General features: G+C 45.3%; 5 protein-coding genes across 8 annotated transcripts in view; 3 read left to right on the plus strand and 2 right to left on the minus strand.

The window, feature by feature from the left end:
• Positions 1–7,417: 7,417 nt before the first annotated feature.
• On the plus strand, positions 7,418–16,843 carry LOC142562232 (uncharacterized). The gene is made up of 2 exons (XM_075673507.1): positions 7,418–7,645; positions 16,676–16,843. The coding sequence occupies exons 1-2, from the start codon at positions 7,457–7,459 to the stop codon at positions 16,841–16,843; spliced, it is 357 nt and encodes a 118-aa protein (XP_075529622.1). The 5' UTR covers positions 7,418–7,456.
• A 2,129-nt stretch (positions 16,844–18,972) lies between these two features.
• Positions 18,973–25,852, minus strand: LOC142559526 (mpv17-like protein 2). 2 transcript variants are annotated; one of them, XM_075671118.1, is made up of 3 exons: positions 25,700–25,852; positions 24,262–24,530; positions 18,973–23,700 (listed from the first exon to the last, which is right to left on the minus strand). In XM_075671118.1, exons 2-3 carry the CDS (start codon positions 24,483–24,485, stop codon positions 23,352–23,354), a joined length of 573 nt encoding a protein of 190 aa, XP_075527233.1. In that variant the 5' UTR covers positions 24,486–24,530; positions 25,700–25,852; the 3' UTR covers positions 18,973–23,351. The 2 variants fall into 2 exon arrangements, with proteins under 2 accessions (XP_075527233.1, XP_075527225.1); XM_075671110.1 differs by lacking the exon at positions 25,700–25,852 and adding an exon at positions 25,344–25,502.
• Positions 25,853–30,490: 4,638 nt separating this feature from the next.
• SmD1 (small ribonucleoprotein particle protein SmD1) lies at positions 30,491–46,069 on the minus strand. Its single transcript, XM_075671124.1, has 5 exons — positions 45,957–46,069; positions 45,553–45,629; positions 41,708–41,899; positions 39,863–39,962; positions 30,491–31,011 (listed from the first exon to the last, which is right to left on the minus strand). The coding sequence occupies exons 1-4, from the start codon at positions 45,968–45,970 to the stop codon at positions 39,883–39,885; spliced, it is 363 nt and encodes a 120-aa protein (XP_075527239.1). The 5' UTR covers positions 45,971–46,069; the 3' UTR covers positions 30,491–31,011; positions 39,863–39,882.
• A 205-nt stretch (positions 46,070–46,274) lies between these two features.
• LOC142559551 (leukocyte receptor cluster member 1 homolog) lies at positions 46,275–74,119 on the plus strand. 3 transcript variants are annotated; one of them, XM_075671133.1, is made up of 7 exons: positions 46,275–46,414; positions 46,954–47,053; positions 54,019–54,171; positions 56,761–56,878; positions 58,670–58,733; positions 63,080–63,194; positions 67,122–74,119. In XM_075671133.1, exons 1-7 carry the CDS (start codon positions 46,392–46,394, stop codon positions 67,362–67,364), a joined length of 816 nt encoding a protein of 271 aa, XP_075527248.1. In that variant the 5' UTR covers positions 46,275–46,391; the 3' UTR covers positions 67,365–74,119. The 3 variants fall into 3 exon arrangements, with proteins under 3 accessions (XP_075527248.1, XP_075527253.1, XP_075527260.1); XM_075671138.1 differs by having other exon boundaries at positions 67,134–74,119; XM_075671145.1 differs by having other exon boundaries at positions 67,137–74,119.
• Positions 74,120–114,731: 40,612 nt separating this feature from the next.
• The window catches only part of LOC142573094 (uncharacterized), a 42,107-nt gene continuing 12,659 nt past the window's right edge, over positions 114,732–144,179 (plus strand). The window contains exons 1-3 of the mRNA XM_075682610.1: positions 114,732–114,841; positions 135,608–135,787; positions 144,133–144,179. The exon at positions 144,133–144,179 is cut by the window's right edge and continues 76 nt beyond it. Of these exons, the coding sequence (XP_075538725.1) occupies positions 135,692–135,787; positions 144,133–144,179 (143 nt within the window). The 5' untranslated portion in view covers positions 114,732–114,841; positions 135,608–135,691. The remainder of the gene's footprint in view (positions 114,842–135,607; positions 135,788–144,132) is intronic.

The raw sequence follows: 144,179 nt of genomic DNA on the forward strand, positions 1-144,179 counted from the left end.
GGAACGTCTTTGATGCGTCGATTTTGGTCAAAAATCCGTTTCAGACGTTGAATCCCTTAATACGACGTTTTCAAGACTTTGTGTGCTACCTGGGATACGCCTACAAGAGACCGAGTACGGCCCATTTGTGATGGGAACACGAGGCACACCACAAGGCGCTGTGTTGTCCCCGCTTCTTTTTAACATTGCCATGGCACACCTCCCGGCACAGCTGGCGGGTGTCGATGGTGTTCAGCATGCGCTGTACGCCGACGACATCACCATCTGGGCCACTACGGGAAACATAGGAGAGATGGAGGAATGCCTGCAAGCAGCGGCGAGCATAGTAGACCACTATGCCACGTACTGCGGCCTCCAATGCTCCCCGTCCAAGTCTCAATTTGTGCATATTCGAACTTCCCCGAAATGCAAAATCTCAGTTCAGCTTTCTCTCGCCAGTGGCCCCATCCGAGAAGTGGAGGAGATTCGAATACTAGGTCTCTTCATTAATCAACACCGCAAGGCAGGCACAACTCTTGCCAAACTCCGGAAGGTCGGCGACCAGGTGGGCCGGATGGTTCGCCGCGTTTCCAACAAGCGAGGAGGGTTGCGAAGTAAGGATGCGTTGCGGCTCGCACATGCCTTCGTAACTAGTAGAGTACTGTACTCAACCCCATACCTACGCTTACGGAAACATGACGAAGATTGCTTGGAGGTAGTACTCCGCAATATGTTCAAGAGAGCCCTCGACCTCCCGATCTCCACTTCCAACGCGCGCCTTCTCGCGTTGGGGGTGGTAAACACCTATCGGGAACTTCGCGAGGCGCATCTCGTTAACCAATACACGCGTCTCGCGCAGACCGTGTCCGGTCGCCGCCTCTTAGACCGGTTACATATTAAACATGACCACCATACTATGGAAAGGGTTCGAGTGCCCGAACTGTGGAGAGGCGCCCTCTACGTTCGGCCCCTTCCAACTAAATGAACAAGGAGGACCATAATGGCCGGCGCCAGACGCGGGCGGATGCCCTGCACCGCCACTATGGCGCTAAGAAACTCGTCTTCTACGTCGATATTGCAGACCCCAACCACTCCAAGGGGGGATGGTACACGGCTGCAATCATACACGAGGAAAGACAAGTGGACGGCCTCTCGTTCAAAGCACCCAGCTCAACGCATGCGGAGGAGGTGGCGATCGCCCTCGCAGCCTCCCATCCCGACTCTAAATTCATCCTCACAGATTCCCGTGGAGCCTGTCGTAACTTTCAATTGGGATGGATCACTCCTCTCGCCGACAAAATTCTTCGCCACTGTATTCGCGACTGCGATCCAACTCATCGCTCAATAATATGGGTCCCCGGCCACCAAGGCATGCCAGGTAACGAAGCCGCCCATGAGGCAGCCCGCGCACTCACTTACCGGGCACCAGGCATCACTTGGGAGGACCTTGACCCAGGTCACAGCCCTCTTCTTTCTTTTAAAGACATTACTGAGCACTATCGTGCCGAACACCGCCGTTACCCGGTTCCTATGAAGGGACTGGGTAAAGCTGGCGAACGAACTCTCCTTAGGCTTTTTACAAACACCCTGCTGTGCCCGGCGGTTCTCAAGCACTTTGACCCTTCTTTTGACGGCCGCTGCTCTTTCTGTGGGGAGGTGGCCGACACCTTCCACATGGTTTGGGCATGCAGGCAAAATCCTTCTCTCCCCCCTCATCACCCCTTCCCCTTCCCGAGAGGACTGGGAGGCGGCCCTACTCGGCTGCCAGGAACTATCGGCCCAACAAGCCCTAGTTCGGCGGACCTGCGTAGCGGTCAAGACCAACGGGGTCCCGGAATGAGAGACTCCGCCCAGTATTGCAAGGGGCGCGACCAACTAGAGGTCTCTCCCCGAGCACCTCTCTGTATATATAGCCCAATAAATGCTTTTCACCACCACCGCCCACTCCTCCCTCCCGGGCAACTAAACCGCACACATCCTAGCTGGAGAGTTAGCGACCCGAGCAGGGGCAGGAACAACGCGGAGCCCGAGTGTGGAGACCGCATGGTCAAATGTAATGAAATCACCAAACACTACAGATTAGGGAGACAGTATTACCCCCACCACCCTCCTCATTAACTAAACAGAAGGCGACAGCATGGCGCCTACTACAAACATACACCTTCCCAAACCCGATCGCTTATGATAATTGTTATCCAGAACTATACTCAGATATATGTAAAGACTAATCAGCGGGCGGACCTCAGACACACAATCTGTGCTTGCCCCAACATAGTGCAGAGGCCAAACAACACGTATACGAATACGGAGAAGTGGGAGATCGCGCTGCTCAGCTCGGACAGGAAGGTCCAACTACAAGTCATCAGGCAAGCCGAAGATGCCGCTAGGACCCAAAGGCTCCTAGCCACCATCTAAGGGAGGCGAGATAAGCTCCTCTGACACTTGCTGTTTTGAATAAAAGCAGTTTCATCATCCCGTATCGATACACGCAAGCTTGCTTTACTGCAACAACCTGGTGCGAAAGGCGAAGAGCACTTACAAATAATGAGGCCGCATAGTGTACATAAAAAGCTTGTGTACTTAATCAAGTAGCGAGTAGAAATAATAATAATAATAATAATAATAATAATAATAATAATAATAATAATAATAATAATAATAATAATAATAATAATGCAAAGAGAACTTACGTTGTTCGTCTTTTGGTTCATATTTTTCATACCCTCAGAGGAACGATCCGCCTCTCCTGGATTCTAACGCCATCCTTATAACTCACGGGTATGCACATCGCGTGCTATACACGCAGCCGCGACCTTTTTGCAGATGTAGAGTCGTGCTTTCCGCCCTTTAGGCTTGCACCACATCTCACCTACTTCCTCGCCTATCATTGCACGTATCCACGAGGGGTCGGCCGCACCGCTTGCAATGCAGCCCAGTTAAGACAAACAACAACATAATGTGACAAAAAAAAAGGGGGGGGAGGTGGATGCGAGTTATTCACTGCAAAAATAAAAATGAAGGAAACTATCTCCCAGCACAGGTGTGAGATCTAGGAGTGTAACTCTCAGCGACCGGTGCTCAGCTAAGTGCATGGTGCTGCAACGGACGACAGTGATACTAAAACCGATAGAGAAAAACTGAGCACTCTGCAAAGAAAAGTCAAACATTTCCCGTAGAAGCAGAGTGCGGTGTACAGGGGCGTAGCCAGAAAGGGAGGAGGGGGGGGGGTGCTTATGGGACTTTAGCCCCTCCCCGAAATGTTTTCGTGCTTTCATGCACCGCCGACCAAAACGATCCCTGTCGCCAGGAATCATTCCGGATTTCGTCTGGAAAGTCTTTTTTATGCTCGAAAAGACATTTCGACGCGATCATTGCGAACTCTGGCTGCATTTCCTGGCAACGCTCATGCACCGGGAGTCACATAAAGCAAGGAGCCCCACCCGAGCACAAAGTTTCAAGGGCGTTTCGATGGCGAGTGGGCTCGTCGCGGCATCTCGCGGAGACCGCGGAATCTACGGATCGCATGGATTTCAATTCCGAAAATTTGTGGGTATAATGTTCTTACAAACTTTTGATGCGAAAGGTGCATTGACATTTCCAAAGTCATGCTTTAAATTTTAAATTCCGGAACTTTGTGGGTTTAATGTTGTTATAAACATTAGACGCCAAAGGTGCATAGACTTTTCTAAAGTCATGCATCGGACCATACATACAACGAGACAAGCTAAAGCTGACTACTCTAAAGTTGACAAAGCTCGCAGCGAGGTCTGATGAGACGAAGCGTTGTGGTGGTTCATGTGTATGCACTGTCATTCAACAGAAAAGAATATCAACATTTCTTTTCACCTGCGCCAAAGCATCTATGTGAAAACACTAAAGCCAGCAAAGGTAACTACGTTCTTAATTATTTTTCTACTTTGACCTTTATTCGCGAGGACACATTCAGCCTCTTCAATTGTTCTCGTTACCAGCGGGCTGTCACAGCCAGTCAGAGCGCATGCGTTTTTCTCGTGTTGTCCCGACCACCGCGAGGCGCACTTCGGTGGGCGTTCGTTTTTCTCTGGCCGAGTGGATTTTCGCCTGGCAGAGTTTTGGACGCTTTCTGGCTAGCAGACGAGAAAAAGAAACAATGGTCGCTCGCCGCCTTCACCCTGGGGGCTCGACGGTTTGCAACGCGTTCGCTTGAGCGCAATTTCCCCGGAAAATCTTGTCTCGCGGATGTAGGATACCGAGCAGTATGCGTATGGTTCTCTTTGGACCAAGCGTCTCACGTTTTCTTCGATATTCCTTCGGTAGGTGCCCAAAGTAGGCATTCGACTGTGGTCAACATGCTTCCTTCGCGTTTCTTCATTTCGGTGCCCCCGCCCCACAAAGGAAAAAAAAAAGAAAATACATTGTTGTGGCGCAGCGAATTGTCGCGTGGTGAGAGTTAGATTTTGTTACTTCTTCTTTTGCGGAAGGTAATCGGCCACGTTGCCGGATACTGTCATTATATTATTGCGATAGCAATTATGTGGACACTCCAGGCGCATTCCTGCCGTCACCGTCTCCCTCATCTCCCGTATGAAGTCCAAGGGTGATAACATCGTGACCGCGCGCCGCATGCTGTATGTGCGAGTGAAAGCGTAGGGGTGGCATGGGTGAGCCGACGATGGTGGCTTGTGTGCGCAAGGGAGAAAAGCGGGGAGGAAGCGCGCCGCCTTCCGCCGCGCGCGATTATCAGAGGGAGTGGAGGGAGGGGTGGCCTTAGGTTTCTGTGAATCTGTGATTTCGCAACATGTTAGTTTCCTTGTTTGACGCATTACATATAGTGACTTTTTCTTAGATACCTAGATAATTATTGGAGACTTATACGTATATTTAATTTTCTTGTTGCGAGGTTTTGTGTATACGTGCAGTGAATTTTGTTTCAACTGACACTCTTTTGCCCTTTATCAAGCTGTATCTTCAGATTTGTATATTTCGTTGTATCTTCGCATTTCTGTTGTACGCGGGCGAGTCAAATGAAAGTGAGCCAACCCACGCCACGCAATAATGATTCGGTTCATTATCTGCGAGGCATGCGCGTAGCACACAGGCATCTCTTATTTACAAAAGTGACACGCAGGTGTGAGGATAAATGTTCTTTAATCCTTTCATACACTGGATTGAACATGATTACGTGATATAATGGACGCTCAAAAAGTTGAACAGCGTGGTGTCATGAGGTTTTTGACAGCTGAAAGGTGTTTCCCTAAAAGAAATTTGTAGCCGTATGGCTGCCTTTTACGTGGAACATTGAATTCCATTGGCCACTGTGAAGCGTTGGAGCAAACGGTTCAAAGAAGGACGTGAGAGTTGCGAAGACGATCCAAGACCGGGCCAAAGTCACCGTGCAATCATCCCCAACACAATCGCAAAGGTTCATGAGCTGATTAGACAAGAACGGAGAATAAGCATCGATGAACTGGCAAAGCGTGTGAACATCAGTCATGGTTTGGTTCACACCATAATTCATAAACATTTCGGTTATCGGCTCTTGTGTGCGCAATGGTTGCCCAACATTTTTAACCACCACCAGAATACGGAGAGGTATGGTGCTGCCTTGACTCATCTGATCCGGTATCACAATGAGAGTGACGAATTCTTGTCTGCAATTGTGAACGGGGACAAATCAAGGTGCCACTACTACGAACCTGGAACACGATGGCAAAGTTTAAAGTGGAAACATTCGAATTCACCACCCCCAAAGAAAGCAAAGGCCGTCATTACCGCCAGAAAGGTGTTGTTGACTTCTTTTTTCGATCGTCAGGGGCCGTTACTGATCGAATTTGCGAAACCTGGAGAGACTATCAATCGTCTCCCATATTGTGAAACGCCGGATCGTCTGCGTGTCGCAATCCAGAACAAACGACGTGGAAAATTGACGAATGGGGTCATCTTGCTCCACGACAATGCCGTCCCCACGTCGCTGATCTGGTTAACACAAAACTGGCAAAGTTCAAGCGGGAAACGCTGCAACGTCCACCATGCAGCCCAGACCGGTCGCCTTGGGATTCCACATTTTTGAGCACTTGACGAAAGAAACAGCTCAAGAGAACCAGATTCGTGTCGGATGATGACGTGAAATAGTAAGTTACAGACTTTTTGAAGCAGCAACCCAAGGTGTTTTATGAGACTGAAATCATACGACTCGTTAGTCAGTGGGACAAATGTTTAAATGCTCATGTAGGCTACTTTTAAATAAAGTACTTCGTTTGTCATATATTCGCATTGGCTCACTCATTTGCCTCGCCCTTGTATGTTTTACAGCATTTCTGATCTCTATATATTCTTTCTCTTGAGACTATGATTTCGGTGCAATTACTCACAATACACGACCGGCGACAGCTGCTCCTGCGCAATGTATTGGAACAAAGGACAGCGTCATTGAGATTTTTCCCTGGCCATTGCATATGTACAAAAATCTGAACAAAGTTCTTGAATGACAAAGTTGCATTAAAATATTTGTCCTCAACTTGTTCATTTTATGGCCTTTCCATTTTTCATATCAGCAACATGCATGGCTTTGCTGGTTTCGAAGTGATATATGTCACAAGTTCGTGTAATATTTTATTTACTTATTAAGTCGACAAAAAAACATAGAAGCATTGATATCAGTCATTTCGGGCACAATTTTTGGGACATACTAGTATATTATTTTATAAAAAAATGCATGTTTTACCTGTCTTGACAGTGCGTAGCATTCAAGAATTCGTTTGCAGCATCTTTGGCAATAGCATTGCAATTATTGATGTATTTGATCTCTCGACAAATTCTATAAGGAGGAGGCCGAACTCCAACGTAAGCCCCCCCAACGAAATTTCTGGCTACGCCACTGGCGTGTACGAAGTGAATAAGGTAGGAGATAGGGTAACCTTCTTCCTCTTTTTCACCGCAATGCTTGTGCGGGGCACCCGAAGCTTTGATCACTTTCTACTAGCATGCCGTCGATCTAGAAATCAGAGGAAGAAATTAGAATTTTCATTCCGAAAATTGGGTATTTCTGTAACTATACTCAAAATATATTCTCCTCCGGGGTTTGTTCATCGGGCTTTAGCCATAGGAACATCTGCGTGGCCATTTGCGACTATCTCTGTGACACAAGAAGGCTACCACGTTAATTCTCGAAATCAATAATTGGATATATCATTAACTCGCTGACTGTGTCTTCGAAATTATCCTAATACCACCTATTTGCTCTTTATACATAATTACAAATATTTTTATTTCTGTGCCTGGTACGTAAACCTATTTTTTAATTAACATGAACTTCACCCTGATTTACTTTTCCGTTTAGGTTTTTCTCTCTTCCCTCTAACCTTTAACCGGCGGCTTCTTGGTGGCCAATTATCCGTAGTGGGTGAGCGCCACAAGGGAGGAGCAAGCAAGCAAGCAGGCACCGCGCGGTGCGCGTGAGTCGGCGCGATGGATCCGGCTCGTTCCGCGTAGTGGTGCCATGGAACCCATCTTTGCCTCCGACGACATGCACGTGAGCGCCAACGGCGGGGCAGCCTTCAGCGCGGCGGCCAGCGCCGGCCACGCCGTCCACGCGGTCAACAACATCAGCTCCTGGGGCAACGTGATCGCAGCCAACGCCAGCAGGGCACGCAAGCTGGCCCGCAGGGACGACCTCGCCGCGGCAAAGGTCAGCCTTCCCGGCCGGCAAACCGTGCGCGGCGTCAGCGAAACGGATCTTCCGCGCGACCGGATCGCGCGCTTGGGAAGCGCACCCGGAGCGTCATAGTGCACATGCTAGCCCCCCCCGCAAGGATGTTTCCCTGCTGCCATTTTCCCCGTCGTTTTCTAGCTTTGTGAAGCGCCAACTCGTTTGTTGCGGACAAATCTAAAGTGTCACGAGACCGCATACATTACTCACGACAGCCTATCGGGACAGGGGTCTCTACACCCAGGAACGGTCTTTTCCGATCCACACATCGTTCTGCCTCGATACCGCTTGCCTAGGAGTCAGTGAATGAAATTTCGATACCGACGCCGACGAGCCCGTGCTCGACGGCCTTGCCCTTCGAGGTAACATGTAGTGTAAGGCAGCGCCGCGAATAAAAAATACGAAATGTCCCACATGTGCGCTACACAGAGTAAGAGCGCCGGGAATAGTTCTATGATTGCATGATGGGGTTGTGTTTTACTCAATGCCGTGTTATAAACGATAAGTCTGTTTATTTATTTAGACAATTATAAAACGCACAGGGTAAATGTAGCACATTGTAGGGGGAGGACCAAGCACACAGCCTCATAATCACAAAAATGTGTGATTTGTTAAAGACTAGACTATTACGAAACAGCAACGCGAAAGCGAATTTACGCTACTAAGTCATGTTAATCGGCTCACTTTTAAGAAAGAGATACCATTTGGTAGGAGCTGTGGGTACAAATGACTGTGAGCACGGCCGAGTGGTAGAGCAGGGTGTGTTAATTGACCTTAAGAGGAAGCTTTAGCTCGGGCGATCCTATCTAAATACATGTAAAAGGAGAATTCGTTTTTCTCGGCAACCACTGCACCAAATTCGATGAGGTTTGTTGCATCTAAAACAAAAACTTAAAATCTAGTGACTGTTGGTTTGCAATTTTCGATTTAGATCGTTATTTTTTATTACAAATTGGCAAAAATCGAAAATTTTCGGAAAACGAAACTATCAAGTTTGCAACTCTTTAACTCAGCAAGCAAAAATTATATTACAATTCTGTGAATTGAATGTGATAGTACATCTAAAGCGGACAAAATTGATATTTTACATATGAATCTAAAAAAATTGAGTAATATGTAAATACAGCTTTTGCAGAACCCTTGCACACAACGTAACAAATTCACGTAAGATATAAATTGACATATCGAATTTGTCCGTTTTGAATGATCTAATGGACACCGTTTATAGAACCGCGATATCTGTTTTTAATGCAGAGCTATTCATTTATAAACTTCGTGCGCCTACTTTTATCAAGCTTGCGAATTTTTGAAAATTCTTTTCATAAAATTCAGGCCCTAAAGCGAAATTTCGCTTCAAATAGTCGCTAGAATTTAACATCCTCTCTTAAACACAACAAATTTCATTAAAATCGGTCCAGGGGTTATATCAGAAAAGCGTTTTTGCGTTTTACATGTATTTGAATAGGCCGTGTCGGAGTTGGGCCCGAGCTAAAGCTTCCTCTGAAGGTTGTGATATGATGAGCAAAAAAAAAAAAATGTTGAATGAGAGATCGATTCAACCTGCCATGGTGGCGTATAGTGGCTTTGGCGTTACGCTGCTAAGTCCAAGGACGCGATGGGGACCAGACGTAATATACATGGGGGCGAGATGTAATAACCGCCACTTGTGTACCGTGCATTGGGTGCATGTGTTAAAGAAACCCAGGTGGCCAAAATTAATCCGTAGACGCCACTAGTGTGCCTCATAATGATATCGAGGTTTTGGCACGTAAAACCTCAGAGCATTTAATGATGAGTGGGGTATTTTGTATGTGTCCACGTAGTGTAAATGTCCATTCCGTCTGTTCCTGCAATGCTGATTGGCTGGGGGCGTCTGTCTCCTTCTCACCAGCCCAGCCAATCAGAACTTCAGCAGCAAAGGAAATGGACATTTACACTAGGTGCACATTTACAGAATACCCCCAGCCCTCGCAATTCTGTGACGCTGTCGTCTTCGTATTTAAAGTGCAGCTCGGCGTTGTCCATCGTAAATAGCGAACGAGCACAACGAAAGATGAAAGCAAATGCGGAGGACAGCTGGGGGGATGAAAAACGCGAGGAGGTAAGCGGAGGAGGAGGTGCAGCGGAACCATAAGGCGGAAAGCGGAGGAGGAGGGTATGGCGAAAGGGTGAAAGAAAAAGCGCAGTGCGGCGACGGTGGCTACGAGATGGCGCAAGAGTAGCGTGCGTCGTCCGTGATAAAGTGCCTTTATAATTTGACAGTACCGCCACTCGTTGAACTCTTCCGCCGCCGCGCGACCTCCTCGCGTCCTCCTCACCCCTTGCGGGTCCCCCCGCGGCAACCAGTTTTACGCCCGTTTTTCTGGACGACGATTGGTCTCCCTGCCGTTGCCCTTGGAAACGCGCAGATCTTGCGTTTTGCTTGTGTTTTTCATTTTCGTTCTCGCCATTTTTATCCCCAGCTCGGCTGGCTCGGCGCTTTAGGTCGGCGTAGCGAACGTTGTACGCTGCGTTTCCTGCTCTATGTGCTAGCGCTATGCCGTGCTGTTGCGCATATAACTGCAGAAAGAAGCCTGAAGATGGTTATGCCGTTTTTATGGTACCACAAGGAAAGCGTGACGGCATGCGCAGGAAGCCGTGGCTGCATAACATTGGCCGAAAGAACTTTGTTCCGACAAAGAACAGCGTTGTTTGCAAGCTGAGGCAGCTTTCTTATTGCTCGTAGCAAAGCATCCCGTAATGCTGCATTTTTCTTTCGTTCTTCCGGCCTGCACGCCAGGGTTTTGTTGCGGCAATTTGTACGTTGCATAAAAATTCAGTTATCCTCCATCACCTCGCACGTCGCGAACTATTGTTATTCAGTCGGAAACGCAGCACTATAAATTCTGGTTTCCGCTGTGGACGATTATGTGCGAAGATACAGCCTCTCGATCGCACTTTTCGCGATTGTTAGGATCCGCTGCCTGTTTTACTGAAAATTGAAATAGCGGCTTGTAGAGGAGCTATTATTTCTAGCTTACGTCGATCCGTGCGTCAGTCAGATACAATGAATGCAAGTCCTGAAAATATTAGTATCAAGTATACCCGTGGTTTTGCAGGTGATGAGCGTTAGCTAGTCCACATTGCGTTTTTTTTGTAAGTTTTAAGGCGAAAGTCTTTAGATCCCTATGCTTCAACGTGGCGTTGTGAACAGAAAATATCGCGTGACCTAAGGAAGGCCAGAGGCGACCCAAAGTACGTCTACTCCTGTATAAGAGAATTATTAGCCATGTTAACTAATGATTCATTAGTGATTGAATTAAGGTGGATTAGAGTGTATTAAGGAGGATTAAGGTGCATGAATAAGGATTAAGGTGTGTGAAAGGATTAAGGTGAATGAAGGCGGATTAAGGTGGATAAGGTGAATTAGTGTTTGCGGTGTATTAAGACCGATTAGGGTCATGAACAAGTATAGGGAGGATTAAGGTGGGTGCAGGCCGATTAGGGTAGATTAAGATAAACTAGGGTTCATAAAGGAGGATTAAGACCGATTATGGTGGATTGGGTAGATGAAGGTGGATTAGGGTTTATGTAGGTAGATTGGAGCGCATTAAGGTGGATTAAGGTGCATGAACAAGGATTAAGGTGGATGAAAGAGGATTAAGGTGGCTGAAGGAGCATTAAGGTAGGTTAGGGTGGATTAAGGTGAATTAGGCTTGATGAATATTAAGACCGATTAGAGTGAACTAGGGAGGATTAAGGTGCATGAACAAGGGTTAAGGAGGATCAGGGTGGATTAAGGTAAACGAAGGATTAAAGTTGTAAATGCTACTGTAATAAACCTTAATCCAGCTTAACCCTTCATCCTCCTTAATACATCTTAATTCACCATAATCCACCTTCATACTCTTTCATCGACCTTAATCCACCGTAATCTTCTTTAATGCACCTTGATCCTCCTTAATCCACACTAATCCTCCTTCATTCACCTTAACCCACGATAATTCTCCTTAATGGACCCTAATTCACCTTCATCAACTTTAATCCACCCTAATCATCGTTAATGCATCTTAATCCTCCTTTATCCACTCTAATCGTCCTTCATTCACTTTAATCCACCATAATCCTCTCTAATGCACATTTATCCATCTTCATTCACTCTAATCCACCATTATCGACTTTAATCCACCTTAATACACCCTTAACCTCCTTAATAACCTTAATTCATCCTAATCCAATCACTAATAAATCATTACTTTGTTAATCGGTAATCATCTCTTTACACGGCTGCACATGTTCTGGTTCGCTTCCGGCCTTCCTTCGGTCACGTGATATTATCTGTAGCTCACAACGCGACCTTTAAACAGAGATCTAAGGCTTTTGCTTAATAAGCCACACACAAACGGATCTGCGACAAGCAATACTAGATCAGACGCACAAGGTAAAGCATCTCATCATGTGGCAGAAAAATTGTCTGTAGTATAGAACTCGCCTAAAAGCTCATTTTACATCAGTATGCCCCGTCCATACGGCTTTAAGAAAAAACCAGCCTCCTCATAAACGTCGCCTTCAGCATTATCGATGCTGTTATCAGCATATCTAAAAATTTTCTATACCACTGGGGCGCGCAACTTGCGCAAAACAACACGCCTCCATAGAATGCTGCGGCTCATCCGCGGGAGCCCAGAAGAAAATTGGAGGACGCTTAAGCTTCGCCTTCAAGAGCGGAACGCGACAGCGTTCCCGTCGACCCGCCAAGGGGTGTAAGACAATGGGCTACGGCGCAGCGACTACGCCCCCCGCATCGGACGCGGTGAGCGTCGAGCAACGCAGCGTTCGGCGCGACAACGAAATGTGCGCCTAAGCAAGCGACGCACGCCTGAGCCGTAGAAACAGCTAGTTTCTAAGGCAACACCGCGTTCACTAGAGGCGCTTTTGTACCGCTTTGAAGCATCGAACTCGTGGCTCAGTGGTAACGTCTCCGTCTCACACTCCGGAGACCCTGGTTCGATTCCCACCCAGCCCATCTTGGAAGTTGCTTTTTATTTATGAAGTGCCTGCCGTGATTTATCGCTCACGGCCAACGCCGCGGACGCCGACGACACCGGCTTTTCTGCGACACGAGCTCCTTAACGCTATCGCGTTAAAAAAGCGTACCGTGCCCAGCCGACGGGCGAGGAGATTGGAAGAGGAAAGCGCCGCGAGGAGGAGAGTGTCGCTACTTTCAAATTGTCGAGGGGTTTTAGTCTGTGAGGTCTGCCGGCGGCAGCTGCAGTGAATCGCGCCCACCCACGCGCTGGCTCTCCCGATCTCCAGATATATGCTGTGACTCTAATATATGCGAGTCAGTGGCGCCACACTTTGCAACGTGCCGCAAGAGACATTGTCCGCGCTAGCCAATATATAGCGGAATGAAAACACGTATAGAGCTGCGCTCAAATTTCGTATTAGGGAGTATCGTAATCGCCGGTGAATTTTTTTTTTTCTGTTTCCCGTATCTTGAAAAGTTCGGGCATCGCATGACCTTATATTCAGAGGTTAAATTATGGGGTTTTAAGTGCCAAAACCACTTTCTGATTATGAGGCACGCCGTAGTGGGGGACTCCGGAAATTTGGACCACCTGGGGTTCTTTAACGTGCACCTAAAACTAAGTACACGGGTGTTTTTGCATTTCGCCCCCATCGAAATGCGGCCGCCGTGGCCGGGATCCGATCCCGCGACCTCGTGCTTAGCAGCCCAACACCATAGCCACTGAGCAACCACGGCGGGTTATATTCAGAGGTCTCGGCCCGGAATGTTCAGTTCCGGTTGGTGCTTCATCACTGCACCGCATGTGCACCTTTTGCCCCCGATATCCCAGAGCGAATTATCTCCGTATTTTAGAACATTTCTCTACTCGGCACTTCACCTCAGTGATGATGATACGAGCATCCCCACTGAGACGGAGTGAGGGCACATGCCACCAAGCTCGCTCCTTCTTGCCTTTCTGGTGTATCTATATAAAGTCGACTACCGTTAATTCAACCTCGGTAATTCGACTTTCTTGCTTAATTCGAATGCACTGGACAGTCCGGGTGAGAAACCGCACATTGCTGAGGAAGGCAAACTCGTTTAGTTCAAACGCGGTAGCATGCCTTTTCGACTAATTCGACCACCACTGACCCCCGATCGGTGCCCCCTCATGAGCCCCGGCGGTTATTGCAAGCTTGAAAACACAAGAAATTCAGCAGACTGCTTTACCGACTCCCAAGGCGTTTTATTTTGATCTCCTCGGGGCCGAAGCTCCTTCCGCCAGTGGAGCCATCCGTTCCCGTTTGGTTCTTGTCGTGTCACGCCCCCATATTCGGCAGACTGCTTGTCGGTTCAGCATGGCGTCAAGTGGCAATTACACAGCGTTTTCTACGAGGTCAAAAAATAGATTCTTCAGCATATTTAGAAAGGTGTCTTAAGCAGGAAACAGATCGGCGAGGAATACGGCGTGAAGAAAAGCATGCTTGCGATGAACGAATTCATTCGTTTGGTGAAAATTCGCTTACGTTTCTGGTGTTTGTTCATTCAATCGACAATTCGACCAAGTCTAGTGGTCCCGCAAGGGTCGAATTAACGGGAGTCGACTGTATTAGTTTATGCGCTACTAAGAAATATCATCCTAAATATTAAGTTCACTTCTTTGCATGCTTTTCCTTTACGCCATAATCTTCCATCTGTCTCCTAATAGTAGGCGTGGATAGTAGATTCATTTACGTTTCCACAACTGTCCTGAAAGATCAAGGCTTACATAGTTCTACATTCCTTGCGTGGATACGGTGGCATTCTACCAGAACATACTCAATTGTTTCTGCACTATACTTTCACAACGGTATTCACGGATTTGAAAATTTACTATAGCTTCTAAACCACCCCCGATGCTTTAAACAGTAGGGCACTGTACCCTTTGTATTTTAATTAAGCTTTTTCGATTTAATTCGTCGCTCTTGGATGGTACCTTGGCTGACTTCCTCCAGCACACTGTTTCTCCATCTCTGACTGTCCCTTACGTTAGCTTAATACTTCCTGGTTGATTTCCTAAGAAACTATATATGTTTTTTCTCTCCGCTGTCACTCAACGTTTTCTTTTTCTTCTTTTCATTCTTTCAACACAGGTAACCTAGCCGCCCATATATTTTTGTTCATAACGTTCCTTAGTCACGGCTGTTTTCGAAGCACAATTAGCTCAGAGCCTATCGCATTTCGCACAAGACTCAAGCAAAGTCCCTAGAATAACTTTAGACTCAAGTGGATAGCGTCAACGGCTTTATATAATCTGAGGTGCTCACCGCGTTTCAGCAAAACACCACGGCGATTCCTGAGCAAAGATTTTGTAACCGGCTGCCGTCGACGCCTACTCCCATGCGAACTGGAGTGAAGGTGACTTCATAGGAATCCCCGATGAGCGTTATAAAAGTGCAGTGTCCTCGTCGGCCAAGGAGGAGCTTCGAGTCGAGACCCATCTGTACAGTCAGGCACAAAAGTTCACGGACCACGGGATCTCGGAAAACGTTCAATTTTCGAGCAGTCTGTAACACATGTAGCTAGAACTTGTTTGGACGAGTAGGTGCATATTAGCAAACAGTTCTATAATTGCGCAAATAAACGACCACAAAGAGAGGGCACACAAGGACTGCGCCTGTCCTTGTGCGCGCTCTCTCTCTGTAGTCGTTTATTTGCGCAGTTATGAAACAGTCTGTAACAGTAGTCAGTAAAACCGAACGTCACAACGTTGTTCGCATGTGCTGGTAGAGGCTGTAAATTCGACTACTAGGCTACGTTGTGAGGCTCCGCAGATATTCAGCTTTTTCTGAGATTTCGAGTTCCGTCAAATTTTGTGGTTGCCTGTACATACGGAGAGGCGTCGCTTCTTGCAACGCATTTTTGCTGTGCCCCGTTCCACGTGCTTCGACAATGCGCAGAGCATGGGTAGAGGCGTCGACGCGCCGCTAAAAATCTACCGCGCGCTGTCAAACCTGTTCTAACGTGACATGATCACATGATAAAGGTCGGTTTTGTGCCAGATCGTACCATCACGTAGCTGAAAGGTTGGGCAACCGTGTAGGGTCCCCAAGAGTCAACGCGCGTGTGGGCCTCGAAGGAAAGGAGAGGTGGCGTCCGTATGTAGGAGGGAGCGTCATGTGAGAATCTCGAAGCCTGGCCATAATATATATATAAAGGAAAGGCTCGTGGGAAATAGACCCTCACCACGTGATAGGAAAGCGGTAATTTCTAGCCGCGTCGAGCGCGCGGTGCGTACAGGAGCTTAAAAGAGCAGACTGATGGGCTGGTTCGTATTACATTACATGATGTGTACAGAGCGCAAACTAGGCGCGCAAGACGACAGTGTAGACGAACACGTGGCCCGCTTAAGCTACACATCAGGTGAGTACGGGAGAGAGGAGCGTGGCGAGCGGGTGGCGAGAGTCGACCATAAAGAGTTCTACCGCGAACCACATGTATTGAAAGGTCCTGAAAACATGGAGGGCCTGCTTATTTAGAGGAAAAGTGGTTTTTGTGTGAGGAAGGTTAAGGTCAAGAGTTAAGAGTTGTTTCTTCAGAGATAATGTGCAGATAGGCCCAGAAGAGAAGGAGGGGCGGTGTCTGGGACAGCTTGCACAGGCTAGTTATCAGACGTCAGGCTCCCTGATAATTTATCCTTCCTCCTTGGCGTCAGATGAGTCCCTTGTTTCATGTTTGGTAGCCTCCGATTTTGTAACGTGATACGCTGTCCCAGTTCTGTTTATTACGGGCACTAAAGGCACGGGCTACAACTAGACCCAAGGAGAGTTCAGGTTTTTGCGTACGCAAGACGCCCCTTGCATCCCCTGATCTATAGGTCCTCTGACCAATCCAAGAAAGACGCGGTGTGCGAGGATTGAGCTTATTCGCCAAGGGCTCTGACAAGCGATTTAATGCCGCAGTCTCGCATCCTCACGGCCTGCACGTCTAGCTCTTGAGCGTTCGTACGCAGAAGTTTTCGGCCGACCGTGATCATGCAGGTGGTGGGCATATGGCTCGGCTGCTTCTTCATCATCTTCCTGGTGGTGGGCATCCCGAACTACATCCAGAAGAAAATGCGCGAGGCGCAGGAAAACAACGAACGGGCGTCGGCGCACGGGGGACTTGAGCGGCGGCTCTCCACGGGCGAGCTCCGGAGTGCCGAGTGACCCCGCTGGCGGCGCTGGCCGGGATCGCATCGACGACGACGCGCGACCCAACAGATCCAGCCGCCGAGATTGGGCCCCCACGTGCAAGGAGACAAAGTGCCGCCGCTGTGCGATACCGCACCACCTACATCAGCGGTGTCGGTTCAACTGCCATAACGCCCTTGACCGTGTCTCAGGCTCAGACGTCAACGACATGACGATACTACACGTGAAGTTCCCGCCGCCAAGGATCGCACGTATGCGCTGTGGTGGCAGGCCGATGTGCTCCACCGCGGCCGAAGTCGCGCAGCCGTCCCCTCCAGTTCGAATGAATGAGCCCACAATAAATCTTTTCTTAAAGAAAGGAGATGGAGATAGATAGATAGGTAGATAGATAGAGACGCAGGTTGTCACGGCTCAAGATTGCCACTTTTCTTGGCAACCACTACACCAAATTTGATGAGGTTTGTTGCATATAAAATAACAGGCTGTTAATATTTTAAATAGAACTTGAAGATAGCAAACTTTCAGAATATCAGACTATCAAATTTACAACTCAACAATGAAAAGTTATATCACAATTCTGTAAGTTACATATAATAATACATCTAAAGTGGACGACATTGGTATATAAATGCTTAAGTGCACTACTAATATGTGAGTAGGATTTCTCTAAAAAAATTTTTTTCGTAACAAATTCACGTGAGACAAATTAATATATCAAATTTGCGCACTTTGGTCGTTCCAAAGGATATGTAGTTTACATGAACTGCGATATCTGTCATCTATGCAGAGTTAGATTGGTAAACTTCATACTTCCAGTTTTCTTCAACATGATCAATTTTCGGCAATTTTTTGTAAAAAAAATTAAGGCCCTAAATCAGAATTTTGCTTCCAACAATTACCAGAATTTTTGTTTCACTAATTTATTTATTCTAGAATTTATTAATGAAATATTACAATAAGCCACTCAAGTAGTGCCCCCAAGCTGTTCGCTAAAATGCGCATGCGCATCCAGAATTTGCCGTTTCAAGTTGCTTTAATCAAGTGTTTCACATTTTGCTACCAGAATACATGCCTGCGCTATGAGCAAACAAATTCTTGCATCACTGCAACTGATATAATCTTGGGTCTTGCATTTTAAGTTTTGTTTCAGCAGCCGAATACTGAAATAAAGCATAGGCGACCAATTGTTCGATTTACTTCATTATACCCAAAATATTCACAGATGATAACAATACTCCCTAATGCAAAACTTGAGCGCAGCTCTATATGTGTTCTCATTTCATGACATAGTAATGAGGCAAAGAATTTGAGAGGGACATGTAGCGGAGTCAGCAATCGTCAAAAATTTGATCTGCGGGTCAAGCGCATCGGCTTTTATACATGACTCGTCAAAGGCTGCGGTGTAATCGCTGGTGTCGTGCGACTTCCAGAAAGTACTACATGATTCATGTTGTGCATAAAATCAGGTTAAAAAACAATTGCAAACCATCACAATCGAAGCAAGTGTGAACGAGACCAAACCAAGTAAACCAAATAAGCGCAAGCAAGAGCTGACAATAGTATAAAATGAGCGGTCTGGCTGAGACCAGTTACGAGCACGCACCGAGCGGTTGGGCGGGTCCGCATGACACCAGTTTCCTGCACACGTCACTGAAGCGGTCACTCTCATTGGTCTCCGCTATTTGCGGCGCGCGTCTTTCGTATCCCACTCCGCATTTGCTTTTTCATGTTTCGCTGCTCGTTCGCTCAGTTGTGCTGCCGATGCCTCTGATGCCAATGTTCGCCACAGGAACGGCCACCTAAGTGCTGCGCTCTAAAATTAATTATATTGCCGTTATATTACGTTTCATTACCAAGACATCCCAGCACGCCTCAACAACATTATCGGTGGGCCCCTCCCGCAGTCGAATTTTGTAGGTTTAATGCTTGTTAAAGCATCACAGCTTAAAGCTAGATATATTGCTGCTAAAATGAACAAGCTTGGGAGAGCAGGATTGGCGACACACACTGCTAATGTTAAACAGCAGTAATGGCACTTGCAGCAGTCATTCATATTATTGGTTACATAAACATCCACATAAATATCCAACAAACAAGTAAAATGTACACTGATGTCATAAACCTTCACAATACTGCATCCAAAATAGCTAATGAAAGATAAAATTTAATAAAAAGCAACAGAAAAGATACACATACAGAATCATTACAAATATTTACATATTTGTATACATAGGACAGAGTAAGACTCCATGCTGGTTTGCATGCCTCTGTGTGACACAAGAAAGGTTCAGCAATATTTACAGGGCTCTCATTGTAAGGCACTTAAAGTAGAATAATTACAAGAAGCAGTCACAGCATCTACTGCTATCTATACATGCACAGCTGTCAACGTTACACTGTTCATTACCATGTCAATGTTAACACAATATGTAACACAAACACTTCACAGGCAAGCTGACGACCCCTATCATTCTATCATGAAACCTGCTGCTGTTGCTTCTGCTATGCAGAAAGCCTCACAGCGATTAAGAGGTTAAATAATTTTATGCCAAATGTTGGTCACCACTATCATTGTTTATCGCTTTATATATCTGAAGAAAAAAAAAGGCTTATGATATCCAGCTGCATGAATGAAAATATATTGTCAAATGTCAATATGGCTGACCATCACAAACATTATTTTCTTTTTTAGACATGCTGCAGTAAGACAAGCCCTTTTGTAGAAACTGTAATCAAGCTTTCTATAAACCTCAGGCTGCAGTGAAATTTATGGTCACGCTGCTTTTACCAGTGCTCTTGCTTTCACTTCAACGTAACTTGTTTGTATTAGTTTTAATTATTAAAAAGTTTAATTATGCTGCCATTGCTTTACAGTGAATTGTTTGAAGCACACGGTTATGAGTAGGCCATACATGAGAACTCATGCACACACAGTAATGTGCACTCTCAAAGGAAACACCTAAACAGTAATAAAGTGAAAATGTTCAACTTAATCAGAAAAAGAGGGCCTTGTTTGAAGCACCAGGCAGGCATCTGTGAATATAAGTATAGTGCACATGCCTTCATATCACATCTCAGCTGAAACTGACGACAAAGTTTGAAGTGGATGTTACCTTTAAGAGTGGAATGTAAGTGGTGTACACAGGCATATTGACTAAGTATAACATAACTATAGCTTTCTCCCCCAGTGTGAATTCCAAAACTTTTACATCTTTCACACTCCGAATTTAGCAACAGGTTTGCCCTGGATGTGACTGTACACTGTAAATTATAGTTTGTGTAGTTAACACCACTCGAAGGGAAGAAAGCGAATTCTTCATAAAGTACACATTGAACAAAGCAAGACACACAAGCAGAACTTTGAAACTTGTGTCTATTTTTCATGTGTAATTTCTGATGGTGGATTACTGTGAACCAGCCAGATGGCCCATCTTAATTTGTTCAAACATGCAACTGATGTGGCTTACTGTTGGCGTATTTTGCTGCTGAGCACGACATTGAGTGCGCTAAGGTTTTGATGTATCGTAAGAAATGCCATATGACAGAATAACAGGTACATGAGGTATTTGAGGACATAGTGACAACTTCCCAAAAGCAACAATATTCCAAACAAGAATAGAAATATTTGTTTCGAATCTTTTACGTTGTTTCTTATACCGCTGTTTTCCAAGACAGTTGAACAAAACCATCCTCAGCCTCGACTACTAACTGAATTCAACTTCAATAATGACTGCATGCTCAGATCAGATATCTGTGTGTGTTGAATGCTTCCACAATAGTAGCCCTTTGAGTTTTTAGCATTGTGTGGCTGTTCGTCTCTTTCTTGGTGATGCCCCCCCCCCTCACCCATACATAGCAGTGTAGCAGGTTCATGTTCAGAACTAGGACACCACTTTTAAAGTGACACAGCCGCAGAAGTTCACAGCTAGCTACTCTCGGGTTGTGAAGGCACTGTAGAAGCAAGCAAATCCATTACTTAGGAATAGCGTCTAATGACACTGTGCATAGAAAACTTAACTGCTGAATTGGCCACTTGATGCTGCTCCACAATGGCCATAATTCGCTTTTCATGATTCTCACTCATCACAGCCTTCATCTGCTGGAGAAACTCAACGGCCTAAATGGCACCCGACCACTGGCAATGCTTATTTCTCTTCGGTTAAGATCATAATTGCCCACAAACTGTTGTCTCAGCCCAAAAAGAAAAGATTTGGCGACATTCAAGATGGTAGCAATCTGCCAGTCACCGTTGTTTGCGAGTGAGGCAAGACACAGCTTCATCTCCTGTGTCAGATTGCAAGCCCTTACTTTCAAATAAATTTGCTAAATAGGTGACAAAGGGGTTAGTGAAGGCAAAGTTTAGAGCCTAGACAAATAGAATGTGATGTTAATGCCTATGGCAAATCGAAGCCGTGTCCTCAAAAATCTTGTGCACCTGGTATGCCTGACATCTACTATGGTGGTCCACTTATAGCTTTTTGCAGAGTGTTGTGACACATTTCAATGACTCAGCATATATATATATATTAAAGGAACACTAAAGGCAACTACTAAGTCAAGCTAAAGTGACAGATTAGTGCCAGAGAATCTCTAAGGCGTCAACATCATTGCAAACAGAGCTTTACTAATCAAGAAATTGAGGTAAATGCAGGACATGATTAGAGACTCTCCTGGAGCATTCAAGCACTTGCCCGATGACGAAAGCACTCCTCAGTCAAGTTCTGGCACTAGTACTCAACTACTTGTAGCCGAAAACATCCTTGTACTGTATTATAGGATGAAATAAAATGCTACGTGTCCAGTTCTATTTCATATTCAGAAAAAAGAACTCATTGAATTCACTCTTGATAACGACGCGGGCGGTCGAAAGGTTTTGTTTTCGCTCGACTCTGCGCCGCCCACGCTTTCGCATTTCAGTAGTTATCGTGTAGTGCTGCGCTGGTTTTGCTGGCTTGTGACACTCACACAAACTGCAAGTAGCAAGGAATTCAACTTGCATGTGATGTTGTGGGATGCCCGAACGGTCTATACCACTTGACCAAACAGCTGCAGCGGCGAATCCGCCGCTCTGTCTTGGCTAAGTACCGCTGTCTGTCGGCCACCATTTTACACACTGGCAGCAGCACAGGGTGATGATGGCTAAAGCCCATTAATTTAGTGATGGCGTATGCAACGTCACCACTCCCCCGGTTGGGTGGCGGGAGATTTGAATTTCCGAAAAGGTATTCGTACCCTTTAGATGTATATTTCCCATAAACAAAGTGTCTTCTTGGCACGAAACATGCATTACGAAGTTTCTGCAATGGTATTTAAACAGTCCATGTCGACTTAGTATTTGCCTTTAGTGTCCGTTTAAATCCGTTTTGGTTTTGCTGCACATCTGGCAAAAAATGCATCTCACTAAGAAGAGGAGGAGGAAGCTAATATGATATAGTACCACACCTGTACTGAAGCACTGTGAAACACACGTGGCAATCATGTTTTTCATGCAACAATTCTTCTAAACAGCATTACACTTGGTGCGTCAACAGAACTTTGAGATACACTAGACTCCAAAGATGAATTCTGTTAAGAGGTAGCTTTAGCTCAGGCCCATCTCCGACGCGGCCTACTCAAATACATGTAAAAACGCAAAAATGTTTTTCTGAAATAACTCCTGGACCGATCTTAATGAAATTTGTAGAGAACAAGTTAAATTCTAGTGACTGTTGATCACAGAATTTTTATTTAGGTCTTGAATTTTGTTAAAAAGAATTTCGAAAATTCGAAAATTTGAAAGAAATAGAAGTACGAAGTTTACAGATTCATAGCTATGCATAAAAAAGATATCTCGGTTCTGTAAACGGCATCCATTAGATATTCAAAGCGGACAAATTCAATACGTCATTTTATATCTTACGTGAATTCGTTAAGTTGTTTACAAGGGTTCTGCAAAAGCTGTATTTCCATATTATTAAATTTTTTTTAGATTCATGTGTAAGATATAAATTTTGTCCGCTTGAGATGTACTATTAGATGCAATTCACGGAATTGTATTATGAATTTTCGTTGCTGAGTTAGAGTTGTAAACTTGATAGTTTCGTTTTTGAAAATTCCTGATTTTTGCCAATTTTTAATTAAAAATCCGATACCAACAGTCATTAGATTTTAAGTTTTTCTTTCAAATGCAACAAACCCTGTCAAATTTGGCGCAGTGGTTGCCGAGAAAAACGAATTCTCCTTTTACATGTATTTAGATAGGAGCACCCGAGCTAAATTTTCCCCTTAAGCTTAATCGTTCAGTTCAGTTGAACATATCGCAAAAATAGTAAAAGGCACCTGGCCACTAGGCTGGCATGTACTTTCTTGTGACAGTGTGAAGCTCTGCTTAGTATCCCATAGATTCAGTGCAGTTCTGTTAAGCTCCACTTTCCAAGGCTTCTTCACACATGTCTTAGGCTTACTGAAGATGTAGCAACTTTGTTTTCTGTTGTGACTGTTTTAGCCTTTGTAAACAATGACAGCAGTTCAACACGCAAAACAGTCAGCTGTGGTTGGTGTGAGGCCTGTGGTCTTTATACTTGACATACGGTAAATACACATCAAAACCAAAAGAAATAAGGTTGTCAAAGAAGACACGATACCTAAGAGGAAGGACATAAAAGTTGAGAAACTGTGCAGGTGGCCAAACTATCCATTCAACCTTATAGATGGCACCACCTTTAAACCAGAGCTCATGGCTCAGTTTGGCACAGCTGGAACGCTCTAGCAAACCCACCGTGCCAAAGTAAACAACAAGATTGATGGGTGAAAACACGACTTGGTCATAGAGCACCTTCAGCAAAACAGTGCGAACGGACCGCCCGAGCATCCACCGGTCGAGTAAGACATACCTGCAGACAAAGCGGCACAACCAAAGAGCCGATTGATGAAGTACTCATGAGTTTATGATTGTAATGACTTCATACATATCTTTCTTGGGATTTTTCATTGCTGCATATTCTACGCTAAATGCATGCTGATACCTGCTGATACACCTTTATAACAATATATTTTTTTTTTACACAAACATGTGCGTCACATTTTTTTTAGAACCATTTTTGTTAAATCAAAAACACCTAACTCCTTTTTCTTCATACGTCACTGATGGTCCAACAAAATTAGGCAGTGTGCTGTGTATGTTCCGCTACACAAACCCTTCGGATGATTACACTGGTTGAGGTGAAGGTGTATACTAAACAATGCAAGAGCTGATTTAAGGTATCTGCAAGGTTAGCGACTTGGAGGAATACAGAATAAATACCAATATCTTGTTACAAATGTTGACACGAAAGCTCAGCAAAAGTTACATGCAAAAAGCATTTTATCGCCTTCATTTGACACTGGTGGAACTTTACTCTAATTCATCCAATATGCTAAAATAACAGAGAAGGTTGGGGCAAGTCAGTTCTCACCAATAGTGACACACCATGCCAGTAGTCAGACCAGCCGCTGCCATGTGCGATGTCCGCACTGAATTGATGGCAACCTGGTGGCCGGACATAACTTCGTAGTGCTGCTGGACGAGGTCACCGACAATGCCCATGACTGTTGATATTGTGGCGTTGGTTGCCACCAAGTGGCGGCCGAAGAGCACATGACCAAATTTTCTTAAGAAGTGCACGGCTCCATGTGTCATCGGATGAAGTCGTCGAAACCGCACCTTTCGCACTATATTCTAATGCTGCAAAAAAAAAAAAAACATGATTTTATATTTTGCTTAGCACATCTTCATTATGATGTATATTTTTTAGTGATTGTATCATTCTCGAAATTAGTTTTTATTACTGTTGTTGTTCATCTTGTTATGCTGCATTTCATTTGTATAGTAGCACATTTTACGCTTTTCTGCATACCTACTTCTGTGTATGACCCCCCCCCACCTTACGCTCGAAGCAGAGCATGTAAAGTAATAAATGAATGAATGAATGAATAAATAAAATAAATAAACGACGCATGATATTGCCTTCAATTAGCGTTTGTCGAAGTTTATATGCCCGGTAAACTGGAAACTTCGTTACAGTGGTGCTATACATTCGGTGAGCTAAAATTAACATAAGGCTATCACGAGCTGCAATTACTGGCAAGTTCGCAGTGCCCTCCTTATAAGCAATTGCCGCAATTAAAGCAAGTTTATGTGAACTCCGTGGGCTAAAACAGTTAAATCTATAGTGTCCTAATCTAGCACACTACAGCTAAATCTGCAAGCGCAAGTGAACACACTTACGCTTGCTGAATAAACATTGTTTATTCAGTTTCGTAAACGTGACAGTTGTGTAAACATCTGAATTCTCAGAGGTCGTGACAAGCTAAACTCCGTCTTGAGTTATATATCCCCTGTGTTTAAACTATGGTGTTAGAATGGCTGATTTAAACTTTGCACCACGAGGACATTAGACGGCGCAAGGTCAATTAAAACGCACTTCACAGAGAAGATGAAAAATCGAAAACAAGGGCTTCAGATGAAGGCTACTACAAGGCCAGACTTGGAGCTTACCAGACATGCAATACATGTGGTTCTGTGTATAAAAGTACTGTCCCAACTTAAAGCTGAAAGAGGATCTCAGAAAAACGGCATGGTAATATGCGTGAGTGGGTTGCACTGCTAGCAGAATGAATGAACACGCGACATCGGCCGTACACACAAGGTGGCCTGACCGAATTACTACAAGCCCCTAAATACAGGACCCTGAATATTTGGCTGCGCGTGTTCAAAAAAATTTTGCTCTCACTGCTGAACTGTTCTTGCTCAACTTTTGCAGAAAGATCGCATTTTGGCGTTGACTTCATTTAGTTAGTACAACACTTGGCATAGTTAATCGCCTGGTTTCTAAGAAAAAAGTGGAAATTTGCCTGCGCTTATGAAGATGCGAGCTGCTGCTGCAATGGCGCAAGCGTAAACTTGATTCGCCAACTGTCTTCACCTCCAGCCATAGAGTTTCCTACAAAAATTGTGGGAAACTCTATGCCTGCAGCACCTGCAGGAAGCAGCGTTTCAGGGCGGACAGTCGCCTGTTCCGGGCAACTCTATAGTTCCAGGCATGTTCCAGGAGCGCGCAACACGCGGCAGCCCTCCCTGAAACGCTGCTTTCTGCAGGTGACGGCAGGTGGCGAAACAAGTTTATGCCAGGGCTGGCTTTTCAGACGCCATTTCCCCATAAGTTTCTCGTTTTTGTCTCAAAAAACAAGCAACTAATCGAGCGAAGTGTTATACTAAACGAAGTCGACGCCAATATGCGATTGTTATGCAAGATCTGAGCAAGAACAGTGCAGCAATGAGCGCAAAATCTTTTTTTTTTTTTAACACGCGCAACCAAATATTCAGGACCCTCGTGCTCGCCGCAAAACATCAATTTAAAAAAAAAGCTTTTGAGAACAGCAGGTTTTCGCAAAATTCCGGAGAATGCTACTAAAAGCGGACAAATAGCGGGTCAAGTAACGATCAGGGTACCTGAATGCTCTCTCCCTCGCCGCCGCTTCGTGCAAAAACAATCAGCTGTGGTCCTTATGATATATATCACTCTTAAGCAAAATTACACCCTATTGCCACACAACGATAATTGTCATCTGTCTTGCTCGCGTTTCCTTTCTTTAACGCTGCGAGCCCGGTACTTCCCAGTAACGAACAGCATGTGCGTTATCAGCACGACATACTCTAAAAAAAGTTTGCACTTTTTGGGGTGTAATCTGCCACACAACACTCTTAAAACGGATGCACCCTTTGGGGTGTATATTTGTCCCACAACGATAATCGTCATCTGCCTAGCTTGCGTTTCCTTTCTTGAAAACTCGGCGCTCGCTACTTTCCTGTCGAGAATGCTGCGTCACACTGTTAATGCGCGTGCCGTTCGTGACTGGGAAGTACCGGGCTCGCAGCGTTAAAGAAAGGATACGCGGGCAAGACAGATGACGATTATTGTTGGGGGACAAGCTACGCCCCAAAGGGTGTAAATTCTTCTAAGAGTGAACGATAATCGTCATCTGCCTTCACTCTTAAAACGGTTGCACCCTTTGGGGTGTGTATTTGTCCCACAACAATAATCGTCATCTGCCTTGCTGGCGTTTCCTTTCTTGAAAACTCGGCTCTGGCTACTTTCCTGTCGAGAATGCTGTGTCACACTGATAACGCGCATGCCGTTCGTGACTGGGAAGTACCGGGCTCGCAGTGTTAAAGAAAGGAAACGCGGGCAAGACAGATGACGATTATCGTTGTGGGACAAGATAAGCCCCAAAGGGTGTAAATTTTTCTAAGAGTGTTGATGCGTTTCCTTTGAAAACAACGCGCCCGCTACTTTCCTGTCGGGTATGCTATGTCATGCTGATAACGTGCATGCCATTTGTTACTAAAGAGTACCGGGCTCGCAGCGTTAAAGAAAGGAAACGCATCAAGGCACACTCTTACACTCTTAAACTTCGGGGTGTGTATTTGTCCCAAAACAATAGTCATCTGCCTTGCTGGCGTTTCCTTTCTTGAAAACCCGGCTCTGGCTACTTTCCTGTCGAGAATGCTGCGTCACACTGATAACGCGCATGCCGTTCGTGACTGGGAAGTATCGGGCTCGCAGCGTTAAGGAAAGGAAACGCGGGCAAGACAGATGGCGATTACTGTTGTGGGACAAGATACGCCCCAAAGGGTGTAAAGTTTTCTAAGAGTGTAGGCAAAGTTACACCCTTTGGGGTGCATTTCTGCCATACAACGATAATTGGCATCTGCCTTGCTTGCGTTTCCAGTCTTGAAAATGCCGCGCCCACTACTTTCATGTCGGGAATGCTACGCCATACTGATAACGCGCACGCCGTTCGTTACTGGAAAGTACCGTGCTCGCTGCAGCGTTAAAGAAAGGAAACGCATAAATGCAGATGACGATTATCGTTGTGTGGCAGAGATACAATCCAAAGGGTGCAAACATTTTTAGAGTGTACACTCTTAGAAAATTTTACCCCCTTTGGGGCATATCTTGTCCCACAACAATAATCGTCATCCGTGTTGCCCGCGTTTCCTTTCTTTAACGCTGCGACCCCGGCACTTTCCAGTCACGAACGGCGTGCGCGTTATCAGTGTGACGCAGCAATCTCGACAGGAAAGTAGCGAGCGCAGAGTTTTCAGGAAAGGAAACGCAAGCAAGGCAGATGACTATTGTTGTGGGACAAATATACACCCCAAAGGGTGCAATCGTTTTAAGAGTGTAGCATTCCCGACAGGAAAGTAGAGGGCGCGGCGTTTTCAAGAAAGGAAACACAAGCAAGGATGGCGAATATCGTGTGCACTCTAAGTTTACACCCTTTGAGCCGTATCTTGTCACACAATGAACGTCATCTGTCTTGTCCGCATTTCCTTTCTTTAACGCTGCGAGCCCGGTACTTCCCAGTAACGAACGGCATGCCCGTTATCAGCATGACATAGCATTGCCGACAGGAAAGTAGCGGGCGCGGCCTTTTCAAGAAAGGAAACGCAAACAAAGCAGATGACGATGAACGTTCTGTGGAAAATATACACCCCAAAGGATCGAAACTTTGTGGCAGTTATACACCGCAAAGGGTGTAACTTCGTCTAAGAGTGTACATGTCAGCAGCCTTCCTTTGACAATGGCTGTGAAGCTTACTATCAGACACCCACCGATAGATACACTCTTAGGCAAAGTTACACCCTTTGGATTGCCCCTTCTGCCACACAACGATAATCGTCATCTGCCTTGATGCGTTTCCTTTCTTTAACGCTGCGAGCCCGGTACTTTCCAGTAGCGAACGACATGCGCGTTATCAGCTTGATAGCATTCCCGACAGGAAAGTAGCGGGCGCGGCGTTTTCAAGTAAGGAGACGCATCAAGGTAGATAGCGATTATTGTGTGGCAGAAGGGGCACTCCAAAGGGTGTAACTTTGCCTAAGAGTGTAGGCAAGGAGTGTGTGCCAGCCCAACGAGCTTAGTGAACAGAGCTCATGATGTTCATTATGAAGGGGTGGTGATATTACCAAGACATCGTGACAATAACAGAGGCGGCGTGTGATGCGCTTGGTCGCAGGACTGAGGTGCCGATGCGCGAAATTCTTACTCAAACAAAACTACACCCTTTGGGTCGTATCTTGCCACAGAACAATGGTCATTTGTCTTGTCCGCATTTTCTTTAACGCTGCGAGCCCGGTACTCCCAAGCCACGAACGGCGTACGCGTTGTCAGCATGGCAGAGCATTCTAGACAGGAAAGTGGCGAGAGCAGCGTTTTGAAGGAAACGCAAGACAGACGACTATCACTGTGTGGCAAAAAATACACCCCAAAGGGTGTACATTGTGTTTAAGAGTGCACTCTCAGGCACTTTGGGGTGTGTGCCACACAATAATTATCTGCCTTGCTTGCGTTTCCTTTCTTGAAAACACCGCGCCCGCTAGTTTCCTGTCGGGAATACTATGTCATGCTGACAACGCACATGCACTTCATTACTGGGAAGTACCGGGTTCGCCGTGCTAAAGAAAGGAAATTCTGACAAGACAGACGATTATTGTTGTGGCAAAAGGGTGTGATTTTGAGTGTGTAGCCGCGGGCTCGAGGAGTCGACGCTCGATGAACGTATACCACTCTTAAACAAATGTACACCCTTTGGGTCATAACTTGCCACACGATAATAGTAATCTGTCTTGCTCGTGTTTCCTTTCTTGAAAACGCTGTGCTCGTTACTTTCCTGTCTAGAATGCTATCATCGTGATAACCATGCCGTTCACGACTTAAGTACCGGGCTTGCAGCGTTAAAGGAAATGCGGCCAAGACAGATGACGTTGTGTGGCAAGATTCAAAAGGTGCAATTTCGCCAAAGAGTAAGAGTATAGTTGCGCAGTCAGAGGTGCCGAAGCACGAAATGCTTAGGTGAAGGGAGTGACCTGGACATAAAATAGGCTTATGATGAAAGTCCGATAAGGCCGTGTGCGAAAAGCTTGGTCACGAATTCCGAAACGCCGAGAGCTGTAAAGCGTAGCCGCGTATCCGACGATTCCGCGTGCGAAGCTCGGTCGCGAAGTCCGCGTCGCTTCTGACGAAACAAAGACGGCAGCGCTCGGTTGCGCCGTTCCCAAGAGGTGGCTTAAAAAACGCCGTTATTTTGTGATTAGCGTGAAAATCTTCGCCACCTTGGCTGATAAAACAAATATTTTAGACCACTTATATGTGGTTTTCAGTGATATTTCGGAATCAGATAGAAAAAGTTACCGAGACTGAAGATGCGATTCTAAAAAAAAAAAAAAGATTTTCTGGTCATTTTTCGCAATGCGATAGCTGCATCTCTCGACTGATGATAAACTAAAGTTTACTAATGGGTAAAATGTTTTCTGGAAACAAGCTCAGTTTTCATAAATGTCAATCGGACATGCACACCATCAAGTATACCCAAAATTTAGTTGTTATAACAGCTGTACAAAGCCAGCCAATGTGAGGCGTAGTGATGGACGAGGTCACCTTGTCACACACTTCTATACTGAAAATATGTAATCATTAGCATGAACTGAATCATATTCGTCGGCTGGTTTTGTGCACAATGCACCAAAAAACTATTCTAGCACTATGCCAAGACACAACTAGGTGCAAAGCACATTTGCATCTGAACACCCTCAGGTACATATCTGCTGTAAGAAAACCGATCAAATGACCACACTATGAATTGCGGCACCATGCATTTTATTTCACTGCAAGTTCAACTAAACAAATATTTGTCAGATGATAAGACAGCTCGTATATATGTACAATGCAAATGTGTGATGTAGTCCAAAATGTAAAAATCAAAAGCAAAACCAGTGCAGCATAAATGGATGCTACGGTACAAGTTAATACCCATGCAAAAGGAAGCCTCATGTCACTGCTTTGAGGAAGAGCAACTTATTTTGAATGGCTTTACGTATGCAACACGCAGATAAAGCAAAGTACTTTAATTAGGATTCAGCTCCTGTGTATGTGAACATATGATTATTTGTTAGGGTCATGATATTTTAATATGAGATGGCTGGAGCTTGTGGGAAAGTCTGGGAAAGTAAACATGAATGAAGGTTCAATCAACATAACAGCAATGGCGAGGCCAGTAGGATGAAGAAAAGAAAAAAGTGTTGCTCCGCCTAATTGCAGTGACTCCGAACACAGCCCCCACAACTGGCGCTGCACTTCTAAGGTGACGTCTTGCTTGCACACCTGGGAGGGGAAAATGAAATAGATTTGCATCAGACTAAATACACCATTACTAATAACGCATTCACAGGACAATCGAATGTAAGATGTCACAACCATAACCCCAAGTGTGTTAAAATCTGCAGGAAACTCCTCAGCTCTGTCAAGATAACCCAAATTAACTGATCAATGTGGCTGCAAAAATGTTTTTTTCATGGGTGGGGGCAGCACAAAGAACAGACTAAGAAAGCATGATGACAAACATGCACTGAACAGTAAACTGAAAGCTTCTTGAAAAAAAAACAAACAAAAAAAAAAAACAAGATATATACAGAAGACTTCCGTTATTTCGATCCTGACTAAAGGTCCCAGCTGGGGCCCATGCTTTTCTATCGGCCAAAACTTGTTATTTCAAGCCTGACCAGTATGCCCACATGTGCCTGATCACTAAGGTGACTCCAATGATCCTTTGGTGGCGGCGTCTGTCTCGGTGGAGAGACGCTGCATTGAGCACGTTACTTACCATCAAAAGCACCATTTTTCACCTGCCCTGCCCTAGGAAGATTTTCAAGCAATAATGGCAGCTCACAACATTCGATTAGGGTACAGTTAAACCTTGTTATAACCAAGTCGGTAAAATTGGCAATTTGCTTTGTTATATCGAAATTTTGTTCTACTGAAATTCGACCTTTTATGCAAGTAGAGTTGCCGACCGATTTTTCCTACATGGAAAGGGGCCGCAGAATTTTCCGAATTATTGGACAATCGAAAAACAAAAAAGCTAATTTGAATGAGAAAACAATTCCATTTCACAAATTTGGGAGGCGGCGATAGATGATACTGTTTTATGCCATGCCAACGACACCTCCAGATTGGCGGTACGAATTAGACGGAGCCAGCCACGCTTTCGCGCGCAATCCGGCCAAATGGCTGATAGCGTCGCCTGCACTGTGACGACGATATCATGAAAAGCACCGGCAGCAGAGGGTGAATGCTTAGTCTGCCTCTCGCTCAAACGGGTCACTGAAACTTGAGATTACACAACCTCCAATACTAAATGTGCAGGAAGATGGCTTATGTGATGGCACGCCCACTCTTTGCACACGTGGTAGATTACCTCTAAAGCTGGGTGCGCAGCTGCGTATAGACAAGAACGGCACCACCGAGCGGCACTGCCGCGAGAGCGCCACATGCGGGGCAAAATTCAACTAACGGTTGTACACCTCTCCCACCTCTCGTTCACACCACCTTGATTGCCTCTTGCACTGCACGTGTTTAAGCACGTTTCATACCACGCGCGGTGTGTGCCTAGTTTGTGTACGTGGACGTTTTATTCGAAGGACGATGTACACGTTTCAATTGGCCTTAAGAAGATCGGTATGCTTGACGATTATTTTTATGGCTGCAATGCAGCAAAAGGGCAGAGTCTCTTTAGCCATGTAAGTGACTGAGCAGGTAATTGGAAACATTGTATATGCCGCCGGAAACATCGTCAGCACATACGATGTGTGTTAGCTAAAGTCATTGTTGCAGTTTCCCATGAAATGTTTGCTACGAATCCGTGTTCTCTGATGGCGACAACGGACTTCCATCGACACTCTGCGGAAATAAACAAAATACAGTAAAACCAATTTAAGCCATACCCGCTTAAACAGTAGTTTCGTTTTAAAAGTAGTAAAGTCAAATCCCCAACTCGGCAGCCATTGAACATAATGTGTTTTGTATCCGCATAAACCACACTAGCTTATTGGGTAAGTGTCGGTTAGCACGTAGTGTTTCCACTTTTCGTCGCATAAACACGGCGGTGCGTCGTATCCATCGGGCAGCCCGGCAGAACAACAAATCTCAGAGATCGGAACAACGGCCTGCAAGCGCCCTGTGCGTTTGCGTGTGAAGCCACATCAACATCAACATCATTTCAGCGCCGTGCCAGAGAGAGTCAAGTTGGTTCTTTATTCTATGGAGCGTTGTGGCGTAGTGCAAGCAAGGACTCGCGTCATGCCGAAGCTTGGATAAAAAAGGCGCTGGGCGCTCAGTTTAGAAGAAAAATAGACATCGTTCATGCTGTAGAACGGCCCTGGCACGCGACAGGGATCTGCTGTTGACTACAGTGTGCATCGTTTGGAATGCGAAGTTGCTTGGCAGTAGTGCTGCGACTGCGAAGAGATGGCTATGAGGTTCGCCTTTTCGCCATCGTTGCCTCTGTTGTTGCCGAAGTGTGGACTAGCGACAGTGGTGAGGACGACACGGAAAGTGACAGCATGGGCAATTCAGGCCCAACAGTGGCAGAAGCTGCGCGTTACATCAGCCTCATGAATGCAATCGTCGCGATGATAACAGCACCCCGCAATGAAAAAGGCGCCCTGCGACTTCTGCAGCGCTACCGCGTGCGTGCACAGAGAATATGTAACGCCGAGGAATCTGCCATGCGAGTGTTTGCCGAGAAGAGGGGGCTGGTGGAAAAGCTGGCACGCAGCTTCAGTAAGTTTGAGGCCACTGTCGTCGCTGCTAGGCCGTCGGGGCATCAAACGAAAATGACGCTTTTGTCGCGCGAAGTGAATAAATACTGCATGTTTTTTTACCCTTTCATTGCACTCTCTCTGAGCTCCATGTATGACAGGTAAGTGGGCGATCTCGCGCTATTTCGGTTAAACAGTACTACCGTTTAGTACGTACTTTTTCCGAGCTCCGGCAAACTACGGTTTAACGAGGTTTCACTGCATATCGCCGCATAGCACAAGTACTACATGCGCACACAACTTTAACTAGTACGTCCCCTACAATATAGAATTGATGCAGCAATGTAAATAGCTTGGCCATCTTAACAGTGCTCAGGAGATGGAAGTTAGAAGTATTAGTAATCATTTATGCTTCAGCAATGCCGGCGCGACATAGACGCGGGCGTGTATCGTCCAGTAACTCGATCGATCGGTGCAGTGGTGATGCAGGAATGAACTTCGGTCATGTTCAATGCATCATGCACATATTCAATTTCTCGGCATGCGTGAACTTCAGCCACAGGTAACGCATGCAACGGAAGTGGTTTCCATTCTTGGGCAGTGCACACACAAACGAAACACGAGAAAGAAGAGAGGTCAAGCGCTGGTCGAACAACTGAAAGTTTTTATATGAATACAGTCAAACCCGACTATATTGAACCCGTTCACATTGAATTATTCTATATATCGAACAATTTCTGGACACGGTATAGTTACAATGAGTACATATAGCAAAAATTATGCTTACATCGAACAAAAATAGCAGCGACTCCCAATATATCGAAAGTCAAGCGGCGGGAAAGTGCCCCCAGAAGTTGGCTTTCCCTAGCAGTGGCGGGTAAACGCGGCAGCGTGGCTCCGTCCAACCGCTCTCCCTACCGTGACCGCGCTCTTGGATGAGCCGCCGACATCCCCCTGCAAAAAATGATCCTGGCCCGCCCGCAGCGCTTGCTCAGACAGCCAATCAGAGACTCTTGTGCCATTGTCGTGTAAGATATAGAAAGTGCGAGTTGTCTCGCTGCTTTTTTGGTTCATTGTGTGTGCGCTTTGTGGGCCTTCTCCCGCAGTGTTGCCGTGATGAAGTGGCAGAATTCGGTGAGAAGTTGGATGTCCCCGCAGCGTGCAAGATTACAAGGAGCACTCTCAGCACGATCTTGAAGAATAAGGGGGAGATTAGGGTTAAAGCAACCAAACTCGATACCCGGTGCCCGTGGCGCCCGATGCGTACGAGTGGTTCATCCGAAATTGCTTCAGCCGTGCCGGCTTCCACGTGCTCGGTGATGACTGTAAATTCTGATGAATGCGACAAAGTCGTTGCCGGTGTTGCCGAAGTTTGGAGCGAGTTGTCAGAATTTCCGGAAGCTGTTGAGGAATCAACGGTGGACGAGTTTGTGAGTGCAAATGACGGTGTCGCGACCACGGGAAAGCCCGAAAATGAAAACTACATTGCCGACATCGTACCAAGCACTAGTGAAAGTGGGCACAATGAGGAAAGCAACGACGGTCCTATGCCCACATCCTCCAAAGTGATTGGCGTGCCCACACTAGTCCGGTGCTTCTGCGCGAATGTGGAAGTTTGCAGCCTCAGCTGCTCTGACTCCTTAGGCAACGTGGAGAAGTGTGTGTGTCGCAGGCAGCGAAATTGCCAAAGCAGAAGAAAATGCAGGGCTATTTCATGCGAAACTAAGCTAGTTTCATCAATAAAGTGATTTTATAAATGGTATGTGCTTTTATGACATCCAATTATTTAGCAGGTTTATATCGAACTGATAGTAGTTTCTTTTGCGAGTTCGATATAACCAGGTTCGACTGTAAAAGGATTACTGTATTTACTCGCATAATGATTGCACTTTTTTGTAAAAGAAAAAATTGACGCAAATTCAGGGGTGCGATCATTATGCGGGTTAAAATTTCCCACGAAAAGAAACATTTTCTTTTTCATCCTGCATTTGCTGCGGGATGACAAGCAGGTGGCTGCCGCTGTCAATGCGGGACACCAATTCAAAGATGGCGGCCGACAGAGCAAGCCGAATGCGATTTTTCTTGTCGTGAGTACATTATGCATATTGAAACAGTTTCTTCCATATCAGTAATGAATAATATCGTTATTACCGGCAAGTTTGCGACAATAATGTAGCCATGTCCACTTTGAGGGGACGGAAACAGAGATGGGCGCGCTTAGCTACCAGTGACATAGAAACACATGGCGGGCATGCTGCGGAAACTGCGGCATGTGTTTTCACTGCTATCCTAATACGGCACGTTTCTGCTAAGGATGGGCGAATATCTTAGCTGCGTTACAAGCGTCGGCGTATGAATAGGGTACACTTCTAACATATCAGTGTAAATGTGGCCACTCTCGTTGCCGCTCACGATTTGTTGCGTGCCCACGAGTGCAGACGAGAGAAATTGAAAGGCGCCCTTTATGTTGTTGTTGTTGACCAAAACCATTATGAAGTCTACAAATAATAAAGCCGAGGCAAGTTTGGTTGTAGCTTTTTTTTTCATGGAAGTGTGGAAAGTAATAAAAGGAATGAAATGGGGCATCTGCTTAAGAATGTTGGGTGTGTGTAGACCGCTTGGTATGTCTTCAAGAATCGTTTGCGTAGCGTTCGACAGATGGTAAGCGTGAACATCATTAGCTAGACTTAGCACACGACATATCATTGCGACAAGTTCAGGGTGCGATCATTAAATGGGAAAGAAAAAAAATGGAATTTTGACGACAAAATTCAGGGGTGCGATCATTATGCGAGTAAATACGGTATATACCGATTAATCATGAAATTTGTGAGGGTTACATATAAAAACTGTCCTACACTCACAACTGATCAATCAACAAAACCGCTTCGTTTGCCAGTTGTTTGCTTCGTTCGGCACACCGCAGTAATCCATGTCTGTCGTCTGCTCTTTTCGTACCATTTTCTTGTGAATCGGCAGAATGTCACTGGTGGCATCAACCCTTTCGTGTTTACATTGCTGTCATGACAGTTAACAACACAATAATAATTTCCAGTCATCCAAAGAGGCGCCGTCGCAAACAAGAGATGTTTTGCACGCAGCGCGAACTGAACGCAGGCGCGACCTTGAAGGGAAGCTGCGGAAACGTACACCTGTTGGAGGTGAAATCGTTTCGCGAGGGGAGAAACGAGCACAGAATTTCTTGGACAAGGAACGGCTCCAACATGTCAAAATCGGCAATATAAAGCATCGATCACCGGTGATAGATTTGAATAGGCATGGTAACGAAAGTGTTAAGCTAAATTCAAGGCAATGGCCAGTTTGGCCAAAAGGCCACAAGAATATGGTATAGAGTAAATGTTACATAGGCAAGGCACACATTTAGGTACACTTCACTGACTGAACATTCTTTGAAAGGGGCATGTTTGTGAACTATAGGTCAAATGGCATTACGCTTCTTTGCTGAAAATGCTAGTATTCACTTCAAACTGTAATGCCACTTTCTCTATCCTGTGTGAAATGCAGTGGGAGTGTATTACAGATGCATTCTTCCATGCACCATTTTCCCAGGGTTTTTGCAACTGGTCATCCTTTAGTTTCTTCACCAGGCAGTCACATGCAGAGCGTGCAAAATCGCCTGCTGTGCGAAATGAGACAAATGCAACTGCTCGCATGTGAGACTGTCGCTGGATGTGTGCCACTTAGCAAAAATGTAAGGAAAAGAGAGAGTAAGACAAAAGAAAAAGAAGGCAGGGCCCATGACGTATTCGTTACTCGATCCTCTGGCTATGGTATGGGAGAACACGAGGAAGGAATTTCGCTTGCGGAGGCTACCGTATTTACACGATTGTAAGTCGACCCCTTTTTTTAAAATTTGAAAGTCCGAAGTTGGGGGGTCGACTTACAATCGAAACCAAAACATGGCCCCGCCAAAAAAAGCCATACCAACGAGAGCTACAACGTAGTTACAATTTTATGTTTGTTCTATGGCCCTACCCGTATCTTTTCGCTATCCCGCGTGTTAGTTCGCTTTTCGGAAGGGTTTTTCAACATTTTTGAGAGTCTTACAGTGCATGCAACACTCATGGGGGGATGTCGATAGTTGATAAAAGCGCCGCTGTTCCCATTTGCGGCGGCACCCTCAGAACGGCGGCGCTTGCGGGTTTCTCTTTCTCTGTTTAAAGGCATTGGTATTGGTTTGACTAACTTCTTGACGCGCTCCACTTCGGCTACGTGCTACTTCTACGTTTCCCCAGTCGTCATGAGTGCTGCAGGCCCACTAATCTTTCGGCACTCGTTCACAGCAGCGTTCAAGAGGGCTGCCATCCTTTACGCCGAAGAAACAAATCACTGTGCAGCGGGCCGCAATTTCGATGTTTCTAAACGGGTGGTGCGAGAGTGACGACTGCAGCGAAGCGAAATTTTCACCTGTGTGACAGCAAGTGAGAAATTTCCCACGTGCCGAAGTATGGACGCTTTCCGGAGCTGTAGGCTAAGCTTGCGGCGTACGTTGCTGAAATGCATGATCGGTCCCTGCCAGTGAAGTGCGACGTGGTCATGAAATAAGCCCGGACCTCCGCCTTAATTTTAAGGTTCTGCTCCGCCTTGAGTACAACGAGTTGCTGGCGGCAGAAGACTGCAAAATTACGCCAACTGGACCTGTCAAAAGAGCCTCCCTGACGGCTGCGTGTGGTTGGGTGCATTTGGCGTGGGCTGCTGTTCTGCAAGATGTCCTGGTGCGGTCGTTTGCCAAATTTGAAATTTCGCTGGACCACGACGCGCTGTGGGACCGCAGCAACGATGACGATGGCAGCACTAGTGAAGACGAGTAGTCCAATGACCATGTCAGCTACTAATAAATTTTCGTTATCGAATGCGTCCTCGGGTTTTTTTTTTTTTTTTTCCCCCGGTCAAGCGATATGGGGGGGTCGACTTACAATCGTGTAAATACGGTAGACTGGGCATGCGGTGTGTGTTTGTTGGCACTGAAGCTCGCCTCCTGAAATCACAGGTTCTCGACACAGCAAATATTTCTCTGTGAAGTAATTTGAAAAACTGTTGAGGCAGAACACTCCTTACAGGGAATGTAACAACTTCCAGTGTCTAACCAAACTTTGCCAAGTGGCCTGGTGAGGGGTCCTTTAACACACGAGGTGGACACGGGGCATAGAATAATAAAGTCCTTTACATCTATACTAAACACAAAAGCCACATTTATTCAAATCTAGGCCGATAGTTTTTAATAGCAACTGAAAAATGCGGTGCATAGATAGTGTCAGCCAGAAAAGTCGATATCGCAACTGCTACTAGCTGCGCCAATAGCCAATTGAAGTAGACGCGTGACGTCGCCATTCTGACCTGCGTCATACTGAAGTACGGCATGGCGTTATTGTAATTGCATCAAACAGGGGATGCCACTATGCTGCCGCATTCAAACAAAAAGTTGTGCTAGCCGCAGAGGCATCGTCAAGCCAGGCGGGACTTCAGCATCAATGAGAAAAAGGTCCGTTGTTGGAGGGGGCAACGGGAGACTCTTCTTGCGTGTGCCGGCTGCACTGAGGAGATGATAGCGACTTATCATGAGCTTGGCATGTTCATATTCAATAATGCTGTTTTCATTTTGTGAATGCTATCCTTGCTTTTTTGTCTGGCCTACCTTCCAGGTAGGTCTTTTTTTTTTTTCTGGCTTTAGGGGACTTTAGGGAGTCTGCTTAGAATCAGGGCCAGCATAGATTATGAGTAAATATGGTATGTGGGTTGTCCCTTCATAAAATCTCCTACAGCTACGGAACACTTCACAAGGACTGCAGCATTAACTGTTGGCGTAAGTGAGATGGTAAAAAACACGAAACAGCATAAAGCCATGTAAAATGTTTAGAAATGGGTGTTCTAAAAGGGTTTCCCTGCTTAAGCGTTCTCACAGTAAATAATGAATTCAGCAAAAGGCCATTCTCCATCTTCACAGGATTCGACAAGCTGTTCCAATTGAATCCTTTGAGCACTTCAACAACACAAGTTTTTATCTTACTAGAATCATCCAAAACGTGCTGGAAACACTTTTTAACTGCCTACTGTTCCTTCTCGAAGAAAAGATCCTCTGGCATAATTACAAAGTGGTCTTTCTAGTCAGACTCAAGGACGCGCAGATCTGTGATCCCAAAATAATCAACAGACCCAAGTGCCACTTTAGAAAGGGTGCACCAAAAGACTTGGCAATTACATTTGCACAACCATGAATCTCAAACAGCTTGACCAATTCTCTGCTTTTTTATTTATGTCCTATGACACCACTGCCTTGAAGCACGCCATGCAACCAGTCATTCATACACTTTGGAAAAGGAACAGGTTCAGTCACTTCGTCGCAGCTTAAGAATTGTGCAGGTGGTGCGGAAGCTTAATAAAAGAAAAAGTACTACCTTCGTGCCTTGCCCGATGTCTACCGCCGTCCTCGGCCTCTAGCACCACCTCGTCCTCGGCCACGGCCTCTGCCCCTTCCACGACCGCGGCCCATTGTGGCTGCACAGAAAAAGACATCTAATAAGTACACATTGGCAAACGTGTCGCACCCAAACAAATGTAGAAATGTCACCAGCTGTACATAACTGCAGACCCCTAATATATTCTGCAATGATAACTGAAAGTATCAGCACACTTAGAGACTAACAGTGACCAAACAGCTTAATAAACAGTCCCCAAACACATGCTGCACTGCGTTCCAAAAGGATTCGCTCCAATTGGATTTTTTCAAAAAACTTTAAATCAATGTTTTTTAAATTTTTTCTGCTGCAAGAAGTGCTCTAGTACTTGTTTACATGTTTCTTGAGATAAGGAAGTTCAATGCCGCAGTGAATAAGCAGGCTCACACAAATATATACAAAGAATATGTCATCTTAAGAAAGTGTCAATTGCTGTCAAATTAAAAAAAGACCCCAGCAAAGTTGTTTTACTTTAATTTGAACTTGCTCGAGTGTCATGTTCATGCTTTTGAATGATGTGAGCATGAAATATGTATAAAATAACTGATTAGCATTAATTTATTAAATTTAAGCTTAATTTAAATCTATTGTAGGATCACCCTGGATGGAATGGTAAAGGTCATGTATAAACAGAAAGCACCAAACTGAATTTGTGCAGCAAAACGGAAACTGCCAGCACCGCAGTCAATATTGCATGCGACATTTGTGACGGCGAAACCATGTGCAAGCATAAATTGGCCCCATTGCCTCGACCATCACAAAATTTAAAATAGACAACTAGAGCAAGTCAGTAGACAAATTTTCCATATTGGTAGTACTGATTTTTGCCTAATTCATTCCTCTAGACCCTCAGATTAATAGAACATTTTTGCAACATCCTCCACGCTTGAGAAATTGGCTGCTGTATTAGTTTTCAGGCTTTCAGTGTAATGATGTTTCAGAATAACGAACTAATTTCTGCAGTCCTCTGTAGTTACTTATGTAGAGATTCCACTGTATAATTGAAACTAGAGCACTCGGAACCTTTTCAGTGTCACTAAGTTGCGATCCAAAGCTTTATTTCTATAGATTCTGTATATCACATAAGAGCAAAGCTTGTTGAGATGCCACGTGAGTTGAAAAACAGAACAGCGACTTTACATACTGAGACTCGGGCATTTGAGATGCACATCTTGAAGCAACAGTCGTGAGTAGGTGGGCGACGCAGAGGATTTCTAATGAGGCAGACATTGTGCACTGAATTCTGCACGAGGTTATTTTGCAGCAGCAGGCTTGCTGGTAACACTTCATATTGTCACGTAGTAGTGACGGTGAATAATACAGCGATCTGTGAATAAATCTTCGAATAAATCTGTGAATGATGAAATGAACTTTTATTGGGTGAACTTGCGCCCACAAAAGCAAGTTACACTCAAAGCACAGCAATATAGTGGTGAACACTGTCGGTGATCGTCGAAATGTAATTAGCCGGTCAAGTGTGTTGGCTTTTATACATGAGTCATCGAAGGTTCCAGAGTAATCGCTGGTGCCCACATGCCTTTCAGAAAGCTCTATAGAATTTGCGTTGCACATGCAATCGATTACACAAGCTTCTGTGACAACAGATAGCAGATAGAACCATCGATAACATTTCCGATACATGCAGGCACGTCCTGCACTGAGCGATAACATTTGTTAGTGAAAAGCAGTCACCCGAAAAAGATAAACAAGTACATGTGTCAATATAAAAGCAAGCGTAACATTTCAATCAAACATAAGTGTTTTAGTTATGCAAAGGAGCCTTACCAGCCTCTTTCTTCTTAGCCTTGGCTTTGGGCGTGTCATCAATGAGCAGTGTCTCCAACGGCAGGCTGTCTGGCAAGAGGTAATATCGAATGTTGTTGCCTCGGATGCTCAAACTATCAAGCTGGACTGGTTCCCGATTTTTCATTGTCATCTTGACAGCTTTCAGGTGGGTGTTCATGGCCACATCAACACCTGCAGATCAAATAATGTGTCAACACTGCTACATGCACAAGGAATAATGGCACAGATGAAATAATGATAACTGCCATTGCCAGGACAACATTCACAATGAATGCTTCGCTTATTCCAATATAAGCCAGCCATTTTCCCCCAGAAATATTTTTCCAAGCCTAGAGGAACTGTTTAGGGTTGCCAAGTACTCATCACAGAAAGTAAGCATGAGACCAAGAAGGCATGCTGAACCGTTTGACCGCCCAGCCCTTTGAGGGGGTATTCAGTAATTAGAATGGTGTATTTGGTCAAAATATCGAGTTTATTTCTTTTTTCTTTCACAATTATCAGGTGTTCCTTTATCACGTGGGGAAATATCAGAAGTGATATAGAAGTTGAGCAAATAGCACTTCTCTGGTGTGCTGTCAACAAAAATCGGGCGTCGTGAGGTGCCATTGGACTGTGGCTTTTCACTGACACAACACCGCCATTTTGGAATCATCGTAAAGATGAGATCTGAGCTTGCGATAGCCACAGCGCCATATTTCATCGTGCAATGATCAAGAGCAAAAGAAGCGAATGAAAATTGGACAAACATCGCGTTGCGATTCGTTATTACTGCAACATGGATACAGCAAGCGCTCCTGTTGGCTGACGCAAATGTTTGTGAGCATTTTGACAATGGCAAGCTGTGCATTTCTTTGTCGCGGCAATTTTTTTATTATTGTGGTAGGATGCATCGCTGGTTCACAGAAGTTTCGTTAATTTATCCAAAATGCAAAATTAGTGAATGTACAATTCGAAATGATGGAATGCTCATACCAGAAAAATAAAAGAAAGGCTTAGTTGCATGTACTCCTCCATGAATAAAATCTTTACAGCCAACTTACACTCACACTGTTTACCATGAATGTTTCACTTTAAATGCCAGATGGTGGTGTTGCTGCACCACGGTTCCTTTGATTTCTTGTAACCAACATGCCATGTTGCTTTGCATTGTTGCAAGACATTGGTTGGTGAGAAACTATTTACACCAATGGAAATTTCACTTTATTCAGAGCCACTGCAAGTGTGTTCGATTAGTATTATAATACAGTACAATCAATGAAGTGTTTTAGTATGCTGCAGTGTGCAACCATGATGTGTGTCAGTAAATGCCTCTCTCAGCAGCTGCCCAGATGGTTGCACATTGCACTAAATCCCTTTACCTCTTTACTATTCTGTAGTTTCCATTTAATGTATGCACAAGTGCACAGGACTTCTCACTGCACCCAGGCAAATCTTTCTTAGAGAATGTCACTACAAATCCTTCAAGCAGGGCCATCATTATGACAAAATATCTAAGATAGCATGAATGGAGTGCTCTGTATAGAAGGAATGGAAGGACTTTGACACACTATCTGAGGATATGTACACGATTGCAAAGCATAGTTTGTACAGGATACAGACAGACAGTTACCCAGCCCTTCTATTTATGCTTAAAAGAAAGCATATGAGAACTTTAAAATACAACCGCAGCTTGCTTCGTGTGCACCAAACAGCCTTATTTAAAACATGCAAATAACAGCCACACTAACAACTGAAAGTGATGTTTTCATATGTGCTCTACAAACCTTCAAACTCAAGAAGCCTTGTATTGACATTGTGACCATAAAGTAATTAAGAAGTTTGTTAATGAGAAACACTATTATTGGCACAGAAAATACTGGAGGCTTCTGCAGGAGGTTGCCAGCCAGATATCAGTTTCATCCTCAAAGTTTGCTCCATGTCAGTAGGGATACACTTAAACACATACACAACCTTTGTGTATATACTGTATAAACTTCATGTTTGTGCAATAACCACCTTATGCGTTCTAGTTAACACGTTTTTTAACAGTGTAAATTTGCAGTACAGAAAAATTCTCAAGAACAATGCATTTTGCAACATGCTTTGTATTTCTTCCAAGTTGGTGCTAGGAATAAGGAATATCGAAAAAGGTTATGCATCGAGTACTGGCTGAATTCAATTATGTAATTACAATATGCCCTCTATTCATCATGTAAAAATTAATTAATGAATAAATTTTAATTAATAATCATACTGGGATTTATTTTGTACGCTGTGATGTCCACAGCAGCTATGAAGGTTGGTCCGTAATAATTTTGTGCCTATATTGGTTGTTGCAGAAACATGCGGTGGTATAATGCATGATGACTTGTGCACACGACACTTGCAACACTGCCAAATGTCCAGAGTAGGTTAACATTGGACAATATTATGACATGCAAGTATCAGCCGTTATGCCAATATGACTTTACGTTCCCAAGCACTGGATGCCAGCATGTAATATCAATATTAAGGAGAAATGGTGTCAATGCTGTCAAGTTCTCTAACATGCATGTATATTCACTACTGCCACATGCAAAAAGGAGTTACTTGGTGCTAAGCGAAATAGCAGGTCGCCTATTTGCAATAAGCTGCCATTCACAGGATAACATGCACACCCCCCGACAGACCTGGACCATTCACAATTTCTCTAAAGAACAGACAATCGACATCCAAGGAGTGTCAATGCGGAGACACACCAACATTACTACAGAGATTGGTCTTTCTGTTTATGTAACACTGACCCTCCTTAATCAAATGCATGCCATCTCTAAAATAAATGCAGGGCAAGAACTGTGCACTACAGTAAAAAATATCTTGAAACACTGATGGTAAACCGTGCTTGTAGCATACAGCCCACATAACCTACTGTTAATTATCAACCAGGTTCCACACGCACATTTTTTCTTGTGATCACGTCTAACTAAATGTAGCTTTGTTTACTTGCTATGTGTGTAATCTGTTTTGAAGAGCCTGGGCATTGGACCTCAGCAATTGCAATGATCGAAAATGTGGCCAACAGGCAACACTGCTTTGAAAAATAACTACAAGTGTAAAGGAAGGGTGACAGTTTGTCACACACCAATGAAAAGATTTAACAAACTGTTTGTGCTGTCATATGCATATACATTAAATATTAAATTTTTTTGCATGCATGCACACACACATTAATTTTTTTTCTTCTCTATAACAATGACAACTTGCAGTTATGGCTCGGCACAGCTACGCAGTGCATAACAATTGCTACGATGAGTTTCAAATGTTTAAGCAGTTTTTTATTACATGTTCATTTGGCTACTCCATGTAGCCAAATGAGCATGCAAAACAACTTTCAGACCTAAAGCAAAAGATGCACAAATCCTGCAAACAGGGATCTCCCAGAAAGCAAGGCGATTCTGCACGAGTTTGCACAAAGTTAGAACATCATTATTAAATGAGCAGAATAGACTTAACTTCTGCATCCGCCCATTTACTGTTGGCGACAATGTTTGAAGTTTCTAAAATAGTTAACTACTCTAAAATAGTTGGCTACTGGTAACAATTACTAGGACGACTTCTGCTTTATCAGTAGTAGCCTGCCTTTGCAAACAGAAATCGAAGCATTCCACTATGATGCTAATGAAAAATCGTTCCATAGGACGTATGTCCTTTCCTCAAAAATATTTCACGCCCTTTCTTACAAAGTTTCTGAACAAGCCGATCACAAACACTTTGACCAACGACCACAACTGAGAAAACATTGGCAACCAAGAGAACACGAGCATAGTACAGCGTACTACTAGCAAAAGAACCGTTATAATACGCACCAGTTATCGTGCCATGGACCTGAGTACCATTCTTCAGCTCTACTGTCACAGTTTCGTGACTTAGTTTCATCAAAAATCTGCAGAAAGATTGGGAAGCGTCATTTGGAAGCCCGAGTGATAAGAGCATTAAAACACAGCTCCCGCAAAACAGGCACGTCTATGAAGAAAAAAAAATAAAAAACGTATCCATGCCAATAATCGGTTTTAAGAGCAAATGCATTGGCAGCAACAGGCAAGCGTAATAAAATGCATGTACAATCGGACCAAAACACAAAACGGGAGCGACACCGAAAGTTAAGAAACGATGTTCCGAAAGATACACAGCACAGAGGACGGAACTCACAACTAATTATCAGTGCTTTCAATTTTGCGTTACGCAACTTACAATACAGATTACACATTACCTGACTAATTTCATGATTACGATGGATTATGAAGCCGACCAAGCTACCAACGCTAACGTTTTGTTTACGCGAATGCCGGTGTTTTTAAAATGGCGCGTTGCACTGCGTTCGATATTTGACCAAATCTAGAGAAAATTTTCAAACGCTGGAAGGCAACTAATGCAGATAAAAGTTAAGCTAAAGTATATTCGTCTGAATTTTATTTGAGTATACAACGTGATATTGCTTAATTTTTTTATATCTACCTAAATTTTGTTGTACAGCCAACAACCAACCCCATAGAGCCAAAGCAAAGCGAAGCCAAAGCCGTGTGCAGATTTGACGAGAAACGACGACGCTAACGATTGCAACAGTATACAGAGCTTTAACAACCTCTAGCGCACTATAGCAATAGTGAACTTGTGTGTTTGCGTTTCTTTGCCGGAGTGTGACGAAATGAATATTTTGCCTAAAAAAAGGTGCGTGGTATTCAGATAAAGCAGCATTTATTACGTTATAGTCCCTACTAACTTGCATGCCGCAGCTTGGACATACAGCCATACCACACATGAAACTACAGCTCTATAGTTTCGTGTATGATATGGTCTTACAGCCAGGAGTTTTGTAGCATCCTTGCTTTACGAAAATTAAGGTTGTAAAACACTGAAGTGGTTAGAAAAAAAATTCTGGTAATAGTAGCTTTATCCTTGTATTCTTGCAACACGAACTGGGTACCTATTTTGTTTAGTATCTGCTGGTCGAATCTTTTTGAATGCATACGATTTGTACATTTTGTAGCTTCGAATTGATATTGATGTGTTGCCAGCATCTACTGCGTTTAAATGAGCATGGGTCCTGTCACGCTGGGATCAACACCCCTTTCTCGTATACGATGGAGATGAAGGTTTGATCTGAATGTTGGCTTAAAAGCTGCGCAATCAGGACAACAAATGGAAGTGCGCTTTATGATGTTTTATCAAATATTAATTATGCTTTTTGCTGACATCTAACCATACAGCTGGCATGTTCGCACCAAGCGAAACATTGACCGTGTACGCAAGGATGAAGCGCTTGCAGCTCAAGAGGAGAAAGAACTCCAAAGGAGAATTCAACTCGCGGTAAGTGGTACTCTGCGTTTCTTTTTTCTTTTTGCGTGTCTTTGTCGCCTTCTGTCACTGATGTCAGTGTTTGGATAGTAGAAATAATTCAATATTCGCCAGTTTGTTGAGGGACAGCAATGAAGTAAAGGAATCACGCATACATGCAGTGACAAGGCCATTTAACTCCTTCACAGGTTCAGTCTCCATTCACTGTATTCAACCTTGATGCTTTATACTGTTGTAATGTTGCATATTAAGAACATGTTATAGAAAAGTTTCTGTAAGCCTTTGATATTGTAATGTAGGTTTTATGGCAAATGACAATTTCAAGGTTTCACTAGGCCTTGCATTGTAGTTAAATATTATTACGATATCATAGAGCGATGCTCAAGAGACGAGCCACCGCGAGAATGACGAAGAAGTTGGTCGGTGCCTTTGGCACAAGCGAGTGTCAGCCTGGCTGTCTGACTCCAGTGTAAATAGCGTGTAAATAGCATCTTTCGTCTGTGTCTTTCCACACATAACATTTCTGGTGGAGGTCAGCAATCCCCGTCCTCACCACGGAACTCCGAAGTGGTCGGCACACCGAGCTTGTCACCATGCCTCCCTGTGACGAGCCCGCCTCTGCAACAGCTTCGGCTTGTCTGACTGCTCCAATCATCACGGTTGCCCCATATCGTGACCCAGGTGTGTTCTCTGGCCTGGAGGGACAGGATGTCGACGACTGGATCAAGCTCTATGAACATGCCAGTGCTAATAACAGGTGGGACCCAACGATTATGCTCACCAATGTCATCTTTTATCTCGGCGGCACCCCACGCGTGTGGCACCAAACGCATGATGACGAAATAACCAGTTAGGACAGTTTCAAAGAAAAGCTACGGGAGCTGTTCGGCGACCCCATTGGGCGCAAGGCTACCGCGAGAAAGGCTCTTGCGTCTCGTGTTCAGTCATCTACAGAGCCATACGTTTCCTACATCCTCGACGTCTTGGCTCTATGCCGTAAAGCTGACGATCATATGTCCGAAGCAGATAAAGTGGCACATGTGCTAAAAGGCATCGCCGACGACGCTTTCAATTTGCTTGTTTTCGGCAACGTCTCGACTATCGACGCCATTATAAAAGAATGCCGTCACCTTGAACAGGCTAAGAGCCGCTGTATCTCACACCACATTGCGCGGCTACCCAACACTGCTGCTACGTCGACATGTGAGGGTCGACTGCGTCAGACCACCACCTGTGATGACGTCACCCGTATTGTTCGCCGCGAACTCAAGGCCGCCTGTTCGCCAGCCTTCTCCACGACGCCTCCCGATCCGCCAGCAACCATCATTGCGATGATTCAGGCTGTCGTCATACAGGCATTTGAAAACATGGGTCTGAACACCGTGTGTTCCACGTCTCGACCCAGCGTTCTCCAGTTATCTAGCGGCCCTCCTCGTCCCCGACAGTCCTTTTCTGCCACATCTCGCTGCAACCCATCCGAATGGCGTACCCCTGATGACAGGCCGATGTGCTTCCACTGCTGTCGCATCGGCCACGTCGCCCGTCACTGCCGCAACCAATGGCCACCACCTCCTCGGACTTACGCCGCCACTTATTCCCACACCTTTGCACCTTCTGTACCCTATGCCACCCGCCATGAACCCACTACCGCTGATGCCCCTGCTCCGAACCTTCGCTACAGCCGCTCGCCCTCACCTCGACGTCACCAGTCTCGTTCGCCCCAACCCCACCACTTTTCTTCGCTGCCTATTGCCTTCCGGACCGAGCCAGAAAACTAGGCACTGCAGCTTCTGGAGGTGAAGCTGCGTTGTCGACCCTGCCCTCAAATCCTCTGCTCACGTTACCTACTAATTGAAACCTTCTTGACGTTGATGTTGACGGCTATCCTGTCAGCACTCATCGATACAGGAGCACATCTTTCTATTATGAGTGCTGCCTTCCGACGACGACTGAATTAGCTCCTCAGCCCAGCGTCGGCCTGCGTCGTCTGCCTTGCGGATGGCGGTACTGTGCCTATCATCGGCATGTGTACAGCACATGTCAGCATCGCCGGCCGCCACACTCCTGTCCACTTCAACGTAATTGCTCATTGCCCCCACGACCTTATTCTCAGTCTCGATTTTCTCTCCACCCATTCTGCTCTTATTGACTGCTCTTCCAGTACCCTTCGCCTTGAGTTGCCGATGCTCGCAGAACCTTCTGACGCACCCCACTGCCGCTTACACTCCACCGGCTTTCTTCGCCTGCCGCAAAAGTCCATAGCCTACATTGAACTTTTGTCTTTTCCACCAGTTCCTGATGGCGAGCACCTCGTCACGCCTCTGTTCGACGTCCCAATACAGTATGACGTCACCGTGCCTCACAGTATACTTACTATTACTGCGAACCACACTCGCATGCCTGCCTGTAACTTTGGATTGGCAAAGCAAATTCTACCGCAAGGTATTCGCCTCGCCACCATTGATTGTCTCGGCGACCAATACGTGGCAGCGTTATCGACCGATGGTTCTCGCAAGCTTAGCATGCCCCTCGCGCCAGCCTCGGGCGTCGATCCCAGCATAAAGAAAATGGTTGCGACGGACCTCTACCTCACTGACGACCGTATCGAGTTTCTGTGTCGGAACGCCGAGTAATTCAAGATGAAGTGAACAAAATGCTCGATAAAAACATCATTCAGCCTTCATCGAGTCCCTGGGCATCACCTGTGGTGTTGGTTAAGAAGAAGGACGGCACGTCGCGCTTCTTTGTAGACTACTGTCACCTGAACAGCATTACAAAAAACGACGTCTACCCGCTCCCACGTACAGACGACGCCCTTGACTGCCTGCACGGTTCCAGCTATTTCTCGTCTATTGATCTTCGTTTGGGATATTGGCAGATTGCTGTTGATGATATTGACAGAAAAAAAAAACGCATTCATCACACCTGATGGCCTATACCAATTTAAAGTAATGCCGTTTTGATTATGCAACGCCCCTGCCACCTTTGAGCATATGATGGACTCCTTGCTCGAAGGTTTCAAATGGTCCACATGCCTCTGCTACCTCGATGACGTCATCGTCTTCTCGCCAACGTTCGACACTCACCTTGAGCGTCTCACAACTATACTTGATGTATTTTGAAAGGCGAAGCTGCAACTTAACTCGTCCAAGTGTCGTTTTGGCCACCGACAAATTACTCTTCTGGGCCATCTCGTTGACGCTTCCGGAGTACAGCCTGATCCCGACAAAACTCGCGCTGTCCGAGAGTTTCCGATTCCGTAGACAGCCGCAGACGTTCAAAGTTTTGTAGGGCTGTGCTCGTACTTTCGTCGTTTTGTTCCAGATTTTGCGATAATTGCTAGGCCCCTAACTAATCTTTTGAAGAAAGGCGTACACTTCTCGTGGGGTACTGCAGAAGCCGCCGCCTTCTCTCGTCTCGTCACTCTTCTAACCTCACCACCCATTCTCGGCCACTTTGACCCTGATGCCGCTACAGAATTACGTACAGATGCCAGCGGTCATGGCATAAGTGTCGTCTTAGCCCAGTGTCAGCGTGGCAAGGATCGCGTTATTGCTTATGCGAGCCGCCTCCTAGCACCATCGGAGCGCAACTATTCCATTACGGAACGAGAATGCCTTGCTGTCGTCTGGGTGGTTGCGAAGTTCCGTCCTTACCTTTACGGTCGCCCTTTTTCCGTAGTCATTGACCATCATGCTCTCTGCTGGCTCTCATCGCTAAAAGATCCTATAGGCCGGCTTGGTCGATGGGCTTTGAGGCTACAGGAATTTTCATATTCCGTGATGTACAAGTCTGGCCGCCTGCACCAAGACGCTGACATTTTGTCGTGTTACCCTGTTGACAACTCTGACTCCTCCAATATTGCCAGTGCTTCTTGCGTATTCGCTGTATCCCAGCTGCTTCATTTCGCCGACGAGCAACGACGTGACCCCTACATCAGAGCACTCATAGACCGTTTTGAACACTCTCCGGCCGATGCTGCTCTACGCCTCTTCGTCCTCTGCGACGGTACTCTGTACCGTCGTAACCTTCATCCGGACGGCTTTGAGTTCCTGCTTGTAGTACCTAAACACCTCTGCTCCACCGTTCTAGAAGAGCTTCACAACGCACCAACGGCAGGACACCTCGGCGTATCTCGAACCTATGACCGTGTACGTCGCCGTTTTTTCTGGCCGGGCCTTGCCCGTTCCGTACGACGTTACGTCGCCGCTTGTGAACTTTGCCAACGACGCACGAAGCCTTCCCAGCTCCCCGCTGGTTACCTGCAGCCGCTCGACATCCCTGCCGAGCCCTTCCATCGTGTCAGCTTGGACCTTCTCGGCCCATTTCCGGAATCTACATCAGGAAACAAGTGGATTACAGTCGCAGCGGACTACGCGACCCGCTACGCCGTAACCCGTGCTCTTCCGACCAGTTGTGCAACTGATGTTGTGGACTTCCTCCTACATGATATCATTTTGATGCATAGTGCTCCGCGTCAATTGCTTACAGACCGCGGCCGCACCTTTTTGGCCAAATTCATTGACGACATCATGCATGCCTGCTCAATACAGCATAAGTTTACCACCTCCTACCACCCCCAAATGAACGGCCTCACTGAGCATTTGAACCGCACCCTTACAGACATGCTATCCAAATACGTTTCAGAGGACCACCGTGACTGGGACCTGGCTCTACCTTACATTAACTTTGCATACAACTCTTCCCGTCTCAAAACTGCTGGCTTTTCGCCGTTTTACCTCTTGTATGGCCGCGAACCGACGCTACCACTGGACACTGTGCTTCCGTCCACCACAGCTTCAACTAGCCATTATGTCCGTGATGCAATCGCCCATGCTGACCATGCTCGCCAACTTGCGCGCACTCGTCCAAGACAAGCAGAAACAATGCTACAACCTCCGTCACTGTGATGTCCATCTTGTGCCCGGCGCCCTCGTGTTCCTTTGGTCTCCATCGCTTAAAGTCGGCCTTTGTGAAAAACTGCTTTCCTGTTACACAGGCCCATATCGCGTGATACGCAAAGTGACCGATGTCACTTATGAAATCGTTCTAGCCACGTGCACTACGTCCTCCGGTGTGACAACCAGTGACATTGTCCACGTTGCCCGACTCAAGCCCTACAACTCTCCATGCACCTTGGATATTTAACAGCACCGTGACGGTGCTTTTGCCATATCATTGAGCGATGGCTCAAGAGACGAGCCGCCGCGAGAATGACGAAGAAGTTGGTCGGTGTCCTTGGCACGAGCGAGTGTCAGCCTGGCTGCCTGACTCCAGTGTAAATAGCATGTAAATAGCATCTTTCGTCTGTGTCTTTCCACACGTAACAATATAAAATGCTCCTTGCAAGACTTTCAGAACTTGGTAAAAATATAGTGTCCATCCAGTAACCATATAATTCCGTCATCAAACAATCTCAAAATATTTCTCTTGTGCACACAGCAGGAAGCTGGAAGTTCTGCTCTAAATCTACATATGCTTTCTTGTGATTAAAAAAAAGGAATACTAACCATGCTTCATTGCATTATACAGAACGTACTTGATCCCTTTAGATGTCATCAGCAAGAAGCGCAACAGAGAAAGGAAAGGAAGGCAGTGTAGCAGAGAAAACCTACTGAATCAGCATGGTGATTTGTTGTGCATCTAAGCACAGCTGTAGCAAGAACTGCTGCACCAGACAGAAGCTTCTCCTTCAGCAAGTGACTTGTCATAGGCAAAAGCATAGCCTTCACCAGGAAAATACTGCTGCTTCCAGAATTCTAGGTAGGGGGAAAGCTCAAAAGGAACTTCTGGATTGTTCTAGGTATATTAATGTGGACTGCTTTGGAAAAATTATCGAGGGAGGGGATTTGTGAGATGGTGTTTTGAGATAGACAGTTTTGAAATTTTCCCTAGGAGTGTTGCATATGCACCTTCTAGACAGGCACTTTTATTTAGCCATTAAACTCGTATCCATGTTATGTGGGCTTGGGAAGCAGCGGTGGCGTAGAGGTAGAACACCTGCCTCGCGTGCAAGAGGTGCATGGTTCGAATCCCGGTGCCAGCAAATTTCCACCGGATAAAAAAAAAAAATCCGCGTGTTGATAAAATTGCATAAAGAGGCCTGGAGTGTGGCCTGATCCCGGTGACCAGAACCGGTAACGCACTCCCTCACCAGAGCAGGATTGGCCACCCTGGTGCAGTACTTGGCCACAATCTCCTATATGAATACAACAATCAAACCCCGGCCCTCATCCCCAGCAGCTGCGAAGCAACTGACCACGGCGGCGGTCAGACCTGCGACGCAGCAGAGGGTGCTAAGAATCCCTGGCTCCGGACAGGCCACCATTGGAATATGAACCTGGCAACGTTTAACGCTAGAACGTTATCTAGTGAGGCGAGTCTAGCAGTGCTATTGAAGGAATTAGAGGGCAGTAAATGGGATATAATAGGGCTCAGTGAAGTTAGGAGGCCAAAAGAAGCATATACAGTGCTGAAAAGTGGGCACGTCCTGTGCTACCGGGGCGGGGAACGATCCCACAACCTTCGTATTATGCGTGCAATGCTCTACCAATTGGGCTACCGCGGCGCTGTTTCCCCATCCACTTTCTTGGGTATGTTTCCTAGTAGAACCCTGGGAGTGTTAGCCAGCGCCAGCACTCACAAACCTTGGCGATGGATGGGGAACATCCTTTCTTCCACATTTCTGACATTTTTTCATCCGCTTTCATTTCAGTTAATTTATCGTTTCTTTATTTAATTTATTAAGCACAAGTAATTTCCCCTTTGTTGTCTTGGTGTCAGTGTTTGTTGGCTTCTTATAATATGACTAATAAAAATCGGGCCCTTCGCTTAACCCACTTTCTTGTCGTTTATTACTGGGAATGGAGGTACCATATGCTGTTCATTTTTATGCTTTTGTCTGTGTTGCCTTGAAGTGCAGTTTTTTGAAATGTGCATTGCTTGTGTAATCGTTGACCACTTCTTACTTGTTGCAGGAGTCAGAAGCCCGGATCAACTTCTTGCGTGGAAAATTGAAGGGAGAGGGCCAAGAACAATTTGATTTTGAGAAAGCAGCAACTGCTGAGGTTGCGACAGACTTGACATCAGGTGGCCATTTCAACTTCTTCAAAGATATGGAAAAGGCTGAGGTACTTTTGTGTCCAATTAACTCATTCTTTAATGTATTGTATGCTGCTAATATTTAACTTCTAGTTCAATGTGGACGGACTGTGTCCTTTCTGGGCTGTAATACTTACTGCTGTATGCATTTGGTGAAGGGCATTGAATGCTTGCATCACACAAATGCTTACTTCCCATGTTAAATGTGGTTATTGTGCCACATGTGTGTTGTGTTGCAAAACTTAGGATACAAAACTGGAGTGTTTGGCTGCTACCAGGAGGTAACTTGTAGGCAACCCGTGACCGTGTGGCAAGTAAACAGGCAGGCATCCCTGCATAGATGAGCTTCTGTTTGCAAAAAGAAAAAGAGAAACTGTGTACATTTCGCATCGACACTCATTCACCTTGAAGGGGAAGTTCAATGGGCACATAGTTTATCCTAGTAAGTCGTACTAATAAAAATTTCAAGGTAGGACGCCACCTTTCAATTCCTGCATTAAGTTCCTATGATGTAATAAATTTTGGCAGCATCTTCTCAAGGTTAGTTAATAGTTAATAATGAAAGAGGGTACATTAATTTTAAAACATTTGAGTTTTCCTGCACAAGAAGACACAAATGTGTAAAACTGCCTTGAGACTAAGACATCACAATGATACCATCTGTGCTGCTATTTGAAGAAGAAATTCAAGAAATGCGATCCTTTATTATTATTTTTTTTTCATTTCATTTCTCAGTAAATAATATTTTTCTGATGAATGACAGCTAGAATCCGAAAAGAGTAATTTATAAGTCAAAACTTACTGTTTACCCTTTGAAACTGACACCGGTCAGTACTTCACACTAATTTTTGGCACTCTTTGGCCTTCCCTGGTCCTTGCACCATAAGATCCCATTAATCGTCACCATCATCAAAAGTTACTGTATTTCTAAAGTGACCCATAAAGTATTTTCTTTGAGAAAAAGAAAGCGTACTCACAGGAGGTTGCCATGAACAACACTGCTTCCCAGTAAAGGGCAACGGTTCTATTAAAACTCAGTTATATGTGACACTTTTACATAGGACATTAAACCGACCACTTGTGAAAGCTTTGAGAGCTAACGCTAAGTAATGGCAATTAATATTACAGTTATGGAAAGTGTAGCCGACCCACTGACATAGTTACAAAATTTGAGCGATACTAATTGAGAATGTGAATCAAATTGTGACTAAAAATATCAAGATTGCACATGATTTTAGATTGAAACTGAAGCCATGACTTGCATAAGCCATTCTCTTAACACATCATTTCCAGTATTTCCCCCTCTGTAATCCCTTTATGGTTGGTTTATCTGGGACTGAGACATAGAATTGCTGCTGAGTAGCATTTCTCACATTCTTATCTTAGTTCATATATTTCTTTGAAGGCCCTACAACAAAAATTTAGGACTGTGTAAAAAGCTTAGTTTCAGATAGTATCAATATGGAGTAGTTTCCGTGCAAAATGTTATGTTTTAAATACTAGTATGTGCGTCATGAAAAGCTTGCAAAAAGACTTTTTGATGCTGAAGCTGAAAACAAGAACTCCGTCATTATTGCTCACCGGAAGTCACGCATAACTTAGATTGCTGCGAACCAGCGTGGCTCCTCGGTATGACGTTCAAGATTAGATAGTGCCAGCTGCGTGCTGAAAAGTCTCAGAGGTGGCGTGCTGGGAGTTATGTCATATACACTAACCACCGGATGCACACATTATCAGCTTAGGTGCTATTGGAAAATTAGAAAGGCTGCTAATAAGAAAATGAGACAGCTATCAGCCCTGCAGATGTGGCAAAATAGCTTCAGTAGAGTATATTACTCATTTATAACCAAGTTAGTCAAAGCGAATTTAATTGAAATCGGCCTTCAAAACATCAATGATGCTTTCACCTTCCTTTATGACATCTACAAAAGTTCATGTGGAGCAAACGGGATATTTTGTTCCTGCTGGCTGTTTCTACAGTTCTTTGGTATGCAATCTTCTGCAGTCAGCTGTAATCTGTGGCTTTCATTTTTGTGTTACATTCAACTATCATACAACATTGCATGCCTACTTAATGATTTAAAAGGCATGTATAATTGTTGAAGCTTTTGTCATATTTGGGATATTAGTTTCTCAAGTTAAGCTGCTTGAGCCATAGGAAACTTACTGAAGTGTTGCACAGTATTACTGATGACAGATGATACTCTCTATTCCGATGAGAGTGCCAAGGAACATATTCTTTTCTATCATGATTGTCAATGTTTGGTCTTCTGTTCTAAGCAGGAAAGTACTTCATGTTGAGAACACAAGGGTTTATGGTGCATGTGGCTTTTGTCAGCATCTTTTGGTACCTTCTTTCTCTTCTTTTGCCAGTGTGACTTTTTTTCTAAGTGCTATGTTCGTACTAAAGTTATTAGTACTTATCCGTACATTAGAAAACTGAATGATTTGCAGCTTCATGTATAATTTAGGTGGAAGAGCAAAGCATGCATTCTTTTACTTATATTTACTGCCGTTAAGAAATGAGTACCATGCGTTTTTGCAAGATGCCTTTTTTCTTCTAAAATTTGCTCCTCCCCCTAATATCCCCTATTTTTTTTCTCTTCCATGTGCACCAGCGGAACCTGCATGCTAAAAATGAAGATCGCGAGAAGGAAAAGAAGACAGAAGTGGAAGAATATGAGAAAAAAATTGGCCTACTCACGTATTTGGGGCAGAGCTCAAGTGAAGCCTCTGGTATGTCTCTGCCTTTTCTGTCCTCATCCAACAGGCAGGTATAGAAAAACAGCAGGAAGCGAGGCTGCAGAATTAAAGTGGCTGGTTGAAATACTGCTGACTGGCAAAGATTATTTAAAAAAAAAAAAATCTTGCATGAGTTGGCAAGGGTATTTTTTTTATCTCTACCCAGTTACATCAGTTGTCAGAAGTGGAAGGGGAGGGCACTTCGCTGACCATTGCATATACTTGGGCCAGAAAGTGCAATCACTAAACACTTCCGATGCCTCTCTTTCTATGTATGCCAGCTGTGTGATCCTCAATCAGCAGTCTGGCTGTCATTTTCTTTTGCTTTCTTCTTGTCAGCTCTACCTACCTTTCATGATATCCCTTAAGTCTGTCCTCTGAATGACAAAAATATGCACACACAGGAAACCCAACAGGATGCCTCAGCTAAGTTTTCAAATAAAGTTTTAAAAACCCCAAGTTTTTTTTTAGGAAAAGGCAAAGGCTCTGCATTGATGAAGCTAGCTTTACGTTGTTAGCAGGCCACCTGAAAGAAACGTCCAGTATTTGGTTGTTTTCTGTAAACAACCAGGTTTTAGTGAATAATAACCTTTTAATTATTAAATTCATGGCCAGTGTGCCAATATGACATATTTAGAGTACCCTCAACCACAGAAGCTTTGAGAGCATGGTATCCGAGAAGAAATGAAATATTTTTGCGACCATTGCATCTGCCCTTGAATCAAAATGTGCAAGGGATACTTCTGTGTATCGCGCTTTTTCACCTGGATTTCGGGCTGTGTGGCCAAGTCGCTTGGAAATCTAACTTTTTAAAATATTAGTTTGAAACTATTTTGCAGTTGACGATAGATTTCAAACATCAGTTTCATTTGGTTGCAGCATCTATATTTTTTCTGCTTTTAAAAGAGAGCCCTCAAAATTTCAAGAAAGCTGGCATGGCCTCCGATTTATGCATAACAGCAGTGCTGCTGCCAAACACACTGTGTACACTCTGAGAAAGTTGCAGCTCCTGGTCTTCTCTTTGTCACTGTTGCTATTGTCAAGTGGCTCCACCTCTAGCCTGAGAATGTGGTTAAAATATATATTTCTTTCACTGGTTAATGCTTCACATAAAGCTGCATTGGTGTTAGTGTCAAAAGATTATTTCATGTGAATTGTTCCTAGAGCCAGCTCGATTTATTGGGTTTCCTTCAACATTGTCACTGTTGTCCACTGATGTGAAACTGTATTTCTTGAAGTTCACAGTTGTTTTCAGCTTGCTCTCATTCTTGCTTGAGCATCATGAGTGATTTTTGCACAGCTGCTAGCCATTTGAATATAACTGCTGATGATTTGCTCTAGTTTGAGTCGTCCAGTATTCAAGGTTCCAAGATTGCTGAATAGTCAAATTAACTGATGTTGAAACAATGAACTTTGGCCACATTTTTGTTTTAGCAGATTTTTGAAGCTTTCATGCAAGAGATTTGAATAGAACTGTTATGTGCCACTAGCTTGGGTGGTTAATTTGCAAGCTTTTGCAATCGTATGAGGGAGTGCCCAAATTAACTGCAGTTTGTGTCCTTCTATGCACCTTTGTGGCTACAGTTTATAATGTGTAGTGACTGTTCCGTTACTTTCAGTGTGTGTCCTAAACAGTTGTCAAATAAATCTTCAAATATGAGTGTCTGATTATTCTGTGTAGCTTGTTTTTTTCTGAGAATTGACTTTGAATGCGAGTTGTGTTTTGCATGGAATGTTTCTGCCACTTACTAATAGTGTTGATTTTATTGTGTTTTTCATCCTTAGGGAGTAAACCATGGTTTACAGAGTCACATGAAGAGCGCTTGCAGCTTCATGACGAGTCAGAGAAGTTAGTTTTCTCTTATATTTCTACAGTTTTTGCTCTTACGCTGCACCTTAAAAGGGCCATGACAATGAATTTTCAAGCATGAATCGTGCATTGCATGTTAAACAAACTATGTGTTCCATGGCAAGCTGGCAAATGTGGATGTATTCAGTGTGATAGAAGATTTGTATTTTAATTTTTGTAATATCGCAGTTGAACCATGCAGCAGTCTGGCAACACAAAGTAGTGACGAAATGAAATCGTATCCCCACTAACAGCTTCCTCATTGTAATGGAAGCTGGTCTCAAAGACCATGTTTTTGTGTACTGCAAGCACTGGAAATGACTGCAGGGGCTGGAAATACGCCATGGCCGCCATGGGTTGATTAATTTTTGCGTGTTGGTATTTGTGTTTTGGTTGTTTTATCGCATGAGTTTAGGAATTGCAGACGCAATTTAATGGCGACATCCTTGCTGCGCCATTGGGTGCCAGAGCATGCAAAGCAAAATATCCCAAGTGATCTCAAATTATTTTGGAACAGACGACACAGCTGTGGTCCCGCTTTTCTTTACATCACACAGTCCATGGAAAAATGGCGGTCACTGGGAAGGACTTGGAGCCAGCGATTTCAAATATAAATTTTGATTGAAGATGTGTATTGAGAGCCCAGTTTTTTTGTGTATATAACCATATTAGACCCTCTTTTCTCAATTACAATGATAAACTGAGAATAGTCAGGTGGCTGTGTCATGGCTCCTTTAAGTATCTGATTATTTGCAGTATCAATTCATGTTGATGTAAAATTTTGGTGCACCATGCATTGGTGTTTCCAATATTATTTTACCTAAAAGCTTCCTTACTGTGCTACCTGGAAATGCAATGTATTTCACAAAAAATTTAAGGGCGGACGCCTTAAATAGTGCTAGAGCAAGTTTCAAAATTCTGCCCCATCTAACTTCAATTCTACTATTGCACTAGCTCTCTGAAGGCATTAGTTTAAAAATTAATTAAAATGTTTTATTGAGTAAGGTATGATTGCTTATCTTGGAACTCGTAATGTCCACTTGCGTAAATCATAGCTGCTGAAAGGACCACCACACTGCACTGTCAACTGCACTGTCCTTAGCAATTTTCGTTAGCCTTTGATGAAGCAGCCCATATACTAATTTGTCTGTGCTTTCACCAATGTAAAAAAGTAAAGTGAGCTGCACTTGGTTATGGCATCAGAGAGCTGTGAGCTTGCATATATTAGAGGTGTGATGGTAGCAGACTAGGCTGCAAAATAGTTTTACTGCAGGCACGCAGTGCTTTATACTACAACTGTGTGCAAAATCTAGCCTTCACTTTCATTTGTCCTATAACTCCTTGAGTTATTGAGCACACAGAAGTTACATTGTTTGCCTGTTTATAATATGTGAATAATGAATAGTGTTACACTGGAATCTTAAGTCACCAGGATGTCGGATAACCTGGGAGCTGTATAATGGATAGATTTATACTTTTGGCTTCATTGATATGGCCACAAGTGATGCAGATGTAAACTCCTAAGTAGTCTGTGAGCTATTTCCTTATGGCCATTTAGCATAAGCAGGGTGTCTACCAGCTGGGAAAACCGGGAATCCTCAGGGATTTTAATAGTCTGGAAATCCTCAGGAAATTTGTGCTTTTAACAGGGAAAATTAGCTGTAATTTTATTGAAAGGGAGTGAAAGTCGCGGTAATGCTGGCTCAAGTAACAGAGAGGAATTGTAACCAATTTACTTTGATGCCCTGTCGTCGGCTGGAGGAGTTGCCAGTATACAGTCAACAACCGACTTTCCGGACGCCCGATAATTCGGATGGCTTCGCAGCACCACCACGTACCCGTAGAGTCAATGTATAAGAAGGTTTGAAATTTCGGACGCAAGAACCTTTCGCCGTATGATTTTTCGGACTTTTTGCCTTGATCGCACGTCCGATATGGCATTAATCAAAGCCGCCACTGCCGCCATTTTGATAATCACTCCTGCTCGAACCGGCGCTCTCGCATGCAAATCCACTGGCAACTATGGGCCTAGCTGCTTCGACGTTCGTTATTAAGCTTCCTCCCGTTCGGTGCCATGTTTTTCATTGAAAGAATTCGCCACTGTCAGCAATGACACCGACTCCGCTTTTGTAATCCGTGCGATTGGCTTCGAAGCTCGGAAAGCACGGCACGTTGGATAATACCAGTTCCTGAAAGTTAGCCTCGCCTCTGTACAGAAATGTTACACGGTGAAGCATATGCACTGTATTGCGGTGAAGCTTAACACTCGTAGGAAGGGACAATTGTCATGGGACACAGTACTTATACCTGAATTATACACGCATGCACCTGCCGTCTCCTGTCACAGTATGAGCACTGATATATGTAATAAGTGTACTGGGAGGCCGTCAGAGCTTTTTTCAGACATGCCTCTGGCGATTTGAGCCCCTAAGAGCACTAAAGGACTTGCATTCATATTTTTGGATGCTTTTGCGGCCCCTAGGGAGTCCAAAAAATTGGACATTGATTGCACAAGTGGCCAAGAGGGTGCTTCAAATGGTCCGTGGGGCCAACGCACAGTGGAAGAAGGATGAGAACAGAAAGGACCTACACTTTGAGGAATGAACAGGAAAGGAAGCATAATGCTGCTTCTTTCAAGGAACTTGAGCTCAAGAAAGAAAAAAAAAGTATTGACTGATGCCGAGGTGCAGGTGTCCCTCATTTAAGCCAAAATAAACTCTTTAAAGCAGTGAAATGCAACACAGGGGTTATGCATGGCCTGAGAGTATGTCAGGACAGTTAGGTTGACTTAACAGCTGTTGAGAGAGAATCTCAATTGTCACAGAGTTTGAGCCCCATAACCATGAGCTTGCTGTCATTTTATAGAAATACTAGCTCATGTTGGAAAATATTTGCTTCTGTATGCATTTCTTTTTTATTCGTATTTGTGAATGTTTGACTTGATTCGCAATGGGTTTTACCATTTTTTGTCGATCGAGTTTTATTTTCTGTGCATTGCACTAACCCTACCCTTCTGCTTTCTTTTTGAATAAAATAAACACTACTTCTTACTATAAAAACTGGATTAAGTTTTTTTTTGTATTTTTTAACATGCTTATTAGCAAGTGATAACAATGGGCGACATGGTGTCAGCCCATCTTGACATAAAACAAAGTTCTGTGTCACTTAGGGAATTTTGCTAATCCACTCAGGGAAAACCTGGAAAATTCAGGAAATTTGGAAATGTCAACTTGGTAGGCACCCTGATAAGCTATGTAAACAGATATCTTACACCCTAAGAGGTGGAGGTAAAGCTATTCAACAGCTACAGTGCCTGAAATCATAAGTTTGAAGTAAAAAATTATGGAACATTGCAGAATTGATAATGGCTCATGATTGTAAAATTTCTTTTTAGAAACTTCACTACTTAGAGGTAATCATAGTATTCAGCAGTGAACTGGTGAATGCCTACCTGATTTATAAGTATTCTCATGGGCAAAGCTCTTTTCTACCTTCTCAGTAGCCAAATTTCACAATAATATTGACATGTGTACTTGTCTTTATTGGGCGACACATTTCACCGCCTAACAAATGTTATCGCACAGCGCAGGATGCACTTGCATGTGTGGGAAGTTTCTGGAATGTTATCGATGGTTTCATCCACTGTCTGTGACCGAAACTTGTGTAATCTGATTGCATGTGTGCGCGACGCGAATAATGTAGAACTTTGTGGAAGGCGCGCGGGTCCCAGCGATTAGTCTGAAAAATTCGACGATTGATGTATAAAAGCCGACGTGCTTGACCCGTTGATCAGATTTTCGCCGATCGCCGACTGTGTTCGCCGCTCTCATTGTGCTTTAAGTGTAGCCTGTTTTGTGGGCGCAGGTTCGCCCAATAAAAGCTAGTTTTGCCTTTCACAGTATTGCTACTGTGTTCTTTGACGTCACGACCACGTGACAATATGCATTTGAACAAACAGCCAATAAATAAATAAAATTTAGAAAGAAAATCATAGTTGCTGTAAAACGGCTTCAGAATGGTCTGCATGTGTTGAATATTGTTCGAGTGCTAGTTCTAGTTACCACAGGTCATCATATTTAGTGTGTGCATGTAAGGTCTTGTCATATAATTTGAACTATTATGCTTTATGCACTGACGAGTTCGCTGAGCCTGTTGTATACAGCATTAACTAGGGATACAAAATTTGGTCATGGGTTTTGGAACTTCTTGCACCTATTTGCTTTACGATACATTGTGTCTGTTGGGAGATGAATAACCAAGCCTCACCTATAGAGCATTCTGCACATGCATGTTTTTTGTTATGTGTTTATGAGCGTGATTTTTTTTCTGGTTGCTTTTCTTAACAGAGAAACTAAAGATTGCAAAACTAAAGACCGCATGGACCCACTGCATCTCATGAAGCACTATGTCTCCTTGAAGTGTGGCTTGAAGGAAAATGGTCAGAAGATCAAGAAGCTAAATGTGATTATTATTTGCTTTACTCATATCTTTGTGGGCTACAGGCTAGACTTAATGGCAGCAGGCAAATTTACTCTATACTTCAGCTGTTGTGCTTGTGTCACTAGAAACTCGATGGCATGCATGAGCAAACTTTAATTTTATAAGTATCTGTTGAAATTTGGGCAGAGCTGTTGCTTCCTCATTGATAGCTTCAATGGCAACACTAATTTAACCTAATTAGCATGTACAGTTAAACCTCGATGTAATGAGGTCGGTAAAATCGGCAATTTCCTTTGTTATATCAAAATTTCGTTCTATTGAAATTCGACCTTTTATGCAAATAAGTACAGTCGCTGATCGATTTTTCTTACTCGGAAAGGAGCCGCAGAATTTTCCTAATTATCGGGCAGTTGACAAAAACAAAAATGATTTTGAATGAGAAAACAATTCATTTTAATAATTTAGGAGTCTGCGATGAATGATACGGTTTCATTGCATGTACGTCGGCAGTATCTTCTCGGTGGTACGAATTAAGCGAAGCCCACCACACTTTCACGAGCACTCCACTCCCGCGGGTGATAGTGTCGCCCGTACTGGGATGACGCTATCAGAAATAAAAATCAAAGCCCCTTTCTTAAAGAAAGAGGGTTGAACGCAAAGCTTTCCCCCAATGCAAACTGAATCAGTCCAAAGCCAGCGACCACGCAACGAACCCAAGAAATGCTGAGCGACCCGATGCTATGCATGTGATTTGATTGCTTGTTTAGGATTGTATTTTTTAAAGGTTGAAGCTGAATGAAGACACATTTCATTAAGTTGCATAGCCTTTATTTTAGATCATGTAGCTGTTGATTACACACTCACACTTTCACGGATGACTCTACACTTGCGTTGCCGTACGGCAGCCTCTTCTTCTGCCGTGCGCTGCACCCACGGCCTACCCATGGTGACGGCCGGGAACGCATTGCGTGACGCGTGTAATGCAATGCAGATATATACAGTTTGTCTGGGTAGCATGGCGTCCAATGATTTTTCTTTAAGAAAGGGGCTTTGATTTTTTTTCTTTTCCAGATTCTAAGACAAGCCTGGGGGGGGGGGGGGGAGGTGTTAACGCGCACTTGCTGTCTCCGATAAGCAGGGAAGCTCAGTTAATCGCAACATAGGTGGCATCATGTCTAGCAGACGCAACTTGCCCTTCCAGTGAATTCACTGCGCATGCGCTACTCTTGCTGAGCTTGTCGCTTCGCACCGTTATCAGGCACTTATCGGCTGGCAAGTCGATGCTGGCGCGGTACTGCGAATGTAAACTGTAGTGTTCTACACAGATGTGTAATTTGACTTTCCTGCCGCGCGTTTTCGGCACACACGGACGAATCAGTGAGACATAGAAAGCTTCACTTTAAAAACGTCGGTAGGGGGCAGCGAATGCTTTGTTTTCCTCTCGCTCCAACGGGTTCCCGAAACTTGAGATTATGCAACCTCCAATACTAAACACACGGTAACACAGCTTACATGGTGCCATGCCGTCTCGGCACATCCACTCTTTGCATATGTGGCAGATTACCTCTAAAGCAGGGTGCGCAGCTGCGTATACGCTCAGCCGCGCTTACAGTCATGCACAGCCACGGCTGAGACCCCCCCCCCCCCCCTGCCTTTACACTCGTTTGATCGCGTTACTGCGAGCTCGCTCCTCTCCCGCTTTCCCTTCGCAAACGCGGCAAAGTGGCACTCGTGAAGCCACCATTTTTCTTGTCTCACCCTCGCACACTTTCACTCACTCCTAAAGCATAAAGTGCACGGGGTGCGATAGGCACTTATCGCACTTGGACTTTATGCAGAACATGATCCGACTCAACTTTGGCAGTCGCTTTTATCATGCAGCGCACGATTTGAGAGGCGCGTTTGCAAACACCCACTTGTAATTCCCTCATTTGACCATCTGCGTCCGCGGAAGTTTCCATTGTCTCTGCATTCCTTTGTGGTGGCAGTGAAATTTCATTAAATTAAAATGGCATACAAACACACTTTGTTATATTGAGTTTCTAAATGCATCATGTTCTATCGATAAGAGGTTATGAAAAGTTAAATACTTCATTATATCGAGAATTTCGTTATATTGAAGTTTATTATATCGAGGTTTAACTGTATTATTTCATCTGAATTATTGTGTTTGATAACAGCAGATTGGGTAATACAGTCGCCGACTGATTTTCCGGACTCCAAGATGTTGGACATCCTCGATTATTCGGTCTGCTTCACGACACCGCCATTCTCCCCATAGACCATAATGTATAACAACTGCCGAAAGTTCAGACACCTTGCAACCTCTCGTCTGATTTTTCGGACACTCCTTGAGCCAACTCGATCGAGAGCACCATGCACCGACTCTGACCGGTGCATGGTTCGACTAGCTGAGCGCCATTTTTGTTTTGAACGGAGCCTCCTTGCTGCCCCATGAAGTGACGCTACTGGAAATTCCCGCTCATCATCATCGTTTCTGCCTGGTTCGATAGAGTTGCTACAGCGGTTCCGGTCTCAGCTTAGTAAGCCATGTCAAGACAATCCAGCAGCTGATTTGTTTGTTTCTTCATGCACGACACTGTGAGTAGGCTACATTTTTCGTTTGTGCAACTGGTGTCGGCGTGATGGCGTGATGTGTCGAGGTTGCGGTGATCCGACGCGGCATACGGAAACATCGCGTCAAGTGTCTAATGGCCCGCGCAGTGCCCGCGCAGACTGCGCTGGGGTATGCCGGCAAGTGGGTGCCAGAAGGCCTAGGATTTGTCGCCTTCCGATGTGCTCCCTACTGACGCCAAAAATGTTCTGCGGGGACCTGCGCAGTGGTTGCATTGCGATTCCGGACACCGTCTCATTTGACAGTTTCACAGGTGCTGACATGTTGTACTGACATGCGTAGAACTCGATGACGGTGAGATCATTCGTCAGGTTTCTGCTGCACTGCCAGACGATGACTCCGAGTCGGAAGATGACACACGATGTGCTACACTGCCGTCGCATGCGGAGCTAGTACAAGCAGTGACAACTTTCAGCCTATAGTGACCGTACGACCCTCTCCGAGATTCAGGCTTATCTGATTGCGCGTAAACAGAACAGCGTGCAACGGCGCATTCACGATTTCTTCAAGCCTACTGCCGAGCCCGAATAAGTGCGTGGAAATAAAGGATTTTTTTCTTTTTTTTTTCCTTAATCTGCTTTTTCGGACACCTGTTTATTCGGACATTTCCACAGTCCCCGTGAGGTCCGAATAAATGGTCGGCGACTGTAAAGGCTTTTCTCTCCACAGTTCAGTACCTTACACATTTGTGCAGAACCATACGAATAGCAAAAACAAAGTTTTCTTTCCCATCTTTATCAAATTCTTCAGAGTTGTAATATGCAGCCGTGAGTTTCACCTAACAAAAATAAAAATTTGGCTTGTGTTGTAGGCTTTCATCAATACAAGGTGCTATGTGTCATTAGCAGCACCGTTAAAATACAAAAGGCATTATTTGCAATATGCTAATACCATACTGGTTTGTTGCGTAATGGAAGCTTGATATCTGTGGTAGTTCATATACAGCACATTTTATCAGTTTCTGACACAATTAATATAAGCCACCTCCAATGCAAACAATTAACTAGTTGTAAAATTATGCTGTTGCAATTGTGATAGCATATTGACTTTTGTATTTTGGTGAAGGGGATGAGGGGAATTTTCTTTTCGTGTGCTTCAGACTGGCAGTGGTGTCATATTTTGTATTTCTGCAGTAGTTGTATTTATCCTGCACTATGAATGTCAAAGGTGATCATGTGCCTTACAAAGAGTAATGTAAAAACAAGTATTTGCTGACATTGGCCACAGAGATAGCAGGTTGTTGTACGGTAGCATGGATAACGCAGTGTTTGATGGTAGAATGAAACTAAAACTGACTCTGTCAATAATTCTAGCAACTTGCGCAGCAGACAGAGCTACATTCAAAGAAGGTGAAACGCCTGGAGAAGCCGCTAGAACAACTACGAGCTGAAAGGTTGGCTCGTGAGAAGGCAGAACGGGCAAGAGCTGAGGATGTCCTTCGGAGAGCTCGGGGTGAGCTGCCAGTCCGAGAAGTGTTGCCTGATGTTGTCCTGGATGACAGACGACGAGGCTACAATTCCCAGTACAACCCGCACCTAGCGAAGCGTCCCCAGTGACTTGTCTGAATTTGGGCATTCCCCTTCTGGGCTGCTGTATGGACGGTGTTGCCGTGTTATTGTGACCGCAACTACTACATTAAGATACAGCTGCTATGTACAGTCGCAAACAGTAGTGGTGTTGCACTGCAGTGTGTGCTATTTGGAATGACCCCATTTTATAGCAGTGTAGTTCTGAGTACACTTCGTGTAAGCAACTGTTTCAGAGCGCAGCTCTTAAGCCCTCATTCCTGCAGCGAGCGGCTGCAGCATAAATGAGCAAACGAACACAGCGAAAGATGAAAGAGCAAATGCGGAGCGGAATATGAAAGATGTGAGCCGGGAATGGTGGAGACCAATGAGAGTGGCCCCTTCTGTGACGTGCATGTGGGAAGCTGCTGTTATGCAGACCCGCCCAGCCACTCGATGCGTACTCATAACTGGTCTCAGCCAGTCTGCTGGTTTGTTACTATCGTCTGCTCGTGTCAGCTCTTGCTTGCGCTTGTTTGGTTTGCTTGGTTTGGTCTCACTCGCACTTGTTTCGGTTGTCATGGTGTGCTATTGCTTTGTAATCTGATTGTATATGCGACGTGAATTGTGTAGTACTTTCTGGAAGCCATGTGGCACCAGCGATTACACTGGAACGTTCAATGAGTCATGTATAAAAGCCGACGTGCTTGACTCACAGATCGGATTTTTGACAATTGCCAACTCTGCTACATGTTTATCTCAAATTCTTTGCCTCAATATATCATGAAATGAAAACACGTCTGGAGCTGCACTCAAATTTCACACTAGGGAGTATCATAATTGTCAGTGAATTTTTTACATATTCATTACAATGTCTCCAAGCCAAAGCCAACTATTGGCATTCCTCACCATGCTCAAAGGGCCCCTGAACCACTGCTTACCGTTTTTTTGCTTTTTAGTTGAACATACACATCATGTACACTGTACCGTAATGTTCATCTTTCTTAAAAAGGAAGGCACAAATATAAAAAACAATTCCATGCTCCCCACCTCAGGTTTTCCCAGTCATGATGGCAGTAGGGTGCCATGTGTGACATTATCAGGGTAAAAGCTTTCGATTGGTTGGTCGATGATGCACGACAGTGCCAACATAACGAGAGCTGTTGTCTGTTCTGAGAATGGAAGGGGACACACCCATTGTGCTCCACTCTACCGTCTATGAAGCTTCCACTCAGTCGCCAATACGCTGAGGACGATTGGGCATGGGCAATGGAGAGGCCTTTCTTCTGATGTGTTGACGCTATCCCTAGCCTTCACTGCAGTGCCTGGAGTTGGCGACAGTATGCGGTGAGGAGAAAAGAGTGCCAGTGGGGAGGGGAGGGCAGTGAAGGTGAGTGAAATAAACCATGGTGACTGTGTATTCATTCATCAAACGCCTGTAACTGTGCTATTAATAAAAATTAAAAAATAAATTGTTTTGGCTAGATGTTCATTGTGGACTAATACACATAAGTCGCTATGTAACTAATTTTCGAGCTCAGGGTGGTTCTGGGGCTCTATAAAGGGGCCCTGAACCACTTTTTATAGAAGTCGCGAAATGAATTTGAAGATAAAATAGGCGATTTTAGAAGTAATTTGCCACTAAGAATACTTCATTGTGTTCAGAATTAATGGAGTTATTGGCAATCAAACATCCCGTTCGCGCTGCTTCCACTGCTCCTTCAATGCCTTGCACTGCAAAGACTCCGGCGGAGTAGGGTGGCCACAATGCCCCTCCGACTGAATGTCACCATGGCACACAGTTCAAATTTGATTTTGGATGTTCATGTAGATGCCACTACTTCTGATTTTGGTGCCTACAATGCGCCAAAGGCGGTTGTCCTCAGTGAGCCGCAGTGCACTCAGCCAGTGGAGTCGTCGCAGCACCTCATGGCAGCCGTGGTATCTAGGCTACGTAACAGACTGCAGCTACAGTCGAACCCAACTATATTGAACCCGTTTACATCGAATTATTCAATATATTGAATAATTTCTGGATGCGGTATGGTTACAATGAGTATATATAGCACAAATTATGCTTACATCGAATAAAAATAGCAGCGACTCCCAATATATCGAACGTCAAGCGGCAGAAAGTGCCCCTGGAAGTTGGTTTTCCCTCGTAGTGGCGGGAAAACCCGGCGGTGTGGCTCCATCCAACTGCTCTCCCTACCGTGACTACGCTGCCTACAAAAATGATCTGCAAAAAATGATCCTGGCCCGCCCGCAGCACTTGCTCAAACAGCCAGTCAAAGGGTCTTGTGCCCTCGTTGGGCAAGATGGCGAAAGTGCGAGTTATCTCGCTGCTTTTCTGGTTCATTGTGTGTCCGCCGTGGGGCCCTTCTCCCGCAGTGTTGCCGTGATGAAGCGGCAGAATTCGTCTTTGGTCGTGAAGCTCGAAATCATAAATCAGGTTGAACGCGGTGAGAAGTCGGATGTCCCTGCAGGGTGCAAGATTTCGAGGAGCACTCTCAGTACGATTTTGAAGAATAAGGGGGAGATTAGGGCTAAAAGGGCCAAACTCGCGACCCGGTGCCCGTGGCGCCCGACGCGTACGCACAGCCGTGTACGAGGAGTTCATCTGAAATTGCTTCATCCATGCCGGCTTCCGTGTGCTCGGTGATGACCGTAAATTCTGATGAATGCGACGAAGCCATTGCTGGTGTTGCGGCAGTTTGGAGCGAGCTGTCAGAATTTCTGGAAGCTGTTGACGAATCAACGGTGGACGAGTTTGAGTGCAAATGATGGCGTTGCGACCACGGAAAACCCGAAAATGAAGACTACATTGCCGACATCGTACCGAGCACAAGTGAAAGTGGGCACAATGAGGAAAGCAACGGCGGTCCTTGGCCCACATCCTCCGTAGTGATCGGTGCGCTCTCACTAGTCTGGTGCTTCTGCGCTAATGCGGAAGGTTGCAGCCTCAGCTGCTCCGACTCCTTAGACAATGTGGAGAAGTGCGTGCGTCGCAGCCAGCAAAATTGCCCAAGCAGAAGAAAATGCAGGACTATTTCGTGCGAAACTAAGCTAGTTTCATCAATAAAGTGGTTTTATAAATGGTATGGGCCTTTATGACATCCAATTATTTAGCAGGCTTATATCGAATTGTGCTCTAATCAAACTGATAGGCGTTTTTTTTGCGAGTTCGATATAGCCGGGTTCGACTGTGCATTTAGCTGTAGTGCGTGTGCACAACATTTTCTTTGTGCATGACAGGGCTTGAGTGCAGGCTCATGTTCATATGATCCAGTCTGGCTGTGCTACAGGGTATGGACTGGCTTTGTCCTGCACCAGCTTGACCAACGGATAGTGGCCACATCCAACTCGCACATTTTGAAGCACTATCAATAGCTCAATACGAAGTGAAGTCTGCCAAGTCATCCAACGAGGAGCGGCCAGGAGTTAATGCATGCTGCCAAGCATGCATGTAGTCTGACCTTAAGTTTTGTGTGATTCAAGGCTAGTTTAGTGTTCAAAACTAGTCAAAATTAGCGAGACCGGATGGCTGTGACACCAATAAGCAGGGTAGCGAAAGTTTAATTCTTACATGGGCGGCCGCACCCGAGCATGTGCAGACAATTGTCAGCTTCTTCCAGAAGTGCATAATTATTATCAAAACTTGAAAGGCGATTTTTGCTTCATTCACCCTGTTTATTAAACTGCATCAATAAATACACACAGCAACAGTAGGAAGAAGTGCACTGATCCAAATGCCCTTCTTGATTGATGTCAACTATTTGCCAGTAGCAGCCGCATATGGGAATACCGTCCAGAAAAGAGTGAGGACCAGGCTTCTGTTGAAAAGTGCGTGTTTGAGAGAAAGGTGACATTGTGCTCCACTTGTGAGCTCCATACACTGTGCACGACTGCAAAACTTGGCTGAGATATTCACAGCAGTGTATGCTATCTACGGACTATGTTTTTTCACCTAGCCTGAGAGGTGGTTCAGGACCCCTTTAAGTGAAGTCTTAGTGCTCTCTTAGCTGTGCATTGCAAAGCTGTCACTCCATTTTATGCTTCATTCCCTTGGCAGATTTGGATCACTTTCTTGTAGCTTTCTTTGGCTGTTTCACTTGTTTTCGTGGTTGGAATTAGAATAAAGCATTAGTTAATATTACCATAAGGAATTCAACCGCTAATTCTGAAGCATTTTGTTTTCTAATACGTGTAGCTAGAGTGTAATTAAGAAGATGAAAAGAAACTGCATAATGCAAGCTGCTCAGTTTTACATAGTTGATATTTGAACTCCTTTTTTATTAATTAGTGCTCCATATCGTGACCATTTAAACAGCATGTAAAATTTGCAGATAACGTGCCACATGCTTGTGTGGTTTCTATATATAGAAATCTTCTTTGTCTTTAGAGCACAATGCATATTGTTATTTAGTGGTTGCTTGCCATGTATCTAAGCAGAAAGTCTCACCCATCATTCTTTATTCAATTCATAAATTAGGTTGTTGGAGTTGGCATACAGAGCATCCCTTAGCCTGGGCGAAGGTACTGGTTTTGAATCCTGCTGTTACCAGAAACTCACTACTAGTTTTTCTAATAAATAGAGGTGTCCCCTAGCTTGGGGCTTAGCTGCTTGTGAGGGTTCTCATTTTGAAACTGCAGCCTTATAGAGATTCCTTGGCATTGTGTCTGGGCACCTCTTTTCTAACCACAGATGGCCTTGTAGTAAAGCATCTACCACCTCTGTGAAAGACCGATCGGGAACCTACCAGTAAAATAGGTACAAGCATGCTTTCTGGCCAGATGCAACGCCATTGTGGTAGCTCAATGATTGAAAGGGGGTCAGCCCCCAAACCAAAGGACATCCCCACCAATAATGTGCTCTGGAATGCCCTATTCGAAACCACTGCTGCAAAATATGTGTGTAGCTTTTTATGCAAAGTTCATAGACAGCATTGCATTTGTGAAGTACAGTCGAACCTCGTACTAATGAAGTCGCATCGGACATGAAAATGTCTTCGTTATATCTGATATCCCTTATAAGCGTACACGCATATATTTGCGAAAAAAAAAATACCGCTCTTGTTTGTGCAAAAGAAACACAAGCGGTGTGGGGTGCCTCTGACAGGCCAGCAGAGTCTCCCGCAGATTTTGATGGCCCGTAGGCTTATTGCCGTGCCGATACAAAGCACGGGAACAGCAATACTGTATTTTTTCGCGTATGACCCGCGTCCTCTTATAGAACGCACCCCCAATTACAACACCCGTAAAGAAAAGGTGTGGTCTCGCGGCGCTGCTGTGAAGCCACACCTCGAGGCGTATTTTGCATATAATGTGCCCCCTAACTTTGCTGGTAAATTTTTCTAGTTTTTGGTGCGGGTTAAAGGCGAGAATACGTACATACGGGCGCTCTGCATCGCCTCGAAAACGCAGCCGTGCGATCGGTGTAATCACGGGGATCGTGCCGATCCTTTATGCGCTACCGTATTGCAGCGCTCTTCACCCGCGCTTCGTGCGAAAGAACCGTGCGCGCGGACCGTGGCGAAGTGAGCGGCCGCGGCTCCAGGCATCGGCTTCACAGTGCGTCAACATTTTTGACGGCGGCAGATGGAAGGGAAGCACTGTCGTCCCTGGTAAGCGATAGGCTTGACGCGCGTTTCAGCGCGCAGCGCACGACCGCAGTCACATGGTTTTATTTCATATTTCGCGGACATTCTTTAAACGCCGGAAAATATCCCCACGTAGCATGCACGTTGCCACAATAAATTGGGTCGGTCGTTTTGAAATGCCCTCTACAACGTAACGAAACGCACTTAGCCCTAAAGGGAATACTTAAAAATTTGCATAATTGATCTTAATTGAGCGCAATATAAAAAATAGGAGTGCCACATGACGACAAACCACATGTCGTCGGTTTCATTCAGTTGCGGTCAACCACTTTTTTGAAATCCTTGGTTCAAGTTACTTGAAACACCCTGTATATTTATGTACCTTGTACCGCTACCTATGCCTGTAACGGATCTTGTTAGGCAAGTAGGCCTAGTAAGCGTCGTTTCGTCTGGAGTCTGACGGCAACTTCTTTCATGGCCGTCGTGCTTTTGGCATCGCTTGCGCGGTTCATGTCAGAAACTGTTTGGCGCCCGAAATTTCGATTATTTTTCTAGTGCCATAGGTAGGATGGAGGCGTCGCAGGAAAGTCCGAATAATCGCGCAAGTCTAAAAATAGGTCTGCGACTGTATTTGACATTTTTGCTACCAGAACATATATTTTGAGGCACCTGCAAACAAAAAATTTGCTTCGCTATAACCGATACCGTCTTGGTTACCACATTTTTTTTGTTTCGGTATAGCATAGAATTCCTGATTGAAATAAAGCATGGTCAAGCAAACGTTTACATTTACTTCGTTATATATGATAATTCGTTATATCCGTTTTCGTTATATTGAGGTTTGACTGTACTAGTAGCTGTGTTTTGGTATGTATCATAAATTCTTCATGGACTTAAACTTCGATTTCAGTGCATTAAGGTCATTGTTATTTGCATTCTCATGTCATAACTTAAGTTTGTTTTGTGTGTTGTGAAACACTAATTCTTGCTTTAAGTGCAGTTTTTCTTATGTTTTGTGTTTATATCCTGTGTAGTAGGTACTGCTGACCGTTTCTACCTGAGCATTTTATCTGTTAGGAAGACGTAGCTTAGTAATGTATATATTTGAAATGTACGGTGTGTTTCCTCTGAAGCTATGCTTGTGCTGGCCTTGTATTGAGATTCACTATGAATAATTGCATTGTTAATACAAATACTGTCAAGAAAGGTTGCAGCTGCAATGTGGATTCGTTCTTGCTAATTGTAGTGTTGGTGATGGAGTAATTGAATGCACACATACAATTCTTACAAATATGTGTATATTTTATTGAAGTGACTGACTTGTTTGTTGCATACATTGCACATGTTTATACTTCAGAGTTGATGGCAATACTTATCAAGTAGTGTGCTGTGAAATTACAGGGCACATGCACCAGATGTACTGGTTAAACATTGACGTTGCGAACTTCAACGTAACGAAATCGTCGATTTAACGACTCGTCTTACGTCAGTATAACGAAACGTCTTTATCCGTTATTTCATTGTAACGAAATTGTGGTGAAGCCTCCCTTGAACACGGGCTTGTGCACCGTACATACGGTTGCGTGAGTAAATTGTAGCGAGGTTTTCACGCAAAACGTGAACGTAATGTTGAAGTTGATTGCACACGCGTATCTTTGAGGCGGCGCAAAAGCGACGAAAGCTTACTGCACAAATGTACGTGCAAAGCTTGGAAAGCCGTCGTGCGTATGCGCGGGCGGCACTTTACAAGACGGGCCTTCATGGGTGCCGGCTTTACACACGAATATACGGTATTTCAATAAGTCGACATCCGTTAATTAGATCTGGACGTGGCGGGCAAAATTGATGGCATTATCCGGTGGGCCGAAGTAGAAGACGCATGAAACACGTGCGAACACACCACTGGTTCGTTTGGCTGTATTTGCCCGATTCTAACGCGCCCCGGATTAAATGGCACCTAGCTTTTATGGGTTCATAGTACAAAACAATGTGCACCAATTCTAATGCGCACCAGATTTATTAACACAAAAAAATTATTAGGCCTTATTAGAGTTGGAGTCGGGCTTGTAGGACGATCGGAGGAACTTGGGGCGACAGGACTAGGCGAGCAGGGTTTATTTACATTATTTACGTTTGAACATGGGATACATTTCCAGTCTAGCGTGACTCCCGAATGGAGCCCGCAAGACGAAGCATACAGCAAACGAGCACGCAGCTCACGAGTACATTGACGAGCACAGAGTACGACGACGAGCACACACCAGCCGCCGACAACAGCTGGTTTTATCCACTTCGTGTTCCCTAGATCCCTAGGTGAGGCAAAACGTTCGACGTTAGCGTAAACAAGCCGCCTCTCTGCGGGACGTTTTACAAACACGCACACACAGGTTTCAATGCCCCCTCCGCGGGCAGACGACCTTTGCAGCGCAGTCGTCGTGGTGTCCATTGTCCTGCGTCCCCGCAGCTAGGTGGTCACGCCCGAACCCAGCCGGCGCCTCTAAATTCCAGAGCTGCCGTAGTCCGCAGTTCTCCAAAGGACGTGCACGGTTGGTTAGCGCTGCCTCGCTGGTTCTCTGAAGGGCGCCCCCACCGCGGGTGGATCGAAACACGTGCAGCGGGCTGAAATAACTTGCACGTTGCCACCTTGGCAGGCCATTCCTAACAGCCTCCACTTCTGTCTTCTTTCGTGCGGTCCTGAACTACTCTGCCGCCATCGCGAACAGGATGGTCCTGCAACGCATCACAAGTATCCCGAGCGCCGTCACTTTATTGCTGCTACCTTGGCGTTCGCACGTACAAAAAAAAAAGACGCAGTTTCGCCCGAAGGGCGAATCATTGACTGGGATAGCAAATTTGGAGACGACCATACGAAGTAAAGATAGTACTTTTAACGGCCGTGCCAACTTGTAGACATTCGCTTGCCAACAATATAATAAGCATGGAGTCAGCGCGCACAGCACACATGAACACATCGCGCTCGATGACTGCGGACACTCGCTGTCCAAACGCTGGCGTGAGGAAGCGCGGCAGCAGCAGCGAGCGAAGTGACATACGTACCATTTATCGCTTCAACGCAAAGAGAGCGTCGAGGACACAGCACGCACAAAGCTACGAGCCGCCAACGCAGAGGAAGGCGCGCTTCCTCTCTGCTTCCGTCCCTTTCGCGCGGGCGAGTTTGAGCCGTGATCGTCGGCTCCCCTCGCACGCTTTCAATCGCACATAACAACGTAGAGCTCGCGGTGACGGTGTTATCGCCCTTGGACTTTACACGGAATCTTACCACCTTACAGCGACACCGACGGCTGAAATGCGCTTGGAGTGTCCATATAATTGCTATCACATTAATAATTTATCTTTTGAGCCCCCGGAAGCAGCGCATCGTCGCCGCCGTGGAGGAACGAAATGAAAGTTCTTTCCTACCTCCGTGGCCGTTGCCACCCATTCTCGCGCTGAGGCGCCGCGTAACGAGGGCACTGCGAGCGAACTGGATTTAAAGCCCCTCAACTGGATTTTGGTAAAGCTCCCTCCATCCACTCGCCACCGCGGCGAAAACGTGTATGGAGGGGCTTTAGGTTTTAGGGAACCTTCACACACGCTCAAGCGCTGTTTTAAAACGGGCCGTAGCTGTATATTGGGGCGGAGGCGGGCTCTGCGGCGCGTGTTCGACGTGCTTTCCCCGCGGGCGCCCAGACCGATTGCGCTTGTTGCTCTTGGTGTCATATACTTCAGCCGCGAAGTAATTCCCCCTTTTGCTACCATATATAGTTATAATAAATAACTTATTTCCATCGACGATGGAGGAGGCTGTGAGTAAAAGTCGCTTGAGAAACAAGCAACTTGACTGAAGCCCGCAGCCACCTCTACAAACGCAGCGATAGCACACATATTCAAAATACAAAAATTCAGAATTAATGTAATTTCACATGAAACAGTAGCTGAAGTTAAAAATGGCAAAAGATTGCGAGATAATACTCTTTATTCATCATGTGAGCAAGGATTTGTGAAATGCTCGCGTAGTGTTTGGACAGAAGTTGCAACTCAATATCTGATTTATGAAATAAATTTAAAAGGGTTGCCAGTGTGTATGATATTTCTTGCATAGAATAATTTGCCCGCGCAGTGACCACCTTTCACTGTTTTGGGTGACGAGTGGCGTATAAAATGTGTGCGTTTGAGACATGGATTCTTCTTCGCCACGTCATTTCACTTTTTCGAATACCCGGGCAAATGCAACGCGAGCGAATTAGAGAGATTATAGGCAACAACGCGCTGCAGAGATAACGGGCCACAAAGCGTATTTGCCCTTCTGGGAAAAAAATGGGGAAGCAGTAGACAGCATTACTTAATTGTAACGTCGTTAAGACTTCAAAAATATGTTTTTAACTACTATAGGCACGCGAAGGGGTTGGGGGTGGGGGAGAAGAAGTAGTAAACAATTATAGCGAAAGCGTGATAGAATGGATCAAATCAGCCACTCCTGGAGTGGGAATGGTCCAACTCTCACCATTCCGGGGAGCTAAAAGGAGGGAAACTACGGGTGTCTCTACCCTCCGAAATGGAATGGAGGCTCCCACTCTGCAACCTTTTCAGCGACGGTACAGCCCGGTTAGCTTTTTATAAAGTATGTCGATTGGATTTAATGCGTTTTTATACACTTTAACGTGATCTGCGCGACTTCAGCGTAATTTTGTCACTAATAATGGCCAATTCATAGCTAAACAATTCAGTAATTTTCTTATCTCACTTTTTTACGAGATTACTTTTGGGAAGCTTAATGTTATTTACGGTGTCTGTAACGCTCTGTTTAAGTCAATATAAAATTACCCATGAACGAATGAGTTGACATTCAGGGATTTCCTGACAATGCAACTTAGAAGGTCAAGGCACGCACGTTAACGCATTTCTAGCAACTATAAATATAAAGCTGGAACAGGGAGAACTAATCAAATAGTGAAAATATGTATTGCGGAAAGTCATGAACGTGAGAGCACTTCAGGACAAAAGTGAAAGCTGGTTCTTTTTTTAGGTATTTGCACGGCACAGAAGGAGTCTATAGCATCCACGCTATGTATTTCTAAGCAAGCAAGGACACCTTAAATAGTTCAAGGGCGCTTGCCGTAGTTGTAGGTTCACAACAGGCATAATTGCACATACTACTTTATAAATTATGTCCATTACCGCATACATGCGCATGCGTAGTTTACATGCGCTGTGGTACTTCACGTCCCGTACAGTTTTGCGGACTCCTGGAATTAAAGGTCCCTGAAACTGCAGGGCAGTAGTAAAGAAGTTTACGAAAAATTTCACCTCTTGCGTGTGGTGGATACATACGACCGTGAAGCTTACTCGAATGCCACAATGACGAAACTACTATGGCATTTGGCGTCACATTTCAATAGAGCAGAATACAAAATTTATAACAAGACCGCATTAGAGTTTCAAAAAAAAAAAGAATGCAGTAATTGTGATGCTGAAAATTGCCGTAGAGTTCAGCGCACGAAACCTGTGGAGGCCCAGGCCCTAAATTACAATGGGGACAGCAAATGCCTAATCACACCGACGTGCGACTGATTTGAGTTCAGGCAGCCTGTATAGGCGTCTTCCGAATCATCCGGAACGCAAAAAGATCTTGAGAGGGATACTAGAACGCTTGCTTATTGTGCATTACTGGGGCCGTATTCTGAAACGATGCACTTCGGCGATAGTACGCCGTCAGGTGCGCGCTGATTGGTTGTTTTAGCAAAATCGAATGAGCTACGTCATCCGATTTTGCTCAACCAGCCAATCAGCGCGCGCCTGACGGCGAACTATCGCCGAGGTGATAGTATCGCCGAAGTGGATCGGTTTCAGAATATGACCCCATGGAAAAGGGCTCCATCTTCTAAAGCCTGCTTCGCATGCTACGACTGGAGCGGGGAAAAAATCGGTGCAGTCGCGCAGGCGTAAGTAACGCCGGCAGAAGCGCGTTGGATGCCTTGCAACCGGCGTACAGCCAACCGCGAAAGCTTTCAGAGCGCTGAAAGATATATATATATATATATATATATATATATATATATATATATATATATATATATATATATATATATATATATATATATATATATATATCAGCGCTCAGGTAAGTACGCGCACTAAACTGAGTTCTGCGGAGAATACACCATCAGTAATTAATTTTTGTTGTCATCGTCGTTGTTTCATTAGGAGTCCCATTATCCGAAAACTGCTGCGGTTGGAGATGTGTGGAGCACTTTGTATGGCTTAACATGTGGCCGTGTAGAAAGTGGTAAAGGAAGCTGTGCAAGTGTGTATTTTTTTTCTCCCTCTCTCTTTTGTGGGCAAAGGGGTAACGGTTGTATGCTCGTACTGGAATTATCTATTCACAGCCGATGTTAATCATTAAAATATTCTTCAGTCGGCTATGCAGCCGGACACGTGTGCCTAGGAGTGCTATTAGAATATATGGCTCAAATTTAGTCTTTTTTTTTTGTTTTATGTGCATATTGGCTAACGTAGAAATAACATACACCCAGCGTACGCAACGGCATACAAGCGTATAAAGTGCAGCCGCATCGAACTTATTCATATGGTGAAGCTTAAAATTGTGCCTAGCCGCTGTGGGAAAGAAACTCTTTCGGCGGGAGCTGCCGACGACTGGCACTCTTAAACAGCCAAATTGCGCGATGCTGATGCAGAGCACACAGGAGCACGCTGTATACCTCGAGAAAAATCTGAATTCCTTGCGAATGATGTTTACGATCGACCCGTGTGGAGCTGCTTTCAATGAAATTGGCGACATTAGCAGATCATAAGAAGCTATTGCGGTTTATCATCATTAAAGAAGCAGCTCATATAGCCGGGGGAAGCATTTATCTGCAATTTTCAAGCACGTGATAGTGTCGAAAGCAGTTCGCAGATATTTGTGCGCATGCGCAAGTTTGAAAAGCAAAAAAAAAAGAAGAAAACACATATCTATCGCATATTTTGGTAGATCTGAGAAATAGAGATGTGGAGATGACTGCGATATATGGCGCGCAAGCTGGAACATTAAGCAAATATTTATTCAAGCATCTAATGTATGTGCACTACTTCGAACGAAGGAGAACTTTCATGATAAACTGTGGAAGTATGTCCAGCGAATAGAAAGCGCGCTCAGTTATTGCGCATCGGCTGGTGTCCAGCAGGTAGTGCCGCTTGTACGAGGGCGAATCTGAAAGTCTTTGCTCCTACTTTTTTAAAGACAAATTACGGCTGTAAATGCGAAGTCAACACATCCACTCCCAGCGGTGGACCTTCTTTGGCCCGGCCCCGCCTTATCTGCCGGTAGCTCCGCGGCACGGCGCTGCTGTCGAAGATGGCGGTTGTGCTTCACACGTCCACGGCGTACGAGCAACGAAGTGTGTTTCGTTTTCCATGGAGCAAGGCACGAACGCCCATTGAAATCCACAGGGAAATGCAGCTCACGTATGGGAAAGGTGTCTCGCTTTGAGAAGTGTGAGGTGTTGTGAATTCGCAAAAAATGAAGCCAAGAGTCTTCGTGGTTCCCCAGTCAGCCGGACGAATTATACCGCAGGGGCTTCTCAAATTTAGTGCTGCAATGGGACAAATGGTCTTAACCGGTGTGGGGACTATGCGGAAAAATAGTGGAAGGTACGTATAATAGTGCGTATATTTGTAATTACCTGTATGTACCTTACATTCGCTAATAAAAAATAGGGGCAAATGCTTTCTTATTCGCCCTCGCAGATCAACAGCGACGCACTCATAGGGCGATGAAAGCCGCAGATATTAATGCGAACGCATTATATGTCCCATGAGGTGAAAAAATCCGGCGTTGTCCTCAGCGAGTGGTAACAGGAATGATCATCACCAGGGACGTCATCAGCGTTTTGTATGAGTGAGTAGTAATACAGAATTAAAGTTAGAACAAGGTGACTTAAGCTGGAGTAGGGTGAATTAGGGTGAATTAAAGTGGGTTAAGGTCAGTGCAATCAAGGGCAAGGTGGATTGAAGTGGATTAATGTTTGTACAAAACAGAGCAAGGTGGATTAAGATTGGTACATTAATGTTGGCACAAATTAGAGCGAGGTGGATTAAGGTTGAGTTGTGAAGGACATGTGACAGTGCATGACGTCACGTGTCATGGACGTGACCAATTAATTACAGAAGCCATTACGCCTTCGCATTCAAATGACGTAAGAATACTCAAGTGACTCATTTTTTTTTTACTTTCAGGGAATAGTACGTTGGAATATACGAAAGAAAATACAAGCGCGAAATCAGTGCAGCTGTACGCGATGGCCAGCAGTCTCTGGCGGCGCGTACTAATGAAACTGCAGCAGCTAATTTTTCTAACGGTGAGGTACCCACATAACAGTAGAGTCACTGGAAAAAAATTTTTCCAGTGACTCTACATAACAGTTGATCGCAGCGCCGCCACAATATTTTTCGTTGTTGCGCGTCTCACCAGAATGCATGCGCCGGGTCCGCCGTTCAGTCCACTACAACCACGCTCTACTGTTATTCTAGACATCATCAAATTCCGCCGGATTGTCAAATTTTGTAATGGCGGCATATTGAGCCAATCGGAGAGGCCATAGCAGTCCTTTGGGCCAATTAGAACTGTCAAGATGGTGATATTGACAATATGCCTCATGCAGACTAACACCCAATAACTTGTTCTTCAGCCTTCTTATGATGACAGTGGTGATGACTCTGGCTCCGACGGTAGGCTGTTGCTAACGCGATTTAGTTTTCGTGTGCAATTGTAACGTGCACACTTTGAAAGAAAAAAAAAGCGCGAATTCGAACCAGGTAAAGAGAGTAATCATTCATTGGGAACTGCCTTTCTCGCTTCGAAATCCGCCGAAAGAAGGCCGGAAATAGCGATTTTCAGAAGGAGATAGTGTCTTCGACGCATTCGCTGTCTCCTGCGCCAAGACAGACGCTGCCGCTATTTGGGTCACAATTAGGGTCACCAAAGGGGCAAATATTGGGGTCAGACGCGTGTGCGAAGTTCGAATTATGTGACGAAGGCAAATTTCGGGATCGAAATGAAAGTTTGGAACCCTGGGCGCTCCGCGGCCAGCAAGTATACGATCGATGTCGAATTAACCAAAAAAATGATGTATCTGGACTCTAATGAACAGCAGTCTACTGTTTAACGCAGTAGAGTAGCCATTTTACAGTTTAGTTATACCATGTACCCCACGTAACTTGTGCAGATATTTAAAAATATGCAAGTGTCACGTAGCTGGACAGAACCAAGGTAATGTTGTTTGCCGTTTCTTGGAACAGGTACGACTATTTTGTGTGGCTCAGTACGTGCTACATAAAAGTTTTTTTTTTTTTAACCCAAGACTGAAAGACAGCCCGCGAAGCACCCTCGCACGCTTTCCCTTTCACCTACAGCATATGGCGCGTGGTCGCGATCTTATCGCACTTGGACTTCATGCGGAACCTCACGGCGACGTAGATATATTTGTGTTCATATAATTAAGCTATATCGCAATAATAAAAATCATGCGGATCCCACGCACTGTGGGAAGCGATGTAAACGAAGCTTTCTGTGCTGTTTGTTTGCGTTGACGATAATTAGCGGTGATGTTGACGGCGAATGTTTTTTTTTTTCAGCGGTGTAGTGCAATACGGAGACTGGCGAGTTAATGGTAAATGTTACCTTGCGTGCACCACTGCTGTTTGTCTGCGTAGAACTCACAGCGAGACGTGTTTGCTTGAGTTGTTGTGCGCCATTGCTCATAATCTCCAAGGTTAGCATTGTCATTGCCTTACACGGCACATTGCGTCGTGGCAGAAGTGTTGAACTTGAGTTATGGGGCTGCACGTGTCAAAACCACAATCGGATTATGAGGCGAACTACGGATGAATTTTGACCCCCTGGGATTCTTTAACCAGCACCTAAATCTAAATACACAAGCGTTTTTGTATTTCGCCCCCGTCAAAATGTGCTGCTGCGGTATGGATTGAATCCGCGACCTCAGGTAATGCTGTAGCTGCAAAGGTACCACGGCGGACACAGAAGTGTTCATTTGACGTGCGACCGCTTTCGTGGTGTCGCCTAGACGCTACGGTACTTTAATGTGGCTGCGAGTCTGCACTCGGTGGGTGTCAGTTGTCCGCTTGGCAAATTTGCATAGTGTTTTTCAGAAATAGCAGAAACGTGCCGTACCGTATCTTGAACTTAAATTTATCCAGTTTGTCCGCAACGTCGGTCGTGTATAGTAGTAGCGTTTCCTCGCCTTCTCACGTCTCATTTGCCCTCCCCAGCCCTCCCCCCATGTATTGGAACTGCGAGCGAAGAGTGGCAAGGCTTTCATTCCCTCGTTTCGTGGCTGCGTCGGTTCTCCCAATTATCTGCCTCCTCTCCATACATCCTCTCTACCATTCTATCTACCTCCCCTCTGGACTGTTGCACGTTAGTACAAAGGTAAGCGCTGCAGTTTCTGCGATGCTTGTGTGGCGGTTACAGCCGTCAAGAGGGTGTCGTGGCGACGTCCTGGAAGCTCCAGAGGACATTGTGTACACGCGACACCATGCAAAGGTTCAAACGAATGTCTCGCGTCGCCTATCCTCTCTGTCACGCTCCTGCCATGTGTATGCACGCTCTGATTCACCTCCCGACACGGCGTGAAAAACAACATTAACAACAGCAGCAGCAGCAGAATAATAATAAGAAGAAGAGGCAAAAAGAAATCCTCTTTTATAAAGGAAAATCGAAATCAAACGAACTGATATTGGGGTGGGATAATGTAAGGATACTATACCTTTTCGCCCTTCTTCAGCTGCCCGATCGGCGCCAGGTTCAGTCGGCCGTGAGCGGTGGGTGATAACAGAGGCATACAACGACCATTCGAACACGTGCCTTCGCACAGCTAACGACGAATGAAGACGCGTTGTGACTCTTCAAGAGTCACAAATGTGTGTGTGTGTTACGTTTCTTTGCACCGGTCGTTAAAACAGCAGGGAGCAGAAAGTCGAAGAGGTCGAAAATGATGGAAAATGTACATTTTATTCATTTTGTCGTGGGGTTTTCACGAAAGAGGTAGCGTTTCGAGTACTCTGCGTTAAAGAGTTCGCAGGCTAAGTACCTCGCCTTGATTTTCGAAACTAAGTGATGGGCTAATCAACGCGTATTTATGACATCGCGTTCATTTTATGAAGTTGACAAGACTGTGGAAGCAATGGATCACTCCGACGCCCGTCAGAATAACCTGAAAGACAACAAGAAGGAAAGACATAAATGGTCGAAATTTTATTTTTACAGCGTACAATGAAAGCTTCATCAGGCTAGGAGACCTGGGGCCAAATTCGCAAAGCTTTTTTCGTTCGTAAGCGTCTATTGGCATTGGCTGACCGCCTTCGCTAGTCATACATATATGTTCGGCACTCGGGGTGCGCTTTTATGCATAATACCGAATTTAAAAAAAATCGCCAGTGGCAGGTAGCGTAATTTTAGCCCTTGAGCGGGATTACTGAAAGCGACAGACGTTACTCACGCGAGAAACCGAAATGCATAAGTGAACAATTAAAAAAATCACATTTACATTGAAATTAATTAATTTATGGTTGCAATTCGGGAATTGTAGCCAGTGGGTTTGCGAGATATACCCATTTGGAGCGAGGATGGCGCCGGTTTCGAGATACGTGCCGCAAGACTTGCGGTAAGAATGCACTGTTGTCCCACTTACTTCTTTGAAAAAACCTCATTCTATGCATTGCAGTAAAAAATTACAAGGGCAAATCAGAAAGTCCTTACCCCTATTTTTTTTAGTAGCCAAAATAAGGTAAATGCAGGTAATTACAAAAATACTACCTTACATACGTACCTTAAATACGTACCTTACACTATTTTTCCGCATAGCCCCACACCGGTTCAGACTTGCAAAAAAATTGCAAATACTTGCAAAAAATTTGAGATGCAAAATCGACAAATTAATAAACATTCACTACCTAATTGATTTCTTAACTAATTACATTATGGCCCATATTGCAATTTACAAATTATAGCCGTGGAGTTCGCAAGGCGGATCCACTTAGAACGAATTTTCAAGATGACACCAGTTTCGAGATATAAATTCCCGAAATGCATTGGCGTTCCAGTTAATTTGTTAGCAAAACGTCGTTTCATACACTGAAGCACACAAGTAACTGGAACGCCAATGCATTTCGCCGCAAAGTTCGGGAATTTATATCTCGAAACTGGTGTCGTCCTGAGAACTCTTCCAAGTGGATCCGCCTTGCGAAGTCAATTGTAAATTTACAATTTGTAAATTGCAATATAGGTCATAAGATAATTAGCTTAAAAGTTAATTAGTGAATTCGTGTGAATTAGTCAATATTGCATTCCAATTTTTTGTACAAGTGGTGTCCGCCGCTTCGAGTAGACCGGTTCATAAACTAGAATTGAGCTATCTGCCACAGGCAACCTTTAAAATATTTTGAAAGTGTTCGCTGAAACACCCTGTGTAGCGTAGCGTAGCCAAAATAGTACATATATTTGTAATTACCAGTATGTACAGTTTTGGCTAAAAAAATAAGAGGGGAAAAGACTTTTTGATTCGCCCTCATAAAAAAAAAAAGAAGACGAATTGCAGCGTCTGGCTTTCGCAGCCAAAATAAAGAACAGTGCAAAAGTTATCCGAAACATTTGGACCTGTATTTCACGAAAAAAAAAATTACACTTGAATTGCTCGCAAGTATACAATAATAATATTTGGGGTTTTACGTGCCAAAACCACTTTCTGATTATGAGGCACGCCGTAGTGGAGGACTCCGGAAATTTTGACCACCTGGGGTTCTTTAACGTGCACCTAAATCTAAGCACACGGGTGTTTTCGCATTTCGCCCCCATCGAAATGCGGCCGCCGTAGCCGGGATTCGATCCCGCGACCTCGTGCTCAGCAGCCCAACACCATAGCCACTGAGCAACCACGGCGGGTCCGCAAGTATACAGATGCGAACACTCGCAAGTATACACTCGGTGTTGGGCATATAATTAGCGAAGGTGGACGATCCGCGATAAAACTGTTCTTGAGAACGAAAAAACCTTTGGAAATTTAAAGGCCCATATTCACAATGCAGTTCATAAGTTAGAACAGTTCGTAAGGACAAGTGCCAGCACAGTCGTTGACCTCGCTCGCCTGGCACTTTGCATTTTCAAACTATGTTGGAGTTTTGTTGAGAAGAAGCTGTAATAATTTTAGTCTACTGCTTTTCTTAAAGTATGCATTATTCATGCTGGGCGTGCCGGTTGTCGACAGGCCGCCCAAGCAAAGCAGCTGCAGACTGGTCTCCATAACTGGGAGGGAGACCACTTATAACGCCGAGATCTGATGGCTGTTTCCATTGAAAACATGTTGAGACGCGGCGTCCGATGCCGTGCGCGTTGGGCTGGGATAATCGAACGATTTAACTACACTTCTTTTGCATTTCGCAGTTTGTCAGTGGTCCGAGCGACGCTCCGCCTATACGTTATCGCCGAGATCGGCTGGCCACGAGCGGCTGGTGATAATAAAGGTAGGGCCCATATTCACGAAAACGTTCTTACGCTGAGAATTGTTCGCAAGAGGAGGTGCCATATGCAGTCATGATGTTGGACATATCATAAGCGTAGGCGGAGCGGTCAGTTAATGGCATATATGACTTACGAACGAAAAGCTTTGAGAGTTCGGCTCTCGAATCGAGCCAAAGAATCCCTGCATTAAATCGGCCATCATGGCTTTTCCTACTAACAGTTGGAACATGTTGGAAACTTGCGTTTGTTGGTACGACTGTATTTGTACGTATACGGTCGCACGTGGAATCATCCGGTTTGGCGTCTACGGCAAAGTATGCCTCCCTCGCTTTAAGCCAGCAACTAGCGATCGAATGAAGACATAGGCAATTTCTGAAAGCAGGAACAGCACCCTTTAACGAGTTCAAGCTTTCGTCACGCTGTGCTTGACATAGGAAACTTAACGCTGGTTCACTTGTGCGACGTGCAGCTCCGAGCAACGTTTTGTAGATAGCGGAAGACAGGCGCGTCTTCAGCCACGTCAAGCGCGAAGGAATAAAGACCACACATTTCAGTAGGGGACGTGGGCGATGGCTAACGCGGTCAGATTTATCCCGAAGCTTACTGTATTCAATGGCGTTGTCGGTCTTTCCAGGTAGCAACAAAGAAATAGCGCGCCGGTCTCCTTTCCTTTACGAAGCGTTGCTGGAGGCCTGCGGGCCTATAGCGTCCACTGGGACGGCGCAATGTAACAATATTCCATTCCAATGCTATTCCTTTTCGCCAATGGCCAGAGAGGTGCTCTTCACGTTATCATCGGGATCGGCCGGCCATTAACGGTGAATTAAAACATATGACTCAAGTGAAAGAAATCCTTACATTATGCCGACCCTGCGTGACGTAGATGGTGTGCGAGAGCTTTTTTTTTTTTTTTTTTTTTTTTTGCTCGACGATAAGAAAAGCTCAGACGTCTGCTCGCTCGCTTACCCCGGTAGGGATCCTCAGGGCGAGGCCGTCGTGCTTGTGCACGTTGTGGAATATGGCGCCTCCGATCACGTACATCAAGCCGGCCATGCAGTGATACAGCGAGTACTGCGAAGCAAAGCAATTACCTCGTAATGCGTTTGCTGGTGGTGCAAGGTGGTTCACTTTTGTGGAACAAAGGCGTGTTCCTCTGAGCGTGTCCTGTCCTGTCTTATACATATTGGATCGGTGGTCACATCCTGAACACTGCTTGAAAGCAGTGCCACGACGTTTGTTTCTATTACGTGCGCTCCCACTAACATAAGTGTATATCTAAATTATGTGGATATAGAAGAAGAGCTGCAAATCCATATCGGAATGGTGAAAACGTACCGTACAAAACACAATTACCGCCACTCAAGTCACTGTGGTGGCAGGCCACGTGCACGGCCGCAGCCATTACAGATGATAGAACCACTCTTTACAATGAGTGATCACACTTCCAATTTGCTTGCTTGTATGCTGGTGTTTTTTGCACTGCTCCACGACTCGAATATTGGGTATCGCAGAATCAGAATATTTTTCGAATAGTTTTCAAATACGTTGCGTCGTCAACTGTACACGGTTAAACGTCAAACTGAAACAAGAATGCGGTAACTGTCATCTCATTCACAGTGAACGCAACAGTTTACAGCACGCTGCAACGCTCTGCCAGCCAGATCTTTCAGTTGCAAAGACGCTCACTCGCAATGAAATGTTGTTTAGACGCGCCATTCGGCAGTGGGTATTGTTTGGTACTATCTATACATGCAGAACCTGTGTCCTCTCATTGGATTAAATATGAATACATATCATTGCAACATAATTTATGAAGAGTGACACCATCTGTGCGACCATTCGAACTAAAGTTAAGGCTTTTTTTCTTTTATTTCTTTTTTTTTTTGCGCTGCCATCGCCACAAACTGCACGGACTTTCAATTGGTCGCGAAATTATACACACATATTTATTGGCCATAAAGCTGCTTTGGGGTCATGCACTATACAATGATGCATGACCGTGTATGCTCCGAAAAGCCCTGGGTTTGCGAACAAACTGTTTAGTTAATTGTTCCTAACGCTCCCTTTGTTCTTTTAATAAAGCATGTTCTACAATGTGCAGTGTAATCAGATAAATTTTCTGATGTGAGTACGAGGATGTGAAAATTGTCTGATATATTAATGGTGAGAAGGGTGCAAGTTATTTGCAAACTGTTCGAAACGTATTCGGTATTCGATTCGCTTCGCTGCTGGCACCATGGGCGTATTTAGCAGAGTGGCGGGAGGGGGGGGGAACTTGCCCCCCTCCCCACACACCTGTCGGTCAGAAGTGCAGGGGCAAAGTATGCCATTTGCCCCTCCCCCCCCCCCTCTCCCACACACACATACACATTTTTGAGAGCGAGCGCTGTTGGCAGCACTCTGGAAAATCCAACAAGACAACAGCTGAGGAAATTGTTTCTGTGAATGCATTTGCCCCGTAAGTAATGCTTTTTTTTTCATTGCGTATCCCCTGCTTGGGCAGTGAGGATTGTCTTTCGTGCCTCGCCGCGGACAGCCCGTCGCAGACGACGAACGTGGTGCGCCATACACGCTGCCATTGGGAAGGCTGGCGTGGAGTAGTTCTCGCCATAACAAATTTCACGTTGCGCTTCTTCCATCAAGCCCAGTTCTTTTGGCACCGCCTAATCATATTGCAAAATATAAAGTTAGCTTACTATATTGAACCTAAGGTCGAGGGATTATAAAGTATAAGGCACCCAATAATGGCGTGCCTTATATGGCATGAAATTGTTGGATTGCCAAATACGGGAAGAGTTGAATCTATCTATGAGAGGATGATTGTGAAGTTTTACGGAATTTAAGAAGATCACCTGTGGCAGATAGCATAATTCTTGTCCTTGAGTTGGATTATTTCGAAGAGGTGGACGTTACTAGTACGAGAAATCGAAACACATCTCCAACTAATTAACAGAAACTCACTATTGGGCTTTGTAATTAAATACTTTACGGCAAATATTGCAGTTTACGAATTATGACCGGTTGGTTTGCAAGATGTATCCACTAGAAATTAATTTCCAGGAGGACGCCAGTTTCGAGATACTTTTCCTCAAAGTGTGGGACGAAATGCATGGACGTTCCAGTTAATTTTGTGCACCAGTGCATAAAAAAGGCGTTTTGTTAAAAAAAAGTAAGTGGACCAACAGTGCATTTTTACGGTGAGTTTGAAGATGCGTATCTCCAAACTGGGGCGATTCTGGAAATTCATTCCAGGTGGACACGCTGTGCCAACTCGCCGGCTACAACTCGTAAATTGCAATACATACGTGCCGTGAAGTTATTAATGAAAAGTTAATTCCTGACTTTTTGTTAATTAGTTGAATGTGTGTTTTGATTGATTTTGCAAGTAACATCCGTCCCTTTGAATAACCCAGCTCGAGCATTAGAATTCTGTTACCTTCAACTGGGATTTCTTTTAAATTCTGTAAAACTTAAAATTATCACCCCTTACAGGGTGTCGCTAACGTTAGCCAAGCTATTGAACGAAAAAAAGAAATATTAAAAAAAACACACGGTCCACGATGTTAGGTTTTCAAAACTCTGACGACAGAATGCACGGTAGGTCTTGCAATTGTATCTTGCACCGTGTTTTATAACTCCTTTTTTTTCTTTCCCCCTTGAACAGCTCAGCTAACGTTAGCTGGGACACACGGTGTACGTCCAGAGGCTGTCGAATTTCATCGTGTGGTCACCACTTGTCCTAGAAATGTTGGTGAAAACGAACTTCAGGAATGTCGGCCGTCGGGCGAGTTGGTGACCAGTAATTGTGGCAGCGGTTGTGCTGCGCGGTCTCTCTGCTGCGTCGTGTTTTTTGTTCGTGTCAGCCCGCGGGCCGGCTACTTCAAAAGACCCTGTTCTGGCGCATGCGCTGCAGCATGCGACAAGAGGCAGCACTCACGAAAAGCGTTTCCGGAAGGTGCAGCTGCGTGCAGGGCGACGCCACACCAGAGATGATGATGAGCACGTTGTTGAGGCCGTAGGTGAAGGCGACCAGGAACGCCACGCGCGCGTACCACTGATACGTGATGCTCTGCGCCATCAGCAGGTACAGCACCATGACTCCGAGCGCACCGAACTGCGAACCGTTAGCAGCGTATAATAAACGCTCGGCACTTAGCGAATGCTGCAGAGTCTATCGGAACACGAGACCTCATTTGCTACGTGCTCACTATATATGCTGTACTGTGCAATTCACATTCGCCGAAACACTCCGATTGTGTGGCTGCGAACCGATGTTGTTTGCGGCTGTGATATTGTTTACAACATCGTCAGGCCATTATGCAGGATATCGCTTATAACTTACACGACACAGGCAAAACATTATGGGCGACGGAGTAATGTTCACACTTCCGTCTGCAACACCGTAGGAAAAATGGAGAAACGGCTCTTAATATAGCTGTGTGAGCATGGCGTCCCTGACAGAAAAAAAAAAGAAGCAATTTCTGAATGCTTACCGGAAAAAGCAGTTGTGATTAAGTGGCAACCACATGCAAATGATTGCTGTATCCTTTCTTTTATTTTAATGCCTGATTTATGGCATACATGTGGTGCACTTGCGGAAATAAAAGTAGTTGAAAAACGGTACCCGTGTGTGTAACCGTCTGTTCGCACTGTTAAAGTTCACCATGATCCAGAACCAAGTAGCCAACCAGCAAGCCATAACGTAGCTAGTATACAGCATAATACGGCAACAACTGCATTGCGCGACCTTGTTGTCTTCGTTTGGAGTCGCTTCGAGCAAAACGTATTCGTTAAAGCTGTGAGCTTGGAAAGCTCAGTTCGTCAGGTCGTGCTTCAAGTATTTCATGCTGCGAAGTTACCGGACCGGACTTTAAAGAAATTAGGGGCCGGGTTCGAAGAAAAAAAAAAAAGCTTCTTACGCTGGAAATGTTCGCATGAGCTCATATCTGCCAATCGTGATGTTTGACATATTATTAGCGAAGGCGGCCGGCCATTGGCAAACAACCCTTACGAATTGAAACTGGGGCGCTATAACGTAAAACTATTCCAACTTTTATATTCCAATTCTGCAGCCAGCCCACCGCGATTGGTCAAAAACTTTTTTGGAGCACCCCCACTTCACCTGTCTGTCACGCGACGTCACTAAAACCGCGATAGCTCCCCATCTGATATGACGTGTACGCACTGATTATGCATAATTTGACCGAACAAAACAAAAATAGTTATTTCTGATTCGACGCATTTTTTCCATTAGCCCTCGGCTATTGGTCAAAAGTTTTCGGGCTGCACCCACTTCACCTGCCTCTCACGCGACGTCACAAAACTGCAAAAACTTACCGCGGAGAAGCGACGCGTACGCGTTAAAGATGCATTAATAGACCTTTTTCATCCACGCTGTGGCAGCAGTGCATTCATGATCCCAGAAAACTTCCGGTCATGCATTTCTGACAGTCAAGTTTGCCAAGAAAACGGAAGTATTTTGCGCATAATTTACTGTAGGCAAATATTCTTGATGTGTTCAGATATAAAGAAAGTGCGGCATTTGTAGATCTCATGTTCGGATTTTTTCGTGGCACTGAACAATAAAATTAATTTGTAGAACATTCCAACTTCTTAGCAAAACTTATGCCAGCTGGAGGGTTCTCTAAATTTATAGGCTATTGTAACTTGCGTTGTTCCAGAGGGCTTAACCGGAAGTCTTCTGGGAAGCCTGTTTGTAAGCGTGAAAAGGGTCTATATGCCGAACAATACTGAATTTACTTCTGAGTAGCCGCAGGCTGCCCCGTTCCGAAAGGAATAGAAGATGGCTGCCGCCGGTCGCTCCAGCACTGACTACTCGAACCTGCCGGAGAGCATGGGTTTATTTGCGTGTAATAAAACTTTTTGCGTGGCCGTGTAACGTTTTCTAGAACTTTCGGCACGTTTACGACCTCGTTATGCCAACTCTTCTTTGCTGAAAATCCGTTTTAGCGTCATTCTTAAGCTTCCGTTGCATGCCGCCGCGATTGTCGACTAGCCACCGCAAGCTAAGTACGAGAAAGCGGACCAATCGCAGACACCGGCACCACCCTCTTCATCCGGTTATCGATATTCAGTGAAGTGGCTCGACCCCATCGAGTCCATCTCCACATGAGCATGCTCCTCGCCTCTTGTGAGCCAATTAGGTAAGACAAGCCGCTCAGTGCAGGCAATGTTATTCGTTTTTCAAGCAAACAAAAGTGACCGTCTATGAATGAGGGGAGCATTTGATTAGTTTGTTCAGACAACCCTGCGGGTGACCGCCCGATGCTTGCGTCGGCGGTTACGCAAATTTTACGTCTGGAGATTGGAATAAAAACATATTGGAATAGTTTTACGTGTTTCCTTCATACGTGTTTCCTTTTGCCACGCCTCGTGGACATACCTACTGCATTGTATTTATGTCCGAAATAAAGGTTGATTATTTGATTGAGATTGATTGATGATTATACGGCCCCTGGTGTGAATTCAGTAACTTTCCTATTCGAGTGAAGTTTGTGGTTGACCAGCAGCCTTCGCTAATTTGTCAGCGGCCATGATTGGCTAGTGCCTATTCTTACAAACTTTTCCACCGTACGCCTTGTTCCAGAACAACCTGTCCGATATCATGATTGATTGGCGTTTTATCTTACGAACAGTTTTAGCGTACGAACATTTTTAGAATACGGACCCGTATTCTGTAACGAATGTAACAAAAAGAGTGAAGCCAGAGAAGAGGGCTGTGCGAGCGATTCATAACGTTACATTTAGCGAGTAAACGGAGAAGGCTCCTCTAATCGTAATTTTCAGGGGATCAAAGTTTACATATTCATATATCGCGATCTATATTAGGCAACTGGGGTCGAATTCACAAAGATTTTCTTTCCCAAGTCACTTCTGTCTCTAGATGGCCGCTTTCGCTAATAATATGTCGAGCATCAAGGATTCGCTGGAATTCGCTCTTACGAACAGTTCTAGCATGCATAAGAGCGTTGTTTGTGAATACAGGCCCAGTGCCCTTATTCACAAATAAATTACTTACGCCTACCTTGTTCGTAAACGTAAACGCTAGCCAATCGTGCTGACGAATATATTATTAGTGAAGGCCGTCGGTCAACAGCGAACAGCACTTGCGTACGCAAAGCTTCGTCAATTCGGCCCTTGATAATGAAAGACAAGCACACATTTTACTTTCAGCACTTGAGAGCACCTAGAGTCTTCCAACTTCAGTGTGCCGAACTCACGAAGCCTTTAGTTCGTTGCGATTGCCCGGCCGCCTATGCTGGTATGTCCAGCAGAACGAGTGGCTTGCATCCACTCTTACTGACAGTTAGCCTAAGAACTTTTTTATGAACACGTGCACAAGGCCTACGCAAGATTATGTTTTTAAATCGTACTAATTATGGATTCTAAAGGATGACATACATTTTGAAAAAAAAGTCGCAGTTCCGACCGAAAGGCGAGGCATCCATTGCGATAGCAAATTAGTAGACAGCTATACGAAGTAAGCATCGTAGCTTTATCGGCCATATAAACTTGTAAACATTCTCTTACTAATTTAACAAGCATGCTGTCACGCGCGCGCAAGTAAACATGAACACATCTTATTCGATGACCGCGCACACTCGTTCTCAAAGCGTTTGAGTGAGAAAGCGCGACAGCAGCAGCGAACGAACTGACTTTCGTGCTGCCTCTCTCTTCAGGGCGAACTCTGGGCCAGAACACAGCGCACACGAAACTATTAGTCATCTGTGCACCTAGACTCTGTACTCATCGCAGCTCGTTTTCAAGATAGGACCAGCGCAGCCGCACCATACGCAACGGCCCTCGGAGTAGAACGCCCCCCCCCCCGCTCTCTCCCCTCCGCCCGGTGCCATGCGCACGATGGAAGACGGCGCGCTTCCTCGCCGCTTTCCTCCTTTGCGCGCGCGATTGAACCACCATCGTCGGCTCACCCTCGCATGATTTCACTCGCGCATACAGCATACGGAATGCGGTGACGATGCCATCGCCCTTGAACTTTATACAAAACATCACGGCGACGGCACAAATGCGCCTGGAGTGTCCATATAATTGCTATCGCAATAAAATTGCTGCGCACCAAGCACTTGCATAATGAAAACAGTACAGCTTACAAAGTAACGGCACGCACACTTTGTCAGAGGTTGCGTGGGTGAGGTCTTTGTTTAAAGCCTCGCCGCGCAACAATTTCTCACTACGCTACCCCAGTCTGACCAGCGTCAAGCTATTCTCAGACAGGCACAATACCTAGAATACCTATCCTGAAACACTTCACTGATTTCGTGAAAATACACTGTGAAACCTTTACACCCTTAATGGTAAAATACCACACAAAATGCCCTTGACACACCTCATTTTCGGTAGTTCCTTTTAATGGGGCTTACCTTCACGAAAACGCCCATACTGCACCGCCCATACTGCCCATACAGCGAGCGTTTCAGAGTGTACGAAGGACATATCTCGCAGGTTACGCCTTATAAGAATGTGAAGGTGTAGAGGTGTTTTATTTTGGCAATGTTGTAAGAATGATAATCATTACAAAATTTTATGTGCGAATATCTGTTGTGAGATAATGCTCAATTAACAATAAATATGTTGCTAATAATTGGATCACATTCATCTCATCAGTCATGTAATCGAGAAATCTATTGAGTACAATCAACCTCTCTATGTGGCTTTCATAGATTATGAAAATGCATTTCATTCAGTTCAGGTATCAGCAGCCATGGAGGCATTGCGTTATCAAGGAGTACAGGAAGCATACGTGAATATTTTGGGAAGTATCTACAGAAATTCCACAGCTACCTCGGTTCTGTACAATTGGAAAAGTAATCCGCCGTGATTGCTTAGTGGTTATGGTGTTGGCTGCTGAGCACGAGGTCGCGGGATCAAATCATGGCCACGGCGGCCGCATTCCTGTAGGGCGAAATGCGAAAATACCCATATACTTAGATTAATGTGCACGTTAAAGAAACTCAGGTATAGTCCAAATTATTCTGTAGTCCCCCACTATGGCGTGCCTCATGATCAGATCGCGGTATTGGCTCGTAAAACCCACAATTTATGTATTAATAAAAGAAAAGTGGAAAATTACCTACTAAGAAGGGGGTCAGACAAGCAGACACAATCTCTTCAATGCTATTCACTGCATGTTTGGAAGAAGTATTCAAGCTATTAGACTGGAAAGACCTATAGGGGTGTGGATCAGCAGCGAATACCTCAACATCCTTTGGTTTTTCTTGTTTCAGCACCACTGGGTATGAATTGCAACAAATGATTGAGGACCTTTACCTAGAAAGCGCGAAAGTAGGGTTCAAGACTAACATGCAGACGGCGAAGATAATGTTCAAGAGCCTGTCAAGGGAGCGAGAAATCATGGTCACCAGTCGACCTCTAGAGTCTTTGCAGGGGTACGTTTATATAGGTAAATTATTGACAAGGGACCCTGATCATGAGAAGGACAGTTACAGAAGAATAAAAATGGGTTGGAGTGCGTACGGCAGGCATTGCCTAATCCTGAATGAAAGCTTACCACTGTCATTGAAAAAAAATGCAATCGTTACATTCTACCGGTGATAACACATGGGACAGAAACTTGGAGGTTAACAAGGAAGCTCGAGAACAAGTTGAGGACCGCGCAATGAGCGATGGAACGAAATGTGTTAAGCGTAACGTTAGGAAACGGGAAGAGCGTGGTGTGGATCAGAGAGCAAACAGGGATAGACAATATTCTAGTTGACATTAAGAGAAAAAAAAAATGGGGCTGGGCAGACCATGTAATGCGTAGGGCAGACAACCGTTCTACCATTAGCGCTACAAAATAGGTGCCGAGGGAAGGGAAGCGCAGTCGAGGAAGGTAGAAAACTAGGTACGGTGATTAGGAAATTTGCAGGCGCAAGTTGCAATCAGCTAGCGCAAGACATGGGTGATTGGAGGTCGCTGGGAGAGGCCTTCGTCCTACAGTATACATAAAATAGGCTGATGATGGTGGTGTTGCTCACTAACACACACACACACACACACACACACACACACACACACACACACACACACACACACACACACACACACACACACACACACACACACACACACACACACACACACACACACACACACAAAAAAAAAAAAACATCACAGTTTCGTCATCGGGACGAAGCAATGAATGTGATAGCAATATGTTAGAATATTACATGTGTAAGACTCGTGTAGTGGTAGTATGAATTGAAGTTAACGTAAGCTAACACGAGCTGTTGTGCTAGGGCTCCTCTATTCGAATCCTGCCATCGGATAATTTCATTTAGGTCTATTAATTAAAGCCAACGTCTTAGCGACTCTACCACTACTTTTCCGTATCGGGTATGTTTCAAATCTCTTTCCTGGACCGATCCTGGAGGTAGTGTACATCCGCGCCAATAACAGTACATAATTTTCAGGTTTGAGCTCAGTTACCCTTTCCCACTTTTATTATTTAAGTCTGAGAAGATTTAAGACAAAAGCTATGCGCTGTCGGTGTTTCTTTTTCATGACATCTGTTTATGGGCTACCATTCGCAATATTCTGAGGAATATTTTGTCAGGAATGTAATACAAGGTATGATCCACTTTGTTGATAGAATAGTGTAGCAATATAACCCGCATATACCGCACGTCCATATAGCATTTCTTGGCATATAACATACATATACCTAAATATATACGGAACCTCACGGCGACGACGACAGCGTCATGTACAGCCTCGTCCACTCTTAGGGTGAACACGGCTCACCGTGGCCGCGCTCCGCGGGGCGCCAGTGCGTCCGGCGCGGCGGCGCATCGAAGCGAAGCGGCGCAGGCGCACACGGACCTCGGGGAGGCGCTTCGCGTCGTCTGCTACAGCGCTGGAGCGCGCCGCTCTGGCTTTGCTGTAAAGTACGCTTCGCTAGACCCAGGTGATTGAGCGACCGAGGCGGCGTGGCGGGAAGGCGCACTTCACTAACTGGAGCATTTTCCAGCTGGTTCCGTCTACAGCTTGTGAACAGCCTGCTTAATCAATATACATAAACAGAAACAAGCTTCTCACCACATAAATCACTTAGCACGTTTTTTTTATAAGTGATGAGGGTAAAAATAGTCATTTCTTTCGCGCTCTTTATTAGGCCGGGGCGTAGAGGAGACGCTTGATAGTCGTGTCAGGGACGTCACCCAGCCTGAGGCTGTTTTTGATTTATCGGTGGAGGTCGGGTTTGCAGCAGCCGCCGCAACAATGGTCACTCTTTGCCGGGCTTTACGGGGAGCATCCGCAATTGCTCCATGCTTGTTGTAAGCCTGGACGATTCTATTTACAGTTCTCAGTGGCCTTTTTGTCATCTCCGTTATAACGCGTTGAGCGTAGTTTTGTAGGCATACATCTACGATGCGGCGTCTTTCTTTTTCCAGTACCCGCGACATGGCTAGTTTACAAAGTGCACCGGGGAAATGAAATTATCCTGCACTGTTACAGCGTTTTTATCGCCGAAGTGCCATGGCAACCAGCAACCGAACAACATGCAATTCATCATGCAAATCGACGGAAATGCGCTTAATGGAAACACCTCTGGTGTCTTTCGATTTGACAAGTCATCCCGGAATCTAACTCCGGAGCGGCCAGTCACTCAGTTGAGTAGTCGTTGGCTGCACCGCATCATCATATTAAGCTAAGATGAGGTAGCGTGACCTAAGCAAAAAAAAAAATAATAATAAAAGAAAGGGGGGGGGGGTGCTCGGCGGTTGATCGGGCTGACGCCCATGGTCAGTTAAAAAGTAGACTGGGCCGGGCTTAGCTTTTTCAAATGGCGAGCCCGTTTGCAGACCACCGGCATGCGGTGGGCAGACGACACCGGGCCGGCATTATGACCGCCGGTTTAAATATCTTGGCCGCGTTCGTCCAACACACGTACCGGCCACTTCCCCACGACGGCAACAGCATCGCTTGTTCGCGGCAAGGGTTCCTGTGCCGTATTCATATTTGGGTTTGACTACTCAGCCCAGCCAACCACCGCCTGCCCTCTAAAAAGAAGAAGAAATAAATTCCTCCAAATCTCCAAATTTATCCGATGCCCACCTCTATGGCGTAACTCAGATGCCATATGGCGCTTCGGGACGTATACCGCACAATTAACAAATTATTATAAGCTAGTGAGAATATGGATATGGCCCATTCCGAGGAAGCACTGAAATGAAATAGAAGCGAATAACGACCTAATTACCCGGCAAGACGTAAATTAAGCTAGAAAACAGACATGTAGGTTATAGATTTTCCACTCCAACTACCTATTCAAAACCGACGGAAACAGCATTCGCATGTGGCGTGCATTGACACCAAGGAGAAAACAAAAAACAAAAAAAAAACGTCGGCACCACATGTTTTACTTCACCTAATCAACGTAATCAAATAATTGACCGACGATTCCTCTAAATGAGAATGCGACTTCTAGCGTCAGGTAGCCGTCAGAAGACCGGCACCGCTTCGGTGATTTTACTTAAACTGTGACAACAAAAATGAATTTAGTTCTTTTATAGGATGTAGGAAGATGAAAAGGGGGAGTAAATGAAATTGCCGCCAAATCAGTTGCTATACCGGGGAGAGCACTTTGCTACATCGCGTAAAGCGCTCCATGCTCTCCTACCAGCGACATTAACGCGTCACTAAGAGAGTGCGAATCAGCGGATACCACTTCTTAGTTGCTGTCGAAGTAATAGTATTGCCCTCCTTAATGGTAAAATCCATGGCAAACATGATGATGCGTGATTGAACAATGGCTCTCTAACTTTCTGCAAAACATATAGCGGGTTTAGGTCGTTTACTTAAGTCAATTAAGCACATTTGTTCTAGCATCAAGACATGCGCGAAACGGCGCGCTAGGCTCATCACATGATGACTCCAACCAAGAGCGCGCCTAATAGGTTTCTTGGTACGCACTACACCAACTGCTGTGAGAGTAAAATAAAATGGCCCCAGCCTAATAAAGAGCGCGAAAAAAATGATTGTATTTTTACCCTCATCACTTATAAAAAACATGCTAAGTGATTTATGTTAGAAACTTGTTTCTGTTTATGTATATTGATTAAGCAGGCTATTCACAAGCTGTAGACGGAACTAGCTGGAAAATGCTCCAGTTAGTGAAATGCGGCTTCCCGCAAAGCCGCCTCGGGCACTCAGTCACCTGGGTGTAGCGAAGTGTACTTTACAGCAAAGCAAGAGGCGACGCGCTCCAGCGCTGTAGCAGACGACGCGAAGCACCTCCCCTGGGTCCGCGTGCGCCTGCGCCGCCTCACTTCGATGCGCCGCCGCGCCGGACGCACTGGCGCCCCGCGGAGCGCGGCCACGGTGAGCCGTGTTCACCCTAAGAGTGGACGAGGCTGTACATATAGTTGCCCAATAGCGTCATGTACATATGGTTGCCCAAACCATGCCCAATAGGGCCAGTACAACGTAAAACTATTCCAATCTTCTTTTATTTCAAATCCGCCATTAACCCTCCGTGATAGGTCAGAATAGTTTGGGAGCAGCCCATATGGGCACAGCTTGAGCCATTGGAGGGCTAATGATTGATTTGGAGCAAAAACGGATTGGAATAGTTTTGAGTTATACCGGCCTAGGTTTGGCAAATGTGTGTCCCTGCTTGTAACACCCATTTCTTGGGATGTGTGTGAGTTATAGACACAGAAAACACCCTTATAGGTGTAAAATGGTTTACTGTGTAGGCCAGACTCTAGGCCCAGAATGTATTCACAAGCGTTCAATGCGAAACATGTATAGTATGTTCTGTTATGCCACACGTCGCGAGTTTATTACTGTTTTTCTTGTATTCTCTTGGTTGTATTATAGTGGTGTATTATGTAGTTATTTCTTGAATAGTTACTGTTATTCGTAATTTTGCTAAGTGGTATTGACCTATTTGTCCACTTTTTAATGGAGGGCGGGTCCTCGTCAGGTGTAAGGCAACTATTTTCCGTGCAGTTTCTCTATTTAGCTGGCAGCAATGTACTGGCGAGTCGAAATCAACAAATCAAATCAAAGGCGGCCGGTTGCTTATAAGTCTTGCAAACGAAAGAAAAGCTTTGTGAATATCGGCTTTATGTCCGTACTCACAAAGGCAGTTTGTACACGAGAACAAGCGCCACTCATTCATGAATAGCACCGAGGCCGACCAATGACGGAAAGTTCCTAAGAACGAAGAGCTTCGCGCATTAGGCACTTTTGGCGTAAATCACTTAAATATTGTCTAGGGCCCAATTCGCACAGCTTTTTATCCCACTGTGACTTCTCTCTCTCTCTTTCTACTCGTAATAATTAATTGGATGGTTGCCTTATAGGTATCGATGCTCGCTATCATGACTGTTCTTGCGAATCGCTGAAGCGTAGGAACTATTTTGTGAATATGGCTGTGAATATTGGCCCTGGGGGTCGAATTCAGAAAGTTTTTCGTTCGCAAGAGCTGTCTGTCATTGTTCCGTTGCCCTCGCTAACCACATATATTTGTTATAATCGTTGGCCGGCGCTTGCTTTTACGAACCGATAGCGCACGAATTGCTTTGTGAGCACGGGCCCAGATACTTTGACACAGAGACCAGGGGCTGAATTCACAAATCTTTCATTCTTGATATTGTTTTCTTATTGGCCGGCCGCCAGGGCTAATATTATGTTTGCTATTGCGATTAGCCGGATTATCTTTTTTTATTAACACCTCTAACAAACGAAGTTCTTCGTGATTGGATGTGACAACGTTTCGTGATGGGAATAAGTCAACGCCCGGAGATAGCCAGCCAGAAATGCTGGACGTTTCATGGACTAATCAATCAATTAATCAATCAGTCAATTTTATTGCGATAGCAATTATATAGACACTCCAGGCGCATTTCTGTCGTTGCCGTCGCTGTGATGTTTCGTATAAAGTCCAAGGGCGATAACATCGTCGCCGCGTGCCGTATGCTGTATGCGCGAGTGAAGGCGTACGAGGGTGAACCAGGGATCGCGGCTCAACCTCGCACACGCAATTTCGGAGAGCGGGGAGGGAGCGCGCTGCCTTCCGTCGCGCGCAGGGCTTCGGGGGCAAGGTAGGGAAGGGGGCTGGGGGCGGTTTACTCCGGCGGCCCGGGCGGCCGGGCCGCTGAATATCTTGAAAGCCATCTGCAACGGGTACAGAGTCCGCGCTGTGCTGTGTTTTCGCGGCGTAGTTTGCGTTGGGGGGGGGGGGGGGATGCGATCGGCAGCACGAAGGTCAATTCCCTCGCTGCTGCTGCCTCGTTTCCTCACTGCAGTGTTTTGACGGCGAGTTCCCACGGTCATCAAGTGAGATATGTTAATGTTGGCTTGTGCGCGCGTGACATCATGCTTGTTATTTTACTTATTAAGACAATGTTTACGAGTTTGTACGCCCAATAAAGTTACTATCCTTACTTCGTATTGCTGTCTACTAGTTTTCTATCGCAATCGATGCTAGCCCTTTCGGGCGAAGCTGCGACATTTTATTAACATGCCTAGGAACAACAATAATAATAATAATAAATACACGTCTACACACACTTCGGAAACTAATAAAGCAGAAATCGCGTTTAGAAAGCCTTTTCCTTCGTACGAACTGCGTGTTACTGGCACCAGCCTTCGAATGTCGTCCGAATTCAGGAAGCCTTTATTTTATTAGAACTGTCTGTCATTGCCTTGCTGTCCTTGCTAATGTTACGTTGGGAAACACGATCGGCTGGTTCCGTGTCTTACGAACCCATGTGAACCTAGCTTCTGAACAACTTTGTGGCTACAGAACAGTTCGCCATCGTGAGATAACGTCGCTTGTTTTTACTAACCGTATTTGTGAACGAATGCCTTTGTTCAACGGGCACCGCAATCGGGCAGTTGCAATTTGCAGCTGTTAGACTTCAGATAAATAGCACTTACTGCCTCCAAGCATGTAAGTGTGCCTTGCGCTGTAGTGATGTAGCGCAAATTCACTTCTATGTGCTGCGGCACATCGTTGATGTCGGCCACGCCCCCTTCCTGAGGCCCAGCATCCGTACCCACGGTGTCCACCTGGATAAGCGAAAGAGGAGCAGGTGGCTGCTCGCTCCTACAGATAATAAAAATAAAAAAAAAACAAGCCAGGGAGTAAAAAGGAAAGAAAAAAAAACGCACGTCTCGTTCACAGAACATGCAGCTTGAGAAATGGTCATGGCATTACTATGGGCCATTTCAGGTGTGACGTGTTTTAGTTACCAGTATAATAAGTAAAAAATAATAACTGAAGAGCAGGCAGATATCCGCTTGGAAATCAATTGTTCCCCCACAACCGTACGCACTGACTGGCTTCTCGGTCTGGTGGTGGTGCAGTTACTGATTATCGGTTATCGGTGAGCATTCAGTTATCTGCCCGAGTAAGAAACTTCACTAGCAGAGGACCGGGCTTCAAGAGTGTTCAAAGAATAACGATGCGTCGTCCGTCGCTGGCAACAGAAGAAAAAGAACGCATTGTGTTCTGTTTCCTTTTTTCTCTCTGTGTGTTTGTCACGTCAAAGTGCGCCGCGAATAGCCAATCACTACACCTATTCAACGTGATGAAACTGCTTTCGCGATTTTACTGACTTCCCCCGAACGCGCACAAACAGCAAAGTAGCAAGTCACAGCAAAGTAGATAAACGCAGTACACGGTGAACATGACTTGATACGAATTTTTAAAAATATTTTTTATCGAAGCAGTTTGATGGCATATAGGCTACGTCGAACCATGCATGGAATACATTTCAGGCCTGACCCATCGCGCTGCCTTTCTTCGGGTGGGTGTTGCTGCTTGCGCTTTTCTGTAGCCGGAAACAGAGCACCTGTCTTCATTCACATCGGAGCTCGTCCTACGCGGTGCAATTAAAACCCGCTGAAACTTCACGCATATCACGAAAGCAATCACTGCATTGTTCTGGTATCTGAAACGGCGTATGGCAGCATATAAACGGCGTGCATATAAACGGCATGGATATAGGGCAAATAACAGGACATCTTACGACTTAAGTATCAAAGGTTTAAGCCCAAGGTACACCCAAGTCCAACAGCATTAGTGGGCGCGGTTTCGAGTGCTGTCCTCCTGTCCTTAAGAGGAAGCTTTAGCTCGGGCCCAACTCCGACGCGGCCTATTCAAATACATGTAAAACGCAAAAACGTTTTTATGAGATAACCCCTGGACCGATTTTGATGAAATTTGTTGCATTTAAAAGAGAAAGTTAAATTCTAGTGACTGTTTGAAGCGGAATTTCGATTTAGGGCTTGAATTTTCTTAAAACGATTTTCGAATATTTGACCGTTTGAAAAAAATAGAAGCACGAAGTTTACAAGTTGATAGCTATGCATCAAGAACTGATATCGCGGTTCTGTAAACGGCATCCATTAGATCATTCAAAGCGGACAAATTCAATATGTCATCTTACATATTACATGAATTTGTTACGTTGGTTACAACGGTTTTACAAAAGTTGTATTTCCCTGTGATTAAATTTCTTTATATTCATGTGTAACATATCAATTTTGTCCGCTATGGATGTACTTTTAGATGCAATTCACAAAATTGTATTATCATTCTTAGTGGTTGAGTTACAGAGTTGTAAACTTGATAGTTTCGTTTTCTGAAAATTTTTGATTTTCGCCAATTTTTAATAAAAGATTCACGACCTAACTCAAAAAGTCGAAACTAACAGTCACTAGATTTTAAGTTTTTCTTTTAAATGCAACAAACCTCGTCAAATTTGGTGCAGTGGTTGCCGAGAAAAACGAATTCTCCTTTTACATGTATTTAGATAGGAGCACTCGAGCTAAAGCTTCCTCTTAACCCGGCGCCGCATCTCGACGCCCTGCCCCTCTGTTCCGCGTTTGCGGCGAAGTATCTCTCACCGCCTTCGGCGGGGACAACGCTGCGGGATCCAGGTGTGGGGCCATCACGGCGGTACTCGGAGACGTGGCTGGTGCCGTGGCCATGGCGGTGGACGCCGCTGACGAACGACCTGATGTCGGCTACGGCAAAGTGAAGCTTACGGGCATCCAGAGGTGATGCTGATGGCAAGTTCAAAACAGACGAAGAAAAGGAGGTGGAGAAATACGCCGTTTGAGCAGTTCATGCAGATTCAGTGCTTGATGGAATCAATATGAACATCAGCAGCCCGGGTTCTAGTGTAGGGAACGCGCTGGGTTTGCGAATAGGAGCAAACGTGAGAGACAGGGAGGCATAACGTCACCGCAGAAAATTTAGATGGCTAGCCTGAATGAACAAGTCACCGCGAGTGGTGTGTGACTGTACTCGACGTCAGGAAAAAAGAAACATTGATAACGACGAAATTATTAATAATAAAAAAACTACAGGTGTCCTCAGCTCTTGTCGTTCGGTGCGTTGCACTTGGATGCCAGCCGCCGTCTCTCTACTTTGCACAAATTAATTCATGAATCCGAAATTTCGCTTTGCTGCAGGCGTCAACATAGGCTTATCTAACGGGAGGGGGCGAAGGGGGGGCCCTATCTCAGAACTGGGGATGGGGAGCAAAGTAGTGTTCTTGCGGTGAAACTAGAGGCAGCACGAATCGTTCGCTTCTCGCTGCCAGCGCTCTTCAGCACGCCAGCGTTGTTGCAGAGAGTGCTTGTGGTCATCGAGTGAGATGTGCTTATATTTGCCTGTGCGTGCGTGACACCATGCTTGTCACAGGCGTATCTACCAGAGTGCGTGTGTGTGCGGGGTAGATGCCCCGCCCTCCCCCTACACCGACGCGCATTTGTGAAAGCAGGCACCGTCGTGTGCATACTGACAAATCCAACATAACAACAGCTGATGCCAAGTTTTCTCTCAGAGTTGCGACCACATACGTACGATTTCTTTATTATGTACCCCCTGCTTGGGCAGCTAGGATTGTCTTTCGGGTGTCGCCACCACTTGCTGTAGCAGATGACGCTAGACCGGCCGCATTAACCAGTTAAGGTTTTCCGTACTTTGCCGTGCGAGACACCCGTGGGACGTTCCTTGCAGGCCTGCATTGCTGAGAAAGCTGTCACTAGGCAGTCCAAAACAAATTTAATCCACCATCCCTTGTATGGTCGGTTGTTCGTTGAGGCCGTATAATCTAACCATCTTTGAAAAGACAAAATTAGATTTGCTTCTCATTTTTTGTTGTTGCAGGCAGCCAGACGCATGCTACTGTCAGGGCACAACTACTGCAGCGCCAGTGTCGCAATGTGAAGTCCTTTTAGCTTTCCACAGGAAACAAGCTTAGAAGAGGCCACATCGTATGTTTGTCCCATATCAGGCGCTGCGACAGTCGACAGGTTTGAGAAGAAACGAATAATGTTATTCAGCATACCAAGAAGTCAGGGTACACGGCCGCGTCAGACGGAGGGTGCACACTTGTTACCGGCCAGGCACAGTACCGTCAGCTTTCACTATCACTATTAAAAAGATAACTGCATAGACCGCTGAAGCTGCACCTGGAGGCGTTAAGGGAGACTCCACTGCAGCATTCGGAGAACAGCCTGAAAACAAGGCGCGCTGGCAGCCGCGTAATGGTCGTTGACGAAGCACATGTGCGCCGGCCCCTGCACAAGAGAACACCTCAGAAGCGCTTGCCATGGTATCGTCGATACTTTGACCACCACTCCCACAAATGATTTGGGAAAAAAATAAACGTGCATTCCGGCACACTCTAATGTAAAGCCTCGATGTCTGGGGCCCCTCCCAAGCGCCATTCCTTCCAAGTTGAGCCCACTTAGTACATGTGGACTTGTCCTATCTGGACGGTCAATATTTACTCGTATGAGGCTAGTACTCTCGTTTTCCATAAGACGTCACGTTTCGGTCAACTTGCGCTGAAGCTGTCATCTTAGCGACAAAGAACTCACGATTACATACTTGGTAAGGCAAGGAAAGACAATGGATCACCAATGGACAATGTCACCAAGCAGTTTACATTGTTACGTTACGCTTTGTTGCTCAGTACGTGCTACATACAAGCGTTTTTTTTTTCTGAGCGTGAAAGAAGCCTGCGAATACACGCAAAACTGCCGCGCGACTGGCCGCTCGAGGAATATTGCGTTCCCTCGCGGGCTTCACGCTCGGAAAAACACTTTTATGCAGCACCTATTCGGGAACATAAAGCTGTATCGGGAGTTTTTCGCGCATATTGCTCTACAATGTTCCCATCGACAATTTTCATTTAATTATATTTGAGAAATTGAGACTAATTATGCAGTTAGGCAGAATACGCATAAAATAATCCGAGTGTCCCCAAGCGATGGCAAACATTACCTTGGTTCGGCCCAGCTGCATGGCATTTGCATATTTTGAAATCTTGGTGCATGATAGTTAATAATAATAATATTTGGGATTTTACGTGCCAAAACCACTTTCTGATTATGAGGCACGCCGTAGTGGAGGACTCCGGAAATTTTGACCACCTGGGGTTCTTTAACGTGCACCTAAATCTAAGCACACGGGTGTTTTCGCATTTCGCCCCCATCGATATGCGGCCGCCGTGGCCGGGATTCGATCCCGCGACCTCGTGCTCAGCAGCCCAACACCATAGCCACTGAGCAACCACGGCGGGTTGCATGATAGTTGGGACACCCTGTATAGTGTAACAGTGTTAGTGACTTACCAGTGGCGCTCTCAGCTAAGCAAAAAACGAACACCGTCAAGCAACTGAACCACAGCTTTCGGGAATATAGAACGGGCGCGTGGCGCATCACGCCGACTGTGTATGCTCCCACATAAGCCATCTCGCTAAAAACAGCACTATTTCGATCGCGCCGCTGGTCAAATAGGTGCGCCTTCAAATTTCCCCGAATTGTGAAGTTGGAAGAGTAGGAAAGGTAAATAAACCTCTGGTGGCACGTTTGTTGTCCTTGGTCCTCAGTCGCAGAAGGTATCGGTCCACACCATATTCTCTGCACTTCATTGCTAGCCAAGATCAATCACCAGTGACAAACGGCAGGTTCTCTAGAAATGGGGTGGGGGGAGGGGGGAGGTCATTACGCGTGAAAAGCAATAAAATTCGCTCAAACAGTTTCAACGGCATGCACCGCGTTGTAGGAGTCTAGGTACACTGCGGTCATGGCCACCGTCGTGAAGCCCCTGCAGGCGTGAAGTCACCAGCAAGCCATGCAGGTGCAGCAGCTTAAGGTCGACGTAATCTATAACGCTTTAATTGCAATTGAAACTACAAGACAGAATTAAGAACACCATCGCTGAGGGGCAGCGGTGGACAGGATGGAGCGGTGAAAGGTGCAGTACCGATGTTCGGGCCCTGCGCACGCTCACGACGCCAGGGTGCTGAGACCATGGCACACGTGGAGTAGACCGACGCCGAGCAGCGTGGTCTGAAGGAGGAGAGAGAAAGGAATGCAAACACCATGTCACGTACGGCGGGAAATCTCAAAAAAGGTGCGCGTTTGCATTCCAATGTATAAAGCTGCACTAACACGCAAAACCGCGCGGGTCGCTACTTGAATGCAAAGCTCACGCTAGAATGCTGGGAACCAATAATGTCGTATCTCCGAGACAGAAAAGTTCTTAAGTTAGCTTTGCAGCAGGAAGACCGACAAAGGTAGCAAGGGAAGTGGGAAAAAGAGTAGAAAAAATTTGCTAACAGAAAGAAGCCAAGGGCCGACTTACGAGGGCAGTAGGAGGGGACAGTCATACGTGGAGGAAGCATTAGTAACGTCGAGGATCGTTGGGAAGGAGCAATTTGCTAAAGGGTTGGGTACAGAAGGGAGAGTGCCCAACCTAACTGTTTGTGTTGGTCATACAGAATAAGTTTTTGTTTCTAAGATCTCTAATGTAGTTTTAGCTCTTACGCGAAAGACGAGTAGGATATAAAACAAAACAGGTCTGCAAAACCATGATCTAGTGTAATATGGTAATTACATATGTCCCGTATTATGTAGATCAGCAACAAAAATAGTTAAAAAAACTATAGCCAATATTCACAAAAAGCTCACACGCTAGAATCGTTCGTAAGAGTAAAATTCTGGCAATCCTGATGCTGGACATATAATGCGAAGGCCACCAGCCAATGGCAAAGAGCACTTACGAACGAAAAGCTTTGTGAACTCGGCCATATATAGATTTCGAGGGTCGACCAAAGGTTATGACAATGCAGTGTTTCGCAATAAATCACGTGTTATCGAGTACTTGCCAGAAACTTGCTTTAAAGATTAAATTCCTGGGATTTACGGGCCAAGACCACTATCCGTTTGAGAGGCATGCCGTACAGTGGGGGGCTCCGTGTGAATCTTTACCACGTGGTTTTCCTTAACCTGCACCCAGTGCACGGTGCACGAGCGTTCTTGCATTCCATCCCCACGGGAAGTCAGCCATCGCGGCGGGGATCGAGCCCGTGACCAGAAAAATCAACCGGCGTTTTAGTTTAAGTGGCCGTTCCCAATAGAATGTGTAAATACCAGGCTGTCTGGTGGTTGTGGAACAAATTTTACGCGCCAAAAGAACTAGCGTTGTGTTTTTGAGACCAACTCAAGTGTTAATAAGCATACTGACTATATCTAAAACACAATGAGGCCTATTCAAACTTTATCAATAATTTTACGTTTTATAAAGTTGGGTGACGTTAATTCTGCCCCGCTGCGTGAAACTAAAGCGATCTGGCGTATGGTTGTCACGTAACAAAGCATCGAGGCGCGCTTACTCACCCCAGTGAGGTTTCTGTACCGCAGGCCGTCTCCTTTGTTGACACCATAAAAGACGGCGCATCCTACAAGGAAGAGTAGCCCGGCCGTGCAGTGGTACAGCGAGTACTGGGGTAATGGAGCATAAGACGTGAAAGTTGCTCAGGATCCACTCAGTCAATTGCGGTGTTCAGTTTTACAGCTAAATGCGCCGCATGTTTCAGCGAATGTCATGAGAATTTATTAAATACAGAAAGTTGAAGACAGAAAATATTTCTACTTTCTACTACTGAGATAGAAGGTAGAGAGAATATGAACACGACATAATAGTACAGAGGGCGCATGCACCGCGGCGTGTACTGCGTAAAGAACACAAATACGCACGTAGAAAGTTAGCGGCAGGTGGTGCTGGGTGGAAGGCGACGCCATGGCCGAGATGATGATGAGCGTGTTGTTGAGGCAGTAGGTGAAAGCCAGGAGGAAGGCGGCGTGCGCATACCACTGGTACGTCACGCTCTGCCCCATCAGCAGGTACAACACCATCAGCATGGCCGCCCCCACCTGCGTTGGCCAAACGAGGATGCGCGTTACTCTCCTCGTCCGTAAATGCAAAGCACGTATCATACTTCGGCTGAGCAACGTGCAATGCTGGAAGCGCGTGCTCAAGAAAATACGTGAACAAAAAGACGGTGACAAGCGGCTTGGTGGCGTGGGTGAATACAGTAAGGTACTACGACAGGAGTTTTGGAAATGGCGCCGGAGTTTTGTGGGAACGACCTTACGGGAACTGCCATGAAGCAGTCCAACACAAACGTAAAGCTGCGAAGCCTAACCTTTGAATTGCAGACCGGAAAACAGTATACTCGCAAAATGTTGTGTACTCGAGAATACTTTAGTCACACACCTTCGTAAAATAAGCTACTATAGAGTTTTGCGATAAGTTTCGAAGCCATTACACGAATCATCTCTTCAGTCGGACAAAGCAGTTTTGGCGGACCCGGCTGCTGAGTTCCTGTGTCACGGATGCTGCAAAGCTCGAGCGAATGAAGCGCGCTGTGCCACTAAACAACCTAGGTTTTCTAGCGACCCAAGTTCTTACCGTCTCAAGAGCGGTCATAATTCCCTGTGCTGTGGTGATGTAGTGCGGATTCGCTTCAAGCTTCAGAGGTGTGACCCCGGAACCGGTGGTCTCTTGCAGCTTCATCTCACCAACAGCTGCCTGAGGAATTGTGACAGTAGCTTGGTTAATGACTGCACCTTGTCTTAGTGAAAGCTCACTGGAACGTAAAATTTTTCTCTGACATGTATGATTGCCATTTCAGCTTGATAGTCACGAACATTTGCTAATGTAAAAGACATGATAACAAATTCTCATACAGTTTCGGTTACAAAAGGCAGATCACGGCATAGAAACGCTGTTCTCTTTGAGCACGCGCGTGCTCACTCAGCCGCCTACATCACCCACCGCTATAGGCATTCACACGTCACACTCCAAACCTCTTGACCAGCGAGTAGATCTCGCGGACATCTGGTATTCGTGTCGGCTTTAACGAATTGAGAAGTGGATGATTCCTCGCCTAAGCGGGGCGTGTTTTCTCTGCTCCACCAACGAGGCCGCGCTTACGTTGGGCTTTGGTGCAGATGTGGTTTTCTCAACGGGAGAACGCTGCGAGGGTGTGGCAGCCATGGTCGATGGATTCCTCGTTGTTGTTGTTGTTGTGGCCTGTGATGCGTGTGGCTCCTACCCACGATGGGGGATTGGCCAAGAGATGGGTGGATTATTCGAAATTATTATGGAGCATAAATTTCCTAATAGTTATTGAAATAGCATTGAATAGCGCAGAATTGCCTGTTAAATAACATCAGGAAGGTAATATTGAATTGGTATTCCACGGAAGAGGCGCGTCTCGTGCCACAAGCACTCGGGTCAAGCTGTCACCGCTTTGTTCTTCTCTTCCATCAGCCGTGTACACCTACACACGTGCCGTTGGAAAATATTCTCGTATAATCTTCTGGTTTTTCGTAGTTGAGAGAATGAATGCGCATTGCCTAAACTTATTTATTTTTTTGTGAAGAACCCACTTCAAAGGGCACCTCTTCAAGCTTGGGAGGGCTCAGGCAACGACGCTGCATGGCATCGCCTTCTGTTTCTTGCTGACTACAGAGGTACGGGGAAGTCTGTAGACGGCGGTGCTACTGAGACAGCCGCAATGGTCGTGACGTCACGCTACGAGTGTGCTGTATGCGATTTTGACATATTGGGTTCCATTGCACAAATCAAACATTGGCTACACAAAATCACATTCTTTGGGGGTGCGAGGGCTTACACCCTCCCAGGTCGCTCCTGCCAGCTGCCTCACAACAGGCGTGGGAGGAGCTGCTCAGAACGCCGGATCAAAAACTACAAAAAGCCCTCGTTGCCTGGGCCGAAAGGGTCGCTCCTCGTGAGGAGCCATCCTAGGACTCAGGCCTGCCAGATCATAACTGAGCAGAATCTCAATAAAGTTGTTACCACCACTACCTGTATGCGAGTGATCAATGTTTTGAAAAGCGTACGTCACTTCACCTCCAGGTTGTAAATACATTGTGCCCCGCTATTTGAGCCATCAAAATATACAATAAACATCATCAGCAAGTGGTAGCCTCGACGTACATGATCGCCTAAGTACGTATATGCCCTTATAAGCCTGGATAAAGACGAAGACACATCTGCTAATTTTACCAATTTTAGTATTATCTGCCTAATACCATCCCAATTTTGGCCAATCCCCAGCAGTGGTTACTCGCAATCGTAGGAGGGAATCCAATCCGATCAAATCCTGCTACTATACCGGTCCTTAGCCAATCCGCCAGTGTGGGTATGCGTCACTAAATTCTAGGCTCTATATCTGGCAGCCACCGTGCAATTTGCTGCCGCGTCAGCGTTTACATACCATATTGTGTTTACTCTGTCATCCTGACCGCACGCCGCAGGCATGGCGCATGTTTCATTCCGAACAGCTGCCACGGAAAACTGCTGTGCCGCGTTTTGATTGACCTTGCGGCGAATCTTTCGTGAGTAATTGATACTCATTTTGTACCCTGTCATTCATAGCTGAGAACAGGTTTGTGGGCGGACTTGAGATCGCTCCTTTTATTACACTGCAGGCTTGCCATGTGCTGTCGTAAAGGTTACTGCTAAGGACCACTGTGCAAAGCCTTTTATCAGTGCATGCCTCGCAACATGTCAGCGTTGTCTTTTCGACTAAATTGGGACGAAGTGTGTAGAGCGACAGGACGACATAAGTACACAAGAGCGAAGAAAGGGCGCGTTCACCCATGCGTCCTTGTCCATATAACTGACCCACATTGCCATACTTGTTCTTTTAGACGGACTTTTCTCGCGAGCGTTTTTTTTTTCGTAGTTGATGAGTGGTGCAAAAGTACACAAGCAGCTATATATGACATTTGCGTGGCTATGGTAGACGCAGATCGAACAGAGATCATTACGCAAAAGCTCCTCGAGTCGTCACATTGCAGCGTTGTCGACTATTGTGGCGAACTCTAAAAAAAACAATAACAAAAAAAAAAACACACACACAGTAATTCAAGAACGAGGACTGAACGCTTTGTGGTTTTCCTCCGCCTTTCCGGTACTGGGCCCATATTCTCAAAAGTCCATGGCCCATATTGACAAAAATGTTCTTACGATAGAACTATTCACAAGAGTAGGTATCAGTGAATGATTCTATCGTGCATATGATTTGTGAAGTTGGCTGGTAAGTGGCAGAAAGTACTTGCGAACAAAAAGTTTTGTGAATTCTGGCCCACTTGCGATAGTAAACGTCCTCGTTCACCGGTGTTCGGACACCTACAGTGATCAGCGTGGCAACGATATTATCGCTGCGGCGGCGATGTTTCGTGAATACATGCTCCGTTATTTCGCCGGCGAAGATAAGGCCCGTATTTACAAGAAGCACTTACGCTAGAATTGTTCCTAAGATAAAATTTCAGCCATTCCTGATGCTGAACCTATTATTAGTGAAGGTGGTCAGCCAGTGGCAAAGAGCACTTAGGAATCAAAAGCTTTGTGAATTCGGCCGCCGGGCCCGTGTTTTGTAACGTTCTATGAGGTGTCTGACGTTAGCCAAGCTGTTCAACGGAACAAAATATTTAAAGAAACACGGTTCATGATACGACTTTAAAACCTACGGTGTTCGATTTTCAGAACGCTGATCACCGAACACCCGTAGGTTTCATGATTTAATGTTGCACCGTGTTTTAAATAATATTTTTTGTTGAACGGTCATGGCTATCGTTAGCTCGGACACACGGAATATCATTTTTTAGTCTCCCTTTCGTGTCCGTCGCGCCGAGCGGCCTCTCGTATCGATAACAGCAGTTCGGCGACCTCACACAGAGCGAAAAGAAGGAAAAACGAAATGAATCTTTAGAAAAAAAAAACGCTCTTGCAAAATAAATCAGGGGCCGGATTTACATGCGTTTCGGTTCGTAAGGACTGTTTGCGAGAAACTTGTATTAATAATAATATTTGGGGTTTTACGTGCCAAAACCACTTTCTGATTATGAGGCACGCCGTAGTGGAGGACTCCGGAAATTTTGACCACCTGGGGCTCTTTAACGTGCACCTAAATCTAAGCACACGGGTGTTTTCGCATTTCGCCCCCATCGAAATGCGGCCGCCGTGGCCGGGATTCGATCCCGCGACCTCGTGCTCAGCAGCCCAACACCATAGCCACTGAGCAACCACGGCGGGTGAAACTTGTATTGGCCAGGTTCTAGGACGATGATGGCGTGCGTGCGGCCGCTTCTCCGGGCAAGTAGGCAGCCCTACTGATCGACTAACCGGTTGACCCCTTCGCTTATATGACATGACCACTGTCACCATGGTCGGCTCTTGCTATGCTTAGGAGCATCATTAGCGTACGAACTGCTTTGTTAATATTGACCTTGCCCCGCTTGCCATGTCCTATCGGTGTCGTTATGGATCTTCATTTTATCGGTCCTTAGCACCGCAACTTCTGTTCTCGTGATATCGACAGCAAGCTCAATTCAGCACTTTGGTTGTGATTTTAATTTTGTGCACGTCCTACGGGCACCTAGATTACATTTAGACCTTTAAGCAGGCATACAAACGACTCCGCCTGGAGGGAAAAGTGTTGAACTAGATGCACCAAAAGGTGTACTTGCGCCTTAACTGTTATTTGAACCATTCGCTTTTGGACCCAAGTATGGTGAGAATTTATTACGGTAGCGGACGTCCAACAAATGAAAATGAAACTGGGCCTTAGTTTTAGCCTGCCCTATCTTCTTGAGGCGAGAGTCGGGTAGAGACCGTTAACGTACGGTCCGCTTGACGCACTGGAATAGTCAGAGCAAGATTCTTTGCTTCCAACACTGCAAAAGGCACTGTTCACCTTTTATTACACGGAATGGCATGTTCATCTCGACGCAACGGCACATATGCAGGGATAAATGTTGGTGTTGGATTCCTAGCTATAGTGGACAGATTGCACGACTATATTGATATATTGGCGAGACATTGCGAGATAGCTTGGTTATTGCTGTTGTGTTAAAGCGCTAGCCGCAATCTCAATTCTCTGCAGGTGGGCGTATGAACATTTATGGACTTAGATGCATCGCAGAAAACTCTGAAGATCGACATCACATTCGAGGATTACATCGCAACATTCAATGGACTGTTCAACCTCGCTGAGATGGTGAGGAGTTTGAATGAACTCCTCGCTACGGCTTTTGAATGTACTCCGGATTTCACCGAATAGGTTTTTGTAGGAGCCGTAGGCATAGAGCTAACTGAAATAAATAAATTCGCGGTGCTGCGAACCAGGGGACCCAATTCACACGCGGTTTTTCTTTCGGAAGATCTGCTTTTCATTGCCCCCCTACCTTCACCAATATTCTGTTCGCTATAACGGTTTGCTGCCGCGTATTCTTGCGAACCGCTTCACAAATGAACGGCGCTATCAGTATGGGCCCTATATGTGCCAAATTCACAAAACTTTTGAGGAATTGTGTGTAATTGTCCCGTCACTTTCATCGGCATCATGTTTCTTTTTCTTCTTTTCTTTTTGCGATTGGCTGGCGTCTGATTTTACAGACCTTTTTACGAGGGCGAATCAGAAAGCCCTTGCCCCTATTTTTTGTTAGCTAAAAGAAGGTACATGCAGTTAATTACATATATACGTACTAATCTACGTAACTTACACCATTTTTCCACATAGTCCATACACCGGTTCAGAAATTTGTACCATGGCAGCACTAAATTTGAGATGCCCCTGTGGTAGAAATCGTCCGGCTGACTGTGGAACCACCGTAGCGCTGCTGTCTTGGCTTCATCGTTGCACGTGAATCGCTGTCCTGCCAGGAACTTCTTCAGTGAGCCGGAAACGTGGAAATCACCGGGGGCGACGTCCGGTCTGTATGGTTGGTGGTCCAGACTCTCCCAGTGAAATGACCGGAGCTTGTCGCGGTTCTGATTGCCACATGTTGTTGCTCGCACGCCGTGGGCGTGTGAAGCACAACCGCCATCTTCAACAACTGACAGCAGCGCCGTGCCGCAGAGCTACCGGCAGATAAGGCCGGGTCGGTCCAAGAAAGTTCCACCCTTGTGAATGGATATGTTGATTTCGCAGTTACAGCCGTAATTTGGCTAAAAAGTAGGGGCACGGACTTTCTGATTCACATTCGTAGTTACGTATTGCTTCGTGAACACTGAGGCCAGAATCTAATCCGCAGAGGTTCTTGTTTGTAAGGACTGTTTTTTGTTGGCCCACAACCTTGGCTATTAATAAGTTTGCTGTCATGATCGGCCGGTGTTCATGCTTACAAATCACTACAGCGTGCGATCTGCTGTGTAAATATTTCCTATAAAATCACGATAAGTGTCATTAGGGCATCTACATGTTAGATACTGCATTGCGGCGCTGACGATGGTCTTCGTTCAGTAAAATCAGTCGCAGAGAGAGATTAATAGAGCTCTTCGGCGTTCGTGCAAGTTTGCCTTATAAGAGGTCCAGCAACACCCCTGGAGTCCCGGCCACGGCGGCCGCACTTAGATTTAGGTGCGCGTTAAAAAACCCCAGGTGGTTCAAATTTCCGGAGTCCCCCACTACAGCGTGACTTATAATTAGATCGTGGTTTTGGTGCGCGAAATCCCACAATTTAATTTTTGTTCGTCAACACCCCTGTTGGCCTCTTTTTTGCACCTTGTACCGTTTGATAACCTCCTTCGCACACACAATGGTGCGACAGTGCGCGCCAGTGCGCGCACTGTCGCGCCATTGAGGATGAAGGTTACCCTTGTTCTTGAGGTAGAGGGCGGAGCACGAGCGCAGGGGCACCTGCCTAAGTAATATGGCGCCGCCTGATTGCGTGGGATATTCGTGATGTCCCGGGGAACTTGAATGGCGGCAGTGCCTGCCTCGAGTCGACGGGCTTGCAGTGACTAGAGGAGGAAAGGACAGAAGAGTGCGCGATGACGAGTGGCGTTGCCCCCTTTGATAAGCGCATCCACAGATCTAGCGGTGGTGTTTGGCCACAATGCCCATTTACAGCAAGTTGTAACGGGCGCAGCGTCCCTACAAATGAGCGTTACCGCGCAGGTGGGCGGCATCGTACTGTTCAGCATAATGTCCATGACGAGCCTGAGCACCAAAACGGAATCCTTCTTGTACGGTATTAGTTACGCGTACGCCTTCAACGGATGCACATCTTGCTCGCGGGCTTCCTCAACCACGCCTCTGCAGTGATTGTGCAGCAGCTGTTCTTCGTGAGTCGCCTCCTATAGGTATAGTGGAAGACAGTTTGGTTGAACACATACCTTAAACGAACTTCTCACTTGAACGCACTGCTGCAATATCGCCGCCGCCTGCTGTGGCGTCCTTCTTCGTCCCGTCTTCGCGCTGTTTCTTCCTTGTCACTATAAACCAACTATGCACTCGAGCACAATGTTTTGTGGCAATAAAAGGGAAGCTACGCGTAGGCAGAGCACCCGCAAGTCCACATTCTCATTCGTATTAGCCTAAGCCGCGGGGAAGAGAATATATACGCGTATTATTTACAAGAGGAAATTAAGCCAAAATGCACCAGTGAACGTTAAGTATGACTTACTTTCCTGCTTTCCTCTTCCGCGTTTGCATCGGCAAGTGCGAAGCTGTCGCCCGTGGAAGGTACACTGATGCCCCCCCCCCCCCGTCCAATCTGTTCCAGAAAGCCAAAAGCGCTGTCAAGCACTGCCAGAACACATGGCGTAGCATATTACACATGTGCACGTGCTCCTGTAGCTTTCCCTTCATTGCCAGAGATCTCGTTGTCCGCGTGTAATGAGCGCGAATCAAGGCTTCAAATCCCCCTTGCTCATTAAGAAACCACGGAAAATGCATACTACATATAGAACTTTTGGCAGTACATTGCAATGTCGCTCTATACTGTGCGCTTCATATTTGTGAGTTATGTTGCACCAAGCAGCATTTCAAATTAAGCCACTTACTTCTGAACAATTCCACTCAGTCTTTTCTTTTTTTTCGAAAAAGTTCTTCATCTCGATCAGACTTTTGTGTGTTACGAATTTATAGACCCTCCTATAACGTAAAACTATGCCAATCTGTTCCTATTTTAATCTCCTGACGTCAAATTTACGTAACCGCCGACGCAAGCATGACACAGAGCGTTTGAACAGGCCACTGAAACGCGCTGCTCGTTTATAAGAGGTCACGTTTGTTTGCTTTTAAAGCGAGTTGCATTGCCTACCTTGATAGATCTTTCTTATCTGATTGGCTGACAAGAGGCAAGGAGCATACAGAAGTGGAGAAGGTTTCGGCGGGGCCGGGATAGTTTGGTGAAAGTAGATAAGCGGATGAGCAGGGTAGCCTGGGCGTCGTCGATTGGTCCACTTCTGCTTGTTTAGATTTTGGTGGATGGTGTAAGGATTGGGGGCTCAATCCCATCGCTCGTAATCAGTTGTCAAGATTGGAGTCGGGCATGAATTAGAAGGTAGCTGGCCTATGCCGTCGTCCAACTTATCCACGCTGAGGACGTTGTTCAAGGGAAGGACTGCTTCTCATCGAGAACGAGGAATATGGGTTTATTTACAGTATCTACATAAGGACGTTGCTGTTCATCAGTCTAGCAGTCTAGCGAGAGAAAGTGCACTGAGCAGCCGCACAACAGCGGTTTATAAACACTCGGTCCTCCCTCGATCCCAAGGTGAGGGAAACGTTCGACCAGGCACCGTAGACGAGCCGCCTCTCTGCGGGAAGGCTTACACACACACACACTTCCGCGCAGGTTCACGGTCCCCACCGACGTCAGACGGACTTCGTAGAACTCGGGGCTTACGTCAGGAAAGGCGCCTTTTATTCCCCGAGCTGACCCCCGCAGCGCGGCCGCCAGTTGCCCATTGTCTTGCGTCTTGAACGGCGCGTGGGAAGGGGCCTCGAACTACGTTCCCTCGGGGACTCCCCCGCTCGCGGCAGACCGGGTAGGCGGTGTCGTGTTCCGGCACATAGCCTGCTTCGTCGAACTCATCTCGGCTCCTGCGACGGAGAGTCGAGGACGCGCGTATTGTCATCCGGACACAGTCGACTTAGTGACGCCGTGGCTAGAGGTTTGCGCTGGCGTTCCGGGAAAAGTTTGACGGCCGCTGTCGCAACTGGCTGGCAAAACTTGCACGTCAGCGGGCCGTTCTTAACAATGGTAGAAAATGGCGGCGGCTTGCAAAGGAAGGATACAAGTGCCACTAAAGCGGATCCTGAGCGTGAAAAAGTTAACAAAGCAATGGTCGTGTACGTGCCGAAAGAGCTCCACAACGTTATGCTGCCACGCAAGCATTTTTATTATACGCAAATAAATACATTCTGCCAGGGAGCTCCGAGTAGCCAGGCCCAGAGCGATCGGTGGGCAGACATCTTATATTCATTTAGGAACGGGCCAGTCTCCGGCTATTCCGAAAAAAATTAAGTGTAATTAGGCATATTAATGCATCTTTAGTGCGTACACGTCACTTTGACGTGTGAGTTTTCGCGGTTATGGGACGTCGCGTGACAGACAGGCAAACCGGGTGCAGCCCGAAATCTTTTGACCAATATAGCGGATGGTTGCGATGACGAAGAAGAAGTAGAATCGAAAATAAATATTTTTCTTTTGTTCCGTCTAATCATGCATCATCAGTGCGCACATGCCATGTCATATGGCGAGATCGTGTAACAGACAGGTGAAGCGGGGGTGGCCCGACAAAATTTGTACCAATCGCGGAGGGCTGATTGCAGAAATGGAATAGAAAAAGTTTTGAAATAGCTCTACGTTATAGTGCCCCTTATTTACCGATTTTGGCATTGTGGCTGTGGAATACTTTTTTACGGAATGAAGAGCGCGCTGGTGAGAGCAGTCGTTGTGCCGCCTTCTAGGCAGTGTTGAGCTACTTGTGCTGCACATCGCGTTGGCGCTTTATAATTAAATGTCCGCACTTTCAAAATGGCAAATTTCGCCGCGGCTGGGTTGGGCATTCTTTGTGCAGCCACAATATCAACTTGAAGAACACGTCGCTGGTTGTTCCGTGCGTTACGATGAGAGATTCTTGGCGCATAGAAGATAGCCAGAATACATTATCTGGCAGTAACTTTAAAGCTCACGGAGTGTAGGTGAACCAAAGTTTATAATAAACCAGACGACGCTAACGAACGCAATTCAACCTATATTAGTTTCATAACTGCACTTTATTAGCAGGATTTATTAAGGCGAAAGCCTTATATGGCTCATGGACCGAAAATTTGACCGTCCGGCGTTATGGCACCAAAATTCAATGGCACCAAAATTGAGTGTCGTACCCTCGACCTTTGGCGGGAGTCAAACCCACGACTGTTGGTGCTAATTAATGCACAGCTAATTAAGGTATTAAGGCTAATTAAGGTATTAAGACGCCATTGCCTTGCGCAAGCCCTGCTTAGTCTAAACAAACTCGCTCAATTTCCCGAGAGTGGTCCGTGTGGCGGCTTTGCCTCAATGTAGGTTTTGTTACGGCGGTGCACCCTCTACAGGGTGTAGTGCAATGTTAAAGGGACCCTGAAACGATTTTGACGATTTTCTACAAACGAACTGAGTCGTTAGAGTAGGTCATTCTGATCATTAATTGACACATCTAAGAGCTCCGCGTAAAGCGTGTAATTTATTATAAGGTTTTAAAAATGCACATCGCTGCCGATCGCAGCACACTGCTCGGCGGAATTTTAAGCCGCCCCTACCCATATGACCGAAATCACCCATATGACGTCAGTGGGGCGAGCTATCCGATTAGCTGACCAGGGCGCGCGATCGATAATTTTTCCAACTTTATGGTAAATAAATTATGTTCGTAATAGTTGGAATGTTAGTTAATTTGTTTTTATAAAAAGAAAGTAACATAAGGAGAATGCACAAAAACAATTTTTTCAGTACACTTAAGCACTTCCGGCACACAGCAAGTGTCGTCTGCTTGTGTTACAACGTGCTCCGTCTTTGACGAGAGCTCCGCCGTCAGTATCAGTTTGTCTTTTCGCGAGCACTATGATTCGACTTTGCTTTGTGGACTGCAAGCGTAGCGACTGGCAATATGTCAAGCTGCGACATCGTGTCCCTCTGCAAGCCAGTACACTAGCTGACTGGCTGCAGCGCATCGGACTGCCGCTATCCGATCGGCGCCAGGATTTGTGCGATTGCGGCCGTCACTTTACACCGGAAGATTACTAACGCAAGATAGTTTCGCGAGTCCGGTATTAGGGTAAACGCAAGCGCAAGGGGACAGGGCCTGGCCGTGTCGAAATATTCAGGTAGTGTGTGATTACCGGAATACCAGACACGTTCGGCGCTACGACAGAATGCTCGCAACGCACGCTGCTTCGATAGCTGTCGCTTGGGGTCGACGGCCGAGCGGCTAGCGGAGAGGTTTCTCGCGGGCGGGCTCCAAAACAACCGGAAGTGGACGATGTGACGTCGCATCGTGACGCAGAACCAGTGAAGGCGGAGCTTAGCCCCGATCGCTCGGCGAACGAGTTGAGGAGGAAAAGCATGGCTAGGGAGGAGGGTAACTTGCAATCGCTTGTAGCTCCGTTAATACGTAACGCTTCACTTAAATTGTGGTGCGAATGTTCTACTTAAGCTGTACCCTACGCGTCTACAAAATTTGTCCGAACCGTTTCAGGGACCTTTTAAGGCACTCGGACCCATGACCTTTGGTGGGAGTCGAACACACGTAATAGGTAGTAGCAACGTATTTGAATGCGAATGCTAAGTAATGTAATGAACGGCTCGTGAGCGCGCAGGCTTTCGCATTCATCGTCTTTGGCGTATGCTAAGCTTACTGTCGATATATTGCAGCATTAATATGCGTTTTCAACAAAGTCAGATGATCTAACGGTAAACGAAACCGCTATATTGGTCAGTTATAATTATATTACCACGTGCATATCGTATCATTTTTTTTTGTTAGTGACAGTTTTCCACCGGATTATTACTGCTGTAGATTTTTCGCTCGGCTCAAAACGTGCACACTGTGTTCAATTCTTTTTCAATGTTGTTCGGCCGTTCTATTTGCCGAAATAGATCTTGCCTAATCAGACTGCGTGGGCGACGGGAATATATTTGTAGAATATGTAATCGTTCGCGAGCAGGAGCGACGATACAGTGAATGTACTGTGGTGCATGCATAAATAGTAGGCGGTATTGACCCGTGCTCCGAGATTTGACGCCCGACGACTGTGCTTGCTGTTATCGTTGTGCTTTGAATATTGCTTGTCGCTCTGCGCACAAGATTGCTTAACAAGGAGTTAAATGGGCAATATCGATTGATTATGTGCCTAGGCATTCAAACTATATAGCACGCCTAGCCCCATTGTACCTTTAAAAAAAAGAACAGTTGGCATCTTCTTCTCCCCCGCTTTGCTAACGAAACCTGAATATCAGCACGCTGGATAAAGGCCCCTTTTTAAACGGTCACCTTAGCATACGTCAAAGAGGATGAAGGCGAAAGCATTTATATATATATACTTAAAGAAATAGAGCATAGTCCATTGAGACGTCTCTTTGGTCGACATTTCAGTATAATTGACGCAGAATTTGTAGGTTACCCCAATGCGCCCGGGATTAGCCCCAAAACCTTTCTTCTAAGTCGCATGCGAGTTATCGCGATAGCAATCTCCATATGTTGTAAACCCTCCTGTGCGCCCGCAAGGCGGCTTCGAAAGAATATACAGCTCCACAAATAAGAGAGGCTGCAGGAATAGCTATACACTTTAGCTGAGTTCGCCTAAAAACAAACTGTAGGGAACCGATTCGTCACTACAGGTTGCCACCACTTGCGTAAATATTTGCATCTTGTATGCTCCAGCAGTCATACTCAACTACACATTCGGCCAAAATGAAAGTTGAAAAGAAATTGACGTGACCGGCGTCCCACATTTTCAGAAGGGTTTGGGTGCGAGCTAGTTGGTACGGATCATTCATATTTCATCATCATCATCATCATCATCATCATCATCAGCCTGGTTACGCCCACTGCAGGGCAAAGGCCTCTCCCATACTTCTCCAACAACCCCGGTCATGTACTAATTGTGGCCATGCCCTGCCTGCAAACTTCTTAATCTCATCCGCCCACCTAACTTTCTGCCGCCCCCTGCTACGCGTCCCTTCCCTTGGGATCCAGTCCGTAACCCTTAATGACCATCGGTTATCTTCCCTCCTCATTACATGTCCTGCCCATGCCCATTTCTTTTTCTTGATTTCAACTAAGATGTCATTAACTCGCGTTTGTTCCCTCACCCAATCTGCTCTTTTCTTGTCCCTTAACATTACACCTATCATTTTCTTTCCATAGCTCGTTGCGTCGTCCTCAATTTGAGTAGAACCCTTTTCGTAAGCCTCCAGGTTTCTGCCCCGTAGGTGAGTACTGGTAAGACACAGCTGTTATACACTTTCCTTTTGAGGGATAGTGGCAACCTGCTGTTCATGATCTGAGAATGCCTGCCAAACGCACCCCAGCCCATTCTTATTCTTCTGATTATTTCCGTCTCATGATCCGGATCCGCCGTCACTATACCTGCCCTAAGTAGATGTATTCCCTTACGACTTCCAATGCCTCGCTGCCTATTGTAAATTGCTGTTCCCGAGACTGTTAAGCATTACTTTAGTTTTCTGCAGATTAATTTTTAGACCCACTCTTCTGCTTTGCCTCTCCAGGTCAGTGAGCATGCATTGCAATTGGTCCCCTGAGTTACTAAGCAAGGCAATATCATCAGCGAATCGCAAGTTACTAAGGTATTCTCCATTAACTTTTATCCCCAATTCTTCCCAATCCAGGTCTCTGAATACCTCCTGTAAACACGCTGTGAATAGCATTGGAGATATTGTATCTCCCTGCCTGACGCCTTTCTTTATTGGGATTTTGTTGCTTGCATTATGGAGGACTACGGTGGCTGTGGAGCCGCTATATTTATCTTTCAGTATTTTTACATACGGCTCGTCTACACCCTGATTCCGTAATGCCTCCATGACTGCTGAGGTTTCGACAGAATCAAACGCTTTCTCGTAATCAATGAAAGCTATATATAAGGGTTGGTTATATTCCGCACATTTCTCTATCACCTGATTGATAGTGTGAATATGATCTATTGTTGAGTAGCCTTCATGGAATCATGCCTGGTCCTTTGCTTGACAGAAGTCTAGGGTGTTCCTGATTCTAATTGCGGTTACCTTAGTAAATAGTTTGTAGGCAACGGACAGTAAGCTGATTGGTCTATAATTTTTCAACTCTTTGGCGTCCCCTTTCTTATGGATTAGGATTATGTTAGCGTTCTTCCAAGATTCCGGTACGCTCGAGGTCATGAGGCATTGCGTATACAGGGTGGCCAGTTTCTCTAGAACAATCTGTCCACCATCCTTCAACAAATCAGCTGTTACCTGATCCTCCCCAGCTGCCTTCCCCCTTGGCATATCTCCCAAGGCTTTCTTTACTTCTTCCGGCGTTACCTTTGGGAATTGGAATTCCTCTAGACAATTTTCTCTTCCATTATCGTCGTGGGTGCCACTGGTACTGTATAAATCTCTATATAACTCCTCAGCCACTTGAACTATCTCATCCATATTAGTAATGATATTGCCGGCTTTGTCTCTTAATGCATACATCTGATTCTTGCCAATTCCTAGTTTCTTCTTCACTGTTTTTAGGCTTCCTCCGTTCCTGAGAGCATGTTCAATTCTATCCATATTATACTTCCTTATGTCAGCTGTCTTACGCTTGTTGATTAACTTCGAAAGTTCTGCCAGTTCTATTCTAGCTGCAGGGTTAGATGCTTTCATACATTGGCGTTTCTTGATCAGATCTTTAGTCTCCTGCGATAGTTTGCTGGTATCCTGCCTAACAGAGTTACCACCGACTTCCATTGCACACTCCTTAATGATGCCCACAAGATTGTCGTTCATTGCTTCAACACTAAGGTCCTCTTCCTGAGTTAAAGCCGAATACCTGTTCTGTAGCTTGATCTGGAATTCCTCTATTTTCCCTCTTACCGCTAACTCATTCATATTTAAAACAGCGCAAATAACATGGACAAGGGAGGACACAGGACGAGCGCTGACTGCCAACAACACCTTTATTGGAGCCTGCGCAAATATATACACAATTTGCAACAGGCATAAAGAGAGTGAAAGAAGGGGAGGGGAAGGCGAGTCATCGTCGGTCAACTACTGCTGCGCATGCATCAATGACATTAAACAATTTAAAAGAAACCATAACATGGTGGACACAGGCCAAACTGCTTAACTTCTAAGGAACTTAAGTTCTTTATCACAAAGTGCAATAGAAGGGGAACTAACACAGGTGGCTCCTAACTGACACATTGAAAATGCCTCAAAGATTTCTCTGGCCATCCGATTGCTGTACCTTTTCAACACACGTGTGGGGTCAAGGAGTGGAGTACAGCCACACTTGGCACAATGAACAGCCAGATTACTGCCAGTCTTAATCTTGACACAGTGAGCATGCTCGCGCAAACGTTCATTAATACAGCGTCCTGTTTGCCCTATGTAAGTGCAGCCGCGAGTGGTGGGAATGGAATACACTACATTGGTACTGCAATGTACAGGCTTGGCGACATGTTGCTTATTGCACGGTCCAGGTGTTCTCCGGCTTTCGTTCATTTTTTTTGCACATCCTTCCCAACTTGTTAGGCACAGTGAACGCGACCTTTATACCAGCCCGGCCTGCGGCTTTCTTGATGCGATGGGACGCACCATGTATATACGGTATCGCAACAGTCTTGGTTAAGACATCACCCGCTTCGCGCTGTTTCTTGGGGGAACGAGCCTCTTGCAATAAAACTTCCGCCAAGGATGGCAGCAGTTGTGCAGGATAGCCACTTGTTTTAAGCCGCTGGACTTGATTGGAGAGGCTGCTGGACATCGAGTGGTGGGAAGAGCGAACGACCGCATTTCTAAGGGCCCCTAGGGCGATGGAGCGCTTCACCACTTTAGAATGGTTGGATGTGTAGGGGAGAAGGTGTTTTTTTTCCCCTAAAGTTCCTAAAGGAGTCAAGCATCAATAGAGCACAGGCATTCTCGGTAGACATCAATGACCTATATTATTCCTTACCTCAAGATGACCTCTTCGCCGTCGTGCAGGAAGGCATAGAAATGATAGGTGAACTCCGGTTCCAGAATGCGGTTGGCACCAGCGTCGCCAATTTCCTGGACCTGCTGCAGGTTTACCTAAGATCTACCGTCATCCAGCATAATGAAGAGTTCTATGTGCAAAAGAACGGGATTTGCATAGGCTCTCGTATTGCGTCCATAATGAGTGATCTATTGTTGGCGCACTATGATAGACTCCTCTAGGAGCAACTCAGCACAATTCCTGTTAAAAGAAGGTGTTTCGCTACGTCGACGATTTTCTGGTGATCCTATCTGCCCACCCTAATGAAGCCACAACCCTGGTCGACCAAGTGCTTGAAAAATTCAAGTGCATCTATCGAGGTTTGACGGTCACAAGAGAACTGCCGGAAAAAGGCCAAATCCGCTTCCTAGACCTTGCACTACACCTCCAGGAAGGGCACACGTGTCGGATGTATGCCCCGCGTTCCAAAAAACACCTTCTCCCCTACAAATCCAACCATTCTAAAGTGGTGAAGCGCTCCATCGCCCTAGGGGCCCTTAGAAATGCGGTCGTTCGCTCTTCCCACCACTCGATGTCCAGCAGCCTCTCCAATCAAGTCCAGCGGCTTAAAACAAGTGGCTATCCTGCACAACTGCTGCCATCCTTGGCGGAAGTTTTATTGCAAGAGGCTCGTTCCCCCAAGAAACAGCGCGAAGCGGGTGATGTCTTAACCAAGACTGTTGCGATACCGTATATACATGGTGCGTCCCATCGCATCAAGAAAGCCGCAGGCCGGGCTGGTATAAAGGTCGCGTTCACTGTGCCTAACAAGTTGGGAAGGATGTGCAAAAAAAAATAAACGAAAGCCGGAGAACACCTGGACCGTGCAATAAGCAACATGTCGCCAAGCCTGTACATTGCAGTACCAATGTAGTGTATTCCATTCCCACCACTCGCGGCTGCACTTACATAGGGCAAACAGGACGCTGTATTAATGAACGTTTGCGCGAGCATGCTCACTGTGTCAAGATTAAGACTGGCAGTAATCTGGCTGTTCATTGTGCCAAGTGTGGCTGTACTCCACTCCTTGACCCCACACGTGTGTTGAAAAGGTACAGCAATCGGATGGCCAGAGAAATCTTTGAGGCATTTTCAATGTGTCAGTTAGGAGCCACCTGTGTTAGTTCCCCTTCTATTGCACTTTGTGATAAAGAACTTAAGTTCCTTAGAAGTTAAGCAGTTTGGCCTGTGTCCACCATGTTATGGTTTCTTTTAAATTGTTTAATGTCATTGATGCATGCGCAGCAGTAGTTGACCGACGATGACTCGCCTTCCCCTCCCCTTCTTTCACTCTCTTTATGCCTGTTGCAAATTGTGTATATATTTGCGCAGGCTCCAATAAAGGTGTTGTTGGCAGTCAGCGCTCGTCCTGTGTCCTCCCTTGTCCATGTTATTTTCGCTGTTTTAAATATGAATGTCCCGCATTTCGCACTGTTCAGAACTGCTGAGGTGCAAGTTTTGCCAGCCAGTTGTGACAGCGGCGTCAACTTTTCCTGGAACGCCACCGCAACCCTCTAGCCACACGGCGTCACTAAGCCTACTGTGTCCGTAGGACAATGCGCCACGTCCGCCACTCTGCGTCGCGAGATTGCCGAGATGAGTTTGACGAACCAGGCTTTGTGACGGAACCCGCCACCGCCGACCCGGTCTGCTGTGAACAAGGGAGTGCCCGAGGGAACGTAGTTGGAGGCCCCTTCCCACGCGCCTTTCAAGACGCAAGACAATGGACAACCGGCGGCCGCGCGGCGGGGGTCAGCTCGGGGAGTAAGATGTGCCTTTCCCGACGTAAGCCCCGAGTTCTGCGAAGATCGTCTGACGTCGGTGGGGACCGTGAACCTGCGCGGAAGTGTGTGTGTGTGTGTAAGCCTTCGTGCAGAGAGGCGGCTCGTCTACGGTGCCTGGTCGAACGTTTCCCTCACCTTGGGATCGAGGGTGGACCGAGTGTTTATAAACCGCTGTTGTGCGGCTGCTCAGGTATTTTCTCTCGCAGTCATGCTAGACTGATGAACTGCAACGTCCTTATGTAGATACTCTACATAAACCCATATTCCTCGTTATCGATGAGAAGCAGTCCTTCCCTTCAACAACGGCCTCAGCGTGGAAAAGTTGGACGATGGCATGGGCCAGCTACCATCTAATTCATGCCCGACTCCAATTTTGACAACTGGTTACGAACGGTGGGATTGACCTGTCAATCCTCACAGCACACATACATGGTTTTCCACTCCGACCTCACTTCGATCATCCTCAGTGAATTTGAAACGTATCCGCCGTATCATAAGAACGCCCAAATCAATCCCTTTAAGTAATATACTATACCACAGCAAAGTCACAGAGCGTGATCTATCTAAGCAATTAAGTAAAGGGCCTTTTATTACTTACAGTGTGGGTCACGAGAATAAGCATTATTATGTCTACGACCCTAGTTACCATTATGTCTACGACCCTCGCGATAGTTTGGGCGAGTCGGTGGTATTAAGATATGTACCACCAGAGATGAAAACGGTCGTGAGGCACGAGGACCGTTTGCATGCAAAATTTACGCACTCTACTGTACCCCTTGGTATAGACGTGAGGTTCTCTTACCCGTGTTTGCGGCTCTGTCATTCTTGATGGCTCTAGTTTTTAAGACGGAGCACTGCTCTTGTTTATAGTGAATACAGACCGGACAAACTCTCATCTTGAAGCTGCCATTTGAGTTAGCTTAATTTTAACCTAGGTGCTTAAGCTATAATACCCACAACGCGCTTTTATTTTAGTTCTTTTGCTTTAAGGAAAGGAAAGAAGTATCTAGCTTTTTTTTTTTTTTTCTCAGTACTCTATACAGTTTGGTGAACATTTTTTGGCGGAGACGAAACACTGTGACGAAGGAGGGCTATAGTGGCCGGTTTAGACGCCAAACGAAATTCCTCAGTGTTACACAATCTTTTTGCAAAACCACATCACGAAGCGAAATCGGCGTCCTGATACTCTCTCATCTTGTACGCAGCAGTACGTCAGCCACCAGTGCATCGGAACATTATCGTACGTTAGTGGTGCCATGCTGCTCACCTCGCAAGCAGAGAAGCTAAGCGCGCCCGGGGTAAGTCGACATACATGATCACAGCCGTGCTCCGTTCAGATTCAGGCTGACTCCCGATGTAACGAGAAGCATACGCAGGCGAGAGACAGGTCAGACGAAAGAGCAGTAAATTCAGTCTCGGTTAAAATGACATGATGATCGTATGGCACTATAGCAGAGCATAGCCTACAGTTCCATCTCCATTATCGCTGCGGAAGTACTGTATTGGACGTCGGCACTGCGAGACTAACATATCCGCTGATAAGGCACGAGAAGAAAAAGAAGCGCCAGTGAAACAAAAACGAAATCCTGAGGAATACTTGTTTCAGTTAAACATCGTGATCCTACAAAATGCTGATGGAGTGGAGCAGAAGGCAGCAAAATACTTTTCAATGGAGCTTGTATAGGCAGCCGAGAAAAGGTCATTCTGGCCGGGCCACGGCAGCGCAGACTTGAGGCTCGAGATTGCTCGAGCGGAAAAAAAGGCACGACCGAGAGACATGGGAACCGTGGGAATTATGCTCGAGCCGGGTGCGGAACGTCTGCGTCCGAGAGGATAGCCATCCTGTAGCGGTGTTACAAGTGCAACGAAAGACACCGCCTAATGATATAGAATTTGCAAAGCCATGTAAAGTTTACTAATGTTCACCCGCGGTTATAAGTCTGCAGCTAGCGCCTGTCTTTCATTCCGTCCTTTTCTTTCTTTCTTTCTTTTAAACTTATGTCAGGGCCCTGCTTATGCACTGTCCGTAGTAAACTTTTGATCGCGTTCCCCGGGTGTCAGCTTCCGCTTAGGAATGACAAAAAAAAAAAGGTGGGGGGGGGGGGCGCTTCGGATGTGCATTAATTAAGGGTCAGAGGAGGTGACGTGCACAGAGTACGAGTCCTGTGACGGGCTGTAGTAAAGTTGTAACCTTAAAAACAGTCAGCTCAGAGCGTGCTAAAGACGCGCATGTGTCGCCGCAGCAGGTATCGAAAGCGTAATGACGCGCTTATTTGCTTGTCTTGGTATATGATTGAGTAAGTCATTGCTGGTTCGGGAGATGTGAGATTTTTCTGGAGATTGACTGATGCAAATTATCTGTTTGAGCGCGCACAGCGCGCAATATAAATATTCAGCAAAACGGAACGAAGCCGTTTTCCGAGTTTTGCTTTCTTGGGACAGGCCATTTTCATTACAATGCATTTATCCCTATAGGAGTGCACGATGCCTGTTTGACATAGTTAAACACAGTGTGTGTTACACTTCGTGGCCCACTGATAAAGTCGATTTCCCTGCTGCTCGTGATCCAATGGTGACGCAGGGACATCGACGAAACGAAACGATAGTGCCGGTTTAGAAAGGAACATTCGAAACTGATTTCGCGCTTCATGCAGGTACGCTCGTCATATAGTAGGAGTAATTCTTCTTTTAATTCGTTTGCAGATTATTTCGATGCTGATTGGATCATGTCACTTTTTCCACCTCACTCACCTTTTCTTCAAGCTCTACGGCTAGCAGCCGCTGCTGTCTCCAGCTCGAGTTCAATTGTAATTAAACCCGCAGTACTCTTCCGTAACGTCTGCTTCCTTGCGCCTGTTTGCTTTTTTTTTCTCGCGCATTATTTTAAACGAAGCGAACGCCCACACACGCAAGGGTGTGTCTTCACCCTGAGCATGCTGTGGCGTTGTGCGATCAGAGGTAACGCGCTATAATAGAGTTTTCAATGCATTTTTTTTTCTTTTATAAGCGCACTATTAACAAAGAGTATCGCATTGTTGCGAGAAACGCGAGTGCTTTTTTCAACGACCCAGGCGCATCATGCCTGCCGCAGCAGAAACTCGGAGCCGCAAAGCAATCGTCACTCGTCAAGCGACGCCCTTAACTCTGCGGTGTTACGATTTGCACGTTTCCGCGTCCGTTTATAAAAACAAAAACGCACTCTGCGCAATCGAGCTGTCACGTATGCTAACGCTCGCTAAAAGTATTGACGCGATAAACTTTTCCTGCAGTTTACTAAGCGTCGGCTGAGGTAATACTCGGAACGCGATTCCGTTTATTTTTGAAAATCGCGCAGTAGCGAACATTTGATCTAGTTTCTATATAACTGGTTTGCTATTAACACATTTCCAACTTGCACAGTTTTGTAGGATTACTCGTGCCTATAGCTTAGCTCGTCCAGTACTACTTCTACGTGCGTGGCAATACATTTTTGACCCCAGCATGGATGTTCTCGGTTTGCTTTCCTTTGAAGCTTCCACTTTGAGGCAGAGCCAGCGGAACGTTTGTGATGCTATGAAATAATTCACTCTTGATTGGCACCGTCAGCCTTCCTAAAAGAGTAAAATTATTTTGTTTTTATTTTCCACATTTTCCGATTCGCCCCGACATGAGATCTCACATCACCGTTCAATAACACGTATTTCCCCAGTATGGTAGGTCTTTTTTTTTCTGACTTCTTTAACGCATTTTGTGCAAACAGCCCCATTCTTGGCCGATTCTCCATGGTGGGTATGTTCCACTTGTATGGAAACAACGACAACAACAATAATAACAACATTGACGACGACGACAAGATTCGACTTGCGCCCTCCCCTTTATGCCTTATATATAGTGGTGTTGGTGCAGTTCATCGATCTTGCGCTGTCACCATTTACCGTCTTTACAGAAAAGCATTTAACAAGTGTAATTTAGCCGAGTCGGCCTGAATTCCTTGTATACTCTTTCTCCTTGGAGCTTCTATCTTGGTCTGTCGTTGAGAAGCGTCTGTTTGTCTCAGCGTGTTTCTCTTGCTAGTCATTAATTCATTTCGCGCCGCGTGACTCTTGGCCCGAATGTGGAACGTAGCCGTAGTGGGTACGCGGCATAGTCGAGAAACCGTCATCACCCCTGCCACGATAAAGGAGAGGATTTCGCATTTCCCACTGAAAGGTACGCCGATTCAGCGCTGAAGCAAATCCGCGAGTTATTGGGACGGTCGAGTTCCGAGCCGAAGTTGGCCGTTCACGCGTTATGAGGCGCACCGCGCTGAAACTGCGGCTGTTTGGTGAGGTTCGCGGTCTCGGCCGCGGGCGGCTGATGTACGAACGGCGAGCCCGTTCGCTTGGCTCTCGTCCCGCCTTCAGGCACAAGCTTTTAACCTGTCACTTAACTCTGCCTGGATGCGGAACGTTGCGCGCCTGTCATGACGTCGCGAATCGGTGCGAAAGCCGCATTTTGCGTTTCTTGTGATAAAAGTGAAGCACCTCGCAAGAACCTTCTCCGCGTGTGCATCGTTGCAGCACAACCTATCGTGTATTTCTACGGCAATTTTAAATGGTACTTAAAGATGGCCGTTCCGAAATAAAACACGGTTCATCGAAGACATGCCGTCAGCGGTATTGTATAGAGTATTGCAAATGACACGTGGAAATGTGTGTTGAATATGTACGTTGCAATTGCATATTCCTATGTATATATGTGTATGCTATGTGTATAATTTATGTGTGGTATATATGTCTATGTATATACATATATTTTTCTCTCATTTTCTTTTTTCTACAATGTACGCTCAATATGCCCACCTGTTAAACTCTCGATCGAGAGCGGTAGTATTGTAAATAAATAAATAAATAAATAAATAAATAAATAAATGACTTAAGAAACAAGGCTCCGATCTAGTTAAGATTGCTTATTTCTTACAGCGAAGCTGTATATGGCTAGCCTATTTGTCCGTCTGTCACCTGTACACCGAAAACCACTCCGGCGCAACCCTCTGCGCATGCGCAATGAGAAAGAGGGAGAGAGAGGCGCGCGATTGGCTGCGACAGTAGTGACGTCGTCACTCTCCGTCGCAGTTGAGCGCGCGTGCATCAGTTTCTCTACGGCTCCGAAATGGGTCGGCCACGCGTCATACGTACTCCTGAGGAGCAGGCAGCTTTCAATCAGCAACACCGCGAGCAGAACCGGGAACGAGCTCGTCTACGCTGTGCCGATGCTGGAGCCTGGGCACAAGAACAGGCTCGTGCAGCCGAGCGCAAGCATCAACTGCGTACCGAGGATCCGGCAGCCTACCAAGCCGTCGTTTAATGAACCGTCGGGATCAACCCAGTGATAAACACCGGGGCCCCACGTTTCAGCTTCGATGGATAACCATCTGTGCAGATTGCTTGGGCGGGTATTTATTTATTTATTTATTTATTTATTTATTTATTTATTTATTTATCAGCTCACTGCAGCTCTACTTAGGGCTAAGGCAGTAGCAATCGCTACAAACGGGTGGATGTCTGATTTTCCCTTTTTTTAATTACTTCTCTCCACCTTGCGGGCTTCCGCAGAACTATTACGTGAAATGATGGCTTATCGCGTTGATACTTTTGGTTCGCCTTTCTCGGCAATGGAAACATCGATGCACTCGTCTGAAGCAGCGGCTCTGCGCGCGAAGGCGTTGTGTCTTCTAGGTGGTGTCGACTTTTGTAAGCATCGAGACTAGCATTTAAGTTCACACGACAGGTACGTGCGTATGCGGCCTGAAGCACCTATAGACCGAGCCGTGTCAGAAGGCGATGATCCTGATCGCGTACGGGGTCACAACGAAGGAATGTGTAAAACAGAGCAGTAGCCTCCATTTATCCACGACTGAATTTGACAGATTTTAAGTAAGCTAGGTAACTAAGCTTGGTAGGTTGTCTCTAAGGCGTCAGTCTCAGCCATTCATTGAACATTCTGGCACGCGGAGGCAACGTGCCCGTGTTCTTAATTCGTCTTTATTCCACATCGGAACACCAGTCACGTTGCTTGTTTGAATTTGAGTTGCACTGCCATCTCTGTAGTCGCACCTTTTGATTACGGAGAAATGCGAAGCACTGAGTGTGTGCATCCTTGGAGGCCAAAAATTATGCTCAACAGTATTGTTCGTTCGTTTGGTTTTACTCTGTACATAAAACACCACACTTTCTTGTATACATGGCCAGTGGTGACCTAGCCGGGCGTTCTATTATTATTTTTGTTATATATCAATAAACAACTTCACAACAGGGCAGACCCTGCACAAAGATATATAATGGCTAGTTTTTTTTTTTTTTTGCATTAGTCGAGAGTTTAAAAAATAGGAGACTTAAAAGTTACGGGCCGCTATTGGCCGTACGTATAAAGGAACGTAAAAAGAGTACAAAGAGCTTAACGCAAAGTGGAATATTGGATGCGCAGAATTGCTTGGGTATGCTATTTCTTAAACTCTCTAATAACTCCCCATCTGTAACAACAACAAAAAAGGGCCACCTTACGCAACTGTAAAAAAAAAGTGTTTTATCTCTCGACGCTGCTCGAAGCTTTATAAGCGTCCTCAAAGGGTCTTGTGAAGATTCTTTTGAGTGGCGCACTTCGGTGCGAGCGCAACTTTTGTGCAGCAGACGCTCTCCTAATTATTGGTGATGCCTATGGTTTCTTGGAAGCATTAAGCATAGCCACGCCTCGCTCATTTGTGGAATTAACAGAAATGAAAACGGAGCGCAAGGCGATAAAAAATAGGGTGACAGGTTAAATCATTCTCACCTCGATAGAACTGAGCAATAATGTTAGGGTCGTTATTATTTGGTCGCCATAGCCACTGAGCAACCACGGCTGGTTGCTGTCATGGTCCGTCGCTATGTAAACGTAATAGTAAAGTAAATACACACTACTGGTAAATTCACAGTTTATTCCTCATTCACACGGACCATGTAAACGTGATATGCTCCGGTAAATTAATTAGGCCATACTAGCGTAATTATATAGTCTTCAAAAACGTCTACGTTACCTTAAATTGACTCAAAAATTTCAGCGACAACTTTAGCGACATTGCAGGAAAATTTAGCGGAAATTTAATAACCTTTTCGTCTTACTTTAGCGACAGGCTTAAAAAAAATATCGCAACACTGGCTCCAGCGTCCGGATTGGCTGAACTTTTCTCTTACGAATAATTCTAGCGTAAGTGGGTTTTGTGAATTCGAGTCCTGACTCTAAACATTAAAAAATAAAATTATGGGGCTTTACGTGCCAAAACCACTTTCTGAATATAAGGCACGCCGTAGTGGAGGACTCCCGAAATTTAGACCACCTGGGGTTCTTTAACGTGCACCTAAATCTAAGTACCACGGGTGTTTTCGCCCCCATCGAAATGTGGTCGCCGTGGCCGGGATTAGATCCTGCGACGTCGTGCTCAGCAGCCCAACACCATAGCCACTGAGCAACCACGTCGGGTCTCTAACCATTCTAAAGATTCTGAAGCGTTGCGTTCAAAAAGCTAATTTCCGTTGACCGAAATTCTTCTGCAGGGCTGCATTCACAAGGATTTTCGTTCGTAAGTGCTGTTGGCCAGTGGCCGATAAGCTTCGCTAATAGTATGTCCAACGTCACTAGGATGTGTTCTGCGAACAGTTCTATCGTCAGAAAGGTTTTATGAACGCAAGTTATGCGGCTAATTTTCAAAGGGTTTTACGTCCCAAAGGAGCACAACGAGCTTCGTCTCCGCGCACGCAGCTCCAACGAATTTTCGAGCACCTGAGATACTTAACGGTTTCTCAAATGTAGATATGCAGCTGTGTTTTTCTGCATTATGTCTCCAACTGAATGCACTCTGGTGGAATCGGAATGTCTTTGCGGTGGGAAGGGGAAATCGGAATCGAAAATCGGACCCGTAAAGGACTGGAAATCGCCATCTCGCGCGCTCAGCAGCAGGGCGCCACAGCCCGTTGGCGCTGTAACATACACCTCGGTCATTCCTGTTTCAGCATCATGGCGTGAGTGCTCCCGCATGACCAGCGTCACCATTATAGCGGCTCCAAGTTGGCCCCGCGGGCTTCAACGGACCAGACATGGCCAGAAGGAGCATGCACGCCAAGCGGAAAACGCTGTTCTCGTCCCGGAAGACGACTGCGAAAGCCATGGCAAAGCGGGTCGGCAAGAAAAGCGTGAGTAGAGAGAGTTCGAATTCGTGGAACAGCGAGACCGTATATGTGGTCTATGGCTAAACGATAGTGTTCGGTAATCAACTCAAGCCAACGAGTTGCTCACTCCTTACATGCGAGCCAAAATCGGCATCATTTCGCAAGGTTGGCTTTTCCCAGCGTCAAAATTCTACCGTTCGTGGGAGTTCGTGACAGACCTGCGGCTGCGCGGTCCCTATCCTGAAAGCGATCTGTGATGGGGACAGAGTTCGGCGAGCGCTGATAGCTTCGTGAGCGCTGTGTTCTCGCCGCTTATACCCCTGTCAAGTAGGCAAGTTAAGTGAACTTACGGAGAAAGCCATTCGGCTTGAAGTGCACTTTCCCAAATCTAAACGTCGCAAGCGGAGTGCATAAGAGTGCCCTCCGGTCGGAGTACGTGCACGGAACGCACTTTACTGGTCGAGTGCGTAGCCTCGCCGCCAGCGGTTTCAACGATACAAAATGTAATCCATAGAAAAAGGACGCAGAAGTTCATTTTAGTTGTTGAACAGCTTTGAACAAAATAATCAGAACAGAACTCGCTGATATTCTGTTCTAGCAGGATCAAATGCCGCCTCGTCGCACGCCACCATCTTGTTCTGCATTGGCTAGGCATTCGTCTTGGCGCGAATTGACTGGCAACACTCTTATAATAAAAATATTTTCGTTTTTTGTTGAGTAATTATAGATTAAGATGCAACTAAAGCAATCACTTTTAGACGGTTTTTTTTATCTTAATCGACATCTTCAAAACATACGAATTTAATCTGTTACCATTTTTTTTACTGCGAGTGCGCTATGTATTCCCGTTTAGCACAGCGTAGCCTTAAGCTTCACTCAAGGTCCCGACGCATACTCCTCGTAAATGTGCTTAACTTGTCCGCTTGACAGCGGTGTTCGCGTTGAAACGACAGGCAGCACGAAGGTCAATTCGCTCGCTGCTGCCGCTGCGCTTTCTCCCTCCATGCAGGCTTTTGACAGCGGGTGCGCGCAGCCACCGAGTGAGATGCGTTCATGTTGGCTCGTGCGCCCGTGACACCATATTTGTTAGAGCGAAGCTGTTAATCTGTAGTTGGTCATCATTTTTCGTGTCCGTTAACAAAAATGTGGGCAGATCCCGGTAGCAGTGCAGGGCCAGGAGCAGTGGCTCGTACCCTCGAAGGCAGAGGCTTTAAGCACTCAGCAAAGTGAAGCGAACAGTGCATACATTTTTTGGAATCACGCATAGAACACACAGAACTGCATACGTTTCGATAAAGAACAAGCACGAAACAAGCATCTGGACCACATAATTGATGTTAAAGCGCTCCTGATAACAATCCGAAGTACGTAGCGCTCCCCGCATACGTTTCCCGGTTACATACTCTAATAAAGGCTCGCCAGTATTCTGCACAAGCTATAATTCGTACACTGTGCTTCTCGTTATGTCAATGTCACAAGAGTCTGGAATCATGGAGTGTGGCGTTGCCCGTGTTACATAAAACCTCTAGAGCGACACCAAAAGCGAATATTGTGAGTTGAAAGCCACAATCAACCTATAAGCGACATGCTTCGATCACAACGCGTTTTTTTTTCCTTTCCAGTGCTGCCTAACTACAAGGTTGCTCATTCAGTCAATAACATAAGCAATAGCAAATCCAATCTTCCTGTTGGTCTCTTTTATTTTCCTATACGTAGTGCGCAACACGATTCCAATGTGAACTTGCCCAATTGCCATAACGTTTACAGCGAAAAATTAATAGAATTTAATGGAACTAAAATTTGGAACATCGTCCTCCTTAGATATATAAGAGCTGCACATTATTTCGGACTAGCATGCAAGTCGTTCTTTCTGTCTATGCAAGGCCTGTGATATTATAATGCATGTTGGAGACATGGGGCCCTATAACGTAAAACCACTCCAATCTGTTTTTATTTGAACCTCCTGGCGTCAAACTAACGTAACGCCGGCGCAAACATAGGGCGGTGACCCGAAGCGCCCGAACCGCCCAATCAAACGCTCTCCTCGTTTATATGAAGTCACTTTAGTTTGCTTTCAAAGCGAATAACATTGCCTACCTTGGTAGGTTTTTCTTATCTATTTGGTTCAAGAGGCAAGGAGCACGCAGGAGTGGAGAAGGCTTCGGTGGGGCCGAGCTAGCTCAGCGAAAGTAGATATCCGGATGAAGAGGCTCGTGCCGGCGTCTGAGATAGACCCGTTTCGCCTTACTTACCGCTGTATGCAGAAATGTATCTGAACTTGAAGCCCATGTTTGTCTTGATCTAAATGACGCCTACCGCGAACGCGCCGAAGGAAACGCAGTAAGTGCCTTTGGGCACGTCAATGCCAAGCGTCATTTAAATCAAGTCAAGCATGGACTTCAACTTAAAATGCATTTCTTAATACGGGGGTGAGCTTGCGGTGGCTGGTCGAAAATCGCGCCGGCGTGCAACGGAAGGTTAAAAATGCTGCTAAAACGGATCCTCATCGCAGAAGCGTTGGCGGAGCGATGCCGTATACGTGCCGATAGGGCTCGGCAACGTTATACAACTGGTCAGAAATTTTTTAAACGCAAATGAAAGCATTCTTCCCAGCTGCTCTGAGCAGCCAGTGCCAGAGCAATCGGCAGGCAGCCATCTTCTAATTCTTCCGGAACGCGTACACGTCACGTGGAGAGTTCTCGCGGTTTTTCCGAAAACATTTGACGAATAACGGAGGACTGTGTGCAGAAATGGCATTAAAAAGAACACTTCGGAATAGTTTTACATTATATATTATAACGGCCATAGTCTGAGTTTATGTTCATTATATATATATATATATATAAGGCAAGTTGGGGTGCTTCAAATAAATTGAATCATAGCTGACTATAGGTTGTTATTTAGGCTTGGTGTGCTATTGTACACATTAGGTAGCTCGTAACGGACGCGGATAAAAGCAGAAAACTCTGTACGTATTGCTTGTTCTTGCTGTTGTCCTTGTTGTCCGCACATCAAACACGTCACTAATAACGCTAACCGGGTTCTTGGATACTTGCGTCGAAATTTCTCTGCTGCGTCTACGCCGATAAAGCTTACCCTCTACAAAACATTAGTGCGACCAAAAATAGAATATGCATCCACAGTATGGGATCCCTATCAAATCGCACTAATAAACACACTAGAATCCATACAGAATCGCGCAGCACGTTTTATCTTATCTAACTATTCCCGTTACGCCAGCCTCACTTTCACGAAAAACACACTTACTTTACCAGACCTTTCATTGCGCCGTAAATGTTTTAGACTGTGTCTTTTACAGAGGCTGTATCACCACAACCCACTATTAAAGGATTATCTTATTACTCGCCCTTCATATACATTTCATCCCGTTTCGATCACATGTTTAAAGTTGGTGTTCCATTTGTTAGAACAAAAATGTGTCATGGTTTTTTTTATTCCTAAGACCAGCGCCGACTGGAACGACCTTCCTCCCTCCATTGCTGCCATTACTGACGTTGACAACTTCAAGACTGCTGTATTTTCTGCCAATTTTTAATACTGATTATTGTATAATTATGTACTGTTTTTTCTTTCACTTACCACTTCTTTCTGTAATGCCTGCGGGCCAGGAAAGTATCCGAAATAATACATACATATATATATATATATATATATATATATATATATATATATATATATATATATATAGATAGATAGATAGATAGATATGAGCGAGATGTGTTTTTTACTCTTGGTTGACAGGCGCATATTTTTTGCTGCATAGTGTACTGGACAGGCAACTCGTCCACGTTAGGCCATTGGTCCCAACATTTTTTTTTTGTTGCATGCATTTTTTTGTGTGTTCTTCAAAATAAAGAAAATTGAGAAAAACCATTTCTGATTATTCAGGATACAGCTCCAGATTGGAACTAGATAACCTAATATATATTCTAAGGGCTTGAGCTCTGTAAATAGATCTGAAAGGCGGTATGAAACTGATAGCGCTAATATTCTATGATTTTTCGTTTATGTTTCAGTTTCAGTTTATTTATTTCACAAGTGGATGCATGCTTACATATGTGTACAGAAGGAGGTCCCAAATCATGCGGCTGAAAGGGGACCTCCTGTCAGTTAAATGTATACATTTGTGCAAAATATACAGCATAAAACAGCAATATAGTAATCACTAAGTGGAAGATTACGTAAAGTAAGTGTAGTACAAACTGCAAATAATATAAAGTCAATAACTATAGTCGTAGAATTAAAATAGTGGTTAAGGCATTCGCAACAGAACAAACCAAAAAATTAGTTATAAAGGCTAAAAATTAAAAAAAATCTATAAAAAGGAGAAACAAAAAGGAAATGAGCAGGAGTGAAGTGAATAGCTTAGATATGTGGATTATTTTGGCTATCTAGTAGAAAATTGAATAAGGTTTTCTTGAGGAAACCTAAATATGAAGAGCACTTGACATCGAGTGGGAGGCTGTTCCAAGTAGACAATGCTGCGAAATAGCCAGATTGTTTTCCATAATTAGTATGTATTAATGCCAATAAGAAATTGTTAGCTGCGAATCTTGTGCGGTTTAAGTTAACCGATGTAGCCTCAGAATATATATTTACTTGGAGAGGATTGCGTGTTATATTAAATAACATTACGGCTAATTTGTATTTAACAAGATTATTGGGCAGGTCATGTAATGCGCCGGGTAGATAACCATTGGACCATTAGGGTTACAGAATGGGTCCAAGAGAAGGGAAACGCAGTCGAGGACGGCAGAATAGGTGGAGCGATGAAATTAGGAAATTCGCGGGCGCTAGTTGGAATCGGTTGGCGCAGGACAAGGGTAATTGGAGATCGCAGGGAGAGGCCTTGGTCCTGCAGTGGGCATAAAACAGGATTATTATTATTATTATTATTATTATTATTATTATTATTATTATTATTATTATTATTATTATTATTATTATTATTATTATTATTATTATTATTATTATTATTTACTGAAAGTATTCTGTGGTTGTGAATCCTGTCAGAAGCGCTGCAGTAGAATGAACTGAACGACAATATCCGGATGGCTTGATTCTGCAAACGCTGCAGTGATGCTATATGTGTTGGATATGTGTTACCCCACGCTGTAATACAATAATTGAGATGGCTTTGAATTAAAGAATAGTACATGGTTAGCAATGTTGGTTTGCTAAAATAATACCTAGATTTAAGTAAAATTTTAATACCGGGAGCAAGTTTGCGCTTCAAATAGCCGATATGACTTGTAAATTTTAAGTTTGAGTCTAGAATTATACCAAGAAATGCGCATTCATTAACTACAGTGATGACAAGAGAGTTTAAGTTGACAGGGGGAATGAATTATGGTGTCCTATGATTCGAATGAAAAAGCATAAAAGACGTTTTAGCAGGATTTGTTCTTAGCGAGTTAAGGTGGCACCACGCTAAAATATGTCTTCAGGTCAGCGTTTAGCTTAGTAGTCAGAGAAGTTAGTGAACGATCGTTTGCAAGTATTGTGGTGTCGTCAGCGTAAAGGAAGGCCTCAATTTCTGATAAGCAACCGGATAAATCATTTATGTAAAGCAGGAATACTAGTGGGCCAAGTATAGACCTCTGCGGGACCCCTTTATTCGTTATTCTGAAGTTAGAAAGTGAGCAACTAAAATACACAGCTTGATTATCTGTTAGGTAACTTATTATAAGTGCTAATGCTGGGCCATCGACGCCTGCTGCCCGTAGTTTGGCAAGTATAAGATGACGTAGTTTATGGAATCAAATGTTTTGGCTAGATCGATAAAAACTGATCCTGTGTAGAAACCGGCATCTACAGCATTTTTTATTTTATCCGTGAAAGAAAGTATAGCACAATTAGTCGAGGATCCTACCCTGAAGCCTTATTGATTTGGCGAAAGAATGTTAAATATTGAGAAGTATTTAGTTAAGCGTTTTTCAATACATTTGTCGATAATCTTGCTACAAAAAGGAAGAATAGCAATAGGGCAATAATTAGAAATATAGGCGCGGTCACCCTTTCTAAATACTGGATTAATTTTTGCTTATTTTAGTTGACTTGGAAATTATCCAGTCATAAAGATAAAATTAGTAACATGAGATAACGGGCGGTCGATAAGATGAGCTACCAATTTAATATTAATGCAACTTATTTCGTCCAGACCTGCTCCTGTAACCTTTGAATCATGTATGACATTCATTATTTCATCTGGGCCTGTTGTAAATAAGTACAATGATCGTAAGCATTGCTGAAATGATAGTTGAATATCAATGGTATGATCAGGGGTATGGTCACAGAAAAAACTCATGAAACTCTTTAGAGATTTCTACTGGTTGTTTATACGTGGCGTCCGATGAATGAAGCTTACTTATTGGTTTAGCCCGAAGGGGTCGGTTCAAGAAGTAATTTATAATTTTCCACTGTAGTTTTGAATCTTTGTCGGCTTCGGCTATTCTGAATTCGTAATAATCTCTTTTGGCGACCCTGAGCATCCTGTTTAGCATGTTACAATAGATCTTATAGCGAGCTTTGAGTCGAATGTGAAAAGGGCGTTGTTTAACTTTTCGGTATAGGTTATCTATTTTACGAAGGCTAGTTAGTAGACCATTGGTTTACCAACGATTATGCAACGTTGGGATATGTCTTTTGCATTCTACAAAGCTTGTAGGATTAGTGATACATTTTTTATGCTCTCCGAAAAGTCATTAAATGCAGATTCAGCGTTTGACTCTTAAATCACAGAACAGCAATTTAGCTCACCAACTCGAGCGATGAACTCTTCTTTATTAATCTCAGCTTTGTAGAATTCATGACAAGGTTTACATAATTGATAAGGAAGCTTAAAGAAGACAAGAAAGTGATCAGTGATGCTATTTTCAAGTACACCGTAAACTGGAGGACACGCAAGGTTGGAAAATACGTGATCTATTAAGGTGGCGGAAGCCCGTAAACTACGTCTAGTTGGAAGGAAAACCAATGATGCGAAGCCACATCCGTGAAGGCAGTTAGTGTAGGCAGTAGTAGCAGCGCTGCAGTCATCCAAAAGATTGATGTTAATGTCACCAAGAAGCACAACATTATTCCTTTCTGAAGGCAAGTTATACCAAGCGTGGTGTTCAAATCATTGCAAAAAGCAGATAGTTCAATCCACACAGCTTCACAATTCGGCACTGAAAATGATATGTCAAGTCTTCGTTTGTAACGCACATCTGGCGATATAAAAACGCCTCCGTAGCTCTGATATGAGGGCGATAGCAATATCCGGAGGCATAAGAGGGAAAAACCAAATAAATCATTATCTACATGTGAAAGCCAAGTTTCAGAAACGCAGACGCGAGAAAATGTGTGGTCTAAAGGCGCTAAAAAGTTGTGCATTCATCATGGTGTTTTTTTAGACTTTGCGCATTAAAGTGAATCGCAGATATGCATGGGTTTCTAAAAAATATTTCAGTTGTTCAGTTGAAAAATAAGATGACGTTAATGAATGCAACAAAATAGGTTAGTTCCTTGACCTTCCCATAATAACCGGAAGACGGATAAATCATTCTCGGACAAGATACGAAAGACTCGACTGTCGCACGTCTTTCTTGCACCGCCGTGGTTGCTCAGTGGCTATGGTGTTGGGCTGCTGAGCACGAGGTCGCGGGATCGAATCCGGCCACGGCGGCCGCATCTCGATGGGGGGCGAAATGCGGAAACACCCGTGTGCTTAGATTTAGGTGCACGTTAAAGAACCCCAGGTGGTCAAAATTTCCGGAGTCCTCCACTACGGCGTGCCTCATAATCAGGAAGTGGTTTTGGCACGTAAAACCCCAAATACAATTAGTCTTTCTTGCTATTATTTGGCAATTCTCGGTCCATAGAAATTGCCATCATTTGTACCTTTTCAGTGATTGAGCCTTCGAAAACAGCACTTTTTCTCCGGTCAGGTGGTCATTAATATAAATGGGAACACGATTCGGTCTTGCGAAGCCGAGATGTTTAGAATTTAGGCGAGGCTTTCGTGCCTTAGTAAAAATCCTGTTTCTTTGTCCTTGAACAGAACCGGGCAATAATGTTCTTATTGCCCGTTCCTGACCTCTTTGGGGCGCGGTGTACAACATCGATGTCGTCGTCAGAAATTGGACAGCATATTTTCTCACCAACACCTTTGATGATCGCAAGTGACAGTTCTCGCCCTTGTGTGCATGCTACTCCCTTGATTTCTACATTGTTTATTCTTGAGTGCTGATCAAGTATGTCCACTGCGACTTCTGTTCTTGAATGGGAGGTCTGAAAAAGGATGTCTAAAATTTATTGACCTTACTTGCTAAACTGTGACCCTGGCGTTTGACGTTATTCGCTCACAGGTGCAACAACCTGCATACGATGAAGATGATGATGACGATGACTTCAC

This window comes from Dermacentor variabilis, chromosome 1, assembly GCF_050947875.1.
Source record: "Dermacentor variabilis isolate Ectoservices chromosome 1, ASM5094787v1, whole genome shotgun sequence".
NCBI lineage: Eukaryota > Metazoa > Arthropoda > Arachnida > Ixodida > Ixodidae > Dermacentor > Dermacentor variabilis.

What these genes read in the sequence shown, in the direction of transcription:
- LOC142562232 (XM_075673507.1), top strand. Translation starts at nt 7,457, where the DNA reads ATGGAACCCATCTTTGCCTCCGACGACATGCACGTGAGCGCCAACGGC. An exon ending in ACGACCTCGCCGCGGCAAAG is followed by an intron (nt 7,646 to 16,675) that starts GTCAGCCTTCCC and finishes GTGATCATGCAG; the next exon opens with GTGGTGGGCATATGGCTCGG.
- LOC142559526 (XM_075671118.1), bottom strand. Translation starts at nt 24,485, where the DNA reads ATGACACATGGAGCCGTGCACTTCTTAAGAAAATTTGGTCATGTGCTC. An exon ending in GGCATGGTGTGTCACTATTG is followed by an intron (nt 23,701 to 24,261) that starts GTGAGAACTGAC and finishes CTTTGTCTGCAG; the next exon opens with GTATGTCTTACTCGACCGGT.
- LOC142559551 (XM_075671133.1), top strand. Translation starts at nt 46,392, where the DNA reads ATGAATATTTTGCCTAAAAAAAG. An exon ending in AATATTTTGCCTAAAAAAAG is followed by an intron (nt 46,415 to 46,953) that starts GTGCGTGGTATT and finishes CTAACCATACAG; the next exon opens with CTGGCATGTTCGCACCAAGC. An exon ending in GAGCTCAAGTGAAGCCTCTG is followed by an intron (nt 56,879 to 58,669) that starts GTATGTCTCTGC and finishes TTTCATCCTTAG; the next exon opens with GGAGTAAACCATGGTTTACA.
- SmD1 (XM_075671124.1), bottom strand. An exon ending in GGTCCATGGCACGATAACTG is followed by an intron (nt 41,900 to 45,552) that starts GTGCGTATTATA and finishes TTTGATCTGCAG; the next exon opens with GTGTTGATGTGGCCATGAAC. An exon ending in GGCTAAGAAGAAAGAGGCTG is followed by an intron (nt 39,963 to 41,707) that starts GTAAGGCTCCTT and finishes TTTTCTGTGCAG; the next exon opens with CCACAATGGGCCGCGGTCGT.